This window comes from Erinaceus europaeus, chromosome 2 (assembly GCF_950295315.1).
Source record: "Erinaceus europaeus chromosome 2, mEriEur2.1, whole genome shotgun sequence".
Classification (NCBI taxonomy): domain Eukaryota; kingdom Metazoa; phylum Chordata; class Mammalia; order Eulipotyphla; family Erinaceidae; genus Erinaceus; species Erinaceus europaeus.
In genome coordinates, this window is record NC_080163.1 from 134,901,579 (window position 1) to 135,045,757 (window position 144,179).

General features: G+C 41.0%; 1 protein-coding gene across 2 annotated transcripts; it reads right to left on the bottom strand.

Moving 5' to 3' along the window:
• Positions 1 to 335: 335 nt before the first annotated feature.
• PMFBP1 (polyamine modulated factor 1 binding protein 1) lies at positions 336 to 59,921 on the bottom strand. 2 transcript variants are annotated; one of them, XM_060185222.1, is made up of 21 exons: positions 59,657 to 59,921; positions 57,986 to 58,057; positions 48,225 to 48,380; positions 37,719 to 37,961; positions 34,551 to 34,772; positions 27,873 to 28,043; positions 26,116 to 26,226; positions 22,138 to 22,264; positions 21,465 to 21,622; positions 19,592 to 19,835; positions 18,167 to 18,344; positions 16,234 to 16,387; positions 15,084 to 15,251; positions 14,700 to 14,837; positions 10,425 to 10,589; positions 8,676 to 8,843; positions 8,194 to 8,361; positions 6,095 to 6,198; positions 4,522 to 4,596; positions 2,357 to 2,577; positions 336 to 606 (listed from the first exon to the last, which is right to left on the bottom strand). In XM_060185222.1, the coding sequence occupies exons 2-21, from the start codon at positions 58,034 to 58,036 to the stop codon at positions 590 to 592; spliced, it is 3,039 nt and encodes a 1,012-aa protein (XP_060041205.1). In that variant the 5' UTR covers positions 58,037 to 58,057; positions 59,657 to 59,921; the 3' UTR covers positions 336 to 589. The 2 variants fall into 2 exon arrangements, with proteins under 2 accessions (XP_060041205.1, XP_060041206.1); XM_060185223.1 differs by lacking the exon at positions 48,225 to 48,380.
• Between the last annotated feature and the right edge of the window lie 84,258 nt (positions 59,922 to 144,179).

Genomic DNA, 144,179 nt, shown 5'->3' on the forward strand with positions numbered 1-144,179 from the left:
CTCCCAATTTGGAAAATGCATCACTTCCCTTTTTTTTGGGGGGGGGGCAAGAGTTGGGGTGGTTCCTGAGGATTACTTTCCTTTTTGAGATTTTTCAGCTTCCCATCTCTTAAATTCCAGACAGAGTTGGAAAGAGTGAAAAAAGGAGTTAATTATCACTTGCTGGTTTAAAAACTAATCCAAATAATCCAGAAGCTTACTTTGGGAGTCATAACTCCCCACATACATGAAAGAGATCTGTATCTTTTAGAATCCATAGAAAATAGGAGTGAATATACTGCTGGAGTGGGGTAAGGGTTTCTGGGGACAAAGATGTTTGCAAGACTCCCAAGAGCTTACTGAGGCTTCTGTGCTGATATCTTTATTTCCAAGCTTGGGAGATGGTTGTAAGCTTCCAAGTCTCACTCCACTGTAGGAGTAGACAAAACAAAAACAAAAAGAAAAAATTTTTTTTTTCAGAAGCTTGCAAAATAAGCTGAGACCTTGATATATTCCCACAAGAGGTGATCCAGGTGAAGAGAGAGGAGAAGGAACTCACTGTCATGTGAAAAGCACACGTGGAAATGATGCACAACCCAGGCTGCTGGTTCTAGGAGTATGAGGAACCTGAGGAAACAGGGAGAAAACAGTCTTGATTGAGAAGAAATAAATTGATTGAGAAGAAATAAATGAAACTATTTCTCAAGGATTGGCCCCAAGACCAAACAGGCCATGTTACCTTGAGGTAACATGGAATCTACTGATAGCAGAAATGGTAGCCATGTGGAAATTGATGGAGGGATGGGTGTCTTGTAGGGTTTCCAGAACATATAATTAGAGGAAGATGACCATTCTTGTTCTTACACTTCACAAGAAGGACTGGGTTAAGGGGAGGGGACAGGATTGAAATTTGAGGTATTTAGGTCTCATCAAAGACTCTTAGATCAAAATGAGCCAAATTTGCCTCTTCCTTCTACAGATGATCTCTGGTCCAGAGTAGTTAAGCAAAATTTGTTTTCACTATTTGAATTCATGACTTAGTGATTTATTATTATTGTTCTTCCTTTTCCTTCTCCTTTGTTTTTTAAATTTATTTTATTGGGTAGGACAGAGAAAACGGGAGGGGAGGGGAAGGGGGAGAGGGAGAGAGAAGGAGAGATACCCGAAGACCTGTTTCACTGCTTGTGAAGTTTTCCCCCTATTAATGGGGACTGGGGGCTTGAACCCATGTCCTTGTACACTGTAATGTGTGCACTTAACCAGGTGCACCACCATCCGTCCCCCTCTTCTCTTCCTCCTCCTCCTCCTCCTCGTCCTCCTTCTCCTCTCTCTCTCTCTCTCTCTCACACACACACAGAATGAACTCAGGGCCTTTAGTATGTGTGATATTTCTGAGCTCAACCTTTTCATTAATTTTTTTTGTACTTACTTATTGGATAGAGACAGAAATTAAGAGGTGAAGGGAAGATAGCGAGGGAGAGAGATAGACACTTGCAGCCTTGCTTAAATACTCACAAAGCTTTCCCACTGCAGGTGGGGGCTGGGGGTTTGAACCCGGGTCCTTGTGCATTGTAACATGTGTACTCAACCAGGTGTGCCACTGCCCTTTTAATATTTTTATTTAGTTTATTTTAATGAGAAAGAGTAGAAAAGATACTGAAAGAGAGACCAGAATACTGCTCAGTTTTGGCTTATGGTGGGGCTGGGGATTGAACCTGGGACCTCAGAGCCTTGACTTGAAAGGCTGTTGGCATAACCATTATGTTGTCTCCCCAGCCTGAACTTTTTCATTTTCTGTTTAAAGAGAAAGAGAGGGAGGAGCAGAGAGAAACGAGAGATAACACAGCACCACTCCACTATCCATGGAACTCTCCTGGTGCTATCCGTGGTACTCTCATGTGGTGCTGGGGGTAGAACTCAGGTCTCCACCTTTGGTAAGGCACACACTTTACCAGGTGACCTACCTCCCAGCTCTTCAATGATTTTTTTTTTTTAAATATTTTATTTTATTTATTTATTCCCTTTTGTTGCCCTTGTTGTTTTATTGTTGTAGTTATTATTGTTGTTGTCATCGCTGTTGGATAGGACAGAGAGAAATGGAGAGAGGAGGGGAAGACAGACAGGAGGAGAGAAAGACAGACACCTGCAGACCTGCTTCACCGCCTGTGAAGCGACTCCCCTGCAGGTGGGGAGCCGGGGTTCGAACCGGGATCCTTCTGCCGGTCCTTGTGCTTTGCGCCACCTGCGCTTAACCCGCTGCGCTACAGCCCGACTCCCTCTTCAATGATTTCTTAAAAAATAAAATCACACTTCTCCAATCCATGGAGACTAAGGAAGACAACCTCATTTAGTAGAAGAAGATGAAATGCAGACATACCTGTGCAATGGGACATCCCCACAAACTTGCTGACATCCATTGGATGGTTCATGTCAGGCACTGCTCCCCTCCAGCTCATGGCGGTACACATTTTCCCCCGTTGTGAGCTCAAGGCTTTGGAGGACAGCTTTGGGGTCCCGTTTTTCAACTTCTTCTCTTCTATCTCATTCTTCAGCTTCTTATTTTCCTGTTGCAGATGCATCATTACATTGTGGAGGTGGCTGGGGAAGGAGAGAAACAGGTGGTTGTTGGGCTGTTTCAATTCTGTATTTCCCCTCTGGGAAGGACAGGTAAAGATAAAACAGGAAAGAAGGCAGAGGAGGTCCAGTTCCTATTAGGCTGTTGATCTCACATGTTCTGTGGATATAGAAGCCTGTGCAAGTTCCCTAGGAAAGCAGGTCTGGAGTCAGCATGGATGCAATGCCAGTTCTCTTGGCCCACCATGTCAGCTTTGTGCCTCTTGCCTGTTTTTTTTTTTTTTTTTTTTTTAAGTATTTTATTTATTTTGCCTCTAGGGTTATTGGTGGGGTTCGGTGCCTGCACTATGAACCCGCTGCTCCTGGTGGCTATCTTTGTCCCATTGTTATTGTTGTTGCTACTATTACTGTTGTGTTGCTGCTATTGTTGGATAGGACAGAAATTGAGAGAGGAAGAAAGGGCAGAGATAAGATAAGACTAGAAGGAATCTAGTCTTCAAATGACCAGAGGGGATAACCAGGTGGTGGTGCATCAGTCTGGCAGAACACACGTTACCATGAATAAGGATCCAGGTTCAAGTCTCTGGTCCCCACCTATCAGGGGGCAAGCTTTACAAGCAGTGAAGCAGGGCTTCAGGCGCCTCCCCTTTTCCCTCTCTTATTTCCCCCTTCCCTCTCAATTTCTCTCTACATACTAAAAAAAAAAAAAAAAAAGACCACGGGACTGTGGAATCCCATCAAACCAAACCACTTATCTCACTTTAAGAAATATTTATTTCAGGACCAGACAGTGGCACACCTGCTTAAGTGCACACATTACAGTGTGAAGGACCTGGGTTCAAGCTCCTGGTCCCCCACCTGCAGGGGAAAAGCTTCACGAGTGGTGAAGTAGGGCTGCAGATGTCTCTCTGCCTCTCTCCCTCTCTATCTCCCCTGCCCTCTCAGTTTCTGTCTCTAATAAATAAATAAATAAATAAATAAAAATAAATAAAAATGTATTTATTTTAAATATTTTATTTATTTATTTACCAGAGCACTGCTCAGCTCTGGCTTAAGGTGGTAAGGGGCATTGAACCTGGAACTTTGAAGCCTCAGGCATGAGAGTCTCTTTGCATAACCATTAAGCTATCTACCCCATACCCCACTTATTTTAAATATTTAAAAACTATTTATTGATTATTGGATAGAGACAGAGACAAATTGAGAGGAGAGGGGGGATAGAGAGGGAGAGAGACAAAGACATCTGCAACACTGCTTCATCACTTGCCAAGCTTTCCCCCTGAAGGTGGGGACTGGGGGCTTGAACCTGGGCTCTTGTGCACTGTAATGTGAGCACTTAACCAGGCGTACCACCACCTCACCCCCCACTTTTCTTACTTTATTTTTCTTCATTTGGAGGTCTCCTTATTATAGCAGCTTAGATCCTGCCCTATTACAGCCTGTCTTTGCAATGTTTGTTTCCTTCTGAGTATCTTTGACCTCTGAGAATCACAGAAAATGAGAATGGGAAGGGCCATAAATCAGTCTACATTGTGTTGGTGGTGAGGAAACTTGGGTCCAAAGAGATGAAGTGGGAGTCTGGTCGTAACGCAGTGACTTAAGTGCAGGTGGCACAAAGCGCAAGGACCAGTATAAGGATCTCGGTTCGAGCCCCCGGTTCCCCACTTGCAGGGGAGTTGCTTTACAAGTGGTGAAGCAGGTCTGCAGGTGTCTTTCTCTCCCCTCTCTGTCTTGCCCTCCTCTCTGCATTTCTCTCTGTCCTATCCAACAACAATGACATCAATAACAACAACAAATAACAACAAGAAATAAAATAGAGATGCAGACTCAGGACTCAATGTCTTTTCTGAGGTACCAGGCCTTTCCTGGGGCTTGTGTACATGTACAGTGATGACGCCAACTCTGACTTCTTGCTGAACCTTCTCCGTAGGCCCCAAGAACTAACCAGGCTGGTATGGAATGACTTACTCTTTTTCCCCAGTCAGCTTGGCGATATATTTAACTTGTTCACGGAGCTTGTTTCCTAGTTTCTCATTGGCGATCCTGTAATAAAATCCACAAAAAAAAAAAAAAAAAAAAAAAAAAAAAGAGACAGAGAGAATTCCATAGACTTGCCAGCAAGGAAGGGTATGATCTGACTGAACAGGATGTTGGGTGTTCCTACAAAGGCTTCAGGTGGACCCTAGACCACACAGACCCCAGAATTGGAGACTTCCTAGCAGGTTTGGGAAATCATCTTGATCCCAGGTAAGATCAAGTGATCCAGGTAGTAAGGAACCAAAAAGATGTGTATATACCTATGTTCATAGCAGCACAATTTGTAATAGCTAAAGCCTGGAAGCAACCCAGATGACCAACAACAGATGAGTGACTGAGAAAGTTATGGTATATATGGGCCAGGTGGTGGTGGTGCACCTAGTTAAACACTCACATAACAGTGCACAAGGACCCAGGTTCAAGCCCCTGGTTCCCACCTGCAGGGGGAAAGCCTCACGAGTGGTGAAGTAGGGCTGCAGGTGTCTCTCTGCCTCTGTCTCTCCATCTCTTCTCTCTGTCTCTACCCAGTTTTTTTTTTTTTAAAGAAAGTTGTGATATATATACACAATGAATACTACTCAGCTATTAAAAATGGTGAATTTACCTTCACCTCCTCTTGGATGGAGCCTGAAGGAATCATGTTAGGTGAGATAGGCCAGAAAGAGGAGGATGAATATAGGATGATTTCATTTATAGACAGAAGTTGAGAAATAAGAACAGAAGGGAAAATACAAAGCAGGGAGTCAGGCACACCAGGTTAAATGCACGTAGTATGAAGTGCAATGATCAGCACAAGGATCTCGGTTCCAGCCCCTGGCACCCCACCTGCAGTGGGGAGGTCGCTTTACAAGCAGTAAAGCAGGTCTGCAGATGTCTATCTTTCTCTCCCCACTCCTCTCAGTTTCTCTGTCCTATATAAAAAAAAATGGCTCAAGGAGCAGTGGATTTGTAGTGCCAGCACTGAGCCTCAGCGATAACCCTAGAGGCAAAAACAAAACAAAGCAAACAACAACAACAACGAAAAAAACCCACACAAAGCAGAACTTGGACTGGATTTGGTGGGATGTTCAGGAGTATGATGGTGGGGGTGGACCTAGAGTTAGAGTGTTATACAGGGTTAGAGTGTTATACAGAAAATTGAGAAATGTTACACATGTATCAACTACTGTATTTACTGTAGACTGTAAACCATTAATCTTGCTCAAAAAAAAAAAGCAGTAAAGACACACCTCATATTGGAGAGAAAATTGATCCATGATTTCCTTCCATCTTGGAGTTGCTCCATTTGAAGTCACAGGAATTTCTGAACCTGCCTGAAGTTTGTAGCCCTCCCATGTTATTCCCAACCAACCCATGGCTATAGACTTAAGACTGGACCCAATTTCCTGGGCAGGGGAGGGGGGAGAAAGAGAGAGAAAGAGACTTTTTTTTTTTTGGCATATGTATATTTCCTCAGCTCAGCCAAGATCTTGGGACCCTGATTTGGCTTTTCTTCTTTACTTACTTCTGTTCTTTTGCCCATTGCTCTACGTTGGACATAATCTGATCATTCTCTCGGTGTAATCTACAGGTATCTTTGGACACAGGCCTCTGGGATCTGTAACAGGACTTCAGTACAGAAGAAAAATGACATAGTAAGAAGTGGGAGTATGAACCCACCCCTTCCTTTCTAAATTAGGCAGAAGAAAGGACTCTGTTATCCACCCCCTACACCAGAATTGGAATCGCCTCAACAAAACCTCTATTTCCACCATTGTGAGTTATGTGTACACAAGTATAACATTTCTGAGCAGATGCTATAAATAGAGACAAAGTAGATTTGTATACTAATGACTATGATCGTTAGTCAAATGCATTAAAGTAGTAAGCATTTAAAAAAAGGATCACGGTGGGGGGGGGGTGGACAGTGGTACATCTGGTTGAGCATACAAATTACCATGCACAAGGATCCAGGTCCGAGCCCCTACTCCCCACCTGCAGAAGGGATGCTTCACAAGTGGTGGAGCAGGTCTGCAGGTGTCTATCATTCTCTCTCCCTCTATACCTCCCCTCCCCTCCCCTCCTTTTCCCTCCCCTCCCCTTTCAGTTTCTCTCTGTCTTATCAAATTAAAATGATGCTGGGAAATTGTGCCGATGCAGTCACATCTGCCATGTTGTCCCCTCAGGCTACTGCTAGTTCCCGCAGAGTTGGGACATTCTCAGAGTGCCTGTTCAGCCATGTTGTGCCCTCAGGGAATTGTCTATATCCCCGAGATATTTGGAGTGCTTTGGTTACTCCTCCCCCCTCCCATTCTCACGAGAGTTATTATCCTATCTTGGAGTGCTATGGTTACTCCTCCCTCTTCCCATTCTCGCGAAAGCTGCTCCTATAAAAGCCTTTCTTCTGCGCCTTGCTCTCTTGCCACCACTTCACTCCAGTGTTCAGACGCAGGAAAGGTTACTGCGTGAGGCGGCCATTTTTGCTACCTCCACGTGGCCCAACCTGCCTCTCTAGCACCCAACTCTAAGGTGCCAGCGCAAATAAAGATTTGTGTTTCCTCTTCGCTCCGGACCCCTTCTCTCTCTTCTCCGCGGCCCGCGCACAACAACAAATAAAATGAAAAAAAAAAAAAAGGAAAAAATGACCACAGGAGTGGTGAATTTGTAGTACTAGCACTGAGCCTCAGTGATAACCCTGGAGGGGCAAAAAAAAAAAAAAAAAAAAAAGCAACACAGGTTTCCTCTTATTTGAAAGTAGAATGTTCCTATTTGGTATGATTTGGTAGATTACTGTCTGGGTTTTAGAACATTACTACTAGTAAGTTATGGGAACAATTTTTTGAACATTCCTAGGCCACCAAAGTAACCTATCAAATTATTCCATATAGAAACATTCTGCTTCTGAATAGTGGGAGAAACTTGTCTCTTAAGTCAGTTTTAAAAAACAGATGTAAAAAAAACCATCTTGAGGAAGGATTTTTTTTTCTTTTTTTAAATTTGAACAAAGGCCCTGTGGTTAAACCCAAAGTGTTTTTCTCTCTCTTGCCATGATCATCACTGTATGAGGCTTGCCAGATGATATCTTTCTAGGCAAAGCTACTTTAGGGTCTTAAGGGACTTCTGAGTGGGCCATCTAAATTAGAGCTGACTGATGCACCTGACAAGATCTCTCCTAACTGGATTGAGGCCTTTCAAAACCACAGGAAGATGGCTGGGTTGAGAGAGCTGCTATGGGCCTAGAGCACCCAGACTCTGCTTTGCACTGAGTAGAGACTATCTTTATTCCCTTTTGTTGCCCTTGTTGTTTTATTGTTGTAGTTATTGCTGTTGTTGTTGTTGGATAGGACAGAGAGAAATGGAGAGAGGAGGGGAAGACAGAGAGGGGGAGAGAAAGACAGACACCTGCAGACCTGCTTCACCGCCTGTGAAGCGACTCCCCTGCAGGTGGGGAGCCGGGGTTCGAACCGGGATCCTTATGCCGGTCCTTGCGCTTTGCGCCACCTGCGCTTAACCCACTGCGCTACCGTCTGTCTCCCAGTAGAGAATATCTTATCTTTTCTCTCCGGCACCACCACATCACAGGGCAGTTGTGGGTTGTGCTGGGGAGGAAATGACCTCACCAACCTCCTTGTCTTCTCCCAGGAGACTCTCTTTCAGGGCATTCATCTCCTCCTGGAACTCCCTGAGCTGCTCCTCTTTAGCGGCCAGCATCTTGAGGTCACACTGGTGCTGCTTCTGCCACTGGAGCACCTGGTTGCTCATGTCTTCCAGTTTCTTGTCAAAGGCGTGCACCTGCTCACGAGCACAGACTGAGGTGGGATACAGACCTCTAACTTGCAGCCCAGCACCCAGGGGACCCATCAACAAGCCACAGGGTGTAGGCTCAGCTTTGGAAAACTCATTAGGAGGGATTTTATTTCTAATTGCCAGCAGAGGGCACCCCTGCTCTGATTGTTGCCTCTGCTAGAAGTTCACACATTTCAAGCAAGTGGAGGAAATGGGGGTAGTGCTGATTGGCTCTGGGTCCAAGAGGCAATCTTGGGGATAAGGAACAGGAAGGCACTCTGAGGCTCCTCCCACTCCGCTTCCCCACTAATGCTCCTCACCTCCATCTCACTCTGTTGGTGGAAACCTTGCAGTTTCTTTAATTCTGTATTGAGTTTTTTCATTCTGTCCTCATAAGCCATGATTTCTAATTCCAGCTGGGCTTTCCTTTCTTGGGCCTGTGCCAAGCTCCGGTGCAGGGTCTTTGTCTCCGCAGTCGTATGATTGAGCTTGTGGTAAAGAAAACAGGTGTGGGAGTCGGGCGGTAGCACAGCAGATTAAGCGCTCCTGTCGCAAAGCGCAAGGACCAGCTAAGGATCCCGGTTTGAGACCTGGCTCCCCACCTACAAGGGCGTCGCTTCACAAGCCGTGAAGCAGTTCTGTAGGTGTCTTATCTTTTTCTCCCCTTCTCTGTCTTCTCCTCCTCTCTCCATTTCTTTCTGTTCTATCCAACACTAACGATATCAATAATAATAATTACAACAATAAAACACGAGCAACAAGGGAATAAATAAATGTTAAAATAATAATAATAATAATAATAATAATAAAAGACAATAGGTGAGAGTGGTCATTGGAACCCTTTGGTCCTCTCTGTCCTAAAGAGTGAAGTTTCCATCAAGTCCCTCCCTGCCCTTGGCCCCAGTGGGCTACAGACACTTGGCTACTTTGCCTAGTGTCCCACAGAGAGGTGGGAAGTGACCTCTGTGACAGCCAGCTGCTTTTCTGCATTCTCCCCAGTCTTTTTCTTTTCTTTTCTTTTCTCTTCTTTTCTTTTCTTTTTCTTTCTTCCTCCTCTCCTCTCCTCTCCTCTCCTCTCCTCTCCTCTCCTCTCCTCTCCTCTCCTCTCCTCTCCTCTCCCCTCCCCTCCCCTCCCCTCCCCTCCCCTCCCCTCCCCTCCCCTCCCCTCCCCTCTCCTCTCCTCTCCTCTCCTCTCCTTTTTTTTTCTCCAGTCTTATAAACTGACCAGTTAGGAATGATCAACTGAGGGATAGGCCAATGATTTCCTTAAGAATATAGGGTTTTGGGAGTCGGGCTGTAGCGCAGCGGGTTAAGCGCAGGTGGCGCAAAGCACAAGGACCGGCATAAGGATCCCGGTTCGAACCCCGGCTCCCCACCTGCAGGGGAGTCGCTTCACAAGCGGTGAAGCAGGTCTGCAGGTGTCTGTCTTTCTCTCCTCCTCTCTGTCTTCCCCTCCTCTCTCCATTTCTCTCTGTCCTATCCAACAACGACAACAATAATAACTACAACAAAACAACAAGGGCAACAAAAGGGAATAAATAAATAAAATAAACATTAAAAAAAGAATATAGGGTTTTATTATTTTTTTTGTAGTAAAGAGCTGTTACTTCTCTTTTTCTTTAAACTTTTTAATTATCTTTATTTACTTGTTGGATACAGACAGTCAGAAATTTAGAGGGGAGGGGGAGATAGAGAAAGAGAGAGACAGAGAGACATCTGCAGCACTGCTTTACCACTTGTGAAGCTTTCCCCCTGCAGGTGGGGACTAGGGGTTCAAACCTGGGTCCTTGTACATTGTAACATGTGCACTCAGCCAGGTGCGCCACCACCCGACCCGTTTTTTTTTTTTTTTTTTTAATCTTGCCACTGTGTCACCTGTGGGCAGAAAAACTTGCCAGATTTGGCCTACATCTTTCCCCCTCTGGCCCCAGGAAAACCTAACTAAAAGGAATCAGGCCTTCTCTGGACAGATGTTTGCAGGAAATTGACTCTTGTGCATCTTAGGATCCTTGTATATTCATTTCTTAACCCCATACAAGCCCTGGAGGTGAGAGGATGTGGCAGCCCACCTTCTCCAGAGCTTGAGTCAGATCGTCCTGGCAGGCAGATGACTTCCGGCTTAACTCCTCATAGGCTTCTTTACTGATGTAGTTCTGGAGACATTCTCTCTCTCTCTGCAAAGCCTTATCCAGCTGCATTTGCAGTTTCTCTATGACCTCCTTCAAACAGGTGACCTTTAGGAAGAGGAGCATCATTGTCAAGTCTCAAGGCTATCCAGGCATTCTCTGTGTCTATAGGAAATGGACAATACCTAGAATTTCTTTCTCTCTCCACAGATCCACAGAGCAGCCCATGATAACATCAACATCCATGCCTTCACGTTACTTTTTTTCTTTTTTAATTTCCACAAGGGTAATTGCTGTGGATCGGTGCTGCCACTACAGATCCACTGTTCCCAACGACAGTGTTTTCCTTTTTTTTTTTTCTCCTTCTTTCTATTATACTTGTCAGGACAGAGAAATTGAGAGAGGAGGGGGGAGATAAAGAGGGAGAAAAACACCTACTTCACTGCCCTCCTGAAGGTGGGCATCAGGGGTTTGAACCCATGTTCTTAGTAGGCTAATATATGCACTTAACTGTGTGCATCACCTCCCAGCCCCTCACTTTACTCTTTTAAAATTTTTTTGATTGGGCAGAGAGAGATTTATATGAAAGGGGAGAGAAAAGGAAACACCTGCAGCACTACTTCATCCTTCATGAAGCTTCCCCTGCTGGTGAGGTCCAGGGGTCTGAACTTGGATCCTTACACATGGTAACATGTGTAGTCAGCTGGGTGCACCACCACCCAGTCCCTTCTCTTTACTCTTATAATTGGGTGAGTTGCCTTTCCAGGTTTTTCTGTGGTTCTCTCTCTGTATTTCCTCTTCTTGCTAGCATGCCCCCTAAATATAGGGAGTATTAGAAAGAAGTTGGGCATTTATATACATGGCCTGTGGTGAAACTAGTTCTAAAGATGGAATAATTAAATTGGTGACTAGATGGAGAAATGTCACCATGGAGTTGAAATACTAAAAAAAGGGAGTCGGGCGGTAGCTCAGCAGATTAAGTGCATGTGGCCCAAAGCACAAGGACTGGAGTAACAATCCCGGTTTGAGCCCTGGCTCCCCACCTGCAGGGGAGTTACTTCACAGGCGGTGAAGCAAGTCTGCAGGTGTTTTTTTCTCCCCCTCTCTGTCTTCTCCTCTTTTTTCCATTTCTGTCTGTCCTATCCAACAATGATGACATCAATGACTACAACAACAAGGGCAACAAAAGAGAATAAATAAATATTTAAAAAAAATGAAATACTAATAAGACAAGTGATGAAATAAATTACAATGATATGAGAAATTAAAAATGGGAACTTTATTATAATAACTGCATTGATATATTCAACAAGTCTATTATATATGGGGTGTACTTTAAAAAATCATTAATAATGATTAAGAAGACTGTAAGACAACAGGGGTACAATTCCATATAGTTCCCACTACCAGAGTTCTATGTGGGGTATGATTTTAAAAAGTTGAATATACTTACACATAAGCTCTCTAATCTTCTGAATCCCATCAAAGGAATTATGAAATTAGTGCTTTTATTTTTTATTTTATTATTATTTTTTATTTTTTAATTTTTTAAAAGTTTTAATATTTATTTATTTTCCCTTTTGTTGCTCTTGTTTTTTATTGTTGTTGTAGTTATTATTGTTGTTATTGGTATCGTCACTGTTAGATAGGATAGAGAAATGGAGAGTGGAGGGGAAGACAGAGAGGGGGAGAGAAAGAAGAGAAAGACAGACGCCTACAGACCTGCTTCACTGCCTGTGAAGCGACTCCCCTACAGGTAGGGTGCCGGGGGCTTGAACCGAGATCCTTATGCTGGTCCCTGCGCTTTGTGCCACCTGTGCTTAACCCGCTGTGCTACCGCCCGACTCCCATTATTATTTTTTAAAATTTTATGAGGTTTTACTTAAAATTTTTTTTTTAACTTTATTGTATAGAGACAGGCAGAAACTGAGAGAAAAGGGTAAGATAGGGAGGAAGACAGATACCTTCAGCCCTGCTTTACAACCCGCAAAGCTTCCCCCCCCCAACCCCCGCAGTTAGGGATTGGGGGCTCGAGCCTGGGTCCTTTTGCACTGTAACATGTGCGCTCAACCAGGTATGCCACCACCCCGCTTTGTGCTTTGATTTTTCTTTTCTTTTTTTTAAAACATTTATTTATTTATTCCCTTTGTTGCCCTTTTAATTGTTGTAGTTATTATTGTTGTTGTTATTGATGTCGCTGGTGTTGGATAGGACAGAGAGAAATGGAGAGAGGAGGAGAAGATAGAGGGGGAGAGAAGATAGATACCTGCAGACTAGCTTCGCCACTTACCATGTGCGCTTAACCCGCTGCGCTACCGCCCAACTCCCCGTGCTTTGATTTTTTTTTATATTGTTTATATTTCTTTTGCTAAATGTGATGACTGGTATAGATGAAATACGTAGTAGACATTGATGTTTCTCAGGGATCTGAGTGACTCAGGTCTTAACTCTGGACTATATTAAAAGAGAAATTTATATTTCTGGAGAACAAGATTCTAGAAATGTAAGTTTCTGTGTGTCCAATGTAGTGATTATAAATCACCTGAGACTACTTAAACAAAATAATTTAGTTAATATCAAAATGATAAGTCCAGTTTCATAGAAACAGCAAGCCATATTATGATCACTCAGTAGTGCCTGGGGCACAGAGTCGGACAGTAGCGCAGCATGGTTAAGCGCAGATGGTGCAAAGTGCAAGGACCGGCATAAGGATCCCGGTTCAAGCCCCCACTCCCCACCTACAGGGAAGTCGCTTCACAAGTGGTGAAACAGGTTTACAGGAGTCTATCCTTTCTCTCCCCCCTCTGTCTTCCCTTTCTCTCTGTCCTATCCAACAGTGATGACAGCAATAGAACAAGGACACAAAAGGGAATAAATAAATAAATATAAAAAAAGAATTAAAATAGTAGTGCATGGGGCTAGTTGATATACTATTAGGCAGCTCTGGTACAGAACTTAAAAATTTATTTATTTATTTTCCTTTTTGTTGCCCTTATTGCTTTTTATTATTGTAGTTATTATTATTGTTGTTGTCGTTGTTGGATAGGACACAGAGAAATGGAGGAGGGAAAGACAGAGAGGGGAAGAGAAAGACACCTGCATAACTGCTTCACCGGCTGTGAAGCAACTCCCCTGAAAGTGGGGAGCCAGGGGCTTGAACTGGGATCCTTATGCTGGTCCTTGTGCTTCACACACATATGCTTAACCGCTGGGCTACCACCCAACTCCTGAGAACTTTTTTTATTATTAGGGAGAGTTCTACTGGGCAATGCTATTCTTGTTCCATTTATTTATTTAATCATTCATTCATTCATTCATTCATTTATTTATTTACTTTTCTGGTGCTGGGAGTTGAATCCCATCCCTCATACATACAAAGCATGTGCTCTGTCACTGAGCTGCATCACCAGCCCATAGGCAGAGTTGTTCTTATACATAGAACAACTACAGTATTTTAAAATTAATTATAAATATGAAAGAATCAGTGCTGCTTGCCTTCTCATTTGTAACCTAAAAGACTGCCTATCAAGATGCTATATTTATCTCTTGTGCAGAAAGATGGAATTTGTTAAAATAAGGGAAATAATTGCCTTTCATGCTGAAGGAGAAAGAAGTTAGGTATTAGAGCCAGATGATCCAGGTTTAAATACTGGTTCAGCACATCAATTATAATTAGTCACTTTGAGCCTCAGCCTTTCTTTCCTTTGTAAACCAAAAATCATAATAATGTATACATTTTGGGAATAAAGCAGATGAAAGACATGCAATGAACTTAAGTAGACAGGCAATCAATGATGACTGAATTCAATTAACTACCAAGGTATGTTAGATGCCATTTCTTGTTTTTCTGTCATTTTCATTTGTATAATGAAAAAATAGTTGTTTCCCTTTCACTGTCCTCTCCCTTTTGTACTTTGGGATTCTTTTTTAGAAATGTTCTAAATTTCTTCCCCAAACAATGTATTCACTCAACACTGGTCTAAAAACGTAACATTGGAAGACTGTATAAGTACCTTGCGCTAACGCTAACTGACTGTGCAACTGGAGCTCCAACATTGGAAGACTGAGGCCAAAGTTTGGGAGCTCCAGCAGACACTGGATATGATCAGCCATATGTGGAAGAAACATTTTCTGGCAGAGGGAGACAGGTGCTAGCTTTAGGTTAAGGGTGGCAAGGTGCAAGTTTCTCATCTTGTTGAGATGTTTCTTTCTACTCACCTCATTATTCAGATCCTGGATGATTTGCTGGGAGGAGTTGATTTTACAGAAGGAGGAATCAAGTTGTGATGAAGTTTGTGTTAACTGCGCTTTCATTTTCTCATTTTCCTCCTCCACCATCCTCATATTCTCCTTTAACTGTTCCCCCAATAAAGAACAAAGCATAGAAGGATGTCATCCCTAGACTCCTACAAAAGCCTGCCCCTTCTCTCACCCACAGCTCTATTTGGTGCCCTGTCACATTTGAGACTGGCTCTTTCCCCACTTGTCTTTCCCCCTCTCCCGCCATTCTCTGCTGAGGTCTAAGAACTCATAGCTTCCCCAGCTGAATTCACGTCTGGAACTGAGTTCATGATCCTGACTTTTCCCAAACTTTCCTCTCACCATTTTTTCTTTCTTTTTCTCACTTTCTTGGACTTCTTCAAGCTCTTTTTCTAGCATCTTCTCCTTCTCTTTGCTCTTTTTCAACTGTTCCTGTTTCTTTTCTAGTGAACTTGTTGCCTCCTGAAGCTCGTATTCTAGTTTGTTGATGGCGGATGCTTGCTCTCTGTGCTGAAAAAACAAAACAAAACAAAACAAAATGACAAGACTGGACAGAAAGTTGGACTTAAACTGTATATTTTTAAAAGAAAAAGAAAATCTAGGAAATTGTATGTAAGGGATGACAGAAATAAATGGGGGGGGGGGATTCTATTTTATTTAGCAATATACTTTGAAAGTTTCCCTTTTAGTAAACTTATAAAAGTTTAGTAAACTTTTTCTTAGTTCAATTAGACATGTCAACTTATTTTATTATTTGTATTTATTATTGTTTCCATAGCATCAATCTTCTCTCCCACTTACTAAATCTTTCCATATAAAATCTCTTTGAATGCAGTTAAAAAAATCTTAGAAACTCATGTACCTACAATTATTCTATAAAACATTAACCCCAACCAATGAGGTAATCACAATTTTTAGAAAAACCTTGTGGTGAGGGGAAGGGTGGACATTCGGCTTCCTGGGGTGGGGGTTGGGGGGGTGAAATGGGACACGAATAATAATAATTAAAAAATAAAAAAAAACTCAAAAGGGGTAGGGATATAGCTTACCCAGTGGGGCTTGTGCCTTACTATCAGTGAAGGCTTGGGTTTGAGTTCCAGCCCCCCATGGGAGAACCACAGCAATGGGTGGAACTCCACAGATTGTGAAGCAGTGCTGTGGTATCACTCCCTCTTTCTCTGGTTTTCTCTTTGTCCCATTTTGTTTCTATCTGAAATAATACAAAGGATGGGGGAAAAATAACCTGCCTGGGAATGGTGGCACGAAGTGTCAGTGTTTCAAAAATGAAAAGATAAGTACAAAAAAGGATAACTCAGTTTAGTGGGGTTGATAAGGGTAGTTTGTGAATCTGGATAAAATAATTAAGTGATATGCTTAACACTTTTATACAAAGTCTGGACGAATATTTTGCATTGGATTGATGGGGGTCTTTTCTCAAGTGAAGACTTAAGCAGATCAGTGTTTGAACTGGTTACTTCCTTGTCCTTCATACCTGCTGCTGAACGAGTTTTATTTGATCTTGTAGCTCATTCAGCTTTATATCCTGCTCAGTCAAGTTCTTCTGAAGGTTTTTCTTTTCCTTTTCTGAAAACTCAAGATTCATCAGGGCCTCTCGGAGTTCTGAAGACAGCTCCTCAACTCGTTTCCTAAAGCAAAATAGAAAACCACAGGAGGAGAGACCTCTGTAAATTGACCTCTCAGGGTTTGCTATCCATAGTGGCCCTGCAGAGGCAGAAGGGAGAGAATCTCTCTCTTGGGGTTGCCAGCAGCTGGCCCCGGCTGAAGTAATTAAAGGTCTCTGAAGGAAAGGAGGAGTCAGCAAGAAATGAAATGAGAGACACACCAGCTGCTTTAGGTGCAGGAGAGAAGTGCCTCTGTCCTCTGTCTGCAGAGGTTTATTTTTAAACAATTTTTACCTGGATATAGTTGACATCATGTAAGATTGTTATCATTAACATAAAAGATACAGATGACATCATGCAAGATTGTTTTTATTAACATCAAGGATAATCTTATCTTAAACAACATTATTATTCTTATAGGTATGTTTTCCTTAGAAAGTTCTCTAGGTCTGGGGCATTCCTTTTAAAAATATTTATTTATTTATTTCCTTTTGTTGCCCTTGTTTTTTTTTAATTGTTGTAGTTATTATTGTTGTTGTTATTGATGTCATCGTTGTTGAATAGGACAGAGAGAAATGGAGAGAGGAGGGGAAGACAGAGAGGAGTTGAGAGAGATAGACACCTGCAGACCTGCTTCACTGCCTGAGAAGGGACTTACTCCCCTGCAGGTGGGGAGCCAGGGGATCCAACCGGGATCCTTAAGCTGGTCCTTGCGCTTTGCACCACTGTGCTTAACCTGCTGTGCTGCCGCTTGACTCCCCGTCTGGGGTATTCCCAATCTCCTCTTGAAAGTTCCCTTGGTCTGGGGTAGCCTAAATCTTCCCTTGAAAGTTCCCCTGAAATTACCATCTGTGTTGTGACCATCTCCCTGTTCTGACCTTCTTGTTTGAATCAACATTTCTCCTTGGAACTAAATCTAATAATTTTTCTTCTTAACCTATTCTTGGATGGGTCTAAACCAAGTCTTTTGTAATATCTAGTAAGCTGTCTACCTAAAGAAATCTTGTGCTGTAAAAAGTAAGCACACACCATAGGGGCTCTCCTCTGGCTAATCTTTGCATATAAGAAAATTTACTTTCGCCTTTATGAAAGTTTGCTAACTTCTACCCATTAACCCTTACATAGCTATCTAACTACACAACCTCTATATTAATCGTAAATACCTATAAATGGAAGCAGAGGGTCTGTGGGTGAAGATAAGCTATAGGGCCTCTATATATTTAGGTGGAGACCACAGTCTGCCACTCAAACTATAAGCCACCTATAATTCTGGCTTGTGATCTGAGTCCAGCTAATAGCGAAGCTGTAGTGGTGTCAAATAGCTCTTTTTCTGAAAGCCTTTCAATGGGTACAGCAGCTTCAGCTCCTAGGCCATTTTTAGTCTTGTCACACTCACTGCCATGATTGTTGTCACTGTGTACTTCCCCTGGGGATCTCTTTTTATTGTTTCTAGGTATAATTTGTGTATTTTCAATATAGCCGATAAGTCCTCAAATTATCAATGTAAGGATGAATAGCTTCAGTTCAGTCTTAGGACTTCCCGCTTTGCAGGTAGTCCTAGCCTGCTGGGGGCTGTGCCATACAGCAGACGTGACTTCGCCTCTGCCATTGTCCTCAGGTAATAGTTGTGTATTTTCAATATAGCCAATAAATCCTCAAATTATCAATGTAATTGGAAACAAGAGGATGAATAGCTTCAGTTTAGTCCAGGACTTTCCACTTTGCAGTCAGTCTTAGCCTGCTGGGGACTGTGCCATGCAGCAGGCCTGACTGTGTCTCTGCCATGGGGTGAACCTGTAGTACCTGCTGTTTTGAAGTTCCTCTTCAGCTACTGAGAAATCCTTCTGCAGTTTCTTAAGTTCTCTCTGTAGATCTGGGATGACACTTGCCTTCTCTTTCTCTATCTGAAGGTTGTTTCTGGCTTCCTCCAGGTTAGTTTTTGCCAATGTGGCCTCCTCTTTGTATTGGGTTGCTTGCTGAGCTGCAGAAGATAGGAGAAATGTCAGAAGCACATCTATGTGAGAAGGAAAAATGTATGAGATCAGGCTCCCTCAGTGACAACCAGGTACAAAGTCTATTATTTCATTTCTGTAGCCTACTTCAGTATCTAATTTGCACTCATTTCTCTTCATTTTGTTCTACCTCCTGAGGAGCTCTTTTAGAAGGTCTGTTTTTAACTACACCCCGGCTACAGATTTCTTCTTGATTAAACAAAATTATAGAAATTGGCCAGTATCTCTTTGTGACTCATTCTGTCATTGGGGATAAATCCTGGCCCTCATGGAATGTAGATTCTATTTTTTTTTAATTGCCACTAGGGTTATGGCAGGGGCTCGGTGCTGGCACTACAAATCCATGGCTCCTGGTGACCAATTTTTCTATTTTTTTTCCTTTCTACTTTATTTTTGACAGGACAGAGAGAAGTTGATAGAGAAGGAGAGATAGAGAGGGAGAGAGAAAGAAAGATATCTGCAGACCTGCTTCAATGCTCATGAAGCATCCTCCCTGCAGGTGGTGAGGCGGGGCTTGAACCCACATATCACCTTGCACATGGTGATAAGTGCACTTAACTGAGTGAACCACTGCTTAGCCCCCATTCTAGAGAGGACATAATAACCAGTCTTTGTGACATAGAAAATACTGTAATGCTCAACTTGCACCATGAACACAGGAAGGAAGAATGATGTGGGCAGGAATAGTTGGAGATGGACTATGGAGGAGAGGCTGTGTGTGTGTGTGTTTTAGAGGGATGGAGAGGGACCAGCAAGAATACAATCTGTAATGCAAACTATGCCAAAGAGAAGGTGTGCAGACGGAAAAAAAAAAAAGGATAGAGGGAATGAAAAGGCAGGCAAGAAAACTGTGAACTGTGTGATGGAGGTTCCAGAGACAATGGAGGGGGATGAGGTGCAAAGGAGCAAGGAGCAGAGTCTCGTCCACTCTGACAGGATTTTCATTTAGGAGTGTTGAGAAAACTGACTGTGTGTAGTAAGAAGTCCACTTCTCCAAACCAAAATATCTGAAAATATCTGCTATGTAGTGGAAGCTTCAGAGAGAAAGGAAAGTTGTGGGTCAGTGAAGCAATGGAAGAAGGCAGTCAACTACTGAGAGTCATCAGGCTAGATCTTGAGAAGCTCTGAGCAGGAAAGGGGCATGAAGGAAAGGCATTTGGAGGGAGAAAGAGGCTGTTGGAGTCCCTATGCTGGAGCAGTGCTTGCAGGACCTCACCAGCCAGCCTCTGTTGCTGCTGGGCTTCCTCCAGAGATTCCTTCAACTTCTGGACCTCAGCTTTTAGGTTCTCACACTCTGCCATCTTGCTCTTATCCTGCTTTTCCTCCTGGACAGTGTTTTCTAGATCTGTTGTCATTTGTTGATTCTTCTCCAACTCCATCTCCTTTTTCATGAGGGTGTTCTGAATATGTGCCAGTTCCTTCTCTAGTTGGTGCAGCATCTCATCTTTCTCCTGGAGGAGCTGAGGAAAGCAAAAGTGATAATGCTGAGAAAGGCCTGCAGTGAAAACTGTGCCAAAGAGAATGCATTCAGAGGTCGAAAAAGGAGAGAGGGAATGATAAAGGTGTGAACAGAAGCAGGGAAAAGTCAGTTATTTCTCTGAGAATTTTATTTCACTACCAAGTGTAAACCAAACCATAAGGGAACAATATAAATGTCAAAACTTTCTAGTTTGTGGGGCTGGGGAAGAACCTTTCTCTCTTTTTTTTTTTTTCCTCCTCCAGGGTTATTGCTGGGCTCGGTGCCTGCACCATGAATCCACCGCTCTTGGAGGCCATTTATTTCCCCCTTTTGTTGCCCTTGTTGTAGCTTCGCTGTGGCTATTATTATTGCCCTTGTTGACGCAGTTCGTTGTTGGATAGGACAGAGAGAAATGGAGAGAGGAGGGGAAGACAGAGAAGGGGAGAGAAAGATAGACACCTGCAGACCTGCTCCACCGCCTGTGAAGCGACTCCCCTGCAGGTGGGGAGCCGGGGGCTCGAACCGGGATCCTTACGCCGGTCCCTGCGCTTTGCACCACTTGCGCTTAACCCTCTGCGCCACTGCCCGGCCCCCAGAACCTTTTTCTTATAGCATCAATCTTTTTTTTTTTTTAATCCTTTTTTTGGTTGGCTTTTTTTAAAAAGATGTATTTATTCTTTGATAGGACAGAGATAAATTGAAAAGGGAAGAAGAGATAGAGGAGAGAGAAAAAAGAGAGACACTTGCAGCATTCCTTCACTGCTCAAGCAACTCCCCTCTGCAGGTGGGAACTGGGGGTTTGAACCCTGGTCCTTGATCACGATAGCATGTGCATTCAACTAATTGTGCCACTTACTGACCCCTATCTCTCTATTTTTTTTCTTTTAAAAAATATTTATTTACTTATTCCCTTTTGTTGCCCTTGTTTTATTGTTGCACTTATTCCTGTTGTCATCACTTGTTGAATAGCACAGAGAGAAATGGAGAGAGGAGGGGAAGACAGAGAGGGGAAGAGAGAGAAAGACACCTACAGACCTGCTTCACCACTTGTGAAGCAACTCCCCTGCAGGTGGGGAGCCGGGGGTTGGAACCGGGATCCTTATGCCGGTCCTTGCGCATCTCTCTATTTTTTAAAGACAGAGAGAGGGAAGGTGGTGGAGAAGGAGAGAGAACTGGAGCATTACTGTGGCACATACAATGCCAAGAATTGAACTCTGAACCTCACACTTGAGAGTCCAATGCTTTATCCATTGTGCCACTTCTCCAGTCACCAATTTCTTGATTTAAACTTCCTGAATAAGTGTATTCATTCTCTCTGTTTCCTCTCTCTCTCTCTCTCTCTCTTTGTTCTCTCTCTATCTCTCTCTCTCTGTCTCTTTCCCCACCCCTCTCTCCCCTGTGGGGAATTTCTCAACTCTGGCTTCTGGTGTGAGGGTTGAATCTGGGACCTCTGGTGCAGAAATACCAAAGAAATACTCAGAATTGTCTCTGGGTATGAATAGTCCATAGTAGGTAGTAGCCATTGAGGTTTCTTAGGCTTTCACCTAAGCTTTCACTTTAAACTTTCACCTAAGCCTAGCCTCACACCTGCCCTATTTGGTGGAGCCAATAAGAAAGCTCCTCACCTTACCTTGTCTTTCTTCAAACCAAGCTTTTGGGTCTCCGTGAACTGGATCTGCAGCTCCTGCAGCCGTCGTTGCAGAAAGGTGACTTCCTTATCCTTCCTTTCCATGTGGGCTGTTGTCTCCTCACGCAGCCCATGCAGATCCAGCTCCATTTTCATCATGTCTGCAATGGGACCAGACAGAGAGCTCCTTGCTCAGAAGATGGGTTCTTTCAGTGGTAGGTAGCATAATGGTTATGCAAAGGACCTTTCATGCCTGAGGCTCCAAAATCCCAGGTTCAATCCCCTGTACCACCATTAACCAGAGATGAGCAGTGCTCTGGTTAAAAAAAAAATTGGGAGTTGGGCGACAGCATAGCAGGTTAAGCACAAGTGGCACTAAGGGCAAGGATTGGCTTAAGGATCCTGGTTCAAGCCCCCGGCTCCCCACCTGCAGGGGAGTTGCTTCACAGGCAGTGAAGCAGGTCTGCAGGTGTCTCTTTTTCTCTTCCCCTCCTCTCTCCATTTCTCTCTGTCCTATCCAACAATGACAACATCAGTTACAACAATAATAAAAAACAAGGGCAACAAAAGGAAAAATAAATAAATAAATATTAAAAAAAATCATTTTAAAAATAAAAGAAGATGGGTTCTTTGACTTTCTAGTCTCTCTGCTGTAGCCTGCCAACTCAGAGTTTACCTTTCATGATGTTTTTCTTCTGTTCTGACACAGTTTCTAGCTCCATGCGCAGGTCCTTCACAAGGTTCTGGTACTCCTCCACGTGCAGGCACTGGCTGTCTTTCTGCTCCTGCAAGTGCTTTAGTATCTGGGTGGACAGAAGAGGAGCAGGAAGGATGAGTTGCAGTGTAGACAGAAGGACAGCTGGAGAAATACAGGAAACTAACCTCTGACCTGGGTATGGGCAATGAAGACTCAAAGGCACAGGCACCGTTACATTAGCTGAGTAGGCAGAAGAAAGCATGAACTATGATGTGGCTAGTTGCATTTGTAATAGAATATCCAGGAACATAAAGGCTTTAGATAGGATATATAAAAATGGCAGGAGGGGGAGTCGGGCAGTAGCACATTGGGTTAAGTGCCGAAGTGCGCAAAGTGCAAGGACCGGCATTAAGGATCCCGGTTTGAGCCCCCAGCTCCCCACCTGAAGGGGTTCGCTCCCCCTCTCTGTCTTCCCCTCCTCTCTCCATTTCTCTCTGTCCTATCCAACAATGATGACATCAACAATAATAATAACTATAACAACAATAAAAGCAAGGACAACAAAAAGGAAATAAATAAATATTAAAAAATCTAAAAAAAATGAAAAAATGGCAGGAGGAAGTATATTCTGTTTTTTTTTTTTCTCTTGGGAGTCTGTATCATTTTAAAACATGGATTGTAAACAGAGGGAATTAGTACTTAGTGGGGATAGAGTTTCAGTTTTGAGATATCAAAGAGCCCTTTTTATTATTTCTTTTTAAAAAATATTTATTGATTTATTTTCCCTTTTGTTTCCTTTGTTGGATGACAGAGGACCTAGTGAGGGTTGTATTGGATTATATGGAAAACTGGGAAATGTTATGCATGTACAAACTATTGTATTTACTGTTGAATGTAAAACATTAACTCCCCAATAAAGAAATTAAAAAAAAAAAAAGAAAAGGGAAGCTATCAAGGGAGGAGATTGGATATGGAGCTCTGGGGGTAGGCAATGTGTGGAAATGTGCCCTTATTATCCTATGGTCTTGTCAATGTTTCCATTTTGTAAAAAATAAAAAAAAAATTAGGGGGAAAGAAAAGGACAAAATTGGCTGCCAGGAGCAGTGGAGTCATAGTTCTGGCCATTGAGCCCCAGTGATAACCCTGGTGGCAGAAGGGAAAAAAAAGAGTGAGAGAGAGAAGACTCACTACTCATCCATCAAAGAACTCCTTAGAAAGCTTGTTTGTAGACCAGAAAAGAAAACACAGGTAGAACCTGAAATGGAATTGGCGTATTGCACCAAAGTAAAAGACTCTGGGGTGGGTGGGTGGGGAGAATACAGGTCCAAGAAGGATTCAGAGGACCTAGTGGGGGTTGTATTGTTATATGGGAATCTGGGGAATGTTATGCATGTACAAACTATTGTATTTACTGTTGAATGTAAAACATTAATTCCCCAATAAAGAAATAAATTAAAAAAAAAAGAAGCTGAAAAACAAGATCAGAAGAGAAAACACAAGTAGAACTTGAACTGGAATTGGCGTATTGCACCAAAGTAAAAGACTCTGGGGTGGGGGGGGGGGGGAGAGAATACAGGTCCATGAAGGATGACAGAGGACCTAGTAGGGGTTGTATTGTTATATGGAAAACTGGGAAATGTTATGCATGTACAAAATATTGTATTTACTGTCAAAGGTAAAACATTAATTCCCCAATAAAGAAATTAAAAAAAAAGAAAGCTTGTTTGTATTGTTTACTCTCTGCCATCCTTTCCTCCATCTCTCCTTCCCTTGCCTTTCTCTTTTCTTCCCCCTTCCTTCCTTTCCTTCCCTTCCTTTTTTCTTTTTTTTTGGTTGTTCTGTTTTTTTTTTTTTCTATTTTTTTTTAAATTGGGGAATTAATGTTTTACATTCAACAGTAAGTACAATAGTTTGTACATGCATAACATTCCCCAGTTTCCCATATAACATTACAACCCCCACTAGGTCCTCTGACTCCTTCTTGGACCTGTATTTCCTCTACCCACCCACCCCCTTTCTTTTTTCTATTCTTTTACCTTCCCTTCCCTTTTCCTTTTCCCTTCCTTCCTTCCCTCCTTTCTTTGTTTTTTTTCTTTCTTTTTCTTCCTTTCTTTCCGCCAGGGTTTCACTGGGGCTTGTTACCTACATGACTCCACCACTTTGAGGCCTATTCCCCCCTTTCCTCTAGATAGAAAGTGAGAGACAGAGAGATAGAGAGGGAAAGAGACATAGATATAGAGAGAAGGATAGACTCCACAGCACTGCCTATGACCCATGAAACTTCCTCCTTGTAGGTACTTCCATATGGTAGCCTGAATCTTGGACCTGGGTTTTTAAGCATGGAAATGTGTGCATTCTACTGGGCGAGCCATCTGCCTGCCTCATGCCAATATATATATGGGGGTTAATGTTTTACAGTAGAAAGTAATAAAATGCAATAGTTTGTACATGTATAATATTTCCACATAACAATACAACCCCCATTAAGTCCTCCTCTGCCATTATGTTCCAGGTCCTGAACCTTCCCTGTCCCACCCCAGAATCTTTTACTTTGATGCAGTACACCAACTCCAGTCCAAGTCCTGCTTAGTGTTTTCCATTCTGATCTTGTTTTTCAACTTCATTTTAAGAGTGAGATCATCCCATATTCATCCTTTTGTTTCTGACTTATCTCAGTTCAAGCTCTATCCAAGATTGGGTAAATCAGGTGAATTCACTATTTTTAATAGCTGAGTAGTATTTCATTGTGCATATATACCACTATTTACTCAGCCACTCATCTGTTGTTGTACAAATGAATTGCTTCCAGGTTTTGGCTATTATAAATTGTGCTGCTTTGTGGTCTGTATACACAATGGAATACTACTCAGCTATAAACAATGGTGACTTCACCGTTTTCAGCCGATCTTGGATGGACCTTGAAAAATTCATGTTATGTGAAGTAAGTCAGAAACGGAAGGATGAATATGGGATGATCTCACTCTTAGGCAGAAGTTGAGAAACAAGATCAGAAACGAAAACACAGTAGAACCTGAAATGGAATTGGCGTATCGCACCAAAGTAAAAGACTGGGGTGGGTGGGTGGGGAGAATACAAGTTCATGAAGGATGATAAATGACCTAGTGGGGGTTGTATTGTTAAATGGGAAACTGGGGAATGTTATGCATGTACAAACTATTGTATTTACTGTTGAATGTAAAACACTAATTCCCCAATAAAGAAATTAATTAAAAAATAAATTGTGCTGCTATGAACATAGATATAAACAAATCTTTTTGGATGGGTATGTATATCCCCAGGAGAGGAATTGCAGGGTCATAGGGTAGATCCACTTCTAGCCTTCTGAGAGTTCTCCACACTGCTCTCCACAGGGGTTGGACCAATTGACATTCCCACGAGCAGTGCAGGAGGGTTCCTTTGTCCCCACAAACTCTCCAGCATTTGTTACTGCTACGTTTTCTGATGTATGACATTCTTACAGTAATGAAGTGGTATCTCACTGTTGTATTTATTTGCATTTCTCTGACAATCAATGATTTGGAGCATTTTTTATTTCATTTTTTCATATCGCCACTACATATTTTTTATCTTTTGTTATCTCTGGGGCTTCACTGTCCCTTGATGACTTTTTCAGATACAAAGAATAAGGCTGGGGTGGATGGAGTGGGGTGGAGGAGAGGAAGGGGGGGGAGAAAGGCTACAACAGCAAAGCTTCCTTCAAAAAGTTTCCTTCAGTAGGAAGGGACTGGGCTTAAACCTGGGTTGTGCGCATGTCTTCCACCTGATATAATAAATAAATAAATAAAAAAGAAGAAACTAAGTTGGCTGCTGGGAATGGTGTAACTGTGAATCCCCAGAGATAAGTCTGGTAGAAAAGAAAAAAATAATTAAGAATATTTAGAATCAAACTCAACTTGGCTAATTTGCACTAGGAATAACTAAGCGAAAACTTCCTACCGTTTTGATGTCTTCACAATCTTCTGAGGAGCTAGGAGGATGTCTGTGGGTGGCTGTATAGGAAGCAAAGTCTGCCCGTAATTTTATCAAAGCCTCTTCACGCTCTAGGACCTGAAACCAAGCATAAGTTAGATATGCTGAATGATCTGTGTAATGAGCTTGTTTTTGTGCTCCTTTTGTGGGGTGTTCCATTTGTCAGCTAAAGTTTGTTGTAACATTATATAGTACATAATACATTTCCTGTGGGCCTGGTACAGGGAAGAAATTATGTTCTCAACCTTATATTACATTTCCCCAAGGCACAGATAGTCCTAAGTCTGGAAGAGACCACATTTTGGACTCTCTCATGATCCTGTGTGTGGTTTGTGAGGCAGAAAGAAGGTTCTCAGGAAGCTGTGGTGGGAAAATGTAACTAATGTAACAGAGAATGGAATTCAAAGCTTAAGAGTCAAACAAGGAAGTTTTTATGAAATGGGTGAGTATATGTGTACACTTTTTGAAACTTAAAAAACATAACATTTTTGTCTTTGTTTGATGAAAATCAATTAATATCCATGTACTGAAAATAAGGATAATAAATTCTGGGCCACCTCACTATAAAGTAGTAGTGGTAAGGACTGCCCCAATTTCTGAAAGGAGCCTGGGTCAGTTTACTCTGCCACTTGAGGAAGACTGGTCCTGAAATGAGTGCGGCCTAGAATGTCTCCAGCTGTGACCATGGACTGTGAGCTCAGATTGACAGGGACTCAGAGAACACACAGGCTCTTGTGCTAAATGGGAATATATATATATGGGCCCTGGGTTTATGTGCTAAACAGATTTATGTGCTAAACAGCTAATTGTACTTATATATTCTCTTCAAGTTTGGGAGCTACTCTCTGTCCTAATCCAGCTTTCTAGCCCTATTTCTAATTCTGATATCATCTTCCCAGAAAATATTTTTAGTCCACCTCCATGTTAACTATCAAGCTCAAGCAAAAATTACTAAAATTATGGGCTCCTAGGAACATACCTAAAATAGACTTCCTAACTTCCTCTTCCTCCTTCTCCCCCTCCTCCTCCCCCTCCTCTTCCTCTTTCTCTTCTTATCCATTTTTTTTTTTCTTCCAGGGTTATTGCTGAGGTTTGGTGCTGGCACTAAGAACCCACCACTCCAGGTAGCCACTCTCTCTCTCTTTCAATTTTATTCTATAAGACAGAAAGAAATTGAGAGGGGAGGGCAAGATGGGGGGGGGAGAGGGAGACAGACACCTGCAGACCTGCTTCACTGCTTGTGAAGTAGAGTCTCCGACTCTGGTTCTTGCATGGGTCCTTAAGCATGCATAGTACTATGTATGTTTAACTGGTTGTGCCACTGCCTGGCCCTGACTTCCTAGCTTACCACCCTAAAACCCCTATTCTCGCCTGCTCTATTCCTACTTTATGGTTCCTATTTTTAAAATTTTATTAGTGACTTATAAGTTGACTTATAAAATTATGAGATAACAGGGGTATAATTCCACACCATTCTCACTATGAGAGTTCTGTGTTCCCATTCCCTCCATTGGAAGCTACAGTGTTCTCTCAAGGTTGCAGATACGGGTTAACTACTATTCTTTAACTGTCTATATTTATATATATTTGCCTTTTCCCCCCTTATGGGCCTGCTTTCCCAATAAGGATGAGAACTCTAGGTGAAAATGATTGATTTAAGTGATTTCATTTCCCCTTTTCTATTTTGAATCACTCAGAAAAATGCTCTAGAAGAAGGTACGTACCAAAGCGTTACTGCAGGCTAGTTTATTTCGAAGTTCTTGGACTAGGTCATCCTGTTCTGAGACCTTTTGCCAGACTTCAGACAGTCGTTTCAGAGTCTCTTGATGGTCTTGAATCATACAGGTAGAAGTGTATAAACGCACCTTTGAATGATCACCCTTGTTCTCAGGCTCCTTTTGAAAAGGATAGCAGGGTTTTGTTAATATTTTTTGAATTTAACATCGAAAGGGATAAGTATAGAAAAATCCTTAGATCACAGCAGGAACCTCGCATCTCCACTATAGATCCCCTACTTCCCCCAGTCCTGGAACCCTTGGATAGGGCCCACTTTCCCGTATGCCTCTCCCAATCCATATCAAATAATATTGCATCCGCCGATCACAACCTAACCAATGCAACGATTGCCACCTCAACATGCTTCACCTCAGACTGTGTCCAGAGACTTCACGTGTGGAATGACAACCCTTCAGCTTCATTACTCGGGTGAGACCTTTCCTTTTATAGTACACTCTAATTTCATCTCAGGTGGTTCACTTTCTTTTATATTTATTTTATTTATTTTTTCTCTTTTGTTGCCCTTGTTGTTTTATTGTTGTAGTTATTATTGTTGTTGTTGTTGTTGTTGGATAGGACAGAGAGAAATGGAGAGAGGGAGGGGAAGACAGAGAGGAGGAGAGAAAGATAGACACCTGCAGACCTGCTTCACCGCCTGTGAAGCGACTCCCCTGCAGGTGGGGAGCCGGGGTTCGAACCGGGATCCTTATGCTGGTCTTTGTGCTTTGCGCCACCTGCGCTTAGCCCGCTGTGCTACAGCCCGACTCCCGGTGGTTCACTTTCTAACAAAGTCCCAAAACCTAGATATACACCAGTTTCTGTGAGAGAGAGCTTATGTTCACACGTATCCATAAACTACTGCAAAATATATACCTGAAAGCAGAAGTACACTAGAGTTTGCAGTGAGTACCTCCCTAATACTTCCTCTCCACTATTCCAAGCTTTGGGTCCATGATTGCTCAACAATTTGTTTGGCTTCATATGTTAACTCTCTTTTCAATCACCAGGTTCCAGATGCCACCAGGATGCTAGCCAGGCTTCCCTGGATTGAAGACCCCACCAATGTGTCCTGGAGCTCAGCTTCCCCAGAGACACACCCTACTAGGAAAAGAGAGAGGCAGACTGGGAGTATGGACCAACCAGTCAACGCCCATGTTCAGCGGGGAAGCAATTACAGAAGCCAGACCTTCTACCTTCTGCAACCCTCAATGACCCTGGGTCCATGCTCCCAGAGGGATAGAGAATGGGAAAGCTATCAGGGGAGGGGGTGGGATATGGAGATTGGGTGGTGGGAATTGTGTGGAGTTGTACCCCTCCTACCCTATGGTTTTGTTAATTAATCCTTTCTTAAATAAAAAAAATTAAAAAAAAAGAAAAATCCTTAGATCTATGTGATAAAAGCTTGTGTTCATGATTGTGAGTCATGGCTTTCTTCATAAAAGAAAACAGTGACTTCTGGCCACAATATGATCAGCTCCAGGATTATTTTCTACTTTGAAAACACAGCAACAAAAAACTATAAGCTATGCAAAACCACAGAATTGCTCAAGCAGCCATAGAAATAGTCCTTGGATTACCTGGAGCCTGAAAGCAGAGGGAGAGAAACACAGAACCAGAACCCAGGTTCTGATTGGACAAGGAGAACTGCAAAATAGGTACTGATCTGGGCTGTACAGGGAATGGTGCCCTTGAATTAAGGACCCAGGGCTACTGACATCCAGTCCTTTTGGATTTTCAGTGCTATTGGGCTAACTAAAGCTCAGAACTTCCTGAGCATTGGTACTCTGTGGTTTCTGTTCTGCTCCACTTAGTTTTGCCTTTATCAGTACCACCAAGGCACAGCTTATAGTATTTTCTGCCAGGCCCATTGGCTTCTGTTGCCCCCAGCCTGTATTATCTCTGAGCATCCCCTCATTGCCTATTCCCATTGCTCAAACCTCTGCCCAACAGTACGGGCCCATGCTGCGCCTTGTAGTCAGCCTATGGACCACCTCTACCCCCACTGGCTCCCCTATGTGTCCTGGCACATGCTCCCCTTTCCACCTGCTGATCCCATAGCCAGGGGTTCCTTTGAGAGGCCCAGTGTTGCCTGCACTAAGCAGGCTCCTCCATGTGAACAAGCAGCCTCTGGTCAACCAACAGACTCCCCTCTGTGCCCCTCTCCCCACTCAACTTCATTCCCATATCTGCTTGACGGGCTTACAGTCAGTGGGCTCCTCTAAGTGACTAGGCATCACTGGCTCCTGTCTCCCTACTTGTGGTGATTGCCCCATCCTCTCATAGGACACAAGCTGGAAGGATACTCTGCAGGAACTTCACTGTTCATCTGCTTGGCCCACAGTTGGTGGACTCCCCACATGACCCAGTCTATACTCACTGCTCAAGCCTCTCTGCCTGCAGGGGAAACTTACATTTCTGTCAAGAACATGAGTCAGTAAGTCTTACATTCATAAAAGACTCATAACACAGTGATACATGTTTTACCTTGCTTAACATGCTCAAGTTCTTTTGGATGATATTTCTCCTTTAACTTAAACTGTATCTGGACTTTTACTGGGAAAATAGTCCTTTGAATTTACCCCCATTTTAAAAATTTTAATGTTTTGATAGAGACAGAGAAATTGAGAGAGGAAGGGGAGAGAGAGAGAGAGAGAGAGAGAGAGAGACTTGCAGTATTGCTTCACTGCTTGTGAAGTTTCTGCAAGTAAGAACCAGGATCTTGAACCCAGGTCCTTGAGCATGGTAACATGTATGCCTAACTAGGTATGCAATCATCTGACCCCCTGAATTTACTCTCAGAGCAATAGTTTATATTAAGTGCTTGCCAGCACAGGCGACCATCACCAAAACAGAAAGACACCCTACAGAAAGAAGAGAAGAGTTTTGCATGACATATATCAGATAAAGGCTAATAACCACGATATATAAAGAACTCATCCAGCAACTACAATAACAATAAAAATAAACCCATTAAAAATGGGGAGAGGACATAAACAGAATCTTCACCAAAGAGGAGATGTGGATGGCAAACAGACAAATTATCAGAGAAATGCAAATAAGGACAACAATGAGATGTCACTTTATACCTGTGAGAATATCAGACATAAAAAGACCAGACACAACAAGTATTGGTAAGGATATGGGGAGAAAGGAACACTTATACACTGCTGATGAGAATGTAAATTGGTCTAATCCTTGTGAAAAAAGTGTGCTACCACCCCAGTGTCTTTTCTTAAATTTAGGCTTGTTTATCTTTATTGGATAGAGATGGAGAGAAATTGAGTGTGTATATATATATGTGTGTGTGTGTATGTGTGTGTGTGTGTGTGAGAGAGAGAGAGAGAGAGAGAGAGAGAGAGAGAGAGATAAGGAAAGAACCAGAGATATCTGCAGCATTGCTTCACTGCTCATGAAGCTTCTCCCTTGCAGGTGGTGACTGGTGCCTTGAACCTGGGTCCTTGTGCCTGGTAACTTGTACACTTTTCTGGTTGTGCTACCACTCAACTCCCTACCTATAATATCTTAAGAAGCTCCTCCAAGTTAATAATAATAATAGTAATAATAATAATAATGCCAACAGCCCAATAAAATAAGTTAAGGATTTAAGTAAGTAACTTATAAAATGGAAACTCAAATGATTTATACACTTATGAAGAGTGCTCATACTTGACATTACAGAGGTGGACACTATAATGTCCTTCCTGGTAGCACTACTGCCCCAAGGCAGCTTTGAACTGTCAGTCCTTTTGGGAACTTAACTGGTCTGAAGAAAATGGCTTTGTCCAAGGTCATGCCTCTCCTCAGGTACAGTTAATATCCATCCAATCACTGAACATATACTTGGAGGTATAAAAAGCAATTGCCTTCCTCTGACCTGCCTTCCAATTTTGGGCAGCTCTGAAGGTTGGCCCAGCCCCAGATCCCTTAACAGTTGCCCAGGGTTTTCATTGGGACTGCATTTCATCACAACACCACTCCCACCCAACCCCACTTCCCTCCTCTTCCTTTCATAAGTGTTGATATCAAGAGCTTTTCCTAAAAATGCATTGAATTTTAATCTGTTTTAAGGTCTGTTTTTTAGAGAACCCAAACCACACCCAATATAATTAAAGGAAATGAAACTATGAGAAAACTTCCCTTCCTGCTATCTCTCAGTTTAGTATGACTTAAAAAGACTGAAAATAAATGGAATGTGGGGAAATAAATTCTCTCAGCTGAGAAAACAGGTAGAATATTTTTTGACATATGATTTGGAAGCATCTTTAAATATTACAAGGAAGTATATTCTTTGACTAAGCAATCCAAATTTAGGAAATTACCCCGTAGAAGAATGTTTCTTACAGCTTGTTTGTAGTAGGCAAGTCAGTAGGTGGTACAGTAATACTAAAGAATACATGGTCTTCTAAATTAAAAGAAAATGTCAAGATATTCCTTTGAAAAGAAAGCTGTGGAACCACATTTATACTTCACTTACATAGTCATGCATATAAAAGTCACTTTAAATTTTGTTTTACTCTTTTTTTTTTGCCTCCAGGGATATTTCTGGGACTTGTTATCACCACTCCTGGAGGCCATTTTTTCCTCCCCCCCTTTTTATTCAGTGGAACAGAGAGAAATTGAGGGAGGGGGGAGGAGACAGAAAAGGAGAGTGAAAGATAGATATCTGCAGACCTGCTTTACTGCTTGTGGAGTGTCCCACGTGGGGAGTGCGGGCTTGAATCCTTATTCTTGTGTGGGTTGCTGAGCAGAGTACTCTGTGTGCTTAACTAGTCATGCCATGCCCTGGCCCAATTTTATTGATTTTTGGATAGAGACAGACAGAGATTGAGGGGGAAGGGGGCAGTATAAAGGATGAGAAAGAGACATCTGCAGCATGGCAGGGGGAGTGCTTGATGAGCAGTGAAGCAGTGTTTCAAGTTTGCACCTAAGTACTGGTGAATTGTAACATATATGCTCAATTGAGTGCACCACTACCCAGTCACATAAAGTCACTTTCCCCCCCCTCCAGGGTTATCACTGGGGTTTGGTGGTGCCGACACTACAAGTACCCCCTCTTCCCCCCTTCATTTTATTGGGTAGGACAGAGAGAAATTGAGAGGAGGGGAGATAAGTCCAGAGACATAGAGACACCTACATCCTTGCTTCACCACTTGTGAAACGACCCCTCTCCCCCTCCCTCCACAGATGCGGAGATGGGACTCTCACCGGAATCCTTGCGCGAGTCTTTGCGCTTGGTACTATGTGTGCTTAACCCGGCGCGCCGTTGGCCGGCCCCCCATAAAAGTCACTTTTATATCAAATAAATAACATCTAAAAATACCCCCCCAAAAAACCCCCAACCATTTATAAACGCAATTGTATACCAAAAGGTTGGGGAGAGGATTCCTACCACATTGTTCAAGTTATTCTTTAAGAGGACACAAGTGTGTGGAGGACGTTAGAGGTAGAATTTCACATTTTATCTTCATAGTCTGTCTAAACATTTGATATAATTATATTATTTGTGTGATTATAAAAGGAAAAGGATGGGGCTGGGTGGTGGCGCACCTGGCTGAGTGCAAGTGTTACAATGTGCAAGGCCCCGGGTTCAAGCCCCCGGTTCCCACCTGCAGGGGGAAAGCTTCATGAGTGGTGAAACAGGGCTGCAGGTGTCTCTCTCCCTCTCTATCAGCCCCTCATTCCCTCTTGATTTATGGCTGTCTCTATAAATGTCTTTATTCAATAAATAAAGAAATAAAAAAATAAAAAAAGGAAAAGGCCACAAATTCAGGCATTTTGTCTCTTCCCCCCTCCATCTCCCATGTCTCATGACTTTCTCCTTCAATTTGGTCCTGAAGTCATGGTTTGCATAAACTCTGTGACTTAGAAAAGTCCTGTGCTGGATACTCATAAAGACATGGACTATTTGAATGGTCATTTGGTAAATTTTTTCTGCTTTATTTGAAAAGATGATGTTCAGGATTAGATAGTAGCACACCTGGTTGAATGCACATGTTGCAATGAACAAGGACCTGGGTTCAAGCCCCCATTCTCCACCTGCAGGAGGTCTGCTTCATGAATAAAGCAGATAGGCAGGTGTCTTTCTGTCTTTCTCCCTCTCTATCTTCCCCTTCCCTCTCAATTTCTGGCTGTCTCTATCCAATAAATAAAGATTAAAAGAAAAAAGAAAAGATGATGTTCTTTTTTTTTAAAAAAATTAACCTTTATTTATTTATTTTGAATAGAGACAGAGAGAAATTGTGAGGGAAGGGGGAAATAGAATGGGAGAGAAACAGAGAGACACCTGCAGACCTGCTTCACCACTTGTGAAGCTTTCCCCCCTGAAGGTGGGGACTAGGGGCTTGAACCCAGATCCTTGTGCACTCTAATGTGTGCGCTTAATCAGGTGTGCCACTACCTGGCCCTGAAAAGATGATGTTCTGTTAATTATAGGCATTAAAATTGTTAGAGATTAATCACATAGGAGATGTGAAGGCTGGAGATTAAAAAAAAATCTAAGGGCTACAAAGTTCAAGGGAAGCAATGACATCTGGGTGAATAGAGGAAGATGAAACTTTTATAAGAGCCCACCTGGGTCAGCTCCATTTGCCGGAGCTGCAGGTCTAATAGTCTGATTAAAGTCCTACCTGAGCCACAATCCCACTGAGCTCTCCTTCTAACATCTTCACTTGACACTCCAGTAACTCAATGTTGCTCAGGGAAGTCTGGTATTTATCCCTATAGAGGTTTAAGCTTCTTTCCAGTGAGGCGATCTTGTCCCCAGCCAAGGCAAGTTGCTCCTGTGCCAACTGGAGCTTCTCCCCTGCATTCTCATTATGATTTCCCATTTCTTCTTCATACAGAATTACCTGTTGGTATAGGCATGAAACTGCATTCAATCTATAGGAACATCTAATGAGGAAAGGGCAGGGCTGAAAGAAGACTTCCTGCAGAAGAATCTTATATCTTCGTTAGAAATCCAGACACACAGAATAGGCCCAGCACAGATCTAAAAGCTATACTATGTAATCTCAGAATATTAGTGATTAGAAATTTTTTTTTAAAATTTTTTATTTAAGATGATTAGAAATTTTAATGTGCTGGTTGGTTGGTCGTTCACCCAGATGAGTGCATACATGTACAAGAACCTAAGTTTGAGCTCCTGTTCCCCACCTGTAGGGGAAGCTTTATGAGAGTTGAAGCAGGTCTGCAGGAGTCTCTCTTAGTCTCCCCGTCTCCTTCTTTCCTCTAAATTCCCCTCTGCATTATAGAATTCAAAAAAATAAACAAAAATGACTGCCAGGTGTGGTAGATTAATTGTGCAGGCACTGGGCACCAGTAATGATGCTGGTGGTGGAAAAAGAAAAAAGAAATTTCAAAAGATTGCCTCATTTTGATGGCAAGTTTTTTTTTAATTTTTAATTTTTATTTGTAAAAAGGAAACACTAACAAAAACTATAGGATAAGAGGAGTACAACTCCACACAATTTCCACCACCAGAACTCCATATCCCACCCCCACCCCTGATAGCTTTCCTATTCTCTATCCCTCTGGGAGTATGGATCCAGGGTCATTATGGGGTGCAGAAAGTGGAAGGTCTGGCTTCTGTAATTGCTTCCCCACTGAAGATGGGCGTTGACAGGTCGATCCATATTCTCAGGATGGCAAGTTTCTTAGAGGTAGGAAACATCTCTATTTCCTATTCTTCTTGACTTGAAGTAAGAACTCAGTAAATATTTAGTTGATTAATAGGAAGTAGTTTGTACTGCGGAATTAGTATCCTCAAAACCACTTCTCTGACCCAATTACTATGACACATGCAGTTACTCTGATAATTCTAGACTACCTACCTCCAAAATTTTCTTATATGTCACAGAAATATCAGACGTTACTTTAATTATTCTTACTTTGGTGTTTTCTGTCTGACACAATCAAATGGAACTCTTATAAGTTTAGGGTCACTTTATCCAGGCTGAATTCTTATTTAAATTATAGTGAACAAGTTGGTTTTAACACAGTCTTGCAGTGGCTTTATTAAACCATGGCTTATACTCCCAGGGTTTGTCCCAGATTGTATATATTTATCTATTTATTTATTTGCCTCCAGGGTTATTGTTGGGGCTCAATGCTGGCATTATGAATTCACAGCTCCTGGAGGCTTTTTTTTTATTGGACAGGACAGGGAGAAATTGAGAGAGAAGGGGAGGACTGAGAAGAGGAGAGAAAGACACATGCAGTCCTGCTTCACAGCTTGTGAGGTGACCTCCCTGTAAGTGGGGAGCCAAGGGCTCGAACTGGGATCCTTGAGTGGGTCCTAACTCTCCATATTATGTGCACTTAATAGGGTGTGCTACTGCCTGCTACACACACAGACTGTATTTTTAAAAAAGATTTTATTTATTTATTGATGAGAAAGATAGGAGAGAGAGAGAGAGAGAGAGAGAGAGAGAGAGAGAGAACCAGATATCACTCTGGTACATGTGCTGCCAGGACTTGAACTCAGGACCTCATGCTTGAAAGTCAAGCGCTTTATCCGCTGCACCACCTCCTGGACCACAATACAGATTGTATTTTATAGAATAACTATTCTCTGTTCTTTTCTTTTCTACTCCTTTCCAGGAAATTATTTTTATTTTTTTCCCAGTAAATTGTCATTGACCATAATACTCCCTTTTAACAATTCTCTGTTTTGTAGGGTCTCCCATACCTCCCTGACAACTTTAAGTTAGTCCTTAAGTAACAGCATTATCCAAGACAGCTGATAAAATTTGAAGATAAAGTTCTTGGAATTTTATCTCTAGAGACAAAAAAAAATTAAGAGGGCAATTCTTACAACCTATGATTTTAAGTTTTTGTGGTTTTAAGTTTGCAAGTACTACTACTGTTTAATTGGTTTTTACTTCTATCACTTTGGAATTTAGTTGAGATTTCACAAGTATGCTTTTCTCTGCTTTAATAAATACTGTCCTGGAGCATGAATACAAAATAATGACTAGAATATACTTAAGCTAACTCTACATGTGCTAAAACACCAGTCTGAAAAGATGACCAATCTGATATTTTGTATGATTCAATGTATGGTAATCCTAACAACTATGCAAGTTACAGGACTTAATTTTTTTCTTTTAAAAATTTATTTATTCCCTTTTGTTGCCCTTGTTGTTTTATTGTTGTAGTTATTATTGTTATTGATGTTGTTGTTGGATAGGACATAGAGAAATAGAGAGAGGAGGGGAAGGCAGAGAGGGGGAGAGAAAGATAGACACTTGCAGACCTGCTTCACTGCTTGTGATGCTACTTCCCTGCAGGTGGGGAGCCGGGAGCTCGAACCAGGATCCTTATGCCCGTTCTTGCACTTTGCGCCACCTGCGCTTAACCTGCAGTGCTACCACCCGACTCCCATGGACTTTCTATATTATCAAAACTAAAGAGCTTTTTAGAAATGATTGACTTAATGGAACTTATATCTCTTTTATAGTCCTCAGAGACCTGGAATCTTTTGCATTTAAATTGCAATAGCAATAGATTGGAGATGATGGACTTACATACATCGCACATACACACATACGCATGCTGACCTTTCTTCCCCGTATCTATACCTGTGCTGGAGCTCTCACTCAATTATGCCATCCTGTTTAATTGCTTCAACTCAGCTTCAAAAAAATATCAGAACTTAAAGGGGGAAATTTTACAAAACCTGCTCAAGATATTACAGAATTTTCTTTTATAAGTCTGTATTTGCTTTCTATAGGTTTGGCCTGATTTCTGCAGGTACATGGAAATACAGGACATTTCTGTAGCTATTCTATTTATACCTCATCTTCTTTCATTTTGCAGTGATGGTGAAGAAGAACCAGGTCTGAAGTCTGCTTCTGTAAGACGGACTGATACTGCAGGAGGGAACAGTAAGAAGTTTGCAACTCCTCTGTGCGAAACTCCAGTTCTTGTTGAAGGGCCAGCAATTTTTTCTTCAGTTGTTGGAGTTGTCTCAGATGACACTGTTTAGTGGGCTCTAACTCCATCTGTAACTCCTTGAATGCTAATGTTTGCTTTTTATTCTGCAATAGAGATCAAATATATAGAAAATAATTGTCACTAAACATGCATTCATTCTATGATGTTTTTCATTTGCTCAGGCATTCATATCCACCTAGCCATTCCTTTATGTTTTCATCTACAGAATTCAACATTTCCCTCTATTCACAATAAAAATCATGTTGCAGTCTTACTCTGTAAGAAACATTTAAAAGAAGAAAGAAAAATATAGTTACCTCTTTTAACAAATTTACTAATCCAGTTTTTTTTTTTTAGGTTAGAATAAAAACATACACAGGAAGGACATAGAAAGTGACATAAAGATACATATGCTAAAATGCTTATGGCTTTCTTCACATCTGAAGGTAAGGGAACTGGTCTGGAGAGTAATAGATGTGTGGTTATGACTAAACTTGGTTGTTCAAAATAAACAGAAAAGGCTGGGGAGACAGCACAGTGTTTTATGCAACCGACTTCCATGCCTGAGGTAATTAGGTTCCCAGTTTACTCCCCAGCATCAGCATAAACCAGAGCTGAGCAGAAACAAAAACACAGATTAAAGGATACATTCTTGTTTATGTCCTTGGGGAAAGAGCATTCTGGAATGCTGGGAACTAAAAGGCAGAAACATTGTTTGAGCATATCTGGGTGCTAGTTCTCTTTTCTCCTCCTGATGAAAGATATGACCTTGCAGATGCTGACTGCTTGTTTTGTGAGAGTAATCTCTCTCAACTAGTCTACAATTAACCTGTTGCTAGACACAATCTTTGTTTTTTAATTTCTTTAAATTTATTTTGAATAGAGACATAATGAAATTGAGAGGGATGGAACATAGAGAGGAGAGACCTGAAGCACTGATTCACCACTTATGAAACTTTGCCCCTGCAGGGGGCTGCTGGGGACTTGAACCCAGGTCCTCGTGCACAACAACATGTGCACTCACCCAGGTGCACCATCACCCAAGCCCACCCTGCTAGACACATTCTATATCTTTATTCATTCTATAAACATATGCTGAGTACTTACTTTATATCCTGCTGGTAGGACACATTCCTGCACTGTTTATTTTATTTCAGTTGAAATCTTTGTATAGATGTTTCTATATTTTCTTGCCTAACATTCCTAATGGCATATGAAAGAGGTGGATAAGAAGGGTGACCTGTGGGGATACCTTAACCCCCGTCTTAGCTCACTATTTTCCTAATTATTCTTCTTCCAGTGTAGTGGGGGCTGGGCTCAAACCTGGGTAGCGCCCATGGCAAAACAAATGCTATCCAAATGAGTTATCTTGCTGCACCCCCCTTCCCAATTTATTCCTTGAAAGTCTCTCCAAATCCCACTTTCCTTCCTGTTTCCTCCTGCAAAGCTGTCTTTACACTGTTTTTTTTTTTTAAAAAATTTTGTTTATAAAAAGGAAACACTGACAAAAACCATAGGATAAGAGGCGTACAACTCCACACAATTCGCACCACCAGAACTCCATGTCCCATCCCCTCCCGATAGCTTTCCTATTCTTTTTTTTAGGTTTTTAAAAAATATTTATTTATTCCCTTTTGTTGCCCTTATTGTTTTATTGTTGTAGTTATTATTGTTGTTGTTACTGATGTTGTTGTTGTTGGATAGGACAGAGAGAAATTGAAAGAGGAGGGGAAGACAGAGAGGGGGAGAGAAAGACACCTGCAGATCTGCTTCACCGCCTATGAAGCGACTCCCCTGCAGGTGGGGAGCCAGGGGCTTGAACCAGAATCCTTATGCTGGTCCTTGCGCTTTGCACCACGTGCGCTTAACCCGCTGTGCTACCCGACTCCCAGCTTTCCTATTCTTTATCCCTCTGGGAGAATGGACCCAAGGCCATTGTAGGATACAGAAGGTGGAAGGTTTTGCTTCTATTATTGCTTCCTCACTGAACGTGGGTGTTGACAGGTCAGTGCATACTCCCAGCCTGTCTCTCTCTTTCCCTAGTGGGGCAGGGTTCTTAGGAATCGGAGCTCCAGGACACATTGGTGGGATTGTCTGTCCAGGGATGTCTGGTTGGCCTTACACTGTTTTTTTTAAAAAATATTTTATTAAAATAGACTTTGCTGGAATGTCCTTAGTATGACATTTTAAGACATTTTGTCATGCATTGTACTTAATTATTTCTGTGCATGTCATCTAATGGAGAGCAGGGCCATGACTGCTCTTAGAGGGCCTAGATTAGAGACCAATCCATAGCTAATTATTAAGGAAAGGAGGAAATAAAGTAGAGAATAAGCCATCTTATTGGCTCTAAAATTTGATCTTGTGACCTTAGAATATTTGCAAACCTGAAAATTAACTAAAAAAGTGTTTAAAATTCTCATACATGGACTGGCCAGATAGCTCACCTGAGAGCAAGCCTGCTTTGTCACACATATTACCTGTTATGATCCCAGTTCCTATCACACTGGGGGAATTTTAAGTATTGTAGTCTTTCTATCCCTTCCTGTCTATATCTGAAGAAGTTAATCTGGAGTAGCAAAGCCCCAATGACAATGAGAAAAAAACATGTTATTATTCTTACAACTCATCAGTGAATAAGGCTTGGAAAGAAGTGAATTGGGAGTGGTGTGTGTGTGTGTGTGTGTGTACACGTGTGTACACATATACACACACACACACCCGTCTATTAGCAGTCTTATTATCAGCCCTCTATTTACGCAGGTTCACTGAAGAGTGGGGATTTAGTTGGGGGAAAGTATGTAATCATAAATAAGTACTTCATGCAGATAGAACGAGGCATTCTCCCAGGTAAACTAGACATATGAATAAATATGTTTATGAGAGAGAGGAAAGGAAAGAGAGAAAGCAAGAGAAAAAGAGCAAGATCCAGAGCATCACTCTTGTTGCACAAGATGGGTTTAGATGACTTAATTTTTGAGGATGAGAAGAAGTGTCTAGACTTTAATTTCTACTTATGAATTTTTAAATATTCAAGATGCAACTTTGATCATTTTTCTTAATTCTAAATGAATAGAGAATGAAAAACTATGAAATAAGTCTACATTTCACTGTATGTGCTAACAAACAATAGCATAAAGATATCAATGTATCCCCTATTGCTTCTTTGTCTGCTTTTTCTTTTTCTTTTTTTTTGCCTCCAGGGTTATTGCCAGGGCTCGATGCCTGCACCACAAATCCACTGCTCCCGGAGACCATTTTTTCCCGTTTTGTTGCCCTTGTTGTTTTATCATTGTTGTGGTTATTTATTATTGTTGTTGTTGTTGCTGTCGTTGGATAGGACAGAGAGAAATCGAGAGAGGAGGGGAGACAGAGATGGGGAGAGAAAGACAGACACCTGTAGACCTGCTTCACCGCCTGTGAATCGATTTCCCTGCATGTTGGGAGCAGGCATCTCGAACTGGGATCCTTAATCCGGTCATGTGCACTTAACCAGCGGTGCTACCGCCCAACTCTCTCTCTCTTTTTTTAACTTTCTTTATTGGGGAATTAATGTTTTACATTCGACAGTAAATACAATAGTTTGTACATGCATAACATTTCTTAGTTTTCCATATAACAATACAATTTTGTCTGATTTTTAAAGCTTTCTTTTTGGTGAAGACATAGACCTTCTATTAAATTCTTCAACCTTCATACTGCAATAGGGAGAAAATGGGAAAGTTGGAAATGACTACAGAAGTGACATTAGTTCTTAGAGTGACTACTGAGTGTTGGGTGTGATTCCCTAGGCTGCCTGGTCAGCTAGATTTCTCAGAGTTCTACCTAGGCATGAGCTGTTTTAAAAAGATGTGAGAGTTGGAGAGGTTGCAGATTAAATTGGTCTAACCCTGTGGAGAGCAGTCTGGAGAACTCTCAGAAGGCTACAAATATACCTACCCTTTGACCTGGCAATTCCTCTCCTGGGGATATATCCCAAGGAACCAAACACACCCATCCAAAAAGATCTGTGTATACCTATGTTCATAGTAGCATAATTTGTAAAAGCCAAAACCTGGAAGCTTCCTAGAGGTTCAACAACAGATGGGTTGACAAAGTTGTGGTATAGATACACAGTGAAATACTACTCAGCAATTTAGAATGATGAATTCACCTCGTTCACCTCATTTTGGATGGAGCTTGAAGGAATCAAGTTAAGTGAGATAAACTAGACAGAGAAGGATGAATACGGGATGTCCTCACTCATGCAGAGAAATTGAGAAATAAGAACAGAAAAGGGATACATGAAGTAGAACTTGGATTGGGTTTGGTATATTGCAGTAAAGTAAAGGACTCTGGGAGCAGTAGGGGGTAGGGGGGAGAACTTTCAGGTCCTGTTGCATGTTGGTGGAGGAGGACCTAGGCTGGGGGTGGGAGTGTCTTGCAGAAAACTGAGGAATTTTACACATGTATCTCCAACCATGTTTACTGTAAACCATCGGTTCCCCCTCCAGTTAAAAAGGAAATGAAGGGGAGTTGGGCGGTAGCACAGCGGGTTAAGTGCAGGTGGTGCTAAGCACAGGACTGGCCTAAGGATCCCGGTTCGAGCCCCTGGCTCCCCACCTGCAGGGGAGTCGTTTCACAGGCGGTGAAGTAGGTCTGCAATTGTCTATCATTCTCTCGCCCTCTCTGTCTTCCCCTCCTCTCTCCATTTCTCTCTGTCCTAACCAACAACGACATCAATAACAAAAATAATAACTACAACAATAAAACAAAAGGGAATAAATAAATAAATATAATAAAAAGGAAATGAAAAAGAAAAAAGATGGAGAGCACAGGTCACATGTAGGAATCTATTCCCATATTTAGTCAACTTTTCAGTCCTACTTCTGGTCAAAGATTATAGTTATTGTCACCTTCTTGCCTATGTGGCCACTTGATCACAGATGGAAATTAATTGGCTCAGCATGATTTGACTTTTGAAAAGTCACATTGGTTTCAACCCAATACTTTGTGATTTTCAAGTTGATGCTAATTGATTGATGTTAAGTTCTATATTTTCCCTGATATTGAAGTTAAGCTGACAGCTCTATAATTACCAGGATTGTCCTTTTTTCTCTTTTAAAAAGATGAGCACTTCATTTACCCTTTTTCAGTCTCCAGGGACTTTCTTTATCCTCTTGAGTTCTCAAAAATAATCACTAGCAGCTATGTAATAACACCTGCCAATTCCTTAAGTACTCTTCGAAGTATATCATCAAGACCTGCTGATTTGCTTAAAGCTGGCTTTTTGAAAATACTTCTTAACCATTTTCTTTCTTATCATAATTTGTGCTGTCTTTCTTCTGTCTCAGGTTGGCACTGTTCAGATAACTGGATCCCTGCTGATATTACTTCTTTTTTCTTTTTCTTTTTTAATATTTATATTTATTTTATTATTGCTTAGAGACAGAGAAATTGAGAGGGGAGAGGAGATAGTGAAGGAAAGAGACAGACTGATATTCCCTCTTCATTTAAGAACTAAAAGTCTCTTTTTCAGCCATTGTCATGAACTTCTTTTCCTGTCTTTGAGGGTTAAGTGAGATCTCTTTCTTGTAATTCAGGTTTTACCTTATATCATATAAGTTTACCCATTACTTTTTTTTCCCTTTTGTATCTCCGACAAATTGCATTTCTTATACTTCCTTGACAGGTAGAATACAGAACTTTATGTTTAAGCAGCATACATTTCTGCTGTATGCATCTTTGTGATTTAGAAAGTCTTTTCATCAGTGGCCTCTGCTTACCAGGGAGATTCACTTAAAAACCAAACTATTTGTAATACTTTTTTATTGACAAAAATTTGTGAAGGGAACTACAGACTTCATTTTCTTATATATTTTCTTATATACCCACCTTATAAACCCTTCACTTAGTTTATCCAATGTCAACATTTAATGTAACAATAGCATATTTGCCCAGGGCCAGCAAAATATCTCACCTGGACAGTGGCACCTACTTTGCCACACATGCAAACCCTGGTTTGAGCCTGACTTCCAAAGCATTGGAAGAGACTGTTGTGCTGTAGTCTTTCCCTCTCTATATATATCTCTCTTTCTATCTAAAAATTTGGCCCAGAAGGGTAGAACTCCACTGACAGCAAGAAAAATTTGCCCACAAAAAAAAAGAGAAAAATTTGCCCACAATTAATAAATGAACATTGGTCAACTACTACTTAAACTGTATATATTGTGTGACATTTACCAGTTTTCCCACCAATGTGCTTTTTAAAATCTTTCTGTTTCAGGATCTAATATTAGTTCCCAAATTAGGTATGGCAGGTTTTTATTTTCTTCTGAAAAAAAATTTCCATTCCTAATGATTCTAAGTGATATTCTTGTGTAATAATTTCCCTCAAGAATCCACTCATATTTAGAAGTTCAATTAATTTTACCTACAGAAATTAACAAAAACAAGAGGGACAGACTGAAAGGGAGGGAGAGAGAAGGAGAGAGAAGGAGGGAGGGAGAGAGAGAGAGAACAAATGAACTAGAGCAAGACTGGTTATTTGTGATGCCAGGGACCAAAATTGGAATCTCATGTTTGAGATTTCAGTGCTTTAGCCATTCTGGGGCCTCCCAGGTCACTTCCTATATAGTTTTATGCTAAAGACAAAACAATGTCCTCCATAGAGTTTAACAAGATGAACTCTGCTGAATATCGGGGTATTCTCCTCATGCCATTGCCAGTGCCTGAGGGGGCCAGGAAAAAAGGCCCTTCAAAAAGGCCATTCTTGTGGTATCTCTGGTTTCTTTCTTTATATACATGTGGTTTCTTTTCTCTTTTCACTTTGATTAGTCACTCTTGTGACTCATGGGCAGAGTAAGAATGAGAGTGAGGAAATTGAAGTATATATTTTAAGGAGGCACTGCAGGATTGAGAAAGTATAGGATTAACACATGGAAAGTGAGAGTTCTATACATTTTGTCCTCTAGCCATCACACTTGATTTAGTCTAGTGCTAGCTCTGTTCCTGAGTTTTGAAGCATAATATGTTCTTTCTTCCTTCTTGTTTACTATCAGGGTTATCACTGGGGACTTTGTGCCTACATAATTTCATTATTCCTGACAAATTGCTTTTTTTTTTTTTTTTAGATAGGACAGAGAGAAATGGAGAGAGGAGGGGAAGACAAAGAGGGGGAGAGAAAGACAGACACCTGCAGACCTGTGCCTATGAATCGACTCCCTGTGCAGGTGGGGAGCTGGGGGCTCGTACCAGAAGCCTTAGGCCAGTCCTTGTGCTTTGCACCACATGCACTTAACCCACTGCACTACCACCTGATTCACCCCCCCTTTAAAGCTAAAGGGTGAGAGACAGAGAGGAAAAGAGAGGCAGAGAATGGAGAAACACCACAGCACTGCTCAACCACTGGTGAAGATTTATCCATGCATGTGGTCCCATGTGATAGTTCAGGACTCAAACTCAGATACTCCTTGTGCATGGTAAAGTAATATATATATGCCACTAGGATTATTGTTGGGGCTTGGTGACTACATGATAAATCCACCACTCCTAGCAGCCATATCCCCCTTTTTTCCTTCCTTCTTTATTTGATCAGAGAGAGAGAAATTGAGGAGAGGAGGAGATAGAAAGAGAAAGAGATAGACACCTGCAGCACTTGCTTCAAGACTCATAAAAAAAGCTCATAAAGCTCATCTGCAGATGGGGACTCATGGCTTGAACCTAGGTCCTTGTGTATGGTAATATATATGCTCAACTGGGTGTGCCACTGCCTGGTTCCAGTATATACTGTGCTGGAGTGAGCTGTCTCTCAGTCCCACATGGTAGTGTGGTTATTTTATTTTACTTTATTTTACCAGAGCACTACTTGGATCTGACTTATGGTGGTGCTAAGGACTGAACCTAGGACACCAGAGCCTCATGCATACATGCTTTTTTGTATAACCATTATATTACCTTCCAAGAATATGATAGAATTTTTTAAAAATATGTATTTTTTTATCTGATAGAGACAAAGAAATTGAGAGGGAAGGGGGAACCAGAGAGGGAGAGAGACACCTGCAGCACTGCTTCACCACTTGTGAAGCTTCCCCTCTGCATTTGGGGACTTGGTATTTGAACCCAGGACTTGCATAATAACATGTGTGCTCTACCAGGTACACCACCATCTGGCCCCTCATGACATATTTTTGATATATAAGGTCATATTATTTTATGTTATCATCATTGACCTACCATTATTTTAGTTACACTTACCAACAGATGTAATATTTTAATTTTCTCACATAATTATGGTACTAAATTGTAAACTCTGCTCCCTCCCAAGCTCCTTACATTAGTCAATATTTCAGAAAGTTTTGGGTTTCCCCCTTTGATCCCCTATTACATTTCCTTGTGAAAAGCAGATCTTGCAGGGATTTTCTAAGTGGATGAGTTTAAATCTATATCTAATTGTGTATTTGCATGAATAGCCTGCAATTTAAATTCTGTACTAAGTGCTAGAAAAAAAAAGAGCCAGTTTTAAAGCTTGTTTCAAGCTGTTAGACATTCTTCTGGGCAATGAGAATAATAAAATGTGATTTAAAACCCTTTTTCTTCTAAGTTTCCAGGTATACTTATAAACAACATGGCTCTTCCTGACTAGGGGAATAAATAAACCTGTGACAGCAGTGGTGAAAGTATTCTAAAATGTTAATATTTAGAAAGAAGCAAAATTTGATAGGATTCTTCCTGCGGTACATTTAGGCAGACCAGTGAGTTTCTCTCTATTTGTGTTCGGTGCAGTAAGATAGTCTTGCTTCATGTACAGTATTTGTAGGGTGTTGTAGAGCACCAAATTGTGGTTTCTTAAGGGTATTAGTAAGTTCTGGAATAGCTTTGAAAGTCACAGATATAAGATACTAGATCCTTGACCACAAATATTGACAATGGTGATTATGAAGAGGCTAATTGAAGATCTTGCAAAAAATCTGTGGAATCAATACCTGGTTTATGGTTACCAAGAACTCAAGTCCCTAAATGGAAATGAAGACTGCAAGTCAAGAATTCTTGGGAACCCAAAGTTTTTTTTAAGCACTGGGAGAATAATCTCCCAGCTGACTCCTCTGTTTGTGTGTTGAAATCTTGAGACAGATTTGAACACCTTACTATTAGAATTAAAAACAACTATGAAGAACAAAACATAACAAAACCAAACCAATAAACCTCAAAATGAAATGAAATTTCTTTTGCTGGTGAACTGCCAAAACTAGTAATAAGTATTAGTTCAAAATCACAATCTCAAGAAAGATAATAATAGTTCCAGAAGTTCTCCCTATATACATGTCTGTAGGACATGTGTCACAGAATGTTTTGACTTGGGCATCTCTGGAATCACACCCTGGGATGAGAAACCAAGTACCAAGTAGTTGTTTACATGAGAGGTGATTTTAGAAAACTCTAGTAGGAGAGTGGGGGAATGAAGACAAGGAAGGAAGTAGCTAAAGAATGTCACCAAATTGGTCACCTATGGAGAAATTGGTGCTGAGTTCCACTGAAAAATTTAGGGACAGAGCAAAGAGTATGCTCTGAGTTTTCTCTGACTGAGGTGTGAGAGAGATAGTCTCTTAATGAACCACCTCCACACCAGGTATTGGTGGAGGGCTGCTTCTCAGGACATTCACTCTTTGACACTTCAGGTTGTCCTCTATTTCGGTCCTTTCATCCAGAAGAAACATTTGTAGATAGAGTGTGAGAGGAGTGGTAACAAAAGCATCAGCTGCATCGGTGAGTGCACCTACTGCATTTGGAGTAAGTAGGTGGGATGGATTTTATTTTCATGTCTGACTTAGAAGTTAGTCTAAAATATACTAGGAAATAACAGTCTTCTCAAGTAAATATGATCTGCCTCTTCAGGGCAGTGGTCCTGGAAAACCAGGTGTGAAAGGCCAGATAAGGAAAGGACAGAGCCTCAAATGCAGATAATCTTTGAAATAGCTTGACAGAAAGCCCCCCAGGATTGAGCAGTGCATTTGTGTGTATATGTGTTTCTAATTCCTTCTCACTGCAAGCTCAGTAAGTGCTCTTTTATGTTGTTGCTTTTGCTGAGACTTCACTGTTCTGGGCTGAGCTTTTCAGGTAGACACACACACACACACACATACACACACACACACACACACACACGGAAAGATATCACAGAATGGAAGTTTTCTTTGGTGAGGTGGGGCTGGGCTTGAATTTGGGTCAAGTGCACAACAAAGCAGTGCACTGTCTAACTGAACTGTTTTGCAGGTCTTCAATAGATGCTCTTGAGTGATCAGTGAGAGGGCTTTCTATTGTGTCTGGTCAAGGAAGCAGAGATGGACATAGAGGAAAGAGAGATGCGTAGCAGTTGCTGACTCCCTTACGTGGTTGTCGTTCATCATCGGCTCCTCTGCACAGAGCTGATTCTCTTGCAGGGTTTTCCCCTGTCTCTTGCAGACATCATGTAGATTCTTGATGTCAAGTTGCAGGCTCAAGAGTTTGTTGTTCAGGCTGCTCACTTCTCTATCTCTCTCCTCTACCTAGGCAGTCAGAAAGACAAAAGCATCAATTATATAAGCTATCAGGAAAATGCTTACTTTCATTCACTTTACTGGTTGACAGAGACTTTAAATTTGCTGGAAATTTGTCCATCAACTCTAAGCTGTTATTAATCATCTTGTATAACATTTACACAGTATCCATTTTTGAGGTGTCTGAATGCCTCGCCGTATTCAGACACTTATTTATAATTTATATTAATTAATCTTTACCAGAGTCCTGTGTATGCATTATAGACACTTCCCTTGTTTTTAAAGCAGAAGTCAATGCTTACAATAATTCCAGTCACCTAGTAGACTGTCTATAAATATTAATGGTTCTGCCACTGATGAAGTGAAAATAGTGAGATGTCAAATGAACTTGTCAAGACTTGAGTGAATCAGTGATAGAGTTGATGTTGAGTTCTGAGGGCTCTTAACTTTCTCTTTTACTCACCAAACCAAAAGACTTCCCTTACCTGCAGACCTAGTGCTTTCATTTGGAGGAATAAGAGAAACTTCCTGAGTTAATTGTATAAGAACCTTGTCTCTTATGATGAGTGAAAAAGACTAGATTTTTAATTATTTATTTGCTAGTTCAGAATGGAGATTGTGACTGAGATCAAAACAGGTAGTGTGGAAGAGAGTAACTTGGTGGGGTTGTAGGGATAGGTCTGTAGTGAGAGGATGTGTGCTTTCTTACACTGTCTAATCCCAGTGTCATACATGGCAGCAGTGCCTTCTGGGAATCTGGACAGTGCTTTGGCTCTGCCACCTGTGGACTTTTCACAACATTCATGAGGTTAGGCATTGCCATTTCCAAGTTTTAGCTATCAGAAAAGAGTCTAGTGCTTATTTTATTTATTTTAAAAATATTTATTTATTAATGAGAAAGACAGGAGGAGAGAGAAAGAACCAGACATCACTCTGGTACACATGCTACTGAGGATTGAACTCAGGACCTCATGTTTAAGAGTCCAGTGCTTTATCCACTGCACCATCTCCCAGACCAGAAAGTTGGTGCTCTTAAGGGAGATGTCTGTTGTATGTCAGACTACCCAGAGGAGGCTCTTAGTCGAGGATTCATGGCATGAATTAAAGGAACACACCCAAGAGAAATTAGCAAAGAGTTGAGGGAGACACAACCAGGGAATGATGTCAGACAAATTCCTGTAGGCAGTAACTTTAGCCTTATCCCACAGGGAACCCTGCAGTGTAAGTTACCCTCAGTATCTCTCTGATTAGCTGTAGTAGAAGCTGGGTTGTCAGATCCATAATCAGCCAGTCAATGGCTAAGGGGCTTCCTCATGGGATGTAAGAACTTTCAGCTGTGTTTTTCTCTCTCCCGGTCTCTGTCACATATTAGGGATTTGATAATGCCTTATAAGATTATAAGGTTACAATGGTATAGTTCCACACTGCACCCACAACCACAGTTCTGTGATCCCATTCTACCCCATCCCACCTCCCTTCTACCATAAACCAACTCTCTTATTATGAGCAAATGATTTCAACACCAAGGGTGATTTTCTAAGAGAGTTGTGGATGCAAAAGCTCACAGAGGCTAGGGGATTTATGCAAAGAAATGGTAAAGTGATCCAAGTCACAACATTCAAGGTTCTATGTGTGGTTAGGAGCAGAAAGAGGGGCAACAATCAATGGAACATGGTGACAGAACACTGAGTACATGATCTAGAGAACAAAGCTCTCCTCCTCTTTCTGTGGCTAACACTGCTCCAGGTGGCCATTACTCAACCCCTCCACCCCTTTTCTTTTTGTATATGATAGGACAGAGAGAAACTGAGAGGAGATAGAGTGGGAAAGGGAACAAGAAATACCTGCATATCTGCTTCACTGTTCATGAAGCATCCCCCTGCAGGTGGGAACCAAAGGCTTAAACCCATGTCTTTTGCACATGGTAATGTGTGCACATGGTAATGTGTGCACTTAATCTGGTGTGCCATTGCCCAGTCCCCATTCTGGCTTCTTAAATATATGAACTATATAACACATATTCCTAGGGGAACTAGAAGTCTGTACACAGTAAATCAATCCTTACTGGACAGGTCAGTTTAAGAGACTTCTGTACAAGGCTGAGGGGGCCAGGGAATAACCGTGAGAATCAGACAGCACAATGTCAAGAGTATTTGGAATTCAGAAGGTTTCCCAGAAGTGTTGCTGTCTCAGCTGATTTATTTCTTCATTTCCATTTAGTACCTGGGTTTTTTTTTTTAAGCCACTTTACAGTTTAATTAGGTTAACGGCATGGCTGTGTCATTAAAAAGATTTCATTATCTCAAAACTCTCCCTCTTCCTCTCGTGCTCCCCATCTCTTGTTGCTCACTTTCAGAAAAATAACAGTGAATGTCAACTGCCCTAAGCATGTAATTACCATTAACACAATTACCAGGGACTCTCTTAAGAGAGTATGTGTAGAGCAGCTAGAAAAAAATTAGTATACAGATGATGTTTTCTAAGCAGAAAACAAAATCCTTGACCAGATGAATAGAGGCAATTTGAGTCTTGTGCTTCCACTGCCTTTCTCTGACTGTCACATTCAGAACAGGGGTTGGACCTTGGTTGGAGAGTGGGCATTTGAGGATCCTCTCCATGTATGCCACAGAACTGTCTTTCTATGACATCTCTGAGTAGATGTGTTGACAACACAATGCTTGGGCTATGGAATTGCTAACTATCTATACCTTTAACTTGATCCTGAAGATATACATCTTTAAGGTGGGGACTATGAGTCAGGTATGGAGCCTGGCACACTGCATTCATTCATTAGCACAAAGGTATGCAATTTGAACCTTTCCAAGCTAAAAGCTAAATATCCCTTTTGTTTCTCAGGCCAGTAATAGAAATCACCCCCTCCAGTTTTGAATGTCCTCTGAACAAAAGGCCTGCAAGCCTAATTCCTTTGCACCACCAGGAGTTCAGATCTTTAGTGTAGATGATCTCATCTAATTTGGACATTAGCACGGAGTCAGAGTCTCTGAGGCAACTTTTTCATTCATAAAATAAGAGGTTTAGAATATATAATCTTCGCACAGCTATATACAAGATACTGGATACTGTACAGCAAACCATAACAAAAGGACTTTTCAAAGTTAACCCAATTAACAAATAATGTGATGATAATATTAACTATCGATTCTTTTTGAACCCTAAGACAGCAGGAACCTCACATCTCCACTATAGAGCCCCTACTTCCCCCAGTCCTGGAACCCTTGGATAGGGCCCACTTTCTCGTATGCATCTCCCAATCCAAACCAAATAATATTGCATCTGCCGATCACAACCTAACCAACGCAACGATTGCCACCTCAACATGCTTCACCTCAGACTGTGTCCAGAGACTTCACGTGTGGAATGACAACCCTTCAACTTCATTACTCGGGTGAGACCTTTCCTTTTATAGTACACTCTAATTTCATCTCAGGTAGTTCACTTTCTAACAAAGTCCCATAACCTAGATATACACCAGTTTCTGTGAGAGAGAGCTTATGTTCACACGTATCCATAAACTACTGCAAAATATATACCTGAAAGCAGAAGTACACTAGAGTTTGCAGTGAGTACCTCCCTAACACTTCCTCTCCACTATTCCAAGCTTGGGATCCATGATTGCTCAACAAATTGTTTGGCTTCATATGTTAACTCTCTTTTCAATCACCAGGTTCCAGAGGCCACCAGGGTGCTGGCCAGGCTTCCCTGGATTGAAGACCCCACCAATGTGTCCTGGAGCTCAGCTTCCCCAGAGACACACCTTACTAGGGAAAGAGAGAGGCAGACTGGGAGTATGGACCGACCAGTCAATGCCCATGTTCAGCGGAGAAGCAATTACAGAAGCCAGACCTTCTACCTTCTGCAACCCTCAATGACCCTGGGTCCATGCTCCCAGAGGGCTAGAGAATGGGAAAGCTATCATGGGAGGGGGTGGGTTATGGGAATTGGGTGGTGGGAATTGTGTGGAGTTGTACCCCTCCTACCTTATGTTTTTGTTCATTAATCCTTTCTTAAATAAAAAAAAAAAAGAATATATAATCTTCCTCAGAAGATTCCTCAAGCCAGCTGAAATATATATGTATTGCTACATGTCAAGTGAAATTTGCTTTTGAAATCAAAACATAACTATTCACTCCTAATGACTAAATCATAAAAGGGCTTTTAATTATCAGAACAGAAATAGAAATGACGGGAGAACACTAAGGTGATTTCCACAAAGCAGTGTTTCATGGTTTTGCAGCATCTTTTACCACAGGCAGTTGTGAAAGGAGACAGTATTCATCCAAGAACTCCAGAGAAGTAAGGGTTTCTGAGGTCTTGTAAACCAAATTTCTTGCTAATATTTTGCACAGAGGTCACACACACCTTTTCTAATCCTATCTTCTTTATGAAGGCTAAATTCTAGGCAGATGCTTTTTGAGTATCAATATGCAGTAGTAATTGGTTTAATCTGACATTTCATCAATCACAACTCTGTAACCAGCACTAGGGCATGAGATGAACTGAGCATCATAATAATACTGACCCTCAGGCACCATCTGATCCTGTCCAGGATCTGAAGTCACTAATGATGGTTGAAATCACAAACCTTTGCCGCAAGGTGACTTTTCACATTCATAAGCCATACGCATAGATGCTCAGTGTTCTTACATGAGGTTGAACATGGTCACTCTACTTAAGGCATGTGACATTAGCAGCCGCTACTAAGCTACAAGCAAAATGGTGATACTGCAGTTGCTACTCTACTTATTGTTAGTATGCTTCTGGATTCTGCTTGTGAAGCCTTCTGTTTTTATCATCACATTGGGTTCGCTTGTGTTGCTTGCCATGTGTTCTGTTTGCACGTCCACTGTTGGCTGGGCACCCCCCTGCCTCTGGGATATTGGTTTGGTCTCCCCCCCCCCCCCCCCCCCGCCTCTGGGTCATTTGGTTTAGTCATCGCTGGTTCACCCTTTTCCTTCTCCCCTCCCCCTATCGTATGTATTTCCTTTGTTCCTGACTTTTCCGCCAGAGGAGAGAGATGCAGGACAGAATTGGGTTGTGATTAGATTAGATTAGTTTGTTGAACCGCATCCCTGCTCGTGAATAAAGATTGGACTGTGTTCTCAGCTCAGCCATGAGTCTCTGGTCATCTCTGTCTCCTGCCCGCGAAGACAGCCTGGCAAAAACGACAACTCATGATAGTTATTTTCTGAGAAAAAGTTTCTGTATTATTAGTGGGTTTTTTTGTGGGTCATATTTTTATGCTCTTTTTCAAAGAGCAAGCCTTCTTGAATCTATCTATCTATCTATCTATCTATCTTTTTTTTTTTTATTTTTTTATTTTTTTTTATTTTAGCCAGAGCACTGTTCAGCTCTGGCTTATGGTGGTGCGGGGAATTGAACCTGGGACTTTGGAGCCGCAGGCATGAGAGTCTGTTTGCATAACCATTATACTATCTACGCTCCTCTATCTATCTATCTATCTATCTACTTGTCTATATATTATCATCTATTTATAGTTCTAGAAAGGAAGAAATTTTGCTTTAGGCTTCAAAGTATTGCAGTTTCATGTTTCTTTCTGTCATTTTCTTTCTTTTTTTTAATTTTTTTTTTTTAAACCAGAGCACTGTTCAGCTCTGGCTTATGGTGGTGCAGGGAATTGAACCTGGGACTTTGGAGCCTCAGGAATGAGGCTTATTTCATGAGCTTACTTCCCCAACAGAAACATCACACTGTTTGCATAACCATTATGCTATCTACCCTCTGCCCCCCAAATTTATTTATTTCATTTTGTTTTTTGTTGTTGTGGTTATTATTGTTGTTGTCATTGTTAGATAGGACAGAGAAATGGAGAGAAGAGGGGAAGACAGAGAGGGGGAGAGAAAGACAGACACCTGTAGACCTGCTTCACCACCTGTGAAGTGACTCCCCTGCAGGTGGGGAGCCGGGAGCTTGAACTGGGATCCTGATGCTGGTCCTTGTGCTTTGCGCCACTTGCACTTAACCTGCTGCACTACGCCTGACTCCCTCATGTTTCTTTCTGGAGGAAGCTGATGTGATGCTAAAGTTTGTGATTTTGTAGTACTTTCAAGTACCAAGAACTTTACAAAAATTCAAGATATTCCTAGGGATTTTCCACTTGAACAAGAAAGCTAAGGTGGAAATTTTAGGGTAATTTTGGAGCCAACCAAAAATACTATAAAGGACATCGTCTGTGGGAAATTATTTTCTTTGAGGGTAAGGACAAATTTTCAACAAACCACTTCTAATCACCATTACTATTCAACAGATATCAATTGATAGTGAGCACTATGTTTTTTTTTTTTCCTACAGGGTTATTGCTGGGGCTTAGTGTGGCACTATGAATCCACTGCTCCTGGAGGCCATTTTTTCCATTTTATTGGATAGGACAGAAAGAAATTGAGAGAAAGGAGGGGAAATAGAGGAGGGAGAAAGACACCCACAGACCTGCTTCATTGCTTGTGAAGCAATCCCTCTGCGGGTGGGGAGCAGGGGGTGGTGGGGTGGTGGTGGTGGTGCAAGAACCAGTATCCTTGCGCACGTCCTTGTGCTTGGTTAAAATGTGTGCTTTACCTGGTGCACCACTGCACAGCCCCCATGAGCAATATGCTTTAAAGAGCACGGCATCTTAAAAAATGGAGGGATGGGATATGGGTTTCTTGTGGTGGGAAATGTGTGGAGTTGTACCCCTCCTATTCTATGGTTTTTGTCAGTGTTTCCTTTTTATAAATAAAAATTATTAAAAAATAAACTAGAGCTGATCAGTGCTCTGGTTAAAAAAAAAACAAAACCAGAACATCTGCAATTGTCTTATGACTGTGAACTTGATTCTAGGTTGTATAATATTTTGATTAATATTTAAAGTAATTGTTCAATTACATTTAAAGTAAATCTATATATAATATATACATACATACATATATATATATATATATATATATATATATAGTATTTGGCTCTACTTCCCCAGATATTATTATCTTTCATTATTAGGTTTTAAACTGTCAGGTATCCCTTATGCCTTGATCATTATGACTTACTTTATTTGCAAATTAGCTTGTATAATACAACTGCTCTAATGGAATTAGTTGTGGATTAGTTTTTATGAAAATAAAAGTATTTTAATTGCAATACATTCAGTGGTAAATTTAATACAGAATATATACATGCTAATTTTCACTGGTGCACTACTGATAGTTATATGATGTTATAATGCAATGTCACTTCAAGATCATTGGAATATATTCTATATAAGAAACATTAAAATCTTTTTTTTTCAAACCAGGAAAAAAAATTAATGCTGCCTCAAGAACTTTTACATTTCAACTATGCAATAACAGAGTTTATATCATCTGTAGTAATTTCCAGCACTACTATTGATATTACTAACTTGATTCGTGAGCTTACTTCCCCATCAACAAAAACATCACACTGTTTTGTTTATATGTGATGGGAATTCACAGGCATACAGACAAAATTTTGTCTGTGACTAAAATTTTAGCACATTTTTGTCCACATAGCAAAGAATGAATATTTAAAAATTGCATGTTGTGTAAGCATATGGTTTAATATACACATGGCTTATGGAAAATGTTAATTATCTATGGAATATGGGCTAATTTTTATTAGCACTTATGAAATTGCTACATACTTTTCTCCATCATTCTCTCTTTTGACAGATTATTCCACTAGAAGGCATGCTGCATAAACAGGGCTCTCTTTATTTTATTGCTTTATCTCCATTCTATAAAATAATGTCCTACATACCAATGATTAATCAAAAATATCAGCTTAGTGGACCAGGAGACAGATCACCTAGTAGAACACATGCTTTACCATGCACAAGGCCATGGGTCAAGCCCTGGTACCATGTCGGATCACCATAGATAGTACCTTGGGAATCCCATGATAGGTAGAAAGGTACTGTAGTGCCTCTCTCTCTCTCTCTCTCTCTCTCTCTGTATCTGTATCTCTATCTCTCTCTTTTAGGCTCTCTCATGAACTATATAAATAGGATAAAAACAAGCTGGCCCAGGAGTTGTTCTATTGTGCATTCACTAGGTCTTGGTACCAAATACACATGTACAAATATATCCACTAAATGAAGGAATGACTTTCAGAAATTCTGTACAAGACACTGGTTTCCTGCATAACCTTCACAAACATTGTGCAGCTGCCTTTAGTAATTTAGCAGGAAAGGAATGGAAACACTTCTTTTAGAAACTGCTTATCTGGAAGTCAGGCGGTAGCGCATGTGGCGTGAAGTGCAAGGACCGGAATAAAGATCCCGGTTCGAGTCCCCGGTTCCCCACCTGCAGGGGAGTCACTTTGCCAGCAGTGAAACAGTTCTGCAGGTGTCTACCTTTCTCTTCCCCTCTGTCTCCCCTTCCCCTCTCCATTTCTCTCTGTCTTATCTAACAATGATGGGATCAGTAACAACAATAATAACTACAACAAGAATAAAAAAACAAGGGCAACAAAAGGGAAAGTAAATAAAAAAAATTGCTTATCTCTTGGTAGACAATAGGAAGTATGTTGAAAAGTCTATGTTGGACTGGCAAGCTAGTGCAGTTGGATAATGTACTTGCTTTTTCGTGGGAACAACACAGGTTCAAGCCCAGTCCACTCCACACTGAAGAAATCTCTGGTTCTTTGTTGTTTCTCTCTCTATTCCTATCTATATAACTGAAAAAAGCAGGGCAGTGAAGTCCTAGTGATAACAAAAAACAGTCAATGTCATTCACCTTGTATTTCACTAGGTATCATCACCTCCAGGTCCATGCACAGTTCCACTCACAGGTGGACTATAGATAATTAAAGCAAATGGATTTGTAGGGCAAAAAAGGTACCCAATCTGTCTTTCAGATTCTGGGAACTATGGTGGTTATCAGGAGTTGGGGACACAGAAATTGGTGGTGGGTATGGTATGAAACTATAATCTTGTAATCTTCTAATTTTTTAAAATTGTCTTTAGATCACCAATAAAATTAGTATTACAAAAACCTATGCTAGTCTTGGAAGTCCTAGCTATAAAAACCAGAGAAGAGAAAGAGATTAAAGGGATACAGATTGGAAGAGAGGAAGTCAAACTGTCACAATTTGCAGATGTTAAGACAGAATACATAGAAAAACCAGAAGAATCCAGTAGGAGACTTCTGGAAATTATCAAGCAACATAGTAAGGTGGCAGGATACAAAGTTAACCATACATCATTACATTATTATTATTACTACATTATTATATTATTATTATAGCTTTCTAGATAGACAATATTGGGAAGAATAGTATTAATGCTTTGTATGTGCTAAACACCAGTGTTTCTTATAAAAAGCCTTTGAAACAGGTGTTTATTAGTCATATTTTCTAGATAAAATGAGGTTCAGAGTAGATGAGTATCATACCCAATCTTATACTGATATGATATGGGTCCTGAAATATTTAACTAGAGCCTGGACTCTTAAATATTCTGTTACCCACTTCTTCCTGATATTTTAGGATGCTTATTACTGGAAGTTTGAATCACAAACTTGAAAAAACAGTAACTAGCACAAATGTTCAACTCCATGTATATATGACAGTTAGTAGCCTTGCCTTACCTCATCTTTCATTTCCTTGGCACCTCTCATTTCTCCTTTAAGCTTTAGCATTTTCTGAGCTTTGTTATAAACCTGGAAAAGTCCAAAAAGTTAAAATGGCAACAGCATAGATGGATCTGGCCCTTTAATGACTTTCTCATCTCCATATGTGCTCTCAACATGGAGTTAAAAGATTTTTTTTTCTAGAACAATAAGCAGGGGTCAGAGGGAGATAGCATAGCATAGTGATTATGCAAAAAGACTCTTCTGCCTGAGGCTCCAAAGTCCCAGGTTCAATCCCTTGAACCGGTTTAACCCAGAGCTGAGCAGTGCTACGAAAAAGTCGGTACAGTTAGGAGTTCTTAATCATCTACACAACTGCTTGGTTCTTATTTTCAGAAGTGTATTAAAACCTTTACCTGGGGGGCCGAGTGGTAGCACAGCGGGTTAAGTGCACTTGGCACAAAGGGCGGGACTGGTGGAAGGATCCGGGTTTGTGCCACCCCGCCCCCCCCCCCCACCTGCGGGGGGAGTCACTTCATAAGCGGTGAAGCAGGTCTGCAGGTGTCTACCTTTCTCTCCCCCTTTCTGTCTTCCCCTCCTCTCTCGATTTCTCTCTGTCCTATCCAACAATGAACAATATCAACAACAACAATAATAATCACAACAAGGCTACAACAACAAGGGCAACAAAAGAGGAAAAAAAAATAAAAAGGCCTCTAGGAGCAGTGGATTCATGGTGCAGGCACTGAGCCCCAGCAATAACCCTGGAGGCAAAAACAAACAAACAAACAAACAAACAAACACCTTTACCTGAAGGACAGATACATGGCTTTACTTTTTTTTTTCTCACACAAAAAAAGCTATCACTTGATGCTAAATACTTTTTTTAATTCATTCTTTCTGGAAAGCAAAATGTCAAAAGTGATCTTCCTAGGTTTTTAAGTATCTTGTGATTCAAATGTGGTTGACATTATGCACCATGAGCCAGAATTCTTAGGATAATCCTGAGAGGTAGATACTAGTATCCCCATTTTACAGAGGAGGAAACTGCATCCCCAAGAGAATCAGTAACTTACCAGACATTTAAATATTCCATGAGGATCTTCCATTAATTTACAGTTATTATTTTGGAAAATAGTACAATTATCTTCCATTAATTTACAGTTACTATTTTGGAAATATTTGATGTCATTTTCTGAAGAATCAAATCACTATAATGTTTGTGCTTACAAAGAATAGGAAACTATTAAAGTTCCGAGAACAAAAAACAGTAGGGGAAATCTAGTTTCAGAGAAATAAAAAGTTTCAGAGAAAACCAGTTTTTTGCACACATATATTTGTAAATATAAGTGATGCATTTGAGGACTTAATGTATTGAACTTACTAAAATAATCAAAATCATTATGTTATTCATTATGACTGTGATACTACAAGAAACTAAAAAATTTTTTTTGTATTATTTTTATTTACTTATTGGATAAAGATAGACAGAAATCGAGAGGGAAGGGGGAGACAGAGAGGGAAAGAGACAGAAAGACATCTGCAGCCCTGCTTTACCTCTTGCAAAGCTTCCCCCCTACAGGTGCGGGCTTGGAGCTCAAACCCAGGTCCCTGTGCATTGTAACATGTGCGCTCAATCACGTGTGCCACCACCCGGCCCCCTACAGGAAGTTTCTATCAGGCACTTACCTGCGGAATAGTTCCAAGAATGAGAAGCTATCAAAATACTCATTCTTTGTAGTGAACCACATCCCCCACCCCTAATATAAGCCAAGAGGAAGAAAGAATGCTGGTGAGACATGGAATTTGGAATGTTGTATTCTGATGTGCTGCATTGTTTTACCCTCTTAAGTCTTCATGCACAAAGACACATCATGGGAATGGTGGTGTGACTCAAGATCCCCCATAGGGCAAAACCAGTTGATACTGCAGTCACATCTCCCAAATTTCAAAGGCTAAGAAACATGAAGACTGATTTTTCACTCTTGGTACCTTTATGAGTCAAGTGGGGTTCTGATCTTCATTATTCTCAGCAGGTAAGGCCTTTATTAGCTGGTATGTTTCCTGTTGCCATAGCAGCAGAAAGAGAACTTGGTGAATCATATCCATGTCACTACCTCCCCCACCCCTTTTGAATGAGTGATTTAACAGAGTTTTTAAGATTTCACTGGCATAATTTCACAACCAGACATGGTCATTGTAGTCAGCACACTCTCCATCCACCATAGTTCTTGCAAAGTCTGAAAGAGTTTTGTTACCTTTATTTTTGCGGGTTATTTTTGTCATCTGTTGATATATTCCACATATAATAAAAACCATCTGGTAGTTATCCTTCACTTCTCTGCTTACTTCACTTTAGCATAATTACCTCCAGTTCTATCCATCTTGTCCCAAATGATACAATTTCATCTTTTTTTGGCTACAGAGTAGTGTTCCATTGAATGTATATCCAATAACTTCTTTATGTAGTCATCAGTCATTGAACATTTGTTTCCATCATATACAGATTTTAAAAATGAAATTGATACTCTTTGCATCTTGTATTTCATTGGTCAAGCAAGGTCACACGGCTATGCCTAATATCTTCTTTCATCACCCAATGGAAATACTGGTGAATTTTGCAAAGGACTTTCATGCTATATAATTTGGTGGTTGAACTGAAAAATATCACACACTGGGTAGCTTACAAAGCAAGAGGAATTTCTTTCTCACAATTCTGAGGATGAGAAGTCCAAGCTCAAAGTGTCAACAGATTAGATGTCTGGGGGAAGATTCAGTTCCAACATGACTGTCTTTTGGTTGTAACAATATGGTGGAAGGAGAAATATTTGTAGTGTCTCTTTTGTAAGAGCTCTAGTTCCATTCATGAGGGCTCCACGCTCATGATCTAACAATCTCCCAAAGGTCTTATCTATTAATATCAGCACCTTTGGGTTTTAGGATTTTAACACATGAATTTTGAAAAACACAAGCATTTTTTTTTAATTTAAGAAAGGAGACATTAACAAAACCATAGAATAAGAGGGGTACAATTCTACACAATTCCCATAACCCGATCTCCATATCCCATCCCCTCCCCTGATAGCATTCCTATTCTCTATCTCTCTGGGAGTATGGATCCAGGGTCGTTGTGGGTTGCAGAAGGTGGGAAGTCTGGCTTCTGTAATTGCTTCCCCGCTGAACGTGGGCATTGACTGGTCGATCCATACTCCCAGTCTGCCTCTCTCTTTCCCTAGTAGGGTGGGTCTCTGGGGAAGTGGAGCTCCAGGACACATTGGTGGGGTCGTCAGTCCAGGGGAGTCTGGTCAACATCATGCTGGCATCCGGAACCTGGTGGCTGAAAAGAGTTAACAAACAAAGCCAAACAAATTGTATATAAAAATGTGTGCTTAACCCACAGTGCAACCGTCCAACCGGCCCCCAGCATTGACCCCCGGCATCTCTTTATAATAGGAGCCATGACTCAGGCATGCCAGTCCAGGCAATACACAAAAGTTAGAATGGGGTTATATTAAGCACACGTGGTGCGAAGCGCAAGGACAGGAGTAAGGGTCCCTGTTCCAGCTCCAGCTCTCCACCTGCAGGGGAGTCGCTTCACAGGCTGTGAAGCAGGTCTGCAGTTGTCTCTCTTTCTCTCCTCATCTCTGTCTTCCCCTCTTCTCTTCATTTCTCTCTGTCCTATCTAACAATGATGACATCAACAACAACAATAACCACAACAACAATAAAAAAACAAGGGCAACAAAAGGGAGAAAGTAGCCTCCAGGAGCAGTGAATTCGTGGTGCAGGCACCAAGCCCAGCGATAACTGTGGAGGCAAAAAAAAAAAAAAAGGGGAATATATATATATATATGTCCCTAAGAAAAATAATGTTCTCTAGGAATACCTCTCGGACAGTCAAGAAAGGATTCTTAAATAAAGCATTGCTCCTAAGAGAGAAAAATGATTTTCTAGATTGTGATGATTTCACTTACAATGGTGTTATAGTGCTATAATTTTGCAAAAGCCAAGAATATTTGGAAGGGAAAGTAGAGGGCACAGTTTTTATTTGCATGAAAACATATCGAACTTCACTAAGTAAAACAAGTTAGAGGGAAAATAGAGAGCTGAATTGTGTCCCACAAAGAAAACAGGAATTCGGTGAGTCATTAATAACAGCAGTTGGCAATTTGAAAGAGCTTATGGATTAAAAAAAAAAAAGATACATTTTGGAAGCATTTGATGGTAATGTTTGCCAGATGGATAAGGTAGAGTTTTGAAGGAGACTCAAATGCTTTATGAAATAATAAAGTGAACCTTCATAGTGCTGTTTGAGGAGTGTAACTGGGCACATGTAGAGGAGGAAGCTTATAAAGGAAGAAGTCCTCCTCATCTGTGTATGTTGATTTCTGGATGCAGGACTTGAATGTCTTCTTGCTTCCCCAATACTTTTTCTACATCTTCTGTACTGCTGTCTCCTGTATCTCTTTTGAGATTTTCATTTTCTTAGACATTGTTTTCTCCATGGTATCTCCGATTCTGCTGCATTTGTCTAGGGAACAGTTTTCTTGAATTTACAACTCCCGCTATTTGCTTTTCCAGCAGGCCTTCCCTTGGTGACATCTGTGCTCCAAAGAAAGAAAAAGAACAGATGTAGCAAAAACAAACACTTGCTCAGAGACTCTGGTAGTGATTTGGGCTTCCTGAGTTGATCTGAATCCAAAATTCAGTCTGTGCCTTATAGATTCCTGGAAACACCAAACATTGCACTTCACACAGGTGACTAGTGTAGCGCTATGAATTCAATTGTGTAAGGAAAAAGCACCACTATTAACTAATATTTTCTTAAATCTCATTTTCACCAGATGGCAGTAAAAGAATCTTAGTTATTACTGAGAAGGTGCCATAATATTCAAGTTAAAAGCAAATCAATCCATGATTTCTGCCACATCCTTAGTGTATCTTCAGAATGTTCCTAGGTTTATTGATATGTTGGACCCCAGCATCAGGGGTGACTCTACTCCATGGTTATTGGCATCTCTCCTAGGAAATGCCAATCTCAGCCTAGAAAAGCTGTATCTTCTTCATATAATATGGGCTTTGTGTCTGGGGACCCTTTTTCATCTTCTGAGGATGTAACTCATGTACAGGGGAGGGGGGAGAGAAAGATGGGAAAGAGAGAGAGGAGAGAGGAGAGTGAGAGAGGGAGGGAGAGGGAGGGAGGAAGGGAGAGAGAGGGAGAGAAAGGGAAGGAGAAAGAGGGAGAGAGGGAGAGAGGGAGAGAGGGAGAGAGGGAGAGAGAAAGAGAGAGAGAAAGAGAGAGAGAGAAAGAGAGAGAGAGAGAGAGAGAGAGAGAGAGAAAGAGATATTGAGAGATCTGTTAGCTTGGGCTCAGGGCTTTTCTTAAATCTGCCTTCCTTATCATTGTTCTATACTGTGCCTGGAATGGTGTTGAAGAGAAGGGGTTTCTAAGGTATTGCTCACTCTCCTGTTTCCCAGTCTATTACTGATACCAAGTCCTTTCTGCCCATGGATTGTTAAACCAATCTGCAATTTTTATTTGCCTCACTTTTGTCCATCTCACCAGCATCTAGTTTACTTGTTTGTCTTCAAATTTCCCATCTCCTTTTTCTTATTTATTTATTTATTTTTGCCTTGAGGGTTATTGCTGGGGCTCAGTGCCCACACTGGCAAACGCTAGAAGAAGAAGAAGTGCCCACACTACGAATCCTCTGTTCCCAGGGGCCATTTTTCCCCCATTTTATTTGATAAGATTGAGAGGAAGTGAGAGAGGAGGGGAAGATAGAGAGGGGAAAGGAAGATAGACGCCTGCAGACTTGCTTCACCACTTGTGAAGTGACCCCGCTGCAGGTGGGGACCCTTTCATGGGTCTTTGTGCTTTGTACTATATGAGTTAAACCCAGTGTGCCACTGTCCAGCTCCCCACCTCATCTCCTTTTTCTTTCCTAACACAGAATATTTTTTTAGGGAGAAAAAAGAGAAAGGGTACAAATGAGCAAACTATGAAATACAGGTAGAGTGGGACAGGAAATACATGCTAGTATGTCATATAGCAACTACTCATGTCAGGCTATACAAACACAACAATCACAGATTGTTGATGATGGCTCTGTCCTTATGGAACTGATAGATGCAGGGGTATATGACCTTAGAGTAGGGGTAAGGAAACTTTTTTTTTTTTGTGCCAAGGGTCATTTGGATATTTATTTTTTTAAAGATTTTATTTATTAATTAGAAAGATAGGAGGAGAGGGAGAACAAACAAGACATTACTCTGGCACATATGCTGCTGCTGGGGATTGAACTTGGGACCTTCTGCTTGAGAGTCCAATGCTTTATCCAGTGTGCCATCTCCCGGAACACCATTTGGATATTTATAACATCATCTGAGGACCAGAGGAACATACAAAATTATAACCTTGAAAGTTAGCACTTAATGTTGGTATGAAAACAAAACTTCAGTTACCTTGCTTGGCAAGGCCAAACCAAATGATTTGGTATGTTGTAAATGGACTGTAGGCCAGACATTCCCCATCCCTGCCTTAAAGTAGGGATTCTATTCTTTTCCCTTCAGTGTCTTCCTCTCTTTCTTTCTTTCTTTCTTTCTTTCTTTCTTTCTTTCTTTCTTTCTTTCTTTCATCATTCTTTTAACTAGACCACTTTAAACTTCTTAGTTGCTATACTTAATTGACATGGCAAAGACTTTCCCATGTTCATCAAAATTTTCTCTGTTGCTAGGGTTATCATTGGGACTTTCTAGCTGCAGGCTTCTGCTACAAGGCTCTTCGTTTTAGAAACAGAATGAAAGAGATGGGGGAGCAGAGAGGGAGACATAGAGAGGAAACATATCACAGCACTTCTCTAGTGCTAGTGAAGCTTTCTCCATGAAGGTGATCCCAGATGATAAGTAGAGGTTTGACTCTGGGTTTTTACCCATGAAAGTGTATGCAGTCTAACTGGTGAACTCTCTTAGTCCTCAGTATTTTTCCTTTTTTTTTTTTCCCCTGCCACTGGGCTTATTGATGGGGATTGATACCATCACAACTCCACTGATTCTGGTGGCTATTTTTTTTTCTTTCCTCTAAATAGGGTGTGAGTGACAAAGAGAGGGAGAGAGGGAGAGAAGAGGAGAAACTCTGCTCCACTGCTTGTATAGCTTCCCTCCTGCAGGAGATCCTCTGTGGTGTCTGAGGCTGGAACCTAGGTCTTCGTGCATTGTAACATGTGTGCTTTACTGAGTTAGCCATCTGCTGACCCTCAGCATTATTCTTTCTAAATGAGGTAATTTCCTTTTGTCTAAAAGACACAAATTCTTTAAAAATTCAACTCAATAGCCATTCTGACATCTTTCTTCCAACTACATGTAACACTTATTGTATGACAATGTTGTTCTTTTTTGATATGTATTATTTATTTATTTTTTTCCCTTTTGTTGCCCTTGTTTATGATTGTTATCGTCATTGTTTTTTTTTTCACATTTTGTTTTTATTAAAGAAAGGATTAATTAACAAAACCATAGGGTAGGAGGGGTACAACTCCACAGAATTCCCGCCACCCAATCTCCATATCCCACCCCCTCCCCTGATAGCTTTCCAATTCTCTATCTCTCTGGGAGCATGGACCCAGGGTCATTGAGGGTTGCAGAAGGTAGAAGGTCTGACTTCTGTAATTGCTTCCCCGCTGAACATGGGCGTTGACTGGTCGGTCCATACTCCCAGTCTGCCTCTCTCTTTCCCTAGTAGGATGGGTCTCTGGGGAAGCTGAGCTCCAGGACACATTGGTGGTGTCTTCAATCCAGGGAAGTCTGGCCGGCATCCTGATGACACCTGGAACCTGGTGATTTATCGTCATTGTTATTATTGCAGTTGTTGTTGTTGTTGGATAGGACAGAGAGAAATGGAGAGAGGAGGGGAAGATAGAGAGGGGAGAGAATGATAGACACCTGCAGACTTGTTTCACTGCCTGTGAAGTGACTCCCCTGCAGGTGGGGAGCCGGGGGCTCAAACTGGGATCCTTACATGGTCCTTGCGCTTTGCGCCATGTGTGCTTAACCTGTTGCACTACCCCCCGACTCCCAACAATGCTGTTCTAAAGGTATGTATTCTCATACTTTAATTCCTTTTATCCTTTTTTTTCTTTATTGGAAGGATAAGTGACTTACAGCTAACAGTAATATACATTAGTTTGTACAGGTGTAACATTTCTCAGTTTTCCACATAATAATTCAACCCCCTCTAGGTCCTCCTTTGCCATCATGGCTCAGGACCTGAATCCTCCCCACCCCCACCCTGCATCCCCCATCCCAGAGTCTTTACTTTGGTTCAATACAACAAACCCAGTCCAAGTTCTGCTTTGTGTTTTCTTAGCTTCAACGTCTTTTCAATGTCTTCTTATTTTTAAAAATTTATTATTGGTGATTTAATAATGATCAATAAAATTGTGGGATTAGAGGAGTATAATTCCATACAATTTCCACCATCAGAGTGCCATTGGAAGCTTCCCTATTCTTTATCCCTTTGGGAATATGGACCAAAAATCTGTATGGGGCACAGAAGGTGAGAGGTTTGACTTCGGTAATTGCTTCTCCGCTGGGCATGGGCATTGACAGGTCAATCCATACCCTCACCCTGTCTCTACCTTTCCCTAGTGGGGCAGTGCTCTGGGAGAGGTGGGGGTTCCAGGACATATTGGTAAGGTTGTCTGCCCAGGGAAGGTAGATACTTCTCTTCTTTTAAGACTACACAGTCTTCCTTTGTTACAGCTATTTGTGATTTGCTTTATCTCTCCATAAAAGTAGCAGCATTCTACCCTGGTGAAAGAATGGGAACAGATAAACCACTCTAAAATAATTTTAGATTTTTAGAAAGGTTGTAGAAATAGCAGTAAAAAAAGAGTTCCTATACACACTTTTTTGCAGTTTTTTCATTGTTAGCATCTTATATAATGTCAACATGTTGTATAACTGATGATGTAAATTTGCTCACTTGGTTATGTTGGTGTCTACTGAGTTATCCATTATATATCCACTTTTCCCCACTAAACTTAATAAAACTCATAAGTTTATCCTTCCTTTCTGTTGCTAAGGTTTTTCTGGGGCTTCAGGACTGCATGATTCCACAGTCACTATAGATTATTTTTCTCCCAATAGGAGACAGAGAAGAAGTGAGAGACAGAGAAAGGAGAGACGGCATTGCATTACTCCACCACTTGTGAAGCTTCCCTTGTGCATAGTGATCTCATGTGGTGGTTGGGAATTGGAACTCAGGTCCTGATGCATGGCAAAATGAGCACTGTACTAGATGAATTATCCCCTGACCCCAGAATCTGCTTTTCTAGTTGTACTCACCTGCCTTCTTCCTGGTACTGTTCAATAAAATTCTTATCTTGAATTATAAAACAAGTCAGTGCAGTAAAATTTAGTGACTTAGACCACACTAAAACTCTAAGTCTATTCCCCCCCCTAACTTGAGGCCAGACCCCATAAACCTAATTCTGGTTTGGATAATTCTGCTTTGGACTCAATACTTTTACAACTGGGAGAAAGTCTAAGCTTGTCAGATAAAGAAAGGACTGCAAAATCTGGATAAGGGCATGAGACTGGCTCACTTAATAATGGCCTTTTCAGTCAATACTAGGCCACTCCACCATCTGGGGCTCTAGTCATGGAATCCTTGGATCCCATAGACAATATGAGCCTAGACCTCTAATAGATCCCTCTCTCCACCATCACTGGTCACTTTCATCAAGAACATCATCATAAGACCTTTTGTGTGCCTCTCTAGGACCTAGCCCTCACTACAAAGTAGCAATGGTAGGTACTGCCTCACCCTCTGAAGGGAGGCTGGGCTACTCTGCTACTTAAGGAAGACTGGTCCTAAAATGAGTGAAATTTAGAAAGAATGTTTCCAGCTGTGACCATGGACTATGGCTCAGATTGACAGGGACTCAGGGGTTACACAGGCTAAATATGCTAAATATGAATAGGTCAGATTGATGGGGTAAACATTTAATTGTATTTATATATTATTTTCAAGTTTGGAGCTACTTTCTGCTCTAATCCAGCCTTATAGCCCTATTCTCAACTCTGAGCACTTTTTTTTTTTTTTTTTTTTTTAAATCAGAGCACTACGTAGCTCTGGCTTATGGTGGTGGGGGGATTGAACCTGGGAACTTGGAACCTCAGGCCTGAGAGTTTGTTTGCATAACCATTATGCTGTTTCCTCCACCCAATTCTCAACTCTGACACCATCTTCCCAGACAACATTTTTAGCTCACCTCCATGTTAACTATCCAGCCCAGGCAAAAATTACTAGTCATGAGCTCTTTGGAACATAGCTAAAATAGACTTCTTAGCTTCTTTCCACCCACCCTAAGATCCTTATTTTTAACTGCTCTATTCCTAATTTTTGGTTCCCATTTATTAAACATTTTGTCTTGATTTATATCTTTTATTATTTATTAATTTGTTTTAATTTACTTTATAAGGGATTTTATTGTTGGAAATCAGAGATGGTTGGGAGCAGCCATTAAAGAATGTCTATGCAGGGGCTGGGTGGTGGCACATCTGGTTGAGTACACATGTTACAGTACTCAAGGACACAGGTTCAAGCCCTCTGGTTTCCACCTGCTGGGAAAAGCTTCACTAGTGATGAAACAGTGTTGCAGGTGTCTCTCTCCTTCTCTATCACCCCTTCATTCTCAATTTCTGGCTATCTCTATCCAGTAAATAAATAAATAAAGATAATAAAAAATTTTAAAAAAGAATGTCTATGCAAAGTAGCCTCAGCCTACCTCACTCACTCACCTCAAGCTGGCCTGAGTTTTTATGGACCAGTGTATGAAGCCAACCTCCAAGTTTTCCCCTGGTCCAGTAATCTAGCTTGTATTATTATAGGGCATTTACCTTTTTCTTTATTTCAAGACAATTCTTAGATCAGGGGCGCTGCTGAATGTAATCTCCCTTTCTTCAACAGTGACTTATTAGTTTCTTTGTATACATTTTGATTCTACAGATCTATGGAGTAAGTTAACAGACCACAGTGGTCTCTCCTGCTTCATATCTTAACTGCCTTTCAGCCACCAAATTGCAGATGTTACTATGATTCCATCCTGAATTCATTGGGCAGACAACCTCACAAATATGTCCCAGAACTTCACCTCTCCAGAGCCCTACCCTACTAAGGAAAGATTGAAACAGGCTGGGTGTCCACCATGTTTCAGATGCTACCATGATGCCAGACAGACTTCCCTGGACAGACAACCCCACCAATGTGTCCTGGAGCTCCGCTTCCCCAGAAAGGGAAAGAGAGAGACAGGCTGGGAGTATGGATCGACCTGTCAATGCCCATGTTCAGCGGGGAAGCAATTACAGAAGCCAGACCTTAAACCTTCTGTATCCCACAATGACCTTGGGTCCATATTCCCAGAGGGATAAAGAATAGGGAAGCTATCAGGGGAGGGGATGGAACATGGAGTTCTGGTGGTGGGAATTATGTGGAGTTGTACCCCTCTTAACCTATGGTTTATGTCAGTGTTTCCTTTTTATAAATAAAAAAAGAAAGAAAGAAAAAAAAGAAACAGGCTGGGGGTACAGATTGATTTGCTGATGTCCATGTCCAGCAGTGAAACAATTACAGAAACCAGAACTCCTACCTTCTGCACCCCAAAAAGAATTTTGGTCCATACTTCCAGGGAGAGAACTGATAGAGGAAGATGATCAGAGGGCTCTGAACTCCAACTCTATCAGGTACGGAGAGAGAGGAGGGACAAAAGAAGGAATATTCAGAAGTAGCCAGTAGGTATAGGTGTGACTTTAAAAAGGAAGAGAAGGTAAGACCATAGAAAAAAAGGTCAAATATATATAAATAAAGGCAGATAGTTATAGAAATAATAACTGACCCATCTCTGTGATCCTGGGAGAACTACTATAGTTATCAATGGAGGGAATGGGGACACAAAACTCAGGTGGTGAGAATGGTGTGGAATTATACCTCTGTTATCTCATAATTTTGTAAATCAATATTAAATCATTAATAAAAAAGAAATTTATCTTGAGAAGGAATTTTCCAAATTCCTTTACCTTTCTTCTTAATCTAGCCTCTTCAATCTTCTCCCTGGTTTTGAAGGGATCAGTGAAAAACTCAAGGTCTTTTGGAGGCAAGATCTGCTCTCTAGCAAGAGAAGAGTTAAATAAAATGCTAACACACACACACACACACACACACACACACACACACACACACACACACACACACACAACTTTGGGATAACTTCAGCTTGGAACTGCCAAGTCTCTGAGGTTTAGCTCAGCAATCAAACTGCATAACCTAATAGAGCCCCTGGTGCTACGGGAAACACAAGACACTGATTTATATTTTAATATCAGTAATTTCCACAAGAGCAACATTTCTGAGTGTCATTTTACAATTTCTGTCAAATGCCAGCTCAGTTTTTCTTAATTCTGTTTATTGTGTCTGAATTTGTAACCTCATCCGCAATGCAGATTCCTGGCTCCCAGGAGAGAAGAATGTTTCCATCTTTCTCTGGAATGGAAGAGATGAGGACAGGAACAAGAAATGGGGCTTATAAAATAACTGAATATGTAAATAAGATATGGTTTATTAAGAATGGCTGCGACTTACTTTTAGTTTAAAAAAAAGCTGGAGGGGAGAAGGTGTGTATGTCTATGTGTGGGAGAGGACAAGACTGAGCAAACTTTGCAGGAAAAAAGAAAGACAAAACAAACAACAACAACAACAACAACATTTTTTTAATTCAACCTCAGATCTTTCCTTCCAGAATGGAGAAATGCTCTGCTCATTGCAGAACTGAGAAGAGAGAAACAGGATGGGGAATACTTAGTTACATTTACTCTTAGATTATTGCTATGGCCATTAGCACTACAGCAGGTTGTAAAGTGCTTTGGGATCCTTAAGGATCAAAGGGGCATGGCTACATAAATGCCAGATGTTGCCATTATGAAGAAGGAGCCTGGTTCTCTCCTGTGTTCTTTGAACATCTAATAAAAGTAGGAACAAAGCACGGTACTGTTGGCACCAAATCACATCTCCTCAGTGTGTAAAGGGGTGGGAGTGCCGTGGGCTGCAGATGTGTGCCCTCCATGCCCAGTGTCATCCACTGCAGGCCTGCAACTCCAGTTTGTGTATTTGCCTTTTTCTGGGCCATCATGAGCTAATTCCCATGGCACCTGCTCAACATCAAATTCTTGTTAGAGGCTTGAAGTTTTTGCTCGAGAGGATCTCTCCTTTGGTTGCTACAGAAAGCCAGTCAAGGGACTAAGCAAGGCTATCCAAAACCCAATGAAGTTTCTTGCTTGACCACTCAGGTCCTTTTCTCAAACATGAGTGTTACTAGTTTCCATGATCCTTCTTTTCTCCAAAGTGTAGCTTAGGTAGTCTGTGAGCCCACAGCCATTTGCTTGGCCTCTGGCTGCTGTTAGGAGCTCATGCTTTTCACTGGCATCCTTCAGTTTCCTAAACTCTAAATCCAACATCATGTCTCATTGCCAAACCTCTGGCAGAAGCCGTGTTGAGTTTCTCAGTGGAGCTATCGACCACATTGACTGAAGCCGCAGCAACGTGTTTCTCCCCGTCCAAAAGGGTAAAAATAACAGGAACAAGTTGTCGGAAATGAAATTTCAATTCATCCACGCCCTTTCTACACTTCTGCTGCGACTCCCAAGCAGGGATCAATAGTGTTTAGACAGCCAAGGAGATTTTTTCCCCTCTTAAAGCACCAGATCAATAGTTAAAAAAAAAAAATCCTTCAGCCCTCTGTATGTGTTGTAGTAAATGTGAACAAATCAGAGGCCTTCGGCTAAACAGATTGACTGAAGGCAGCAGCAGTCCGGCGCTTTGTAACTAAGAGTGCATGAACTACGCAAGTGGCAACAGGGAGCAAAGCGCCCAGGCCTGGTGGAACCCTGGCCCCTGGGGTACTGCACAGTTCACATACCGGAGACATTTCTGTCTCATCCTTGTTATATTCCCTCTGTTCTCCCACAAAGGGAAGAAATGAATGGATTTTTCCGTGTTGTAGCATGTGGGTGATTTAAATTAGAAATAGGGTTGCATTTAATTGGAAGTACATTTAACTGGAAAAAAGCTTGGGCCTTTATCTCTCTCTCTCTCTCTTTCGCACTAAGATTTTTAAATTAAGGTTCTTTTCTACCCCCTGGCTTTTCCTCATTGCTTCATAATTTTTCTTTACTGTCTAGCTTTCAAACATCTTCTTCACCTGAGAAAATTCTGAGTGTTGCATTTCTAGATTCCCTGTCAGCCCATCAGAATAATTTTTCTGACTCACCTGGTTTCCTCATTTGCCATCATCAGTGTTCTCCGAGGCCCGCTCTATCTCCTCCTCTTAATCCCATTCTTCATGCTAGAGAGAAATTAGGTTGAAGTTCAATTCTGATTTTCCTCAAATTATTTACCCATGAGCAACTTTTTACTCTTATTATGAAGATTCCTGTATTTTATTATATATATTTTTCCCTCACTAGAGAGAAATAATATGGAGTGCAGATATCCTCAAGGATATCCTAGTCATTAGAATGACATCCAAATTTGGCCTTTCTGATTCAAGAAGCAGGAGACCAATGAATTGTAGCCCTAATTAAGGCATGAGAAGCTGAAGCCTTCTGAGGCGCATTGTCACAAAGAATTTTTTAAATTTCACTTGGAAAAGTCAACTCAAGGATTCACAAAAGGCTATCACATAGCTGGAGCTACTTTTTCGAGTTAAAAACTATTTAGGTCACAAAACTCAAAGGTGAACATGTGATTTTTTGCCTTCACTATATATATATAAAGCCTACACATTTTGGTCTACACCAAAGTAAAAAGCTTCTGCACAGCAAAAGAAACCACCACCCAAAGAAAGAGATCCCTCACAATATGGGAGAAGATCTTTATAATGCCATACATCAGACAAGAGTCTAATAACCAAAATATATAAACAGCTCACCAAACTCAGCAACAAGAAAACCAATGACTCCATGGGTCAATGGGGAGAGGGTATGAACAGAATATTCACCACAGAGAAGATCCAAAAGGCTGAGAAACACATGAAAAAATGCTCCAAATCTTTGATTGTCAGAGAAATGCAAATCAAGACAACCATGAGATGCCACTTCACTCCTGTGAGAATGTCATACATCAGAAAAGGTAGCAGCAACAAATGCTGGAGAGGTGGGGACAAAGGAACCCTCTTGCACTACTGGTAGGAATGTAAATGGATCCAACTCTTATGGAGAGTAGTCTGGAGAACTCTCAGAAGGCTAGAGGTGGACCTTCCCTATGACCCTGCAACTCCTCTCCTGGGGATATATCCTAAGGAAGCGGACACACCCATCCAAAAGGATCTGTGTACACGTATGTTCATAGCAGCACAATTTATAATATCAAAAACCTGGAATCAGCCCAAGTGTCCAACAACAGATGATTGGCTGAGTAAGTTGTGGTTTATATACACAATGGAATATTACTCAGCTATTAAAAATGGTGATTTCACTTTCTTTACCTCATCTTGGATGGAGCTTGAAGGAATCATATTAAGTGAGATAAGTCAGAAATAGAAGGATGAATATGGCATGATCTTACTCATAGATAAGAAGTTGAAAAATACTACCATGACACCGGCCTGCCTTCCCTGGGCAGACAACTACACTAATGTGTCCTGGAACTCCACCTCTCCAGAGCCCTACCCCACTAGGGAAAGGTAGGGACAGGCTGGGGGTATGGACTGACCTGTCAACACCTATGTCCAGCAGAGAAGCAATTACAGAAGCCAGACCTCCCACCTTCTGTATCCCTTAGAGATTTTTAGTCCATACTCCAAGAAGGATAAAGAATAGGGAACCTTCTAATGGAGGGGATGGGATACAGAACTCTGGTGGTAGGAATTATATGGAATTGTAGCCCTCTTATTCTACAATCTCATCAATCATTTTATTATTTTATTAAATAATAATAAAAAACAGAAAAAAAGTATGATGCCATAAGACAGACCATATCCCTCATGCAGGGGACCTTACGGGCTGCAGTTTTTCTAATGATTCTTATTAGCATTTAAATAACTTGAACATTTGAATTTGTTGTCAAGTGGTTCCAAAATGTGAGAGGACTTGGGACTGATTTTCTCTTTGCCCCTCACTTCTCTCTCTTCTTGCCTCCTGCTCTCTGTCTCCTGTGAGCACAGTATCATCCACTCCCTTGCATTCTTGCCTCTACTTGGTTTGACAGGCGAATAACACCAGCAGGTCAGAGGGAGGGAGGACTAAGTCAAATCTGCATAAGTGCCCTCAGATCTGGCAGTGACTGAAGCTTGGATCATACTTCTAATTGGGGGCTTGTCTATGCAGTTCCTCTAACACCCACTTAAGATAGGCATGCTCCTTTCCCTGACTTTTGAGGCCCAGGTATAATCAAGACCCACTCTCACTCTATCTGGGCACTGCAATATACTGCAAAATCAATCTCCTTACGCTCTTTTATAAAACATTTCACAAATTATTCAGTTGGAGTATGCCATCTACTGCCAACCCAGATCCAGATTAATAGGAAATTATGAAAATTCCATTAGCAGTTGTATGAGTTTCCTAGGGCTGGTAGTTGTATTCCACACTGGGTGTCCTCAAACAAAATAAATTTATTGTCTCACAATTCTGGAGTCCAAATCAGTCCTAGATGAAGGTTGGCATGACTGGTTCCTTCTGAGTGCTTTGAGAGAAAACCTATTCCATGTTTCTTGCCGTGTGTGTGTGTGTGTGTGTGTGTGTGTGTGTATGTATATGTGTGTGTGTGTGATCTTTTCCTTTTGGCACTCCATCTCTGCCTTCATGTTCTCTCTACTTGTGTTCATGGTCTCCAAATTTCTCTCTCTCTCTCTCGTCATTACTGCTCTAGACAGACTTTTTTTCTGGTGGAGAAACAAAGGCAGAGAAGCTGGGTGTGGGGGTGGGGTGGGTGGGAAAGCTCACAGCACTGAAGCTTCCTTCAATGTAGAAGGGGCTGGGCTTAAACCTGGGCTGGACATATGGCAAAGCAGCTCACCATCCAAGAGAGTTATTTTACTGGGCCTCAAATCTCTCTAAGGACACCATTCATATCGGAGTGGGTTTCCACCTTATTCTAGTATGACTGTATTATTTCTAGTCACAATGGCAATAAAAGTAAGGTCACATTCTCAGGTCCTGGGGGTTAGGACTTCAAAATGTGAATTTTGCAGGATACACTTCTACCCATAACAGCAAATATTTTCAAGTATGATTTTTTCCCCCCTTTTGTCACCAGGTTTATCACTGGGTGAAGTTCAGTTCCTGTACCACCTCACCATTCCCAGTGGCCATTTTTTTTTATTTGATAGAAGATTAGAGACAGACAGGGTAAGAGACATGATGGATCCTAGAAAACATTCTCATCTCTAATTTAGGGCCCCAAAATTTACCCCCTGCCTAGGATCCTCTCTTCCACTTCTTTTCCAGAGTCTTTTACTTTGGTGCAGTACAAGTTTTACTTTATATTTTCTCTTCTTTCCTTGTCTCCCAAGTTCCTCCTATGAGTGAGGTCATCCAGTATTCATCCCTCTCTTCCTGACTCACTCCACCCAATATCATTCCTTCAAGTTTCAGCCAAAGCGAGGCAAAGATTGGGATGTTAGAGTTTCTGGTCTAATATCCAAGTCTTTGATATAATTTTGACACATGATGTTAAGTGAAGGCCTAGTTTCATTTTCCTACATGTGGCTGTCCAGTTTTCCCAGGAACATTGTTGAGGAAAACTTTTCTCCATTGTTTTGTTTTGATGCCCCTGTCGTATATTAGGTGGCTGTATATGTGTGGACTCATATCTGGGCTTTTGATTCTGTTCCATTGATCCAAGTGTCCACTGTAGTATAAACTCAAGTTGGGGAGTGTGATACCTCCATTTATTTCCTTTTTTTCTCTCTCAGAAGTGCTTTGGCACGTGCACCTGCACCCACCTGTGGTTCAGTGAGTTTCTCCAGAAGCTCCAGTTGTAATGTAGTACAGTTCTAAGTCATTTTTCATTGCTTTTATCTAGTTGATTGTAGGAGTGATCTTTCAGCAACTGCAATAAACTAGATAAAGTAATGAAGAGTCTTAGTTGATTTTTAAGGTAGAAAGAGAGTGATAGGGACAGGGAGAGAAAGAGAGAGAGAGAGAGAGAGAGAGAGAGAGAAATACCACATCACCAAAGCTCTTCAGATCCAGAGAAATTGACAGAAATCAGGAGATGACTATTCTCAATGAAAATAGTCATACAAGCAGAGAAATAAGTCCATTTCTTTAAATTTTTACTATAATAGTGTATTATATTCTAAAACATAAATACATGATGGTGATGTTTATGAAAAGCTGATCAAGATCAGACAAATGAAATAACTTAATTTCTGAAGAAATATTTACTCAATTTAGATGGATGGTGGGTGAGATTTAAAATTTTCATATTAAGACAATATTGTATTTCTGAGTGGTTCATTCTCCCTGCCCCCAGTTACTAGATAAATCTACAGTTTGGATTTGATTATAGTGGGACCCAATAACTGCTTACATTTAAGTGGTTGGGTTAAAGGAGATTAAGGTATTAGTCAAGTAGTCAGGACTTGAGTACATTTTTTTTTAATCTAAAAAATTCTGTTGTAATGGGATGCTGTTGTTCCTTACAGGATTATTTGCCTAACATTTCATCTTGAATCTTACAGTGATGAGATGAGATGAAGGTTGGGTTGATTTTGGAAAAAGGGTGTGGGGGAAATAGTTGTGTCAAAGCCATTTATATTTTGAAAAAAAAATTTTTTTTCTGTAGTTCCAGTGATCAATTTTTGGAGGGAAGGTAGAATGGGGTAGTTACATATGGCCGCTGCTATTGTTATGTTGGAAAATAGTTTTTGATGAACAGTTCTTTCCTTCCACTGCCAGAGGGTGTTGATAATGAGCAAATTACCTTTTACTCCCTCTGGTGTGCATGTGAAATTGGCTGTTAATAGAGTTGCTAATGCTACCGGGTTAGCATGTGATTGTTCTATTTTAAGCCAATTTAAGTTATATTTGGGGAGTAGCCAATCAGACATCTTGCTAAGAATATGTACCCAATTGCAGCACTTAATACCGAGAAACTACCTCACTCACAGATGTGACTGTGAGTGGAAAGTGCTGAACATGATGTCGTTAACATGAAATGTTTTAATACAATGTCTTTTTTCCTTTGTAGGTACAAGAATGGTCTCATTAAGCAAATACCAAATGTTTTCATCATAGAACCCATTTCAAACCCCAATAATACAGAATGCTATCAGCCAATGATGTGCCCTGTTTAATCTAACAACGGGTTAATATTGGTCATTTCATTACTTCTGGTTAATGCAGTAAAAGCTTACTAGAAAATGAAATGTTCAGAAATTAGTTGAAAGCAGCAAAAAAGGTGAGAGATTTTATGAAGTTATATGCTTGGTTGGGCTAATGAAAGGTACAGATGCATTAGGGTATGGGGATATCTTTGGTTTCTTTTTTAAAATTTATTTATTTTCCCTGGTTTTTTATTGTTGTTGTAGTTATTGTTATTGATGTTGTTGTTGTTGGATAGGACAGAGAGAAATCGAGAGAGGAGGGGGAGAGAAAGATAGACACCTGCAGACCTGCTTCACTGCTTGTGAAGCGACCCCCTGCAAGTGGGGAGCCAGGGGCTCAAACTGGGATCCTTATGTATGTAGTTCCTTGCACTTCACGCCACGTGGGCTTAACCTGCTGTGCTACTGCCCGACTCCCATCTTTGATTTCTAAAGATGCTTGTCAGGAGGATGGTGTATGCTAATCACATATGGCAATGTGAATTCCTCAGGGGGAAGGGAGCTTATATTTCTCTCTCTCTCATTCTCTCTATCCCTCCCCCAATAATACCTATTGCCACCTGGCTCCTGGTAGCTGAATTAAGTACATTCCTTGGGAAAGTTTCTTGATTAAATAGGATATTCTTGAACAAAGCATGGTTGATTTTCATGTTTTATTAGCTTTTATGTTTCCAATGTAAAGCTCATTAACTACACAGAAGGATACAGGTATGAAGGATGGAAAATAAAACTTAACTTATATGACACAGAAAGGTAGGGCATGTACCATTCTGGTTTGGATTACTTGGGCTTGGCATTCATAGGGCTCCTGTCACCCAATCAGCTTACTGGATGGAAGAAATTTTGGGAACGGAAAGTCTTATTGCTTAATAATACCCCAACCTCCTCTTCTGCCAAAAATGCCTCTCAAGGAAATTCTAGGTTCTCCTATTTATTCAAATGCTTTGATTTACCATTAAGATGGGGAGGCTACAGCAAACTCATTCCTTTAGATCTTTTACTTAGTCAACACACATTTATCTCAGGCTGGGATGCAGAAATGATTGGGATAGGGTCCCCTACCAAGAAACTTCAGAATACACAGAAGAGACACTTTTGTATAACATACAGTGGCAAGTGAAGTAGCAAGGCATGATTAAAAGCTTAGGCATTTGCAAAAACACTTTTAGAGTCAATTTTTTTTTAAATGGGGCCCCAGGGGGCATAAACTTAGGACCATGAGCATGTATGACAGTTGGCTGAGTGACCTTTAGGACAAATTCCTCTTTCTGCCATATTCAGGAGAGGAGAGATATCACAGTCCTGCTCCCTTAGTGACATCCATAGTGCTCCTAAGTGATGCTTGGACTCCAACCCAGGGTCTATTGAATAGTAGGTTGGTTGTATGACCTACTGGGAAAACTATCTCCCTGCTTTGAATTAAAAAAACTTTTTTTTAAAAAAAAACAAATACACATAGCACTGACAATGCTTCAGTGTCGGACTAGCTTCATGGGTGGGAGACAGACGACCAGGGACTCATGGCTGAGCTGTATGCAGTATCTCTTTATTCATGTGGACCACAGCACAATCTAAGCCAAGCTAAACTAAACTAAACTAATCACAATCCTGTCCATATATATATATATATATATATATATATATGTTCGTCAAGTAGGGTGTAAACAGGATGTGATGTAGAGAGGGTGGAGCAAAAAATGACTGGTGCAAATTAGGGTGTATTACGAGAGGGGGCGGAGCAAAAACACATCATGAACCAGTGGGGATTAAACCAATGCCCTGCAGGCAGGGCAGTGCTTAGTTAACAGTGGTTATGTAAATAGAATACAGTGTTAAGCAGGGGGGATTAAACCAATGAAACAGAAGGGGTCTTAGAAGCATACCAACACTTCAGGTGCTATTCTAAAACTTTACATTTATCAATTCTCACAGTCATCTTTGGAGTCAGATACAATTCTTGTTTTCACTTTACAGCTGAGAATATTAAGGAAGAGACAGATTAAAACAACTTGGTTAAGGCCACACTGCTAATCAAGGTACAGTCAAGATTTGGAGTCACACTGACTACAGTAGTCAAGCCCTCAGCCATGCTGCCTTCCCTTTAAGTCAGTCACTGGAAAATGACTGATGGACAAATGGGGAATGGGTAAGATGAGGATATTAGGTACAGTATTCCAGGCAAAAGTTCAAGCTTGCTCAAGGGAATTGATGTCTGACTGACTAAATGGGGCTAAAGAGGAGAACCCCAGCTGTCACAGGAACAGAGTAAGAGAGATATGAGTGCTTATTCTGGAGGAATGGACAGAGAAAGGGGCTGGAGAACTGAAAAAGAGGGCAGAAAAGGAACTCACTGAAGAAATTTGGCCAGAGGGACCTCTTCAGAAGAAAGAAAGCAGGGATATGGCAGTGGGGTTTCAGTGTTGGCTACTGCACAAGTTCAAGTAGGATGAAGCAATATCAGGTAGGCCATGGTTTTATTGATTAAGAAGCCATCATGACTTTACTGAGTGAAAGGTCAATAGAGAAGAAACAAATTATGTTGTGGTTCATGAAAAGTTTCTGGGAGGGGAGAGTAATACAAATGTTTTCTAGTAAAGAGGGGAGAGAGAGAGAGAGAGAGAGAGAGAGAGAAAAGGGGAAAGGAAGAATTAGGTAGAGGGAGATAGTGAGTTTGGTTAAAGAAGAGCAGTGTTTTGAGTGTGAGAGAGAGGTGTGGTGGGGGCAGCATCAGAAAGGAGTTAGACTTAGGTAGGAACTTCTGTGTAAGCATTAACCTAAAGTGCTCTCTGGTGAACAATTTTTCCCCCAGGCAGAAAAATATCACATAGAAACGTTTAGATGCAGATTTAATATCATTGTATTTATAAGACATTCTGGACTGTGTGAACTTTGAGAGAAGACTTGTATGTCCCCAGCTTAGTAGCAGACAGAGAGCAGCTTTTCAGAACATGTTTGTTGAATGAATAAATCGGTCTTATTTACATTTTTATTGTAGATATTAAGAAAAAGAATATGGCACTGATTTTAAAACACTTGGAAACAGTCATAAAAAGCTAACATTTTATGGATTGCAACTTATTTTATAAATGTTACAAATACATATATCCATGCTGCCTGAGGCCTTAAAGTAATAGTACCATTATAGGATTTCTCATTGAATCATCAAAAAAGTTTCTGCTCTCATATTCCTGTTCCTTTGCAGACAGATTTAGTATTTTATTAAAGGTAGGAAAAATAGATTGCTTCTGAAGTATTGGGTATAGCTAAAGGTGTTAAGAAAATGTGAAACGATTTTCCTAGTGTCTTGGCTACTAATTTGGATAAATGTTTATTCTCAAAATGTTCCAGAATTATCTTACTTCTTCCAGAAAGGTCAGGCACATGCCACTAAAAATACATTTAGTACATTTGAGAATATATTTCAAGTGATTTATTGGGGAAATGTATGGACTATTTATTTAAATATATCTCTTATTTCCAGTAATGCCACAACCTCATTAGAAGTGACTTGGCTCATTGCTTAAGCAAAATGATTTAGCTATTTAGGACCTCTCTTTTAAAAATAGGCTATTTTCCTCTAGTCATTTACCAGAATTGGGGAGATATTTTTAGAAAAGTACATGTGGATGGGTAAGGTCATAGCAAGGAGCTTTAGGGAATTCCATCAGAAGTTGTGTCTGTTGTATGTTTGGGTTCTTTTCTCTCCCCCCACCACCCCTGACCCCTTCCTTTCTCCTCAAGTGTGGAGGGAATTCTCTGTATATATAAGGCATAGCTATTTCTCTGGGGCACTGTGGAATCCTTCAGAGAGGCTCTGTATGATATTCTTGGTGGTAGGCACTCAGCCAGTAAGATGTGGAGCCCACTACCCCATCACCTGGGGTCCTAAAAAGGGAATCTATGGGTTCCTCCACAGGTAACATGGGCCTAGACCTCTAATAGATCCCTCTTTTTACCATCACTAGTCACATCCATTAGGAACATCATCGTTAAGTCTCTTTGTGGGTTTCTTCAGGACAGTATCCTCACTATGAACTAGCAATGGTAGGGACTGCCCCACTCTTCAAAGGGAGGCTGGGTCATCCTACTCTGCCACTTGAGGAAGACTAGTTCTGAAGTGAGTGTAGCCTAGAATGTTCCTAGCTCTGACTATGGACTGTGAGCTCATTCTGACAAAGGACTTGGATGTTGCATAGGCTCTGGTGCTAAATATCAGTTTATATGGGCCCCAGGTTAGATTGATGTGATAAACAGTTAATTGCATTTATATATTTTCTTCAAGTTTGTGAGCAACTCAGCCCTAATTCTTTTTTTTAGTTCTATTCTCAACTATGACACCATCTTCCTAGACAATATTTCTAGTTCACCCCCCACATTAGTTATCAAGCTGAAGCAAAGATTACTAAGACATAAGCTTCTATGAACAAACCTAAAATAGACTTCCTAGCCTCCTTCCACTCTAAGATCCCTACTTTCGTGTGTTGTATTCTTACTTTATGGTTCCTGTTTATTAAACATTTTGTTCTGCTTCCCATTTTGCAGTTTTTCAGCCACCAAGTTCCAGATGCTATTATTATTCATTCTGACTTCCCCGAGCAGATGACCTCTCCAATGCTTCCTGGAACTTCTCTCCAGAGCTCTACCCCACTAGAGAAATATAGAAACAGGCTGGGGGTATAGATCGACTCACCAATGTCCAGCAGAGAAGCTGTTAAAGAAGCCAGAACTCCCACTCTCTGTATCCTAAAAAGAATTTTGGTTCATATTCTGAGATGGGTAAATGATATGGGAAGTAAACCAGAGGATTCTGTATCCCTGTTCCACCAGGACTCAAAGCATTTGTCACCAGGAATCTTGTTCTTAAATAGCAACAAAAGGGAAGCAAATTTGGAAAACACCAGATGAAGCTAAGCGTGGTTACTCTTATTTGAGAGAGAAGTGGAAAAAAGGAAAGACAGATGGAAGTAGTAATAGATATAGAGGTAACTTAGAAAGGAAGGGAAGGCAGGACTATTGAAAGAATTTGAGAGTTGGGTGGTAGCGCAACGGGTTAAGCGCACGTGGCAAGGACCAGCATAAGGATCCTGGTTCAAGCCCTCAGCTCCCCACCTGCTGGGGAGTCACTTCACAAGCGGTGAAGCAGGTCTGCAGGTGTCTGTATTTTTCTCCCCCTCTCTATCTTCCCCATGTCTCTCCATTTCTCTCTGTCCTATCCAACAATAATGACATCAATAACAACAGTAATTACAACAACAACAAAAAAAAACAATAAGGACAACAAAAAGGAAATAAATAAATATTTAAAAAATTGAAAAAAACCCAACCAAACAAGACCATATATATATATATATATATATATATACACACACACACACACATATGTGTATATATACATTCTATATATGTGATTATAGAATCAGCCTGTATTGATGATCATGGGAGAACTACTACAGTTTTCAGTAGAGGGGATGGGGACACAGAACTTTGGTGGTGGAAACTGTATGGGGTTATATCCCTAAAATCTTATAATTTTGTAAATCAATATTAAATCACTGATAAAAGCACATTTATAAAGATGTGGGGCCTAGTTTTTAACTGTGAAAAACAATTAACTCCCTTTGGGGACATTAAGACCCTATTTAAGGAATTAGCAGGTAAAATTTGCTAACTAGTGAATGTGCAGTACATGGCCACCTATCTGTTTGATACATTCAGATGCTCATAACAACTATATAAGTTGGGAAACAGAACAATGAAATGAATAAACATAATCTCTCTACAAACTGAAACATTCCTGGTGTGTTATCTAAAATTTTCTTAATTTCTCCAAACTTGCCTGCTCCTTCAAAGGTAACCACTATCCTGAATTTTGTTTATTATTCATCTGATGGAAAAATGATTTTTATCACACATGTATATGCCTTTAGGCAAAGTGAGATTTAAAATTGCTAGTTCTTGAGCTTTATCAAAATTGTATGTACTTTATCCTGGGCAACTTGTTATTTTTACTCTGCATTATTTCCAGCATTCATCCATGTGGTGGGACTTAGCTATGGTTCACCCATTTCACTGCTGCGTGACAGTTCATTGAGGGAATATAACACAGTTTACTTTCTACTTTACTACAGATGTGCATCTGGGTTGTTGGCAGTTCCTTAGCTATGACAGACAAGGCTGATGTGTCTGTTCTTGAGCCTTCTCATGCTCTTATGCAACTTTATGGCATAATGCCAGACTTATTCTGAATAGTAAAGTTTGAATATCATATCAAACTTTTGGGAGAAAAATGTTTCAATGATTTGTGATTGAAAAAGAAAGGGAGGCAAGAAAAGAAGGGAAGGAGAGATAAAGGGAGAAAGAGAAAGAGAATAAAAGAATACCCCCAAAGAGTTTAAGACCTGCACAGAAAATGCATAAACTTCTTCAGGTGTTTTATTATATTTAATGATCCAAAGTTAAGTGTTTTAGGATGTTTAAAATAGTATTGAACTGAGAGATTAAAAACTTTATTAAATCCAGTTGGCATGCACATGAGGAAACTGGAATTTTCATTTATTGTTTGTGGAGTGTTAATTGCCTTCTTTCTTGAAAGCAACTTAGCAATAAGGAACAAAGTCTTTAAAAGAGTACAGTTGCATTTATAAGATTTTATTCTAAGAGAAGAAAAGAATAAGTACATAGATATGTTTATTTTTTAAGTATGTTAACTGCAGAGTTACTGATAGCAAAAGAAAGGAGGAGAGATAATCTAAATGTCCAAAAGTTACTGGTTAAATTACTATGCAGCAATTTATAAAGAGGGGGCAATGTATATGTTATAGTGAGTGGGAAAAACCCCAGTTTTATATGGAAGAGTCTAAATATAAGGCCATTCAGCTTTTATAAAAATAACTTCTATATATACTTACATGGGAAAGATATGATACACCATATGTATACATTTTCTTTCTTTCTTTTTTTTTTCCTCCAGGGTTATTGCTGGGGATCGGTGCCTATACTGTGAATCCACTGCTCACTATGAATCCACTACTTCTGGAGGCTACTTTTTCTTGCCCTTGTGGTTTATCATTATTGGTGTTATTATTATGGTTGTTCCCTTTTTTGTTGCCCTTGTTGTTTATATATGAATACAGTTTTTATATATATACATTTTATGAACAGTGAATTGCTGATGAGAGCTACTGCTCATTTATGTTTTTTTGTTTTTTAATATTTATTTATTCCCTTTTGCTGTTTTATTGTTGTAGCTACTGTTGTTATTGATGTCGTCGTTGTTGGATAGGACAGAGAGAAATGGAGAGATGAGGGGAAGACAGAGAGGGGGAGAGAAAGATAGACACCTGCAGACCTGCTTCACCACCTGTGAAGTGACTCCCCTGCAGGTGGGGAGCCGGGGGCTCGAACCGGGATCCTTAAGCCGGTCCTTGCACTTTGTACCACCTGCGCTTAACCCACTGTGCTACCGCCCGACTCCCTCATTTATGTTTCTTATAAAAATTTATTTATTAATGAGAAAGATAGGAGGAGAGAGACAAAGAATCAGACATCACTCTGGTACATGTGCTGCTGGGGATTGAACTCAGGACCTCCTGTTTGAGAGTCCAATGCTTTATTCACTGTGCTATCTCCCAGACCACACTTATGTTTTTTTTTTTTTTTTGCTAGAGTAATATGCTACTTAATTTGATTAAGATGAAGAGTAATTTGTTGCAATCTATTTTATTCATTAACTATTTTGGAAAGAGATTTATTCAACTCATATGAAATGGAGTTGAGAGAGAAAGAAAGACAAAAAAAAAAAAAAGCCAGGACACCACTCTGGTATGTGCAGCCCCTGGGATTGAACCAGGAGCCTCAGGCATGCAAATTCTACACTCCACTGGCTGAGAACTATTTTCTTAGGTGCTTTAGTCTATTTATTTATATGTTTATTATTGCCACCCGGGTTATCACTGTAGCGTCATAGCTGCATGATGAATCTATGGCTCTTGGTGGCCAATTTTTTTCTTTCTTTTTTCCTTTCTTTCTTTCTTCTTCTCTTTCTCACCTTTTTTTCCTTCTTCCCCCCCCCCCTTCTCTCATAGGACAGACAGAAAAATTACGGGAGGGGAGGATATAGAGAAAGAGACATACCTGCAGACCACCTTCACTGATCATGAAGCATCCCCCCTGCAGGTGTGGAGCAGGGGGAATGTCCTCGAATGTGGTAATGTGTACACTTAACCAGGTATGCCACCACCAGGCCTTTGTGTATTTTATTCATAAAAGAGAAATCTTGGGGGCAGAGACTATTTAATCATGGGTCTTGAAGACTTGTTTTCTCTTTTCTAGGCTAATCTTTGCCATAACTATGTTTTTTCAGATCCTTAGCATGAAAAGATGCATTTGATCTTGAAACACCACCTCCCCCTTATATAGTGGAGGCTGAAGTACTGGAGCATCAATGTATGCCCTGTATCTGGTGGTGTTCAATCCTGATTTTCAGTTGACACAGAAAGAATAGCTCAAACTAGGAGCAAACTAGGTTCCAATGATCCAGTATAAGCTCTAGTCAGTGAATATATCAATAGATTGCAGCATACTGAAGAAAGAACATGCAGACTCCTTAATATGAAACATTTCACTATAAAACTGATTGAAATGGGGGGGAAGGGATGGGATGCAGAGTTCTTGTGGTGGGAATTGTGTGGAGTTGTACCCCTCTTATCCTATGGTTTTTGTCAGTGTTTCCTTTTAAAAATAAAAGTAAAAAATAAACTAATTGAAATGGTCTTTCAGAAGTCATCTACACAATTTTCTAGGAGGAAATATTTCCTCTAAATGAAACCATGTGGGTATATTGTATCTGGGTTTAGATAGATTATTACTAAAACATGAGGAGAGAGAGAGGGGGAGAGAGAGAGAGAAGGGGAGAGAGAGAGAGAGAGAGAGCTGCCTAGCTATCTGTATTCTACTATCCATCTGTGAATTATTTTTAGAAAATGTAACATCATAGATTGCCATCTACAATGAAGACTCTACCTTTCTTTTTGGGAATACAAAATGGTTTTATAACAGCATAAAAAACAAGAATGTAATTATACCCCCCACCCCACTGCATTACCTTGAAGAAAACATCCACAGTGCCTGTTTTACACCTGGTCTTATGTCCTAGCTTCCCTCCAGTAGCCTGGATCACACATTTCATAACTAGTTACCCTTCCCATATCCTCCATATTTTCCTTCAGGTGAATTAATATCTCTAAGACCCTTTGTTGTTACAACATCCCCACGAGATAGGGAGAGTTTATAGTGGCAGGTATAGTGATTATCAAAGCTACTTTTTTTTATTTGGTAAAAGACTGGTCAAATATTTTTATTTTATAATCCCTGGTCTCTTGGAGCCTTTGAAAATAATGGCCAGTAGTTCAGCAAGTTCATTAACTAATTCCCTTAAGGTTGGGGATTTGTATTATCTGGAACTCCTGATTTACATATTGTACCATGTTTTCAAGTATTCCCCTACCTGGTTTATTTCAACATCTATATTTAAAGGTCTTCATTACTTCCTAATTATCTATGCTTCCTTCCTTTATTTTTCTTGTTAAAGACCAATTTAAAAGAGCAGCTCGGTATCTCTGCCACTCAGAGTCATCATTAATTTCACTCCCCTTCTCATTTATTAGTCTAGCCACTTTACTGCATATGCTTCCTTCTCCCCAGTCTGGCTTCCTTGCCTCTAACCTCTTTGGTAGTGTTAACTCATTTGGCTTTCTCTGTTTCTCTTATCTTTCCTTCCTTGACAAGCTTTAGAAAGAGCTTGTGTCTTCTTCTACTTCTCCTTCTCCTTCTCCTTCTCCTTCTCCTTCTCCTTCTCCTTCTCCTTCTCCTTCTCCTTCTTCTTCTTCTCCTCCTCCTCCTCCTCCTCCTCCTCCTCCTCCTCCTCCTCCTCCTCCTCCTCCTCCTCCTCCTCCTCCTTCTTTTTAATGGCCCTTCTTCATCCTTTCTCTGTTTCCACACTGGGCTTTCTTCCACTCTTAGATCTTTTCAAGGTTCTTTGTCAAGCGGCTCCTTGAATTTTTTATTCAAGGCATCCTGGGCCTTTGTAGCTTAACTGTAATTTGAAAACTTTGTGCCCTTGCCTGTAGTGCTATCTGGGTTTCTTAATTCACCCAAATTGGATTTCAGAAAATCCTGGACTCAAGCAAGTCCCTTAATGTTTTTAAATACAGAGATCAGGTCATCTCACCAGGGGAGTGGTGTCTCATGGTCAATAGCATCAAAGGCCATTTACAGGAGGGAAAGAAGCAACACAGATGTGAGGTCATTGTTCTTGCCTTGGGCATGATATAGGCATTTTCAAATCCAAATTCACTCTTGACAAAGAAGTTAAAGTGCCATTGGTATTCTAGGTTGTTGACACTGAACTTGGTTTCCTGGGCAGAGACTATACCATGGATGGCAGGCCACTTGCTGTTTTGAAAGGCAAGATTAATAAATGCTACACAGGAGTTCTTCTTTCTAGTTTACATTAGTTAATGGGATGAAAACAAGTGCAGGGTTTTACACTTATCAGTCTAGATGCATCAGCCCGTGGTGGTCTTCATTCTGTTGTGTGATAGTATCTGTGTGTGAACAAGGGATCTGCTGATAAATACGTGATTCTGAGACAGCTTTCCTTTGAGACCAGGGTAGCCATAGAGTCATGCTGCTTTGATCTTCTTTTAAGACAAAACCTGTGCAAGGAGTATAGCTACCTGCAGCCTCCAGCTGTGCCTCCGGGGCCATTCCTGGCACAGGGCTTAATTTTTTCTGGCAGTTCAAAACTCCTTTACAAACCATCTTTGCATTAGATTGTCCTATTGGGTCAGTCAAGCCTTTTCTCCAGTTGCAATACAGTTGGAGGCTCTCCCTACCCATCTACCTTTCACAGACATCATACCATGTGTTAACCCCACTAAATATCTTATGTCTCTAACTCCACCTTAGCATCTGCTTCTTGGCAGATCTGAACTGACACAACGATGACACATCCTTTTTACCTTGTTAATCCCTCCCCTACTCATCCTGCTCTCTCATGAACTCAGCCACACTCTCTTTTGCTACTTGAAAACTCCGATTATCAGAGAATTCATGAATAAAAAAAAGAAACTGGGGCAGGGGGTGATTTATAGTTTGGGATTATTTGTACAACTACTCTCATTTATTAAGATAGATAGATGACTGACTTCATTACAGTTTGATCACATTGGGCAGTTTCTAGGAAAAGAGCTTGTACTTCAAGCACAAGATCACTAGATGACGCTGCTGCCCCACACAAAGGCAACAGCCTGAGCTGGGCTTGGCCACAGCCATCCTGGGCTGGGGTCCTGCAGTTTCTTTGGCTGGATAGGACCTCCAGGTTGGTAAACAATTCCAGAGGCTAAAAAAGTAATTTTTAGATCCATGATTCCAGGCTCTAGAAGAGCATGTCAGGTCTCTCCCTTTTTTTCTTAGAACTTACAGAATTAGATGTTTGTATGCAGGTGAGGGAGAGTTTTCTGGAACTTATGAGTTGATTCATGAACTAAACACAATTGCTCTAATTTCCCCAAGAGCCCACCAGTTTACCTTATTTAACTGGTTATACTTTTGGGTCAACAGAACAAGTAAAAAGATGAGCAATCCTCACTGTTTCATCAGTTTGAGTGGTAATGGCACTAATATCTTTATCTAGAGTTCTTTAGCAGAGTCATTTGTCTAGGCACCATTTTTTTTTTTTTAACTTTTACTTATAAAAAAGAAACACTGACAAAAACCATAGTACAAGAGGGGTACAACTCCACACAATTCCCACCACCAGAACTCCATATCCCATCCCCTCCCCCGATAGCTTTCCTATTCTTTATCCTTCTGGGAGTATGGACCCAAGGTCATTATGGGATGCAGAAGGTGGTAGGTCTGGCTTCTGTAATTGCTTCCCTGCTGAACATGGGCATTGGAAAGTTGATTCATACTCCCTGCCTGCCTCTCTTTTTCCCTAGTGGGGCAGGGCTCTGTGGGAGCAGGGCTCCAGGACACATTGGTGGGATCATCTGCCCGGGGAAGTCTGTTTGGCCTAGCATCTGGAACCTGGTGGCCTCTCCAGAGAATCTCTCCAGGCACCATTCCTTTGTGTTAGGAGTATAGGGAGACATAGGGGACAGGGGATTATTCTATGCTTAGAATCTTCCCTGATGAATACAAAACAGTCACCTTCTCCTGTCAGATTTTTGGTTTTAGTGTTGCCACTCTATGCTGCATGCTTACCCCCCCCCCACCCCCAACTCTTACATGGACAGTCAGTAATCTGTAAATGTAATACATGTGTTAAAAATCCTCATAGATAAAGCTGTTGATTGAACCTAAAAATTTAGCTTTGCATTTCATATCCTATCCCTTGACAGTCCTATCTCCTTTTTTAAATATTTTAATTTTGTATTTATTGGATAGAGGCAAGAGAAATTGAGAAGGAGGGGGAGATAGAAAGGGAGAGAGGGGAGTTGGGCGGTAGTGCAGTGGGTTAAGCGCACATGGTGCAAAGCCCAAGGACCAGCCTAAGGATCCCGGTTCGAGCCTCCGGCTCCTTACCTGTAGGGGAGTTGCTTCACAGGTGGTGAGGCAGGTTTGCAGGTGTCTATCTTTCTCTCCCCCTCTCTGTCTTCCCCTCCTCTCTCGATTTCTCTCTGTCCTATCCAACAATGACAACATCATCAACAACAACAACAATAACTACAACAATAAAACAACAAGGGTAACAAAAGGGAATAAATAAATATTAGAAAAAAAAGAAAGGGAGAGAGACAGAGAGACACTTGCAGCACTGCTCCACTGCTTGTGAAACTTCTTCCCTGCAGGTGGGGACTGAGGGCTTGAATCCAGGTCCTTGCACATTATAATACATGTGTTCAATTGAGTGTGTCACCACCCAGAAGCCTTCCCCCTTTCTCTGCCCTCCCCACCCCTGCACTTTTTTTTTTTTTTATTATTGGAGAGGCTGGTTGGTATATTGGTTAATTAGGTGTTTTTTTCTTTTCTTTTTTATATTTTTATTTATTTATTTATTTTTTGCCAGAGCACAGCTCAGCTCTAGCTTTTGGTGCTGGGGATTGAAACTGGGATCTTTGTTGCCTCAGGCATGAAAGTCTTTTTGCATAATCATTATGCTATTTCCCCTGCCCTAATGTGCTTTTTAAAAAATTTCTTTATTGGAGGATTAACGTTTTATATTCGACAGTAAATAAAATAGGTTGTACATGCATAACATTTCTTAGTTTTCCACAGAACAATACAACTCCCACTAGGTCGTCTGTCATCCTTTTTGGACCTTACATATAGGATAACTATTTGGTTGTATAGAAAATACTTTGATATTTACAAGACTTAATTCATTCATGTTTCTACTGGGCAATCTCCAGAATCACAACCATCAATACACTTTTTATATTTCTTTATTATTGTCCAATCTTTTTTGTCACATTTTATGCCAATAATGGTTAGGAATTTCCCAGAAGACTTCTGGCTCAGTGCCTTACAAAGAGATATTAGGACTTGTCAGTGGGATAATTTTTGAAAGATAGCCCTAATATTGCAATCCAAGTGCAGTGCTACTCAAATTTGCCTGATTGTGAGAATATAGATTTATCAGTCTCTCCCCTGGAGAGTTAGACTTAGGTCTGAGGTACTCTTGGGAATAGATATGCCTTAAACAAGCAGTCCAATGACTCTTATAGTCAGGCAAGTTCAGAAAACACTGCCCCACTAAACAAAGTGGCTTCTAGCTATGAACCAGGATATAATTCCGACTAGACACAGCAAAAGTCATATCACATGTAAAAGTCCCAGAGATTTAATAACAAAAGAGAGCCATCTATGAGTCATAGGATAACCTCACCAGGTAATTGGGCACCTAGGTCATTTCAGTCACCTGGAAAAATATGATAGAGAATGTATTGGGAATCTTTCATAAACATATACATGCACTAAGGAGGAAAATATATGAAGCAGGAGGCCTTGTTAGCTATTCCACCTTGTATTGTAGATAGTCTAGAGAGAATTCTCTTTTTCTCAGGAAAGTTTTAGTTTAACCTTGACTGTCTTTCTCTGGAGATAAAACAGTGGGAATATACAAGCCAAACCTTGCTGAAAGAACAGAGGCCCCTGGGCCCTTGCAGATGGTGCCTGTGAGGGATACACAGAAAGCAACACAAACTTCTGTTGTGGAACACAGTTTGACTTCTGGGAGAGAGGAGTCAGGCAAGTCAAGTCTCAGGCCCCCTTTTTCTTATTGAGGGTCAGCTTGACATTCCCTAGGGATCCCAGAGTACTGACTCCTCTGTGAGAGATCCCTGCCTCCCCTTTCTCATCTCTGAGGGGGTGAGTGTGTCTCTTTCTCAGTTGAGGGCTGAATAAGATAAAGTGGTACAGGACCTTAATGGGAAGCTGAAATGAGAATCATGTGCCTCAGAGAACCCAGCAGAAACTCTGACGTACAAGTTTTTCAGGCAACTGCCGTCACTCTGCAGGCAGACCAACACCACACCTGCACAGAGACCACAGCAGGGATGATTCCGGCTGCATCCCCCACCCTCCTTTGTCCACCACCCCCAACAAAGTTAGCCACCCCTTGGGGAGTTTTTTGTTTGGTGGCAACAGTGAAGTGACAATGCAACCATCTCTTCTCATCTGTGGATAAATCATCCTGCATCAGGGCATCTTTTTTGTTTTCTGTTTGTGAAAGAGTCTGGGGGTAGATTTTTTTCCTTGCCTTTTTCATAAATAAATATTTTAACTGGAAATTTCCAAGCATATGACAGGTCTAGAATGTGAACTTGAATGTACTGTAATAGAAATCATCAGTTGCCATGGCGACGTGTTCCAAGAGCAGATTGCACCAAGTCACATGGGCAGAGAGTGCTCAGTAATACTAACACATCAGAGAGCGAGGCCACTTAACCTCAATCGCTTCCAGCTATTGTGTAGAATGCAATTGAATTTATTCCTAATTTCTGCCAGTGCTAAGGAACAAAATTTCCCTACAGATTTTAATCTTACTCAGGCAGCTTCAGCTAGTGCTCAGGCACTGTTCAGCACCAATATTCAGTCTGGCTACTCTCTCACTACAGCTCTGTTTTCTTATTCTTATTTTTAATAATGGCTTCTCTCCTGCTGCTGGATCCTGCATGTCCCCTTGCCCTGGGAAGAACTCCCCTCCTTCTTTCTGAATGGTTGCACGGTATCTCTGACTCCATTCTACTAACACAAGGAATGCAGGTTTGATTATAGTAGAGAGAGAGAGCTCTACAGTTTAGTGACAGGTCCCCCCAATACACACCCCAAACCTGTTCTGAAATATAATTCCCAATGGCATTGGGCTGTTCCTTGGTTTACCACAATTAACAGCCCATCACAAGAAGGCAAACTGGATCAGTGAATAATGGAATCAAAGTGTGTATTTTCAGTTCCTGTCACAGCTACCTTCTCCTTCAATCCTCCCACCCTTCCCAGCCAGGAGAGCAACACAGATTAGCAGGAGGTACAGCTACCGATCACAGAACACTCATTTTGAGAGCTTATCCGCTTTTATGAAGGCTGATAAATCAGAGTCTCTCATGGACAGTCTCAAGTTAGCAGCGTCATCGATCTCCCCTGCCCCTTTTAAGTTATTTGTCTTATTCACTTCCAATGATGATATCAGAGATGCCAAATGAGCCTTTGTTTTCTACGCTCTTGCACTTCCCAGGGTGAGTTGCTGTGTTGTTGCAGGGAACTAAAAGCCCTGCTTCCAGGACCCAGCTCTTTGTTTCCAGCCCAAGGTCACCTCTTCTCTTGGTTCAGGTGTTGTCAGCAGTCTGCCAGTGTTCTGAAGCAGGGGCAGCGACTTTCCTGGCTGAGTCTTTGTCATGGTAACTCTACCCCTTTTATAAACGCCACTTAAAAACACACACACACACACACACACACACACACACACACACACACACACACACACACACACACACAACACATAAATTACTCTAATTGCTAAATGAAGATGAGGTAGAGCCTAGCCTCCAGAAAATCCATGTTGAATGTCAAACAAAAGGAAACTTAAAATCAGGGAGACTGTTGAGAAAGTATGTTGTTGATACTGGGGCTTCACTGCTGTGGACAGACTTTATCTGATAGAAAGGGATGATGGAGGGAGAGAGGAAAAGACATCACAGCACTTGAAATTTATCTCAGTGGGGTAGGGTGAGGGCTCAAGCCTGGGTTGCAGGCATAGCAAAGCATGTATCTTCCCAAATGAGCTATATTGTTGTCCCTTTGCAAAGGTCTTTTGAGGACAAAACAAAGTTGTTTCTGCAGTGACTTTCTATAGTAGGTATGTTTTTCTAATAAGGGAGAAAATGTAGTTGCAAATTACTTACTCGGCTAGTACCCAGCCATGTTCTAACACTGCTGGAAAAGGAGATGTGGAGAGATGTCAAGAATACAGAGAATAGAGCGAATGGCAGCGTGGAAATAGGACAGGCCATCTGCTGGGGGTCTCTGCTGACTCTACACACAGCTTGGTAATTATGGAAATCTTCATGAAGCCTGTGAGAGAAAAGTAGCCAGAGAGGAAATGAAAAGAACTATTGCAATAAATTTTGTATCGGCAGTGTGACATTTGGTTCTGCGGTGAGAAAACCCCCACGCCTAGCTATTGTTGCATATATGGCTCGATTCCTACCTTAAGGTGACAGTGCCCCTGGAAGTTCTTGGCAGCCTTGCTCCATCCCTACCTGCTCACAGGGCAGATTAGCAATGTGTTTTGGGTTGAGTCTACTTTCTAATCTTTGCTAGGGACTTTAGACTAGCCTAACTTTCTCTTGGCCTGGGAAAGGAAGTACTGTCTTTATAATTGGAAAACTGTCCAGTTCCTCACAAAATTGAACATATTCTCTCCTTCCTTCTTTCTATGTATTTATTTTACTTCATTTTATTGGGGGAGATGAGATGGTTTATAGGATAGTTGTTGACACGTGGGTACAGCTTCTCTTCTCCTCATGATAGGTGTGTGCAGAACACTTTAATCCTCAATGTAGCATCTTTTCCATCATCATACATCAAGACCCAAGATTCTCTTCACCTCCTCCTCACCCTCCAACTCTTTTGCTTTGGTGCAGTCCAGCATACCCAGTCCAGCTTTCACTTTGTATTTTCCCTTTCAATTCTTGTTTTTTTAAGTTCTACCTATAAGTTCTTGTTCTCTTTTTTGGCTTATTTCACTTAACATAACGACTTCCAGCTTTACCCAAGATGAGGCAAAACTTCCTTCTTTCTTTTTCTTCTAGGGCTTTGTCATGGTATAATTCCACCACTCTCAGATGATCTTATTTTAATCTTTTTATTTTTCAGGTAGATGGTGAGAGACAGAGAGGGAGAGGGGCAGAAAGAAGGAGCAGATACACCACAGCATTGCTTCCCTGTTTGTTAAGCTTCCCCTTTAGTGTAGTATTCTCATGTGGTGACTGAGGGCTTGAACCTGGGTCCTTGTGCATGGCAGAGTGTACATTCTACTGGGTGGTCTCCTTGTTTTTATGTATTTATTTATGCCACCAGGGTTACCACTGGGGTTAGTAACCTGTATGATGCTAGCGTTCCTGGTGGCCATTTTTGCTTTTTTTTTTTTTTGATAGAGGGTGAGAGATAGAGATAAGGAGGGGGGTGTACCCATTTGGGTGCACATATCACCATGCACAAGGACCTGGGTTTGAGCCCCAGCTCCCCATCTGTAGGGGGAATATCTCATGAGTAGTGAAGCAGGTCTGTAGGTGCTTATCTTTCTTTACCCCTCTCTATCTCTCCTCTCCCTCAATTTCTCTGTCTTATCAAATAAAAAATAGAAAGAAAAAAAAGGATAAAATAACCACTGAGAGCAGTGGATTTGTAGTGCAGGCTCAGAATCCTAGTGATAACCCTGGTGGCAAAGAGAGAGAGTGAGAGCGAGAGCAAGAGAGAGTGATAGCGAGAGCAAGAGAGAGAGAAAGAGAGAGAAAGAGAGAGAAGGAAAGACACCAGCAGCAGTGTTCTACCACTTAGGAAGTTTCCTCCCTGTAAATGAGGACTGGTGACATAAACATAGGTCCTAATACCCTTGATAATATTTTCTCACCAAAGTTGGTTTAATTTATCATGGGGCATAATTTTCATACCTAGTAATTTAAAATATTTGAGGATGCTCTTGATAGAGCTGTTTAGGCAGTTTGAAAGCTGGCCAGTTCCAGGAGGCTAAGCAATCTGTATCTAATGTCCCTTTAGGTGGAGTGGCCTTCTAGAATATTTATCCATACAGAAACTACCTGCTGGAGTTTACTGGGCCTCATGACTTCCTATTGAGGAAAGAAGGTAGGTGTGATTACACCAAGAAAAGCTTGAATATCTTTTTCCTGATTAATCTTATTAAAGGGAAGGGCAATCTGTGCTATTATGTTAATACCTGCAATAGCAATTTTATTATGTTCATTGATCTATAGTCAAGGCACAACATTATTGCAGTTCTTATGGCTTTTCAAAGCACTTTCATAGCTATTACCTTATTTAAATTGTACAGCAACTCTCCGGTGTAGTTGGAGGTACATTTTACAGACAAGAAAAGTGAAGGTCTAAAAAAGTCAAGGTCTAGAAAAGGCTAAAAAAAAATTACACAATGTAAGGACAAGGTCTAGATCCTAGGACTCTTGATGCAATATTCTTTCCATGACATCAACTTCTTGGTACATTATTACCTCCAGAAAAAGACTAATGTTTCTATGTGGCTAAACCTCCCCCACCTTTTTTTCTTTTTAAAAAATTGCCAATAAGGGTATTGCTGGGGCTTAGTGCCCGCATGACTCCACCATTCCTGACAGTCATTTTCTTCTTCTTTTTCTTCTTTTCTGAAAGGGGGCGGTGGGAAGAGAGAGAGAATGGGGAGAATGGGGGAGAGAGAGATACATTAGCAGCACTGCTCATGAAGCTTCTCCCCTGCAGGTGAGGACCAGGGGCTTGAGCTTGGGTGCTTGTTCATGGTAACATTTGTGCTCCATTGGATTCAAGACTACCTGGTCCCATCTTCCCATCTTTTTATACATGAGCTTATTAGTTCATTAAAAAATTTATTTCAAAGTCCATTATTTAGAGATAAAACTAGAAGACCAGATATACTGAAATATCACTAATTCTGCAAGTATTAGCGGTCTTTCAATATATCTGATTGAGTAATAGTGTTCTAGTTCAGCAAGACGAATGCCCACATTGGGAGTGGCCAATAAGGTTTTTACAAAGGTTCTTTTTTTTTTTTTTTCTCTTCTCCTCCAAGAAGGCCTTCCTGATGGTTCTCCTTATCTCCCTCCACCAAATTGCAGTTAGTTTTCCCATTCTGGTATTTTCACCTCACTTTACTTCTATTATCTTGTGTAAGAGTTATTGTAGGTATTATCTCTCTAGGAGAGATTTTTTTTTAAGAAAAATATATGTTTATTTATTTATTATTAGATAGAGACAGAGAGGAACTGAGAGGGGAGGGGAAGATAGAGAGGGAAAGAGGCAGAGAGACACCTGCAGCCCTGCTTCACCACTTGTGAAGATTTCCCCCTACAAGTGGGGACCATGGGCTTGAACCTGGGTCTTTATACACTATAATATGTGCAGTTAACCAGGTTCACCACAACCTGGCCCTATGAGAGATGTTTTAAAGTCTGTTTTTGCACTCATTTTCTTGTGGAATACACTCTGACTAGCCTGGTGTATTGTAAACCTTGCACCCAGAGGATGCTGATTAGAAACCCTGGAATGAATGAATGAATGAATGAATGAATGAATGCATGCATACAGGAGTCAATATGGTATTTATAATGAATCTTGAAGGACAGGCAAATTTCAGACACTCCTCAGCAATAAATCAGTCACTGTAAACTGTAGGCAATGCTGACCAGCATCTTTCTAGCTAGCATCCTTATTGATGCTTTTCTCTAACTATGCTAAGAACCATGCATTTTCCCCTTCCCTTGCTTCTATCCAGTGCTTCTTAGAATTATTTACTAGTAGCTTGGTCTTTAGCAACATCAGGTTTTTATTGGGATGGGAAGTTGGCACTTTACTGCACAGATCCCATTACTTCCCTGTAGGAGGCTGTCACTTCCCCAAAGTGCACCACCTCTGGTGCCAATCTCTCGCTCACACATTCTCCTCGTGACTGCTGGGAGCACACAGGCATGTCACCTGCTCCTCCGCTCTTGACAATCTCCTCCCTTTGTTTCCAAATCCTAAGCAAATTGCTCAGTTGACAATCAAAGCCTGCTAACATCAAACAGCTGCTATAGACAGGTGTGTTCTACAGTTACCTGCTGTCTGCTTTCCTCAGCAGGGACTGATATGACAAACAAAAGGGAGCTAGGTGCCAACTTCCTCCTAGCATTATTCCTACTTGGAAATTTACCCTAAAACAGCCTTCGTCTGTGTGTGGGATGCTGTACAAACCCACTAATTCCTGTAGTTCTTTGTAAAGAGCTAGGTTTTCCAGTGGCTGCAATCAAGCAAGAGGTAACATTGTTCTGGAATTCTTGGTTATTTTGGGGGATACTTACCCAGTTGCCTTAAAATATGTTCCAGACTTTTCTTTCCTATTAATGTGATTAATGACTGTTTCCTGCTATCAAGTTGTTTTTTTTTTTAAGTCTTTCCAAAGGTCATGGGTACTGATCTTCAAATTTTTCTCTGAACTACCTTTCAGTATGACAGGTCATATAGTTTCTCATCTTTGGGGAGTATGAGGATAAGGAAGGTTGCAGGAGGATTGAATTTCTATTTCTTCCAATATTCCTCTCTATACAGCAGAGCCTGAAAAGCTAGCCATTATTATTATTTTTAGAAATAACTTTCTTTAAAAAAATTTTTAAATTATCTTTATTTATTGGATAGAGACAACCAGAAATCGAGAGGGGAGTGGGTAATAGAGAGGGAGAGCTTTACTCGCAAAGCTTTCCCCCAGCAGGTGGAGGCTGGGGGCTCGAACCTGGGTCCTTGTACATTGTAATATGTATGCTCAACTAGATGTGCCATCACTCAGCCCCACAATCATTATTTTCCATACTCTGTTTACCAGGTGCTTTACATGCAGGCATTTGGATGTGATTTAAATTCTGCCATTAGATGTACCTGCATGAGATGTGAAAAGTGATAAAGGAACTGAGTCCGTGATGTCTAGGATTTCTATTTCTTGAGAGCTGTGTTGGCATTTTCCACAGTGGCCACTTACTGCACCCCTTCCTGACCATGGTGGTTTTCTGATCACAAACCAGGCAGCAGTTTTCTTGGTGGTCTTGTGTTGTCATTCCTGAATGCCCCATGTAAAGTCTATGCCTCTAGCTTTTTCTCTGGTAATTCTGTAAGTCACTTAATGCCCTGCTTTAACTTGCTAGAGTGAATTCTCTTTTCTTACGACTGACCCTTAATCAAAACAAAGGGCAATTGGACTAGACATTCATCCCCTACTGCTTGGCAGGGTGCACCGAGGTAATCAGCCAGCCGGCAGGGGTCCCACACAGAGCCTCAGGCTGGAGGCTGGGAGAAAGACAGAGCACTGTTCTACGAGGGCAGAACTTGCCTGCCTCTGTGCTTTAGCTCAGGCACGTCCCTGGCCTGGGATAGTTTCTCTTTTACCTTCACACTACTCCTTTGTTGAGAGCCTCAACAGACTAGGACGTGTTTTTGCTTCTGTGAACTTGATATGCGCTCAGCACACTTCCTTTTTGAAAATACCATTTTCTACTTGTATTATTGTTACTTATGAATATCTTCCCCCCTCCACCTTTTATCATTTTACTGGGGTGGGGTTTAGTGGTTCATAGTACAGCTGTTGACACATGGGTATACTTTCTCATCTCCCCGTGAAAGGTGTCTGCAAAACACTCTCACTAAACTCCCTCCCCCAAACTTGGGTCCTTGTCTACCATCATACAAGAGGGTCCATATTTCTTTTTCAAAATTTATTTATAAAATGGAATTATTGACAAGACCATAGGATAAGAGGGGTACAATTCCACACAGTTCCCACTGGCAGAGGTCTGTATCCCATCCCCCTCGAAACTTTCCTATTCTTTTTTTTTTTTTTTTTTGCCTCTAGGGTTATTCCTGGGGCTTGGTGCCTGTACCACAAAATCCACTGCTTCTGGAGGCCATTTTTTCCATTTTGTTGCCCTTGTTCTTATTATTATTGTCATTATTGCCATTGTTGTTGTTGTTGGATAGGACAGAGAAATCGAGAGAGGAGGGGAAGACAGAAAGGGGGAGAGAAAGACACCTGCAGACCTGCTTCACCGCTTGTGAAGTGACCCTCTTGCAGGTGGGGACACAGGGGCTCAAACTGGGATCCCTGCGCTGGTCTTTGCGCTTCGTGCCATGTGCGCTTAACCCATTGCACTACTTTCTGGCCCCTTAGCTTTCCTATTATTTATTCCTCTGGGAGTATGGACCAAGGATCACTTTGGGGTGTGGATGGTGGAAGGTCTGACTTCTGTAATTGCTTCTCCACTGAATATGTACATTGGCACATTTATCTAACTCACAGCCTGTCTTTCCCTAATGGGGCAGGGCTCTGGGAAGGTGGGGTTCCAGGACACATTTGTGAGGTCATCTGCCCAATGACAGGATCCATATTTCTTATTCCTGAATCAAATTATCAGTCCTTTTAAGCAGGAACAGAATCTGAATCATTTTTGGCAGATTCTGAGTCCCAACACCTGTATCTAAAGGCATATGACAGCTTTCAAGACAGGAAGGAATGAATGAGGAGAGATGTATCCTTTAGTATGCTCCCCTACAAGGGCCTGTTCTACTATTTCCCATTATTTGCCTTCACATGGATTTGGGGACCTTTCAAAGACCTCCTGTCAGTTTAAATGATTGTATCAAAATAGCAGTGCTTCCCAGTAGAATTTTCTGTGATGATGGAAGTATGTTAGATCAGCACAAGTGACATTTGAACATTTGAAATGTGGTTAGTGTGATTTAAGAACTGGATTAGAATTTTGCTTAAATGTTATTTGTTTAAATTTAAGAAGTCATAGTAGCTGGTATAGAGCACAACATCAGAGTGCATATTATTTTGATTGGCATGTGAATCCATGCATATTAACCGTTTATTCTGTCCAGGACACTTTAGATGTCATTTTTTAGTATTTATGGACTGAGAGTTTACCTTTTTCACCCAAGACTGAACTCATAAAGTTTAGGAGAAAGGAAAAGAGGCAGAGTCTCCACAGGGAATAAGGAACCAATTTTTTTTTTAAATATTTATTTTATTTATTTATTCCCTTTTGTTGCCCTTGTTGTTTTATTGTTGTTGTCGTTGTTGGATAGGACAGAGAGAAATGGAGAGAGGAGGGGAAGACAGAGAGGAGGAGAGAAAGATAAGATACTTGCAGACCTGCTTCACCGCCTGTGATGCGACTCCCCTGCAGGTGGGGAGCTGGGGTTCGAACCGGGATCCTTATACCGGTCCTTGTGCTTTGCGCCGCCTGCGTTTAACCCGCTGTACTACAGCCCGACTCCCAAGGAACCAATTTTTAAATACTCTTATATGTAATTTTAATTCTTTTATTTTTATTTATTTATTTTTACTGCCACCAGGGCTACTGATGGGTCTTGATGCCTACAGGATGAATCCACCATTACCAGTGACTTATTTTATTTTATAGAGACAAAGAAATTAAGAGGAAGGAGGAGGTAGAGAGGGAGAAAAGAGTGACAGGTGTGACACTGCTCCACTGCTTGTGAGGCTTCCCCCCTGCAAGTGGAGACTGGAGGACTTGAACCCAGGCCCTCATGCATGGTGATGTGTTAGAATACAGCTAGAATGGGACTGTATCCTACTTGGCCCTCCATTTTCATCTGATTAAAGGGAAAAAACAAAACAGTCTTCAGTCTTAAACCATAAAGAGAAGGATGAATACTGGATAATCTAACTAGGATAGTTTTTGAGAAGCAAGGGAAGAAGAATAGGGATACATAGAGTTAAGCTTGGACTGGGTAGGGTGCATTGCAACAAAGTAAAGGACTCTAAACTAGGGAGAGAAGAGGAGGAGAGTGCTGGATATCCACTGCACGGTAGTGGAGAGGCTAGTATTTATTTGCAATGTAAAATTCAACACATTTTTATATGTTGGATGTATATTTTTGCTATTAAAGTCAAATACAGAAAAAGGAATCTTGCCCTTTAAAAAGGAATGACATTTCCTGTTTCTCATATCACTGAAATGTAGGACTATGGTAACACAGAGGAGAATGTTGCTGAAAACTCCTTGGCCATGTGTTGAGTGGACCTCTTGGCATTGCTAATATTCATGGGTCAGCACTGGAAGGATGACTCCTTTTGGGAAGGACGATCTGTTGCTCATCAAGACAAATTGTGTCCCCTTCCTTCCCCATCAGTAACTGCATGAAAGAGTCAATTGCAGATGGATATTAAGGATAAAAACAAAGTCCTGGATTACTGTGGATAGGTTGCCCAAATACATCATAGTCCTTGACAGCTTGCTGGTTCTTGCTACACACTCAAAAGGATGCAAAGATAGAGCTGGGATCAATGATGTGCTCACAGAGTACAGTACACACACCTAGCACATGTGACCACCTGGGTGCAAAGTGGCCTCTTGTCATGAGGTTCTTTCAATGTATGTGCTAGGCCCTTTTATTTACAGTGGTCTCTTTCATGAAAGTCTTAGATAAGTATTTCACATCCTAAGAGATGACAGTCCTTGGACTTAGTAATTTATGGAAATAACTTGCCAGGGGAGGCTATAATCAACCTAACACACCTGGATTCGCTCTGCTAAATGTTCATGCTCTCACTTAAAAGATTTTTTTTTTGAATTCTCTCAGTTCCCCCCTCCCCAACTGAGCACATAGATTTACATGTAGACACAAATCATACATACATGACCACAACTTGTCAATCTAGAATTTAATAGCACTAAGAGAATAATCTAAGTATTGGTTTGATCTTGGTTGATCTCCAAACAGTTTTGGATTGATTTCTGGGAGGATAAATACACCTGCTCGGGACTGAGCAGTGGTGCATGAAGTTAAGCTCACATGTCACCAAGTGTAAGGACCTGAGTTAGAGCCCCTGGTTCCCCACCTGCAAGGGTACACTTCACAAGCAGTGAAGCAGGTCTGCAGGTGTCTTTCTCTCTCCCTCTCTACTCCCCTACCCTTCTCAATTTCTCTCTGCCCTGTCAAATTAAAAAAAAAATAGAAAGAAAAAAATGATTTAAAAAAAGGCTGGGTCGGGCAGTAGCACAGTGGGTTAAGTGCACGTGGCACAAAGTGCAAGTTCTGACATAAGGATCCCGGTTCAAGCCCCCGGCTCCCCACCTGCAGGGGGGTTGCTTCATGAGCAGTGAAGCAGGTCTGTAGGTGTTTATTTCTCTTTCCCACTCTTTGTCTCCCCCTCCTTTCTCTACTTCTCTCTGTCCTATCCAATAACAATGACATCAATAACAACAATGATAATAACCACAGCAATGATAAAACAACCAGGGCAATAAAAGGGGAAAAAATAGCTTCCAGGAGCAGTGGATTTCATGGTGCAGGCACCGAGCCCCAGTAATAATCTTGGAGGCAAAAAAAAAAAAAAAAGGCTTCCAGGAAGTGTGGATTTACTGTGCAGGCACCGAGCCCTAGCAATAACTCTGGTGGCAAAAACAAACAAACAAGCAAAAAGATAAGCACACCTGCTTAACCCAGGAAAGGATACGAACCTGGAATTCTGAATATAAGTCCAGGAACTTTCCTATCAGGCTAAATGACTTTACTAAGGGAAGTGCTACATATTCAGTTTGAAGCTTTTCCTCTGCCCTTCTCCCTGCCATCCTGCTCCTTTCTCCTTATCCCTGACTGTGCATCTTCTCACTGTGTATACTCTTACAAGCCCAGATTCAATTCTACTCTTGAAAGCAGAATTGTGATTTACTTGGAGGAAAGGTGGACGAATTAGCAACCTCCTTCTCTAGCTTCTTTCTCCTCTTCCTCCTATAATGCTGTCTCCTTACATGCTAAATTACTGTCTTTCTTCAACTCTTCCTAGCTGACTGACAATGTGAGACTTGATCTCACCCAGAGAACATCTGATTTTTAAAAAATTAACTCAGCACACCTTTATTTTTAAAAAATATTTATTTATTTATTCCCTTCTGTTGCCCCTGTTGTTTTATTATTGTAGTTATTATTGTTGTTGTTATTGAAGTCATTGTTGTTGGATAGGACAGAGAGAAATGGAGAGAGGAGATGAAGACAGAGAGGGAGAGAATAAGACAGACACCTGCAGACCTGCTTCATAGCCTGTGAAGCGACTCCCCTGCAGGTGGCGGGGGGGGGTCAGCATACCTTTATTTAAATCCTTTTTTTTTTAGAACAAATGATTTTAATCTGGAATTTGATAAAGTGCTTTGTAATCTTATAGTCTTGTAAACCATTATTGAATCACTAGTAAGATAACATTAAAAATTGCTTATAGTTTCTAACTCTGCATCTCATATGTAGAAATCTTTCATAGGATAAATTACCTTTAGATAAATTATTTAGGAGGTACTGCATCTACTAAACTATAAAGAGACAACAATGTTTATTAAAATGAAAAATTGGGGTCAATTCACATCCACTAAGAAGGTCTTATTGGGCGATTTATACTAAATCCACACATAGGAAGGTGGTAGCTCCATGTACTTTTATATGAAAGACAGGTTATCATGAGAAAATGAGAATAGTTGGAAGGGCATACAAAAAACTGTTGAAAAGGACCCAAAACTTCTGAAGAGAGGACAAGAAGAGAGGAGGGAAATTTTTATTTTTCATCTGATGCATTCTTATGCATGGAACTGTTTTTTAAAAAATATGATGATGTATTACATTTATAGACAGTTAATACAAAAGCATATTTTCAAGAGGACAAGTTCAAGGAACTCTGCTTTTGTTTCTTGTGTAAATATTATGGTAGAGTTCATTAGTACACTTGCATATCTGGTGCTCCTCTTCTTAGTCACACAGTAAGATGACTCTCTGTAGTTAGGCAGGGCCCAGTCACTAGAGTGCATGCGGAGACACACGTGTTACTTGCAGGCTTAAGTGTGTAAGAATGACTATGTGGGCTTGGCAGGGGCTCACCAAGCAGAACACATACATTATATTGAAGATTCCACTCCCTGCCTCAACAGGGAAGCTTCATGAGTGGTGGAGCAATGTTATAGGTTTCTCTCTCTCTCTACTGAAAATATAGAGAAAGAAAGAAAGAGAGAAAGAAAGAAAGAAAGTAGAAATGACTACAGTAGAGTCATGCAGGTACTGAACCTTATAGATAACCCTGGTAGTAGGAAAAAAAAAAAAGAATCAGTGTGCCACCTCTGTTCTCTCTCTTTCCCAGCTATAGCCACTCTGGAGGCCTTCAGAAGGCACTATCCCAAGAATGAGGGAGGCAGATCTCAGTGGCACTGCACAGAGGACCCCACTATCCAGTGTTCAGAATTTGCATGGACAAGGAAAACACTTTTGTATTAAGCCACTAGATTTCAGGGTTTCTTACTTTAGCTTAGCCAATCTTAAACTGACTGCATCAGTAGTGATAGTAGAACTACCAGAGGCATAAACAGGCATGTGCTATCATTATCATTATTTTTTAAAATTTATTTTATTATTTATTATTGGATATAGACAGAGAGAAATTGAGAACAGAGGGGGAGATAGAGAGGGGAAGAGACAGAGGGACACTTGCAGCCCTGCTTCACCACTTGCTAAGCTTTCCCCCTGCAGGTGGGGACCAGGGATTTGAACCTGGATCCTTGCGCCCAGTAATGTGTGCACTTAACCAGGTGTGCCACCACCTGGTCCCCTATTATAATTTGCATAACCATTATGCTGTCTCTTTGGTCCTTAAAGCAAGTATCTTTCATTCTCTTCTGTGTTGTTAAAATTCAGAGGCTCCAGCTGGCCGGGCTAGCTTCACAGGCGGGTAACAGAGATGGCCAGAGACATACGGCTGGGCCGGGAAGCTGTATTTCTTTATTCAGGAACAACGATTCATAAACTAACCCAAACTAATCACCAAACAGAACTCTCCTGCCTCCTTCCCCCGCAGCGGCGCCAAGCACTTTCTAACTCTTGAACTCTGGAACTCTCCTGGGGTTCCTTGGGGCGGGGACAAGCGGGCCCGCGAAAGCTAGCAGGACTGAACCAATTTTCTTGGCAGGGGGGAGAGCATACAACAATTCCCCCTTTTCTTTTTAACTAAATGACCACAGTATCAGGGGTGTGGGGTGAACAGAAACCTATATCATACAGGCATTTTTAAAAAAGAAACTGGCACAAACATGGAGAAACATGTAAGCAAGTAACAAGAACCAGTGTCCTGCCAAGGGAAGGCCTGAGGGGACCATTTTTTGCCTCTGTGGGCAAAACTTTATCAGTTTAAAAAAAAACATTTCTTGCCTCTGGGGGGCGTACATGTCTCGACGGGCATTTGTATGGGGGTGGGGAATGGCCTAGAGTCCCAAAGGCAGCTGGATGCAATTTACTTACTATGAAACAAAGCTTGTCATTAGCATAATCATAGGGCAATCTAACGTTTCTAATAGAGAAGGAATTTGAGACTTTTATATATCAACAACGTCTTTTTAACCTTTTGTTACACCCATTCAAGATGGAGAGACACCCTAGGTGTGCGCAGGAAAGAAAACCTCAGGCATGAGAATAATTAGCATAGCCATTGTGTAATCTACCATTTCTAATAGAGAAGGTAATCGAGAGTTTTACATATCAACAAGTCTATTTAACCTTTTGTTATACCCATTCAAGATGGAGACACACCCTAGGTGTGCGCAGGTCTTTAGACCAACTTAGTTAAAATATATTGATTGTTAACTAATTTTCACCTCAGACTTTAAATGTAAGTTAATTTTATCTTTATGAGAATTACGTTGAAAACCTTTTTCATTTAACTTTGACTAGTAAGAATTTAGCCTTAAAGTTATTGTTTACCAAACTTTAAACATACACATAAACATGGTCATTAATGCACAAGGAGAGGAACCTTTGTTACGAAGACATGTCATTTCAAACACGAATTTAGATATGTACTGTCTTAGTTGTTGGGGGTGGGTGCGTTGTCCAGTGGTGGTCTCTTGGGCAGCTTCACTTCTAGGAATTGCAGGTTGCGATCTCTGGATGAATTTCTGCGTATTTTAGCTCGTCTGCCTTCAGACCCAAGCTGGAGATCTTGGCCAGGATGTCCAGTTTTGGCAGGGAGCCCGGGGGGTCCGGGAGGTCCGGGATCTGTATAGAATTCATAGCCCGAGGGCGGGCGTGCCAGCCTTGTAGAAGGCGCGGGCCGAGGTGCCCAGGGGTGGCGGCCATGATAGGCTGCCGCAGCCCTGCCCCATGGCCCTGTCATATCTGCTGCCCTGCTCGCAGTGGCTGAGCAGCATGGAGGGATCCCGCGTCCAGTGCACCACGCGGTGGAGAGCTGGCTCCTGTAGGCTGGCCTGCGTGCTGGCATTGGGCTCCTGCGTGCTGGCATCGGGCTCCTGCATGTTGGCATCGGGCTTCTGTGTGTTGGCATCGGGCTCCAGCGTGTTGGCATCGGGCTCCAGCGTGTTGGCATCGGGCTCCTGTGTGGTGGTATCAGGCTCCTGCATGCTGGCGTCGGGCTCCTGCATGCTGGCGTAGGTCTCCTGTGTGCTGGCGTCGGTCTCCTGCGGGGCTGTGGGGCTGCGGGGCTGCGGGCACGGTGCGCAGGGTTGTCTGGGTGCAACCGGCTGGCTGGCTGCTCCACCAGGTGGAAAAGGGTGCTCTGTGCCTCGCCTCTTGCCCGCTGGCTTTTCCCGACTCTGCTGGCTGTTCTAAGTGCGCCCAAGCGAGTGGAAACCACAGAGTGGTCCAGAGATAAATGTTTCAGAAACAGCAAAACAGTCTCGTGAAGAAAGAGCAGAGGCCTTTGGAGATCTCTTCACAAGCAGAAGAGAAGGCCATAGTACATAGGTAGCCAAATTGTCTTCATTTATCTGAGAGATGCGCAGGTCAGGTCCACGTGGGCGCCATTTGTTGTTAAAATTCGGAGGCTCCAGATGGGCTAGCTTCACGGGCGGGTAACAGAGATGGCCAGAGACATACGGCTGGGCCGGGAAGCTGTATTTCTTTATTCAGGAACAACGATTCATAAACTAACTCAAACTAATCACCAAACAGAACTCTCCTGCCTCCTTCCCCTGCAGCGGCGCCAAGCACTTTCTAACTCTCGAACTCTGGAACTCTCCTGGGGTTCCTTGGGGCGGGGACAAGCGGGCCCGCGAAAACTAGCAGGACTGAACCAATTTTCTTGGCAGGGGGAGAACATACAACACTTCTGCACATTGTCTTTTTTTTCTTTTACTAGAGCACTGTTTACCCTTTGCTTATTGTGGTATAGGAGATTGAACCTGGGATTTTAGAGCCCCAGGCATGAAGGTCTTTTTTGCATAACTATTATGCTGTCTCCTCTACCCCACAGATGCGTTGTTTACCCTGGCGACATCATGTGAAATTATTATAACCTCTCTCTTTTGCTAATGATGGAGTAAGGATGTATCTGTGCTATAAGGAAGGTAAGTATATTTTCTAAGTTCAGAACTCACATTCATCTTTGTATGGTGGTGATGACTACACCAAGAAGTTCTGCTCATTCAAGAAAACTACTCTCAGACTTATAATTTAACCCTTAAGTCCAATAATATTTTTATTGTCTGCTCTCTTTCTGATAATGCTGAAGAAAAAATAACTAATGGCCTAGGAGGTGGCTCAGTGGATAAAACATTGGACTCTCAGGCATGATGAGGTCCTGAGTTCAATCCCCCACAGCACATGTACCAGAATGATGTCTGGTTCTTTCTCTCTCTCTCTCTCTCTCTCATCCTTTCTCATGAATAAATAAATAAAATCTTTAAAAAAGAAAAGAAAACCAATTAAGTGGAGCCACAGCAGCTCAGACCTGCAAATCACTCCTAACGCTTAATGATCTAACAGAAACTGATGAGCCTTAGAAACATCAGGTCCAAGGAAGTGGGCAGTGCTGCACCTGGTTAAGCGCACATAGTACTATGTGTGAGAACCTGTGTTTGAGCCTCCACACCCCCCCACACTTGCAGGGGGGAAGCTTCATGAGTGTTGAAGCAGGTCTGCAGGTGTTTATTATCCTCTCCTGCTCCAGCTCCCCTCCCCTCTATTTTATTTGATAGGACAGAGGGACATTGAGAGGGGGAGGGGGAGATAGAAACCGAAAGAGAGACATCTGTAGACCTGCTTCACAACCTGTGAAGCCACCCCCCCCATAGGTGGGAAGTGGGGGCTTGAACCCACGTATTTGTGCATGGTAATGTATGCACTCAACCAGGCGTGCTACTGCTGACCCCCCCCCTAATGTCTCTTTAAGATACTTTTCTTATACTGTAGTAACTAGTCATACTCAAATAATTTAATAAGAACATTCATTGAGCACTTATGTATTCAATATTAGAGGATACAGAACAAATAGAAGCACCCTCAGGTTGGCTACGCACAGCTGGGGAAACACTTATACTCTAGGAGGGACATATACCAGGATGCAACCCAACCCTAGTTGGATCATCCCTGGGAGGTTTATGCCTGAGATTTGGAGGCTTGAGGGTATTTCCTTCCAGTTTCAATCTCTTGGGAAGGTCACATTTTTGCATTTCTTTAGTTTTTGCATAGACTGTGTTTACACAAAGACCTTTCCTTGTTCCTTATACCCTGGGGGAAGTAACAGTTTGCCTCTTTAGTTAATCTCTGGGTGCCACACCTCTCCTTGCTAGTTCTCTTTATCCTGTTGTATTTTCTTTTGGTTACTCCTTGCTTAAACTCTGTTGTCTGTAATAGTAGGGCTAAGTTCTATTTCTTGCTGAGATCCTGACTGATGGAATGAATATTAAGAAGTTGAAGGTAGATTGCTTTGCTTCTAGGTAGAGACTCTAATGTGCCAACTAGGGTAAACACTTATTTGATAGAGGACTGAAGGGTTGGTCTTCTCCTAGCAGGAGAGGAGGAGGAGCTTTGAAAGCAGAGCACTTAACAGAGGGGAAAAAGCCTTGACCTTGAAGTGAGCAAGTTGGTGTTTTTTTTTTTGGTGTAGATGAGTCTGATCTGTATAGCTAATTTCTAGGCTTTAAAAAGTTAAATGAATCTTTCCTGTAGGCTTATAATTCCTGTCCTGTCACTTGTTTGAAAAGAGAGTTACATCAAAGCCCCAGGCATCAGAATTCCTCAGAACCCAACCTTCACAGTCCTGCTGGGGGACACTGCAGATCCTCAATTAGGAGGAGGAGTGGAGGTGAACAGAGAACCCCTCCTGCTTTAATTACTCCTGCCTTAATATTCTTTTCCAAGCTTTGCTAATTGAAATGAAACAGCTGCCACATTTGGACAGGGACAAAAAGAATTCATTTTCAGTCTTCTCTAATTTAACAAAGGCTGACGGGCTGTGAGGGGACCAGGGTCAATTACATTCCTTTGGCTACCAGATCTTGCAATGGTTGACCCAAAGCAAAACAAAGAATGATGCTACGGAGAAGTCTTTCCTACTGTACAAGCAGGGGCAATGCTGTTCAAGAGTTCATAGGACAAAGAATACATTAACTTAGCCTCACGGTCATGGTCATTAGAATGATCTAATAGCTTTTCTCAGTGTCCTAAATATTTGTGATACCTATGACCATATGCTGGAAAGGGTTGAAAACAAAGAGGAATGAGCACTGCCTTCCTTGTAGAGCCTTTACTAGATGAGCTCTTCTTCAGGCATGGAAGGGCAGTAATGGGTGATTTATTTATTTATTTTATTTATTGCTGCCAGGGTTATCTCTGGGACTCGGTGCCAGCGCTATGAATCTTCTGCTTTCAATGGCCATTGTTTCCACCCCCCCACCCCTAATTTTTATTAGACAGGAAAGAGAAATTGAGAAAGGATGGGGAGATAGAAAGAGGGAGAGAAAGAATAGATACCTGCAGACCTGCTTTACCTGCTCATGAAGGGGACTGCTTGCAAGTGGGGAGTGGGGGCTAGAACCTGGGTCTTTGAGCTTAGTAATAAGTATGCTTAACTGGGTACACCACTGCCGGGTGCCCCGGCCTGCGGGGTTATCGACGGAAACCTAGGGTAGGGGGCGAGAGAATGGAGGGGGCAAGAGACACGAAGAACGAGAGCAAGTCATGAGGTCTGATCAAGCTCTGAAAATTTAATTTTGTTGTCACAATTTATGCACAAACAAGGAGGACGTTCTGCTAAGGTAGTGGGGGAGGGAGGTGGGTGAGCAACTTTCCAAACAGTTAGATGGTAATCACAGTTACAATGATCGGAATGTCCGCTCACAATGATCGGAATGTCTGCTCACAATGATTGGAATGTCCGCTCACCGGTTATGTGAGAGACTTAGCTAAGGTTTTGGCTCCCGGCAGCCGGGCCCCCAGGGATGATTTTGTCACCAAAGTAAGGATACTTGGAATAGAGATAAATTCTATAATATACATAAAAACATGTAAGCGATTTACAGAGAAGCTGTCTTATCTGCGTCTCACTAAACAAAATTAGACTTGGAGCTAGTAGCTTTAAGTTTGTGTATTTTCACCAGAGACTCCATGTGTGCTTTTAGGTCTGTAACAACTTTCTCATATGTAGAATGAAGATAATGCCTAATTCTCACAGATGAGAGATAATCAGTTTAAGCACATTGGTCCCTTTGGATGGGGCATGGTAGATAGCATAGTGGATATGGAAAGGGACTCTCATGCCTGAGGTGCTCCAAAGTCCCAGGTTAATCCCTTGTACATCCTTGGTAAGAGAGGGGTGGAGGGAGAGGGGAGAGGGAGAGGGAAAGAGAGAGGGAGAGAGAGGTCCTTTTGGATAGAAAACCCAGTCTATGGGAGTCTATGGGGTGGTAGCCGCTTAAGCACATGTGGCGCAAAGTTCAAGGACCGGCATAAGGATTCCAATTTGACCCCCTGGCTCCCTACCTGCAGGGGAGTCACTTCACAGGTGGTGAAGTAGGTCAGCAGGTGTCTATCTTTCTCTCCCCCCTCTCTGTCTTCCCCTCCTCTCTCCATTTCTCTCTGTCCTATCCAACAATGACAACAATAATAACTACAACAACAATGAAACAACAAGGGCACCAAAAGGGAATAAATAAATAAATAATTAAAAGAAAAAAGAAAACCCAGTCTGTGTCATGAAATAGCAATCATTCCTTATATATATATAGAAGTAAAATCATGTGATTTAAAAGAAGAGAATGATAAATATATAAACATTCAAATATAGACAAATATTTATATTTAATGTATAGATGAATATTCAAACATCAATTATATGAATAATGAGCAGTTGAAATTTAAAAGTCCTTACCTAGTTGGGGACATAGCACAGTGGAAGAGTACAGAATTTGCATGCTAAGGATCCAGGTTCTACTCCTGGCTTCATATATACCAAATGGAGTGGTACTCTTGCCTCAGTCTCTCAAAAAAGAAAAAAAAAGCATATATTTAAAAAATCTCTTACAAGGGGGAGGGGTGTTATGGCACAATTATTAATTTTCTTTGTCAACAGCATAAGAAATGAAAATCATTCAGTTCTCTGAGCTAGTACTACCTAATCAAAGATTTCCCCAATCTCTCTAAAAATTAGCCTCTCTGTCACTTTTTTTCTGGATTTATTTTATCCACATATTAGTTTATTATCCACCTTCCTCAACTAGAATATAAACCTCAGGAAAGAACAGATTGTGTCTGTTTACTGCTAGCTCTTCAATGCCTACAACAGTGCCTGGTAGAAAGAATTAACCAAATTCAACAATAAAAAGACAACCCCACTGAAAAAAAAAAGCAGGGGTAGGGGTGGGGATGAGATGGGCAGAATCTTCTCCAAAGAAGAAATCCAATACAAAAAAAAATTCTCAAAGTCACTGCAAATAAAAACGAGATACCAATTTACATCTGTGAGAATGCCACACATTAGAAAAGACAGAAACACCAACTGCTGGAGAAGTGGAGATGAGCTGGGGGTGGGGTGGGGGACTCTCTTACATTGCTGGTGGAAATCTGTGTTGGTACAACCCCTATGGAGTAAAGCCTAGAACTCTTAGAAAAACCTTATGACTCAGCACTCCCTCTCCTAAGGATTTACCTAGGGAACACAAAAACACCTATCTGTAGAGATCTATGCATACCAATGCTCATAGCAGCACAATTTGAAATAACTCAAACTTCGGAGCAACTCAGATGTCCAATGACAGATGAATGGCTAAGGAAGTTGTAGTCTATCTACCCAATGGAGTACTACACAGCTGTTAAAATGATGAGGTCATCTCCTTTGTCATATTGTAGTCAGAACTTGAAGGCACCATGTTGAGTGAGACAAGCCAGAAAGGGAAAGACCAATACCAAATGATCTCACTTACAGGTGGAACTTAAGAATAAAGGACACTAAGAGAGGACATAATGTAAAACTTGGACTGGGTATGGTGTATTGCACCTAAGAAAAGGACTCTGGGGAAGAAGAGAGAGGGACATGATGAATGGGAGAGGAGAGGCTATGCCTTTGTGTTAGAGACTATACTGTACACCATTAACCCCCCCAATAAAATAAATAATAAAAAAGAAAGTAGGTTCTCAGTTAGTGTTGATTAAATGAATTTAACAATGCTATGGAAAAAACTCAATACTGGATATATATATATATATATATATATATATATATATATATATATATATATATATATATCCCAAATTATGTTCTAGTAAAATATACATAAGATATAATTATCCGGGAGTTGGATGGTAGCACAGCAGGTTAAGCGCACATGGTGCAAAGCCCAAGGACCGGTGTAAGGATCCCAGTTCCAGCACCTGGCTCCCCACCTGCAGGGGAGTTGCTTCACAAGCGGTGAAACAGGTCTGCAAGTGTCTATCTTTCTCTCCCCTTCTCTATCTTCCCTTCCTCTCTGTCTTATCCAATAACAACAACAATAATAACTACAACAATAAAATAAGGGCAGCAAAAGGGAATAAATAAATAAATTAAAAAAAAAGATATAATTTGCCATATTAACTCTATTAAGTATATAGTCAAGTGATGTCAAATAATTTCATAATGTTGTGCTATCATTGCCATCATCCATCACCAATACTTTTTAGAGGTAAAGATGAAAATTATATATTTTTAAAATTTTATTTATTTATTACTGGATAGAGCCAGAGAGAAACTGAAAGGGAAGGGGGAGGAAGAGAGAGACAGTGACAGAGGCCACCTGCAGCCTTGTTTCACCACTTGTGAAACTTTCTGCAAGTGGGGACCAGGGGCTTGAGCCTGGGTCCTTGCACACAGGTGTACCACCGCTTGGCCCCAAGCTAAAAATTTTATACTCAGTAAACATTAATTCCCCATCCTACTCTCTTTCCAGGCACAGACAACCATCATTCCATTTTCTCTCTGTATGATTTTGATTACTTTCAGTGTCTCATGTAGGTGGGATCATACAGTATTTATCTTTCTGTGACTGGCTTAGTTCACTTAGCATAATGTCCTCAAGGTTCATCCATATTGTAGCATGCACCAGAGTTTTTTTTGTTTGTTTGTTTCCTTTTAGAGAATGAAGTGTTAGGTATTTTGAGTCTCACAAAAATATTTGTATGGAGCATACTATGAGATATCTAAAGACTCCATCCAGTCTTCTAAAATATGTGCTTTATGAAAATGGTAACAATATTAGAAGTAAATCTCACTAGATCTACCTCAACAGTATATGTGAATATGAACTTCTTTCTTTTTTTTTTAAATTTTTTATTTATAAAAAGGAAACATTGACAAAACCATAGGATAAGAGGGGTACAACTTCACACCATTCCCACCACCAGAACTCTGTATCCCATTGCCTCCTCTGATAGCTTTCCTATTCTTTAAACCTCTGGGATTATGGACCCAAGGTCATTGTGGGATGCAGAAGGTGGAAGGTCTGGCTTCTGTAATTGCTTCCCCGCTGAACATGGGCGTTGATATGTAGATCCATACTCCCAGCCTGTCTCTCTCTTTCCCTAGTGGGGAAGGGCTTTGGGGAAGTGGAGCTCCAGGACACATTGGTGGGGTTGTCTGTCCAGGGAAATCTGGTTGTATCCTGCTAGCATCTGGAACCTGGTGGCTGAAAAGAGAGTTAACATACAAAACCAAACAAATTGTTGGACAATCATGGACCTAAAGGCTGGAATAGTGCAGATGAAGTGTTGGGTGGGGGATCCTCCATTTTGTAGCTAGCTAGTAGGCATATTTTAGTTATATTTCAAAGGGCCTGTAGGTATACTAGTGGTTTTTTTTTTTTTTTTTTTTTTTTGCCTGAGCCTGGAATCTGATATGCAGGTGGATTCTAATTATTGTCTGGGGAGATGATGTCATGGCTGGAGAAAGGACCAGAAAGCTGGATCAGGGAAAAGAGTAGCTCCCTAATATGGGAAAAGGGTATAAATATTATTGACTGTAAACCCCATCGATATGATCTGATCTGGGGCCCATAATTAGCTTAGGAGCCTGTGTGACCTCTGCATCCCTCTAGATCTGAGCTCACATTCTGTGGTCATAAGTAGGAACATTCCATGCTGCCCCAGTATCGAACCATCTTCTTCAGGTGTAGGATAGAGTATGTTGTCCATCCTCCCTTCGGAGGATGGAACATTCTCTACCATTGTTGATCCAAGTTGAGGGCAAGTTCCTATGGGGGCCCACAAAGGGGTCTATTTTGTTGTTCCTGAAAGAAATGACCGGTAACAATGGAGAAAGGGATTTATTCAAGGTCTAGGCCCATCAAGTCTGTTTGGGAATCTCAGGACTCCCTGATTAGGGCCACAGCTGATAGAATAGCCTGATAGTGACTAAAGGTCATTGTTAAAGTATGCCAGTCTCTTGCCCTTATTCAGCTTTTGCAGTCCTTGCTTTGATAAGGTTAGCTTTGGAGTGAGTGAAAGAACTGTACATGTGTAACATTCTCAGTTTTCCTCATAACACTCTATCTTCCCACCTAGGTCCTCCTCTACCATCATGTTCTGGGACCTGAGTCTCACACCTCCAGAGTCCTTTGGTGCAATACACCATCTTTCTCCCCCACCACTCTCTCTCTCTCTCTCTTTTTCCCACATATAGGATAAGAGATAAATAAAGAGAGATAGAGAGAGAAATAGAGAGAGGGAGAGGGAGAGAGAGAGAGATACCACAGCATTGCTCAGACTCTCATCATCTCCTTGGTGCTTCCATGTGGTGGCTGGTGGCTCAAAAACTTCTTCTTCTTTTTTTTTTTTTTTCAAAGATTTTATTCATTAATGAGAAAGTAGGAGGAGAGAGAGAAAGAACCAGAAATCACTCTGGTACATGTGCTGCCAGGGACTGAACTCAGGACCTCACACTTGAGAGTCCAACACTTTATCCACTGTGTCACCTCCTGAACCACAAAACTTCTAAAGAAAAAAGTTAAAAAAAAAGATTTATTTTCTTCATTAGTGAGAAAGAGAGGTGGGGGGGGGCAGAGCATCATTCTGACACATGTTCTTCTAGGGATCAAACTCAGGACCTCATGCTCAAGGGTCCAGTGATCTCAGTCATCTCCCACATTTCCACTAGACATTTTTTGCATGGTGAAGTGTGTGCTCTACCAGATGAGGTAACCCCCAACTCCAGGTCAGATTTCTTAAAAGCTATGCTTGATTTTAGAAACAGGTGGATCAAAATCTTATGTTATTATGGAAAGTCATTTTTCATCTTAAATTATATACCTGAATAAATTTATGAATTATTAATATAAAGATATTTTCAGACATGTACAGACAGAAAATGAACCTTCACAGTACATTTACTAGGGAGCAGTAGTTAGAACTACTTTTGTTGTTGTTTGAAATGGTAGAAATGATCCGGTTTCTTTATATTGTGATAAATAAGAACTTAGTTATCTTATTCTATCTTCCATCATTCTTCTTTTTAATTATATATCTAGTATTTACAACAGTGTGGTTATGTTACTATTGTTTACTATTGAGCCAAGCAGTGAACTATGATTGCATTTTTTTTACTTTCTTTTTTTTAATTAATAATTTTACACTGATTTACAAGATTGTAGGATAATAGTGTTACATTTCCATATAGTTCCCTACACCAAAGTTCTGTGTCCCATCCTGCTGGAAACTTCCCTCTGTAAAAAATAGTTAGGTCTTCTTTTCAAAGGAACATGAATAGAACAACTGTTTAGTACAAATATATATATATGTGTGTGTGTGTGTGTGTGTGTGTGTGTGTGATCTATAACCACCTGTGCTCAGTAGTTCTATATTCCTTATGTCAGATAATAGTTACTTGCTAATCCTCCAACAGAGACCACCAGATTCTCTTCCTTTCCTTATTTAGACAATGGGAGATTGAGAGCTCTGAAACCCAGCCCAGGAGTGAAGACAGTTCTGTGTCAAGTATAAAACAGGGAGAAGGCTGAGTGTGCGGGTGGGTGGGGGCAGTGGGCAGTCACTGTTGGTTGCATGCCCTTTTGCAAAAGAATAAATGTCCAGTGGAGAAGCAATTACAGAAGCCAGAACTCCCACCTTCTGTGCCCCAGAGAGATCTTTGGTCCATACTCCAAGAGGGACAAAGAATAGGGAAGCTTCCAATGGAGGAAATGGGATATGGCACTTTGGTGGTAGGAATAGTGTGAATGGTACCCCTGTTATCCCACAATCTTTTCTATCAGTATAAAATTGCTAACAATAACTTAAGAGAGAGAGAGAGAGAGAGAGAGAGAGAGACTGAAAATAAGAAAACACAAAGCAGAATTTGGTCTGGGTTTGCTATATTGCACCAAAGTCAAAGCCTCTGGGGTGGAGGGGGGAGAGTTCAGGTCCTGGAAAATGAGGGAAGAGAAGGACCTGAGGGGGGGATTGAACTGTTATGTGGAAAACTGAGAAATGTTACACATGCACAAACTACTGTAGTTTACTGGTGACTGTAAACCATTAATTCCCCAAACAAAGAAAAGAAATATATAAATGCCTTGCTTCAATTCTTTCTTTTTTGTGACACCTTTAAAAGAATTTAGTGATTTAATAATGATTAACAAGATTGTAAGATTAAAGTGGTATAATTACATATAGTTCTCACCACCCGAGTTCTATATCCCATCTCCTCCATTGGAAGCTTCCCTACTCTTTGTCCCTCTGGGAGCATGGGCCAAAATTCTCTATGGGGTGCAGAAGGTGGAAGTTCTGGCTTCTGTAATTGCTTCTCTTTACATCTCTCTCAAAAATAAATAAAATATTGAGAAAAAAGGGGGAGAGAGAAAGACAGACACACTTGCAGACCTGCTTCACTGGTTGTGAAGTTACCTCCCCCCCCCCCGCAACCCCCTGCAGCTGGGCAGCCAGAGTCTCAAACCCAGATCCTTGTGCTTTATACTATGTGCACTTGACCCGGTGTGCCACAGTCTGACCCCCATATACTGTAATTTATATGTGACCTTAATAAAGGACTTTCTTGTCTTTTACATTCTCCATTATGAAGAATCTCAGACTTTAGTAGGAACTTGGGGATCTTATAGAATATCACTATCCTTTCTGGAAAGTGCCAAAAAATGACAATTTCCTTGGTTTCCACTAGAAGAATGGAAAAGATTCCTGGGATAATGCCTGGTAAAGTAAATGGAAGAGAGGAAACAGAGGAAAGGGGCCCCCTCCTAAGACTGACTCATAGATTGAACTATAAGCAAACAAAGAAAAGTTCAAGAAGTAAAATATTTTATCTCACCTTGGTAATTCATGGACTCCCTTGTTTTGCTTATAAATTTACACATAAAATTCTCAGCCAATTTTCCCTTCCATTTTTGAACCTCTTTATGAAGTGCATACTTTTTTCTTTTGTTTTTTGCAACAAATTCCTTTTTTAAACAATTTCTTTATTGGGGGATTAGTATTTTATATTCAATAGTAAATACAATAGTTTGTACATGCACAACATTTCTCAGTTTTCCACACAACAATACAACCCTCATTAGGTCCTCTGCCATCCTTTTTGGACCTGTACTCTCCCTGCCACCCACCCTGGAGTCTTTTACTTTGGTGCAATACACCAACTCCAGTTCAGGTTCTACTTGTGTTTTCTTTTCTGATCTTGTTTTTCAACTACTACCTGAGAGTGAGATCATCCCATATTCACCCTTCTGTTTCTGACTTATTTCACTTAACATGATTTCTTCAAGCTCCATCCAAGATGAGCTGAAAATGGTGAAGTCACAATTTTAAATAGCTGAGTAGTATTCATATATATATATATATATATATATATATATATATATATATATATATATATATATATATATATATATACACACACATATATTACAACTTACTCAGCCACCCATCTGTTGTTGGACACCTGGGCTGATTCCAGGTTTTTGATATTACAAATTGTGCTGCTATGAACATAGGTATACACAGATCTTTTTGGATGGGTGTGTCTGCTTCCTTAGGATATATCCCCAGGAGAGGAGTTGCAGGGTCATAGGGAAGGTCCACCTCTAGCCTTCTGAGAGTTCTCCAGACTACTCTCCACAGGAGTTGGACCAATTTACATTCCCACCAGTAGTGCAGGAGGGTTCCTTTGTCCCCACCTCTCCAGCATTTGTTGCTGCTACCTTTTCTGATGTATGACATTCTCACAGGAGTGAAGTGATATCTCATTGTTGTCTTTATTTGCATTTCTCTGACAATCAAAGACTTGGAGCATTTTTTTCATGTGCTTCTTGGCCTTTTGGATCTCTTCTGTGGTGAATATTCTGTCCTTATCCTCTCCTAATTTTTGGATGGGATTAGTTGCTTGTTGTTGAGTTTGACAAGCTATTTATATATTTTGGTTATTAAACTCTTGTCTGATGTATAGAATGTAAAGATCTTCTCCCATTCTGTGAGGGGTATCCTTGTTTGGGTAGTGGTTTCTTTTGCTGTGTGGAAACTTTTTAATTTGATCTCCCATAGGTTTATACTTGCCTTAGTCTTCTTTGTAATTAGATTAGTTTCATTGAAGATGTCTTTATAATTTATGCAAGAAAGAGTTCTGCCAATATTTTTCTCTACGTATCTGAATGCATTTTTAAATATTTATTCCATTTTTGTTGCTATTGGTTTTTATTGTTGTAGTTACTATATTTTTTTATTTTCCCTTTTGTTGCCTTTGTTGTTTTTATTGTTGTTATAGTTATTGTTGTTGTTATTGATATTGTTGTTGTTGGATAGTACAGAGAGAAATAGAGAGAAGAGGAGAAGACAGAGAAAGGGAGAGAAAGATAGACACTTGAAGACCTGCTTCACCACTTGTGAAAGTGACTCCCCTGCAGGTGGGGACCCAGAGGAACCAGGTCCTTGTGCTTTGCGCCATATGCGCTTAACCTGCTGTGCTACCGCCCGACTCCTAGGTTATTATTTTTTAGAAGATTTTTGATTAATGATTCATTTTCTATTTTTTTCTCCCTTTCTTTTTCTCTTCCCCTTTCTCTCCCCACTCTCTCCCTATCTCTCTCCCTCCTTTCTTATTGCCATCGGGTTGTTGCTGGGGCTTGGTTCCTGAATTACAAATCCACTGCTCCCAGTGGCCTTTTTTTTCTTTTTCTTTTTCTTTTATATAACAGAGAAATTTAGAAGGAAGTGTGGTGGGGGGAAGTTTGAGAGACAGAAAGAAAGGTAGAAACTTGCTTCACTGCTTCCACCTGCAGGTGAGGAATGAGGGCTCTTAGCCAGGTTCTTGAATATGGTAATGTGTGTGCTCAACCAGGTACACTACAGCCTGCCCCCTGATTCAATTTCTTTTCTTTTCTTTTAATATTTATTTATTCCCTTTTGTTGCCTTTGTTGTTTTATTACTGTAACTGATGTCATTGTTGTTGGATAAGACAGAGTGAAATGGAGAGAGGAGGGGAAGACAGAGGGGGAGAGAAAGAGAGATATCTGCAGACCTGCCTCACCACTTGTGAAGTGATTCCCTTGCAGGTGGGGAGCTGGGGGCTCGGACTGGGATCCTTATGCCAGTGCTTGCTCTTTGCGCCACCTGCGCTTAACCCGCGGCGCTACCGCCCAGCTCTCCTGATTCAATTTCTATACTAGTGATTGACCTATTTAAGGTATCTACTTTCTCTTGGGTTAGGCTTGTCACGTGGTATGATTCTAGGGATGCATCCATCTCAACTAGGTTGTCCAATTTATTTATATAGAGATGTTCATAATATTCACGTGTGATTCTTTGTACCTCCTCATCTTTAGTTGTATTTCACCTCTCATTCCTGATTCTTTTTATCATCTCTCTCTCTCTCTTTCTTTTTGTGAGTCTATCCAGTAGTTAAACAAGTTTATTTCCTTTCTAATAATAAGCTTTTGGTTTCATTAATATTTTGGATCATCTTTCTGTTTTTCTATATCATTAATTTCTGCTCTGATTTTTACTCCTTCCTCTTGCTGACTTTTGGGTCTCTTGTTGCTCCTTTTATAGTTCACTCAGTTGTGATGTTAGCTTACTTGAGGCCTTCACTTTTTGTTAGTGTGGATTTGTAGTCCTATAAATTTCTCTCTTAGGACAGCTTTTGAAGTATCCCACAGGGTCTCATAGTTGGTCTTTTCACTTTTGTTGTTCTCCAGGTACTTTTCAAGTTCTTTTTTTGATTTCTTCAGTGACCCAGGTATAATTTAGAAGTATGTTACTTGGTCTCCATAGTTTGGGTAAGAAGGCAGATATTTTTTTTGATTTAACATAACATTAAAAAAAATATTTTCCCTATTGCTGCCTTTGTTGTTTTTCATTGTTGTTGTAGTTATTATTGTTGTTATTATTGATGTTGTCATTATTAGATAGGACAGAGAGAAATGGAGAGAGGAAGGGAAGACAGAAGGGGGAGAGAAAGACAGACACCTGCAGACCTGCTTCATCGTTATGAAATGACTGCTTTGCAGGAGGGGAGTTGGGGGCTTGAACTGGGATTCTTTCGCCGGTCCTTGTGTTTTGTGCCATGTGCGCTTAATCCGCTATGCTACCGCCCGACTCCCTAACATAACATTTTTTATTGATTTAATTATGATTGACAAGTCTGTTGCGTAAGAGGGGTACAATTCCTACCACCAGAGATCCACCCCCCACACCCTCCATTGACAGCTTTCCTCTTCTTTGTTCCTCTGGGAGTATGGACCTAGGATCATTATGAGGTGCAGAAGGTGGAAGGTCTGACTTCTGTAATTGCTTCTCTGTAGACATGGGCAATGACAGGTCAATCCATACTCCCAGCCTGTTTCTTTTTTCTTTTACTTTTTACATATTTATTTATTTATTTTTATTTCATAGGACAGTGAGAAATTAAGGGGATGGGGGAGAGACTGAGAGGATGAAAAAGAAAGTGACACCTGGAGACCTGATTTGCCACTTGTGAGGCTTTCCCTCTGCAGGTGGTGCTCAGTGTCCTAGCCTGTTTTTATCTTTCCCTAGTGGGGCAGGGCTCTGGAGAGGTGGGGTTCCAGGACACATTGGTGAGGTCATCTGCCCAGGGAAGTCATGTTGGCTTCATGGTAACATCTGCAACTAGGTGGCAGAAAAGCATTAAGATGTAAAGCAGAACCAGTAGTTTAATAATCAGGAACCTAAAGGTAAGAATAGAGCAGATGAGATCTCGGTCTTCATTTTGGAAAATGGTAGGAAGTCTATTTTAGGTATATTCCAAGGGGACCATGACTTTACCAATTTTTGCTTGAGCCCAACATCTAAAAGGTGGGTTAAAGGTACTGTCTGGTAAGATGGTGTGAGAGTTGTAAATAGGACCAGAAAGCTGGATCAGGGAAGATAGTAGTTCCCAAATATGGGAAAACCATATAGATACCATTAACTGTAAACCTCATCAATCTGATCTGGGGGCCATATTCAGTACAGGAGCCTGTATAACCTCTGCATTCCTGTAGGTCTGAGTTTGCATTTCATGGTGATAGCTAGGAACATTCTAGGTGAAGGCAGATAACTTATCAGGAGAAAACCTGGTGAAAAACCAAAGCTGTGTCTTCTGCCTATGGCAGCAGGCTTCTAAGAGGCCAGAGTAAAAACTGTAACATAATAGCAAAACCTTTTTTTGTTGTCAGAGGCACTCAGTTTGTCCAGGGACATGTGATAATATCTCCCCTCCTCTGATCACAACATACAAACAACACAGCCACAGCACCACCTATTGGCTGAACAACATATCACATTTAGTGCATAAGCTCAGAAGTGACTAAATGGGTGGCAGACACAGACAGACACAGATCTGGGAAAATGTTAGAGACAGAATTGAGAAAACTCTTTATGAAAGAAATTCAAGAAAACAAACTTAACATATAGGCATAGATTCAAGAACTCAGAGGTCATTTCACCAAAGAGTTACAACACACGTGCGTACACATATGTGTATGTGTGCGTGCGCACACACACACACACACACACACACACCCCACACACACACTTCCAACAGAGGTACAGGATGTGAAGGACACTTTGAATAGAGTTAAAGTTTAAGTAGCAGGCCTAGGAAGTAGACTAAATCAAGCTGAAGAGAGACTATTAGGGCTAAAGAGATAGCCACCACACTCTGATTGGAGAGGAAAGGTTTATGAAAAGTGAAGCATTCTCTGTGAAATAGCAGAATCCATCAGAAAATTATGTGGGAGTTATTGAGATCTCTGAAGAAGGAGAAGGGGAGAGAGTAACAGAGGACGTATTCAAAGAACTCATAGCAGAGACTTACAGGACCTTTCTGAGGCCAGTGGCCATGGAGAAGCATTTGCCACAGGTTGCTCCCTTGATCAACTAGTTATTTCATTCTGGCTTTAACTTATGTTTCTCTAATGATAAGTGATGTTATATGAACATTTCTTCGTGTGCCTGTGCACCACATGTATCTCTTCTTTAGCAAATGGTTTATTCAGATCTCTTGTTCACCTTTTTATTGAGTTATTATTTTGTTGTTGAACTGTATGAGTTATTTATATATGATGGGTATCAATCCCTTGTCAGATGTGTGATGTGTAGGTGTCTTCACCCAGTTGCTGGCTTGCTTATTTATTCTCTGGAGTTTTATTTCAATGAGTAGAAGCTCTCTCTCTCTCTCTCTCTCTCTCTCTCTCTCTCTGTATAGAAAATTTTCAATTCGATGTAGTCCCATTTATTTAATCTTGCTTTAGTTTCACTTTCCCATAGAGATGAGTCTCCAAATTCATGTTTGATGTTATGGTCCTGAAGTGTTTCACCGATGTTTTCTTTTAGTTGTATATTTTATACTTTCAGATCTAATATCCAGGTTTTTGACCCATTTTTTACTTAGTTTTTATATATGGTGCTAGGTGGTGGTCTAGTTTAGTTTTTCTAAATGAGTCTGTCCAGATCCCTAGCACCATTTGTTGAAGAGGCATTCTTTTCCCCATAGAATGGTTTTGGCTTCTTTGTCATATATTAGAATTAAAGTATAAAACATTAAAGAAAAGTAATGAGAAGTCCTAGAATAAGACCTCCAAGGTGTGTTAGTAAAAATTTTCAGGATAAGGAAACAAAATGGATAGAGGCAATATTTGAGAAAGTAGGTTAGAAATTACAAAACAGAAGGAAGATGTGTGCCTTTCCATTAAAGAATCTTACCAAGTTCAACATGTGACAATATATAGAGAAACAAATCCAAACAAAATGTAGTGCACTGTGAAATCAGAGAATAATGTAATAAGAGTTCCTACAGAGAAAAACATAAGTTGTTTAGAAAAAAAAGGCCATTAATCTGAAATCTAACTTTTGTCAAATAATCATGCCAGAAGACAACAGCACAGCTTTAAAAATTATTAGGGAAAATAACGAACAACATTGAATGTTCTATCCAACTAAATTACCATTCCAAAAATGAGGTCATATAATAATATTTCTAAACATATACACACCAAGAATGCACTAGATTTAGATCCTTGCTGAAAGGATAAAAGAAAATAGTTTCAAGTAGGCAAATCAAACCAGAAGTGAAGAAGATGCAAGAAACAACAATGAAAAAAAAAAACAAAAAACAAAAAACCAGATGAATGTGTTGGTAACTTACATCAGTACTGACTATAAAAACAAACAATGACATAAGAAAATAAGCTAAGTAATTAGCCATCTAAAGACTCAGTGATTAGAATTAGGGCAAAGAAGCTGAGATATGAGACATGATTGAAAAATCACACTGTATAAATAATCTTGGTTGTAGTTATTGGTTCTTGGAACTAAAGGAGGCAGATAGATCAGAAGCCTATATGTTAGTTTTTAAGAGAATTGTACTATTCAAGAGACCATGGGTCTGGGTTAAAGGAGTCTTTAACTGATAGAGACATAAAGCATTTTTAATTTTTCCTACATAAGCAGAAAGTAGTTCATAGGCTATTATATCTACAAAGTCCAAAGAGGGTGAATGTACCCCAACATTCATTTCAGATGTGACCTAGAAACAAAAGTGTTTCTTCCCAGAAAGCGGAATGAATTGGCCACCTTCACAGGACTCTAGCGTTTGTTATGGCTACACTGTCTCCATTTTTTGTTCCATTTCAGAGAGGAAATTTTGAGTTGCAATTATTGTAGTCATCTTGTCCTGACTTAACTATAGTATAGATGGGGCTGGGGAGGAAAAGATAGCTTTTTCTTTTTATTCATTGGTTGCTACATGAAGAAGTACATCTGATCTGATAAAGATATTTATGCATCTCTTGGAGTCCTAGATTTTTATTTGGAATGTAGTGACTGAATAGAACTTTGATGACTAACTTTGAAGAGAGGTGGGTATTTTAACATGTATAAAGAAGAAAATCAAAACAAAACAAAACCACTACTTGGTAACCAGAAGGTATATTATGAAAGAAATGGTTAGTACTATGATGGTAGAGGAGAACCTAGTGGGGGTTGTATTGTTATGTGGAAATGTTATGTATGTACAAACTATTTTACTGTTGACTGTAAACCATTAGTCCCCCAATAAAGAAAGTAAAAAAAAAAAAAAGAAATTGTTAGTACCAAACAAAATACTTGATTCTTTCCTTTCTGAACACATAACTACACAAATTACCCTGTAATTCTTGCATTTTGGGGAAAACTATGTGATGGAGTAGTGGCCATGGAACATAGGTAGAGGCAGTGGTGTGCTGGCAATGCTTAGCAATGGGCTCTATGTAAAATAGTATGTTCATATGCACCTGTGTTTATTATAAATTTGCTGATATAAAGTGCATTATTTACAATTAATACTATAGCCATTATACTAATTTCCACGTATCCAATTAATTCTCTCAGAATGCTTTTGTTGATTTTTACTGAATTCTTGTATTGTCACCAACCTATGGTTATAATTGATGAGTGCAACTCCAACATGAATATTGGTAGATAATTTCACATTGAGTGAGCAGAATAATGAAGATATATGTCAGAATTCACTTGTTGATCAGTAACATGAGCAACTTCTTTGCAGAATCAGTTAACTGTTATCAGATACCAGAAGTGTATTTCCTCAATACTGCACTCTTACAGTAGTAACTATGAGTGAAATAAGCTTTTAAGTAAACTGAATTTTAAATACTTTTTCTTTAACTTTCAAAATTCTGTTGATAGTCAACAAAACATCAAATAAAGCTCTGGCTTACAGTGTTTGCCAGTCTCCATAATGTAAATATATACCTACGATAGTCACTTTCAAACAGCCAACATGATGTCATGGAATAGGGAGTAAGGAGGAGGGGAAATAGATGCATGAATTATTAGTAATTTCCACTTCTAGATAGATACAAGAGGCAAAAATGACTTCAAACACAGTTAGTAGTAAAATTAGCAAAATAGTAAGTTTGGACAATTATCTTTGCTTTTCATTTAATCTGTTTTAAACTTTACTGCATATTTACATAATTGATCTTTTAAATAATGCCTGTGTTTAATAACAAGTTTTGAAAATGACTGAAATCTGAACAGGTGGCTTTTGTGGGTTGTAGTGAGCTGCCTCCAGCATATCACAGATTTGAGTTAAGTCACTTCCACACCTGACTTGTAGAATGTGCAGCATAACTCTTCACATACCCTCTTTTCACTCACTAACCAGTCCAATGCAGAAAACCCAGTAAAGGAGTTTAGAATGCTCAGAGGTATGACCTATAAGATAGTGCAGTGGTTGAAGCATTGGACTCTCAAGCATGAAGCTCCAAGTTCAGTTCTTAGCATTGAATATCTCTGAATTATTCTCTGGTTCTCTCTCTCCTCCTTTCTTTTTATCTGTTATTGATAAATAAATAAATTTTTAAACATAAATAAATTGTGGTTTGGGGGGTGGTGTAATGGGTGAGGCACTGGACTCTCAAGCATGAGGTCCTGAGATCAATCCCTGGTAGCACATGTGCCAGAGTGATGTCAGGTTCTTTCTCTCTTTCCTGTCATTTCTCATGAGTAAATAAATAAAATATTAAAATGTTAATTAATTAAAAATAACTTATTTATTTATTTTGGATAAATACACAAAGAAATTGAGAGGAAAGGGGGAAGATAAGGAGAGAGAAAGAGAAGCACTTTTAACCTGAAAACACCTAGAATTGCCAAAACCATCCTAAGGAAAAGAAACAGAAATGGAGGCATCACACTCCCAGACCTTAAACTATATTATAAAGCCATCATCATCAAAACAGCATGGTACTGGAACAAAAATAGGCACACAGACCAGTGGAACAGAATTGAAAGCCCAGAAGTAAATCCCAACACCTATGGGCATCTAATCTTTGATAAGGGGGCCCAAAGGATTAAATGGAAGAAGGAGGCTCTCTTCAATAAATGGTGCTGGGAAAACTGGGTTGAAACATGCAGAAGAATGAAATTGAACCACTTTATCTCACCAGAAACAAAAATCAACTCCAAATGGATCAAAGACCTAGATGTCAGACCAGAAACAATCAAATACTTAGAGGAAAACATTGGTAAAACACTTTCCCATCTACACCTCAAGGACATCTTTGATGAATCAAACCCAATTGCAAGGAAGACCAAAGCAGAAACAAACCAATGGGACTACATCAAATTGAAAAGCTTCTGCACATCCAAAGAAACTATTAAACAAACAGAGAGACCCCTCACAGAATGGGAGAAGATCTTCACATGCCAGACATCAGACAAGAAACTAATCACCAAAATATATAAAGAGCTCAGCAAACTTAGCACCAAAAAAGCAAATGACCCCATCCAAAAATGGGCAGAGGAAATGAACAAAACATTCACCACAGAGGAGATCCAAAAGGCTAACAAACATATGAAAAACTGCTCTAGGTCACTGATTGTCAGAGAAATGCAAATTAAGACAACACTAAGATACCACCTCACTCCTGTAAGAATGGCATACATCAAAAAGGACAGCAGTAACAAATGCTGGAGAGGATGTGGGGACAGAGGAACCCTTTTACATTGCTGGTGGGAATGTAAATTGGTACAGCCTCTGTGGAGAGCAGTCTGGAAAACTCTCAGAAGGCTAGACATGGACCTTCCATATGACCCAATAATTCCTCTCCTGGGGTTATACCCCAAGGACTCCATAACACCCAACCAAAAAGAGGTGTGTACTCCTATGTTCATAGCAGCACAATTCATAATAGCTAAAACCTGGAAGCAACCCAGGTGCCCAACAACAGATGAATGGCTGAGAAAGCTGTGGTATATATACACAATGGAATACTATGCAGCTATCAAGAACAATGAACCCACCTTCTCTGACCCATCTTGGACAGAGCTAGAAGGAATTATGTTAAGTGAACTAAGTCAGAAAGATAAAGATGAGTATGGGATGATCCCACTCATCAACAGAAGCTGACTTAGAAGATCTGAAAGGGAAACTAAAAGCAGGACCTGATCAAATTGTAAGTAGGGCACCAAAGTAAAAACCCAGTGGTGAGGGGTAGACATGTAGCTTCCTGGGCCAGTGGGGGGTGGGAATGGGCGGGAGGGATGGGTCACGGTCCTTTGGTGATGGGAATGGTGTTTATGTACACTCCTAGCAAAATGTAGACATATAAATCAGTAGTTAATTAATATGAGAGGGGGAAATCAATTGTATGTCTCAAAGGTTCTCAAAAGACAAACTGAATCTTTTTTAATAGATAGGCTACGTATTTGATATGCGGACTCTCTCAAAAGCCTAGACCAAGTAGATTAGAAGCTTCCAATAGCACAGCTATATACAAGATACTGGGTACTGTACAGCAAACCATAACAAAGGGACTTTTCAAAGTTAACCCAATTAACTAATTTGATGATAATATTAACTATTGATTGTCTTTTTGAACCCTAAGACAGCAGGAACCTCACATCTTCACTATAGAGCCTCTACTTCCCTCAGTTCTGGGCTGGGAAAATAACTCTCTTGGGATATTGTGCTGCTTTGTCACATATGGTGCCCAGGTTCCAGGCTGTCCCTCACAGTGCTGAAGAAAATTTTGGTGCTGTGGTGTCTTTCAATCTGTAATTCTCTGTCTCTGTTTACAAAAAATAAGAAAAAAAAAATGTCCCAGGCACAGCAGAGCCTGGAATTCTCAAGTCACTTGGGAGATGCTTAGAAGTGTCATCCTACTAAAAAATATCTACCATGAAATTTGCACTAGAAAAATGCAGACATTTGTTGTATCTAGCATCTAATATTTCATATTTTAGACTGTCATAGCAAAATGACTAATATAGTTTGCTAGAAGAATGTAAACAGTAAAGACAAAATGAAGAATTCATTTAACTATAGTACTAAATATTAGAAATTATAGTACTGTTACATAACACAGCAAATACCATATCTGAGACTGATGCTATCACCATTAGCTGCTCTTGGCTTTGATCCACTGATGATCTCTGTTCTTTTCCTGTGTAAATCCAGGGCTCAGAGGTATCTCAAAGCAATGTCTCTACTATCAAAGTACACTTATAGTTTATTAGTTTATTTGACAAATACTTGAGGTGATAGACCAGAATTTCATAGTCGTAGGCGAATTGTTGCTATTGGTCAGAAGACTTGAAAGAAAAGCATGATTTGGCTTTAAAATAATGCTTGAAAGACCCTGTTTTTAACTGTAAGACCACTAGATATTGACATCTACAACTGGGTACAAAGTCTTGTCTGAACCAGTTATCCCCTAAAGCAAGAATTTGTGTCCTTTCCTCAGGGAATATTCTGATAATACTTATAGCAAACACAAGGAATCAGTGGGAAAATCACTCAAAAGATCCTCTAATAGAAATTAAGAATTGTCCAGCAATAAATCAATGGAGTCTATAAGAAAAGAGGAATGCGGGGGCCAGGTGGTGGTGCACCTGGTTAAGCACACACACACTACAGTGTGCAAGGACCCTGGTTCAAGCCTCTGGTTCCTACCTGCAGGGAGAAAGCTTCATGAGTGGTTAGACAGGGTTGTAGGTGTCTCTCTGTCTCTTTCCCTCTCTATCTCCCCCCACCCCTCTCAATTTCTCTCTGTCTCTATCCAATAATCAATAAATAAAATAAAAAAGAAGACAGAAATGTCTAGAAAAGCTATTTCCCTAGATCAACAGGTCTATTTTCTTAAAAAAAATAATTTAATTAATTTTTTTTTGGTTTCTAGGGTTATCACTGGGGCTCAGTGCCCATTCATTGGGGAAACTGACGATCCTTCCTAGCCGACTGAATCCACATGGATCCCAGTCACTTTCAAAGCCAGCAACAAGCAGCTCCTGACAGCTTTCAACCTGACCTGTTGACTGGCTACGGAAGAAGGGCAAACGCTAGAAGAAGAAGAAGTGCCAGAACTATGAATCCTCTGCTCCTGGAGGCTATTTTTTTCCTTCTTATTTTTTTACTAAATAGGAAAGGGAAATTAGAGGGGAGGGAAAGACAGAGAGGGAAAGAGAAAGATAGACACCTGCAGACCTGCTTCACAGCTCGGGAGGTGTCCCCCCTGCAGGTGAGGAGAGGGACTCAAACACAGTTCCTTGTACATAGTATTATGCTTAAACGTGTGTCACTGCCCACTCCCCCCCAGTTCTAAACGTTTAAGAAAATAAAGATATTAAAGATATAAATATATACTCTTTACATTGAGGGATTCCTTAAAATTCCACATATAAACATATAACTTAGCATGCAAATCATTCCAGAAAATATAGTAACAGCTTTAAAGGAAGCACATTTCTAGATACCTTATTCTTACATTCACTTGCCAGACATTCACTAAGCATCTATCATGTGCAAGGTACTCACCAAACTGAAGGTACAAAAGTGAACAAACCATTATGGAGGGTCTAGGATGGAATTTCTTCTTCTTCTTCCTCTTCTTCTTCTCCTTCTCCTCCTCATTCTTTTTCCTTTTAATATTTATTTATTTATTTATCCCCTTTTGTTGCCCTGGTTGTTTTATTGTTGTAGTCATTATTGTTGTTGTTGTTGTTGTTAGATAGGACAGAGAGAAATGGAGAGAGGAGGGGAAGACAGAGAGGGGGAAAGAAAGATAGACACCTGCAGACCTGCTTCACTGCTTGTGAAGTGACTCCCTTGCAGGTGGGGAGCTAGGGGCTTGAACCGGCATCCTTATGCCAGTCCTTGCGCTTTGCGCCACGTGCCTTAACCTGCTGTGCTACTCCCAGGATGGAATTTCTATAGGCAGAATCAGGGTAAAGGACATAATTAATTAAAAAAAATACTTAATTTATGAGGGAGAGAGTAAGAGCAAGAGTGTGAGAGAGGGACCAAATCATTATTCAGTTCTGGCTTACGATAATGCTGGTGAACCTAGTGCCTCTGGAGGGTCAGACATGCAAATTTGTGCTCCGACACACAGGGTTATCTCTCAAGCCCTGGAAAGAACTCTTTATTTTTATTTTTTCTCCATTTTTATTAGAAATTTAATAATGGATTATAAGATTGAAGGATATAGTTCTGCATCACACCTATCACCAAAGCTTGAGACAGAATTCATATCTGAAGAAATATTACTTAAGAATTTTCCACAAATTGAAAGAGATAAACTTTCAGAATCCAGAAAGCACTAAGAGCTTAAAAAAATCCAAAAATCAAAACTAAGGCACATCATAATCAAAATAGCAAAAATCAAAGATAAGTTTTTAAAAAGACTTATTTATTAATAAGAGACAGGATAAGAGTATTACTCTGGCACATGTGATCCTGAGGACTGAACTCAGGACCTCATACTTGAAGGTCAAATGCTTAATCCACTGCACTAACTTCTGGGCCATGAAGATAAGAGAATATTTAAAAGCAATTAGAGAGAAGCAAAGAGTTTCATAGGACTAACAGTTGATTTCTGAACAGAAACTTAAAGGCTAGAAATAATTGGCAAAGTACTTTAAAAAATATGAATAGAAAAGACTCCCTCTCCCCAACCCCCCAAGAATAGTCTGTTCATCTAGGTTATCAGTCAGGTTTGAAGGAGTGATGAAGAGCTTTTCAGACAAGCAACACTTAAAGGAATTCATTATCATTAAACCAGCCCTACAAGAAACACCAAAAGAACTTACATAAAAGGGTTCTCTCATAAGTAGGAAATAAAGAAACAAAGTAAATTCAATTGAAGATGAGCCTTTGGTCTCATACTGCAGAACTGAGCTTATCAAGGGACTATGGGGTGGAGTTAGGGGTTGGGGAGGAGGAGCATCCAGTGGATTGTGGTGGACAAGTATTGGTGCTTTGGCTGGGGATAAGGTTTGGTAACATATTTTGACAAGGCAGGAAACTGTATTTCCAAAACATTTTTAAAAAAATATTTATTTATTTATTTATTTATTACCTTTTGTTGCCCTTGTTGTTTTTTATTGTTGTTGTTGTTGGATAGGACAGAGAGAAATGGAGAGAGGAGGGGAAGAAAGAGAGGGGGAGAGATAGACACCTGCAGAACTGCTTCACAACTTGTGAAGCTATTCCCCTGCAGGTGGGGAGCCGGGGGCTTGAGCCAGGATCCTTATGCCAGTCCTTCTGCTTTGCGCCACCTGTGCTTAACCTGCTGCGCTACCGCCCGACTCCCCTGAAACATTTATAGTCCCGTAAACCAAGGCTACCTTAAAAAATAGATGTATTATAAAATGCAAGAAAATAAAGGTCTAAAATGCACAGGGTAAGGCTAAAAGCAGAAGAGAATTGGCTTTTGCACCAAGCTAGATGAGAAGCAAAAGTCTGAAATAGGATATAAGGTAAGGAAGACGTGGCCATTAAGTTGTGGGGAGGTATCCATTGAAATGACCAAATGTGCAGGTGTTGGAAAGTTTTGAGGAGACCGTCTCAGTGCAGAAGACTCCAGTGTCTGGAATGTTTGGTAAGTTCTCAGTGGGGTACCTTCACTCAAGATGGGGAAAGTGAATGAGGAGACATAATCTGATACAGAAATACTGAGCATCATTTCTAAACGCTATTGCTAACCATATGGAAGTGTGACACTCAGTGATACAGCTTCAGCTTTCCATCTTATGAGTAAGTCAATGTAACACACAATTGCCAAGTATCTACTACATAAAAAGAAAACTTAGGTCTTGATCAGATTAGTATTCATGGCCCAGGAGGTTCTCACAAAATCAACCTTAGATTCAACAGAAATATTACCACAAGAGTGGAGTTAAAGAAATGTTATTTAAAATTTTCTAGATTAGTAAAAATCTCTCACAATTGAAATATTCTATGCTATTGCAAGATTGAAGAAATAGATATGCTTATGCATTTATTATGGTTGGAAATAAACTGGCATAATCTTTTGGAAAGTAATTTGGAAATACATATTTAGAGTCTGGGGTCTATTATACATATAGATAATATAGATATACATATATATAATTTGGAAATACATATTTAGAGTCTGGTAGTATAGTGCCCCTGGTTAAGTGCACATACTACCAAGTGCAAGGTCCTCCTTGGTTCAAGCCCCTGCTCCCCACCTGCAAGAAGGTCTGCTTCATTAGTGAAGCAGGTCTGCAGGTGTCTTTCTCTCCCTCTTTCTATGTCCATGTTGTCTCTCAATTTGTCTCTATCCTATCTAAACATAATATAAAAAGAATCTTACAAAAAGTATTTTGCTCTTTAAATCAACATTTTCCCAGGTTAGTTCAAAGGATACAATTATCAATTTTTTTAAAAAAACTGTACAAAGATGTTCCTGACAGGGGCCAGGTGGTGGTGCAGCTGATTGAGCACACAGGTCACAATGCTCAAGGACCCAGGTTTGAGACCCCAGCCCCCACCTGCAGGGGGAAAGCTTTGCAAGTAGTGAAGCAGCACTGCAGGTGTCTCTCTCTCTCTCCCTCTGCCTTCTTGATTTCTATCTATCTCTATCCAATAAATAAAGATAAAAAAATTTAAAATGATGTTTCTTACAATCATACTTGTGATTACAGTATGAAATTTAGTTTAAATGAATGCCAAATTATGGTGGCATGGCTTAGTGAATCATGACAAATCTACTAAATGGAATATTAAACAAGCATTAACAATAAGATTTAGAAGAAGTTTGTTACTTATGCTATAATATTAAGTAGGAGAAATGACATTCAGTATTATAAATACATGGAATAAACCCCCCCCCCAAAAGCTTATAATAAATAGGAAAATAAAAATGTCTGGAAGGAATACCACACTTGACTATTTAAAGGCACTAGAATATGGTTTTCTCTCAATTAATCCATTATGTTGCATTTTCCAAATTTTCTTTTTTTACATATGTGTACACAGATATTTTTGGATGGGTGTGTTGGGTTCCTTAGGATATATCCCCAAGAGAGGAATTGCAGGATAGGTCATAGGGTAGGTCCATTTCTAGCCTTCTGAGAGTTCTCCAGACTGTTCTCCATAGAGGTTGGACCAATTGACATTCCCACCAGGGGACACTTCAATGCTGTTCTCTCTCTCTCTCTCCCATCTTCCATTCCTTCCTTCTTTATTTCATTCTTCTACACACACACACACACACACACACACACACACACACACGGGGTGGCGGGGAAGAGAAATAGAGAAGGGAAGGAAGAAAAATAAATACTAAAGAGTGACAAAGGCTAGTAGAAAAAAATTAAAGAGGACCCAGAGACAGTACTTGAAAATATTGCTCTGGGCCCCAGGAATTCAGAACTGGACCTCATGAGCTGAGCTTTTTGAAGACAGTTGGGGTAGCTAGGCTCTGAGCAAATGGCCAAATACTAAGATGACAGTCCTTGAGTAGATTCTCCCACTGGTTTTCCCCTATTCACTGCTTTAGGAAAGGCAGTACACTCCTGTTCTTCATTTGGGCCTTCCAACCTCACAGTTTCCTGAGGAGTCTGTCGTTTCTCCTTTTCCTACAGCAGCCCCTTCTACTCAGCAAACCCAGAGCAGCTGGGAGGGGGGCGGTAAGAAGCAAACAATTGCTCTGAGACACACCATAAGCCCATAATGTTTGAAAGGTTAAGCAAAGACTGAGGCATGAAGAGTGAAAATTCTGCATCCAACAATAATCCCCCCCCTTAAAATGGAAAGAAAGGGTTCAAGATAACATTAGGCACTTTAAAATATGCAAAATTAGGAGCCAGTGCAGACCTCATTAACACCCACCTCCAACATCATTAAGATGTTTCCAAGAAAATTAATTGAGAGACTCATTAAAAATAAATTAAGAAAAATGTGTTGCAGAGCGCCTGCACTCAGCTCATAAATCACAGCTCAGAGCTCCGGCCCGCTGCTCTGGCAATTAACTCCAACCTATTTGTTTTATCCTGACTGTGAAAATTAGAAAGCAGACGTGGAGATTAGATTAGGGACGTCTGTCAAGCGGAACTTGAAGTGAATATTTTAGGATACAAAATGGAAACCAGGAAAACAAAGAAAGCAGAGATTTCATTCTGAGGAGCTTGTCTTTGAAAAGTGACAGGCAGATGAAGGGTGTTGGAGTGTGGGGAAGGAATACATAACCTGGGGAGGCAGAAAGGGTGGGGGGAGAGAAAAGAACAGACGTTTGAACTAGTCTGATCAGGAATAGCATGAGGCATTTACATTAGAAATACAAACAGATTTACAACTGAGTAAAGATGGCATCAAGACATAAACTAGACGTTCCTGATGATATGCACATATATCATATTTTAATGTTTAGACATACAGTGATTTGGCCTAATCACTCAAAAGAGTTATTGGTCTCTGGCAATATGCTATGTATCAGTGATGACTACAAGCTCTTCTATACAATGTGAAACATGTCAATCCCTTGCATGTACCTCTTATTCGACAATACAACTCATTGTGCAGCAATTATTGAGTAGCAGGCCCTTTACTGGGCTCATTCATGTGTGTGATCTCATTTAACTTTCATTTCTGCAAACACCATTTTTACAAGATGTAGAAACTAAGGCTCAAGGTAAAGTGATATGTGTGGGAATCATGTCATCCATAAATGGCAGAGTTGGGATTTGCAATGTTAGTGCTTTAAATCCAAGACCAGTGAAAAATGTATTGGAAAAATAAAACCCTGCAAACATCTAAATCAATTATAGCTATAGGTCAGAGAGGCCAAGACCTTTTGACCTTGTAAGTATTTAAAATACAAGGAGGTTTGGATACCACCAGAAACATTCAGATCATCGTGAAGTTAAGTATAATAACACAGATACTTAGCCCCCAACTGACATGGTTATAATAATTAATTATTGATATTTTCAACTTTCTTGTAAGGCTATAAGAAACCCCTTGCATCCTCTGTAAGACCTGCATTTCTCCTAATCCTGGTACCTCTAAGATATGCCCATACTTCTTGAAATTCCTTTTCTGTGATTCCTTACCACCATACCAACCCTGTCAACTTTAACCAAATTGCTAATGGTGTTGCCACCCTGCATTATGCTGCTATTGAAATCCTACTGTGGACAGTAACCAGAGATACCAGCCTGAGAAGTCAACCAACCTCTCAACTCTTCAAATCTGGTGCTCCACTCTGACACCATTCTCTCAGACAACATTCACATGCAACCTCAGGTTAGTTACCAAACTCAAGCAAAACTATTATAGTTGTATGCCCCAGGAACATGCCTAAAATGGTTTCCTTAGCTTTCTTCTACCCCAAAATACTTATTTCTCATCTTCTCTGATCCTACTTTCTGGTAACTGTTCATTAACCATCTTGTCTCAACTTAGGTCATGCCAACTTCCAGATACCAGGCTGCAGATGCTACCATAACTCTACCCCAACTTCTCTGGGTAGATGATTTCACCAGTGTGTCCTGGACCCCTGCATCTCCAGTGCTCTTGTCCACCAGGGCAAGATAGAAACAGGCTGGGGGTATGGATTGACCTGCAAATACCCAGGCTCAGTGGAGAAGCAGCTACAGAAGCCAGAACTCCTACCTTCTGCTCCCCATAATCAACCTTGATCCATACTCCCAGAGGGGGAGAAGTGATGGGATGAAATAAGGGAACCCTGCACTCGAGCTCCATCAGCACCCAGAGAGAGAAGGAAAAGGAGAGGGACATATGGAGGTAACTATGATGTCATGAGTGGTTTAGAGGGAAAGAGAGGATTGAATCAGGAAAAGAAGGGGTAACTTTGTATAAATGTGGACAGATAGTTGTAGAGAAGATGGTTGGCCCATGTCTATAACTTTAGGAGAACTGTGGTGGGTTGCAGTGGGGAGAGTGAAGATTCAGAACTCTGGTGGTAGGAATGGTGTGGATTCAAACCACTGTCAACATGTAATTCTGTAATTTAAAAATAGAAAATAAATGAATAAATATTAAAAAAAAAAATCCAAGACCAACGTTCCTCTCTGTGACACAGATCCTTTGCAATGAAAAGTACATAGTGGTCACATTATGTTTCTAACCTCAGACTAGAAAGTCTTTTCATTCTTGCTCTCCCTCCCCTATGTAGCTTCTTATTCTGTGCATACTTATTATACACCAATAATAAGCCAGGCTAGGTACCAGGTCTGAGGTATGGAGATATAACGGTGCTCTTATTGAGTTTGAAAAGACAGACATCAGACAAGTCACTGCAAGTGTGAGGACTTCTAAAAGGATATACCCAGAATAATGTGCAAAGGGGAACAGAGACTTTGCCCCCCTTTGGGTTATTTATTGAATGCTTGCTGGTTACCAGAACTGAAGTTCCTGGTGCTGGAGTGCTGGCCCTCCTACTTACCATGAAACAGTGGATATGTTATTCAGCCTCAGTTTTCATATCTGCAGAACGGAAATAATGCTAGTACTTACCACAAATTTGTTTGGAGGCCAAAACAAGAGAACCCTCTTGAAATTCCAAGCAAAGTGCCTGGCTCAAAGCAAGCATTGAATAAATATCAGCAGTTATTATTTAGAAGTGGCTTTTGTCAGTGTTTCCTTTTTATAAATAAAAGTAAAAAAAATAAGAATGTACAAGGGTCCAGGTTCAAACCCCGGCCCCCAACTGCAGGAGGAGAGCTTCACAAGTGGTGAAGCAGGGCTGCAGGTGTCTCTCTCTTCTTCTCTCCCTTTCTATCTCCCCTTCTCTCTGGATTTCTCTCTGTCTCTATCCAATAAATAATAATAAAAAAATTTGAAAAAAAGTGGCATTGAGTTGGTTCTTAAAGGAACAGTGGCAATTTAAGCAGAACTTTCCTGGGGACAGCTGCAGTTTATGGATGGCATTTAAAATTATGTGGTTCTTTCATATAAAAGCGGGAGTGGCTAATTTGAGTGACTAATAGGAGATATGCCTGCTTGTTAGGACACACAGCATCTCTAGGTTAAGGCTCTACTGTCCCAGGCTAGGAGTGGGAATAGGATGCATTAGGATAAGGAAAGGAAGTAGTTTTGCTTCTTTCCTCCAGAGAGTCTCAAAGGTGCAACTCCCATGCACAAGGTAGAAAGGTAAGCCTGAGAAGATGTATCAATATCATAGAATTTTTTTTTTTAAAGTCTGTCTCCTAGACCAAAGAATTGCAAAATAGCTGCTCCGGCTGAATCTGAAGCACACCCCAGAGAGCTGGCAGCATCATCCTCACTGTTTTATAGATAGGGAAACTGAGGCTTTCAGCTGTTAAGACCCTCACTGAGCTCCCTTAACCATATGTGGCAGAGGGGAGATTGGAAAGTGGGAGCGCATAGGTTCATCATCCCACTTTGTCCTTGGGCCTATAAGGTGTGGGTCAGTAGGGAGTGGGGTGGGTGGCCAGGGGCAGCCAGAGTGTATCTGCATCTCAACCTCTGTTAGAGTAGAGTGCCTGAGGGACCACTACACCTAGGGAGGTGCCTGAGGGGACTGTCCCTTCCCCAGTCAGTCTGAACATCACAGTCTGAACATCTTTACCTGGGAAACAGTTATGGATCAGTAGTTAGTGGACTGCCTTTAGTAGTCTTTGGAAGTTCAGTGACAGTACAGTGGATTGTAGCTTATTGTTATTTCTCTTCTAGTCAATCCTTCAAAAAGCCTGTGATTCTTAACTAAAGATCTGTTGACCCATTTTTGATTTGTAATCCAGAAGATACCAGTATTTAAGCTAATACTCAGCTGGATATTCTGATATGGTCCCAACAGCTATTTGTAACATATTATTTATGACCAATCAGTGACTGTGTGAGAAGGGTTGTTCAGTATTTTGGATATCACTTCTGCCTATAAACAAGCCTGGACAAACCAAGTTCAAAATATAAAAAGTAGAGAATAAAATAATTCCCATTCATAGAAAACCTTGATAACACTAGAAATTTCTTATCTCTAAGAAATTTATCTATCTCTACCTGAAAGATTAGAAATCTGATGAAGGGCAAAATATCCCAGGATGGTAATGTAAGTTCTTACTAGATAGGATGAATTTCACTCTCTTTCCACATGACAGACTTTGACAGTAGAAAGGAAGAAAGGAAGTAATGGCACAGAGCTCTGACATCAGAAAGAGGGGTACTGCACTGAAGTTTCTCTCTGCAAAAATAAAACTAACTCACTTCAAGAATTTGCCCAGTTTGTGTTGCTGGTAGTTACCCCTGTAAAGTACCATATGTCACCACATTCTCTCCTTGATACTGTGTCAAAATAGATGACATGTTCTGTGGATTTGACATTCCGTATATCTTCTGCATCGATCTATCTCTTTCATTTTCCCTCCACTTGTTTGGGTCTTGTCTGGGCTCTTGGAAAAAAGGTTCCTACTCTATTTCTTCTTTTCCATTACTCCACTGACAGACTTATCATCCTATGGCATAGATGTAATCATGTCATTCCACTGTCCCAAGCCTTCTATAGCTACAGAAAAGTTCAAGTGGTCATCTTGAATCTGGTCACAAGTGATCTTTTCTGGTATATCTCTTATTAAATCCTTCTTTTCTTTTTCTTCTTTCTTTCGTTAATTACCACAAGGGTTATCAATGGGGCTTGGTGCCAGTACCACAAATCCACTGCTCCCAGCAGCCATTTATTTATTTATTTGCTTTCATTTATTTATTTATTTATTTTTCTATCTGTTTTTGTAAAAAGATATAGAGAAACTGGTAGAGAAGGGAGAATTTTAAAGGCTGAGATAAAGAGAAATACCTGCAGCACTGTTTCACTGTTCACGAAGCTTTGCTCCCTGTAGGTGGGGAATAGAGGCTTGAATCTTAGTGGATGGTAACGTATGCACTCTACTGAGTGCATCACCAGTCCCTGTGTTCTTATTTATTTATTTATTTATTTATATATATGTTTTTATGTATTTATTTATAAAATGGATCTCCTTTTATAATTATTAATTTTGATTCTTGATGCATCAGACTAATAACTTTTTTTTTTTCTGCAACCAGAGTTATTGCTAGGTCTCTGTGCCTGCACTTCTTCTTCTAGCGTTTGCCCTTCTTCCGTAGCCAGTCAACAGCGTCAGGTTGAGCCTGATGTAAAGTTTCGAGACCTCCTTTGAATCTGGAGAGGTGGCAGTCGTTGACTATGTGGGTCATAGTCTGTCTGTAGCCGCAGGGGCAGTTCGGGTCATCTCTGGCTCCCCAGCGATGGAACATAGCGGCGCACTGGCCATGGCCTGTTCGATAGCGATTGAGGAGGGCCCAATCATAATGTGCTAGGTCAAAGCCGGGTTGACGCTTGCAGGGGTCTGTGATGAGGTGTTTGTTCTTTACCTCAGCTGACTGCCAACTCTGTTTCCAAGAGTCTGGAACAGAAAAGTTCAGTGTAGGCGTAGGGGACCAGATTGGATGACGAGACATCAAGCGTTGGACAGGGTGGGCGAAGATATCCGCATATATTGGCAGGTCCGGTCGAGCGTAGACGTGGGAAATGAACTTAGATGATGCCGCATCCCGACGAATATCTGGCGGGGCGATGTTGCTAAGAACTGGCAGCCATGGAACCGGGGTGGAACGGATGGTTCCAGAAATGATCCTCATGGAGGAATATAATTTGGAATCGACCAAGTGGACATGGGGATTATGGAACCATACTGGGGCACAGTATTCTGCAGTGGAATAGCATAATGCCAGAGATGATGATCGTAGTGTGGAAGCGCTCGTGCCCCATGAGGAGCTGGCCAGTCTTGCAATGATGTTATTCCTCGCGCCCACCTTTGCTGCAGTTTTTATGAGATGTTCGTGAAATGACAGAGTGCGATCGAGAGTAATGCCAAGATAGACTGGCGGGGCTTCATGCCGGATTCTCGTATTGCCAAGCTGTACATTAAGCTCACACGAGGCCGAGGCATGGTGTAGATGGAAAACAGATGATACTGTTTTTGCAGTGCTAGGGATTAGTCGCCATTTTTTACAGTAATCAGATATTAGAGACATGTCTTTCATGAGTGTTTCCTCGAGGATGTCAAACTTGGATGCCTGAGTTGCACAGCAGATGTCATCGGCGTAGATGAACTTCCTTGAAGAAGTTTCTGGGAGGTCATTGATGTAAATATTAAATAGCGTAGGAGCCAGAACAGAGCCCTGGGGGAGGCCACTTGAGATAAGTCTCCATCTGCTAGACTTGTCACCCAGATGCACCCGGAATCTTCTGTTTTGGAGAAGAAATGATATAGTGTTGGCCACCCATGGAGGCAGGCATCTTGAGATCTTGACTAGGAGACCACGGTGCCAGACCGTGTCATAGGCTGCTGTGAGATCAACAATGACAGCACCTGTCTTTAAATTCTTCTGGAATCCATTTTCAGTGTAAGTTGAGAGGGCCAGGACTTATTCGCAGGTAGATCTTCCTGGGCAGAAACCAGCTTGGGCGGGTGATAGGAATTTCTCTGTAAGATGAGAAATACGTGACAGAAGCAGCCTCTCAAGTAGTTTGTAACACACGGAGAGGAGAGAAATTGGTCTATAGCTGGCGGCCAGTGTTGGGTCTTTCTTTGGTTTCAAAACTGCTAGTATCTTCGCACGACGCCAAATTTTGGGCATAGATTCGGATTCCAAGATGTGGGACAGGAATGTAGTGAGCCACTTCTTTGCCACGGGGCCCAAGTTAAGAATGAGTTCTGGGGTGATGTTATCATAGCCAGCAGCCGTTCCCGGTTTAACCCTCTTCAAAGCGTCTTCCAGTTCAGACAGTGTAAAGGGAGAGAGTTTTGGAGATGGACAAGATAACCGGAAGTGGGATGACCACTCGTGGGAAATTTCTCTTTTCCAGACTGGGTCGATCTTAGGGCGTCCAACTTGAGTTAGGTGACTGGCCACTGAGTTTGGAGATACGGGAGGATGGGAGATGGGAGAGGGTTGGCTACTGGCACCCAGACTATGAAGAAGCTTCCAGGCCTTCCTACTTGAGTGGGTGAAGTTCAAACTTTCCATGAGTTGTTGCCAGCGGGCTTGGCGTGCTGCATCCAGGGAGGCAATGAGATGGTCGGCCACATCTGGGTCACCATTTCACGAACATCTCATAAAAACTGCAGCAAAGGTGGGCGCGAGGAATAACATCATTGCAAGACTGGCCAGCTCCTCATGGGGCACGAGCGCTTCCACACTACGATCATCATCTCTGGCATTATGCTATTCCACTGCAGAATACTGTGCCCCAGTATGGTTCCATAATCCCCATGTCCACTTGGTCGATTCCAAATTATATTCCTCCATGAGGATCATTTCTGGAACCATCCGTTCCACCCCGGTTCCATGGCTGCCAGTTCTTAGCAACATCGCCCTGCCAGATATTCGTCGGGATGCGGCATCATCTAAGTTCATTTCCCATGTCTACGCTCGACCGGACCTGCCAATATATGCGGATATCTTCGCCCACTCTGTCCAACGCTTGATGTCTCGTCATCCAATCTGGTCCCCTACGCCTACACTGAACTTTTCTGTTCCAGACTCTTGGAAACAGAGTTGGCAGTCAGCTGAGGTAAAGAACAAACACCTCATCACAGACCCCTGCAAGCGTCAACCCGGCTTTGACCTAGCACGTTATGATTGGGCCCTCCTCAATCGCTATCGAACAGGCCATGGCCAGTGCGCCGCTATGTTCCATCGCTGGGGAGCCAGAGATGACCCGAACTGCCCCTGCGGCTACAGACAGACTATGACCCACATAGTCAACGACTGCCACCTCTCCAGATTCAAAGGAGGTCTCGAAACTTTACATCAGGCTCAACCTGACGCTGTTGACTGGCTACGGAAGAAGGGCAAACACTAGAAGAAGAAGATCTGGGTCACCCGACTCATCATACTGCTTTAGTAGTTGCTCGCATTCAGCATCAAGACAAGGCGTATAGTTAGCACGTCTCCCACGAGGAATAGCTTGGGAAGCTGCTTTGAATATGGCTTGGCAGAAGCGCCTGTAAGAATCTTCAGAGGGGATAGAGTTAATTGGAATTGCAGGAATAGATTTGTTGGTAAGATCACTGAACAGACACCAGTTTGCTTTCCGAAAGTTCCATCTTAGTTTCTCCGAGCACAGAATCAGTGGGAGCTGGAGACCAATGTGGATGATAGCTGGGTGGTGATGACTGTGAGGGAAGACCTTGAGAACTTGTCTCGTAGCGGGAAAGGCTTGGCCGTTGACTGTGCTAATCCAGCACAGGTCGGGTGACGAGTCTTTATTCCATCTAGCACTGTAAAAAGAGCCTGGCTGTTTGGGATCGTATAATAGGGAGAGGTCATTCGCTGAAGCCCAGTCGGCTAAGATAGAGCCATCAGCATGAGTGGAGGAATATCCCCAGTCTTGGTGATGACTATTAAAGTCTCCAATGTAAACAGCTGGGTGATTAGGGCTAGGCAGGACCTCATTATCCCATGAGGCACTGGGAGGCTTATATACATTGACGAGCTGAATAGTTCCAATAGTAATGGAGTCGTAGAAGGTCGAAGAGGCGGTATGGTAAACGTCTGCAGGATACGATTTGGCGTAGATGGCTCGGCCGTGTTTAGGATGGAGATTATAGCATATTAAATCGAATCCACTGATGGTGAATTGAGCAGCTTCATCGACTGCTATATGTGTTTCTTGTAGGCAAATAACATCTGCCTGATGGTGTATCGCCAATTGACCAATAAGAATGCGTTTGGCAAAGGACAGCCCCTCAACATTAAGTTGGAGGACTCAAAGAGCAGGACCAACAGCTTGAAAGCTGTCAGGAGCTGCTTGTTGCTGGCTTTGAAAGTGACTGGGATCCATGTGGATTCAGTTGGCTAGGAAGGATCGTCAGTTTCCCCAGTGAATGGGTACTCATGGGATGCACCATGGGAAGATCGGGAAGGTCGGGAAGGTCTGGCTTCTGCAATTGCTTCCCAATAAACATGGGCATTGACAGGTTGATCCATACTCCCAGCCTGTCTCTC

Excerpts from the sequence above, each read along its gene's own strand:
- PMFBP1 (XM_060185222.1), bottom strand. The coding sequence starts at position 58,036 with ATGCTAAAGCTTAAAGGAGAAATGAGAGGTGCCAAGGAAATGAAAGAT. Across the intron at positions 16,388-18,166 it reads GAGGAACTTCAAAACAGCAG|GAAACGAGTTGAGGAGCTGT; the intron begins GTACTACAGGTT and ends ATTTTGCTTTAG. Across the intron at positions 15,252-16,233 it reads TAAAACTCGTTCAGCAGCAG|CACAGAGAGCAAGCATCCGC; the intron begins GTATGAAGGACA and ends TTGTTTTTTCAG.